This window comes from Culex quinquefasciatus, chromosome 2 (assembly GCF_015732765.1).
Source record: "Culex quinquefasciatus strain JHB chromosome 2, VPISU_Cqui_1.0_pri_paternal, whole genome shotgun sequence".
In the NCBI taxonomy this organism is placed as follows: domain Eukaryota; kingdom Metazoa; phylum Arthropoda; class Insecta; order Diptera; family Culicidae; genus Culex; species Culex quinquefasciatus.
Window position 1 is genome coordinate 9258020 of NC_051862.1, and position 128849 is coordinate 9386868.

Below are 128849 nucleotides of genomic sequence, written 5' to 3' on the forward strand. Positions count from 1 at the left end.
CGCTCTCCCGCAAACATGGCGAACGCTCAGCTTGCTGAAAGACTTGAGTCCCTTCAGCGAGATTTCGCACGTGGCTCTAATTTATCTACCCGGTGCCATCGTCATCATCTCGGGTGGCAAAGACATCTATTTTAGAATATACGAGAGATACTGCGGGATAGGGTTGAAGTGGATGCATTGGCAGCAATAATGCAGATCCCGTGTAGCTGCGGTGGTTCGAGCAGATAAGCAGGATCTGCATTGAGATACTGCCGACGTGGTGCAACTGAAAACGGCCAAAAACCGGGTAGTGGAAACTGAGAATAGTAACCATAAAAGATAATACAGTAAAAAATGTAGAAAATATTTGAAAAATATTAAGGAATTTCAAACAATAAAAATCTGTTGACAACCGTTGAAAGCAGTAAAAAATAGTTAAAGGCAGAAGAAAGCAGTAAAATGCAGTAAGAAGCAGTTTAAAGCAGTTTAAGACAATGAATGCAGTAAAAAGCAGTTGGAAGTAGAAAGAAGCAGCTGGATGCAGTTTTAAGCAGATTAAGGTAGTTTAAAACATTTTAAGACAGTTGAAGACAGTTGAGATCAGAGATGCTAATGACAAATGTTGGAAACGGATGAAAACAATTGAAGGCAGTTGTAAATAGTGGAATACAGTAGTAAGCAATACAAAGCAAATTATTGAAACTATTCAAGGTTGGTGAGAAAAGCTTTATGCAGCTTAGAACAGTTGAAATAATTTGAAAGCATTTTTAAATAGATATAAGTAAATAAGGGAATACAGGCAATTAAGGCATATTGCCAATTGTTGAAAGTAGTTAAAAACAGTTGAAGGCAGTTAGAGGCGGTTAAAAGCAGTTTGAGCAGTCGTAATCAGTTAGATAGAAATTGCTAAAACTGTGAAGGCAGGCGAAGACAGTTCAAAGCAGCAGACAATAGTTGAAAAGTTATGAAAATAACTAGTTGCAAGTAAAGACAATCGAATTAGATGAAGTCAGTTGAAAGAAGTTTAAAATAGTGGAAAGCAGTTTAAGGCAGTTAGACGAGAATTAAGGCAGTTAGCACCAATTGTAAACAGTTGATAGCCGTAAAAAATACTACAATTATTGAAATTTGGGAGAAATCGTTGATGGTATTCGAGGCCAGTTTGAAGGCAGTTAAAAGCAGTTCCAGACAGCTATGTAGTTCAAAAATGATGAAAACAACTGGAAACAACAGTCAAATTCAAATGAAGGCATTTGAAAGCAGTCGAAACAACAATGAAGTCAGTTATTCCGTTATCAATGGTTAAAAGCAGTTGAAGGCAGTTAGAGTTTTTTAAAGTAGTTTAAATCTGTTGTATACAGTTAATACCAATTAAAATTCTGACAATTATTGAAGTCACCGAAATGGAAGCAGTAAATGGCAACAGGAGGCAGTTGAAGGCATTTTTAATCAGTTGTGGACAGTCGAAAGCAGTTAAAAAACTGACAATTATTGAAAACTGGGAGAAACCATTGAAGGCAGTCAAAAGCAGTTCATGGCAGTTGCACTGCGGCAATTGTTGAAAACTGGTGAAAACAACCGAAAGCAATTGAAAGCAGTCAAAGGCAGTTGAAAGTAGTTAAAAAGCAGTTTAAAGTATTACAAGGCAGTTTTACAGTAGAGTGCACAGAATACGGTACTTTTTTTAAAACCTCGCTCCACAAGCTGAATATTGTTCTTTGAGATATTTTAGGACGCTTTACTCATTGATTCTCGAAGGTGAGGTTTGTATGGGATAAAGCGGTTGAAACCTGGTAGAAGTCGAAGACAGTCAAAGCCAATTGGAAGCAGTTAGTAGGCAGTTGAAAGCAGTTCAAGACAGTTGTACAATTGACAAGGGTTGAAAACAACTGAGGCAGTTGAAGGCAGTCAAACCCCGTTGAAAGCAGTTAAAACAGTTAAGGGCAGTTGAATGCAGTTTTAAATAGTTGACGGTAATTGGAAGCAGTTATGCATTCAAAAATTGCTCATTACTGGTGGAAACTATTAGGCAGTTTGAATCAAGTGGAATGCAAAAAACTATTGAAATTGAGGGCAGTTTAAAGCAATTCAAGACAGTTGTACAGTTAACAATGGTTGAAAACTGGTGTGAATTCCTGACGCAGTTGAAGCAGTCAAAGCCATTTGGAAGCAGTTAACAGCAGTTTAGGGTAGTTGAAAGCAGTTCAAGGCAGTTGTATATTTCACACTGGTTGAAAATAGGTGTAAACAACTGAAGCAGTTGAAGCAGTTAAAGACATTTGGAAGCAGTTAACAGCAGTTGAGGGAAGTTGAAAGCAGTTTTTGACGGTAATTTGAGTTAGTTATGCATACAACAATTTTTGCATACTGTTGAAACTACTATAATAAATAAATTAGTAGTCTTAGCCATTTAATAACATTTAAAAAGTAAAAATTAAGAACTCTATAACTTAAAATAACCTGGATCGATGATAATTCGCTGCAATTCAAAACATTTGCACCGGGTGACGATGGCGAAAATGGTGCAAATGCATTATGCGGCCACCCTGTGCCACCCCTCCTAATGCAGGAGTGTTGTTCCGGTACGGTTACCCCGGGGCCCACGTTGCAAGACAAAGTGAGTAACCAGAGCGCGAAGCCACGCTGTGCCGCGTCGTCGTCGCCATCGTTCCAACCAAGTACCATCTGATTAACACTGCATGCGGCGGGGCTCTGATCCTTGAGCAACGCAAAAGAGGTCCTTTGTTGAAAGGGAACAGGACGACGACGAAGACGAGTGATCATCGAAAGTGCAACTCTTTCACCCTGACTGGCTTTGGAATTTCTCTGCGGAGCGGGGCGCGAAAAGTGTTTTATCACTTGGGTTCTCCACCTCACCACTCCCTGGGTAACATGCCACGAAAAGTCCTGACTCACTTAATCTTTGTCTGGGGGGCCAGTGTGACTGGATAAGCTCGTTGACTGGCAGCACTGGAGACGGGACAGTTTGTGGACAGTTTTGCTTCCGGGATTTGGGAAAAACGGCGAATGGGCTGGAATTAATTAGATATAATAGGATGTTTACGCAGACTGCTGGTAGGTAAATAAGATATACAATTTATCCTAAATATCCTTAAACAAAACATAATAAACTTAAGTAAACTGTAGATTTATAGATTTATCAATTTTTCTAACTAAAATATCATATCATGAAACGAAAAGTATATTTATATAGATTTTTTTTTTCATTTTATGGAAAATATTGATATCAATGCACGGCGTGTTTCTTAGAACAAACTTAAGATAAAAAAAATTGGCTGGTCAGATATTTGTCACTATGAAAAAAGGGCTCTTTCAAGAAAAAATGGGTGATTTTGGTTCGGAAACATTTTATTGAAAAACAAAAATTGGTCAAATACGTAATTAAGAGTCTCTGCAGACATGTTCATAAGTAATTTGATGGATATAAAATTTTTGAATATGATTTTTTTTTTTTGCGTTCATGGTACACATCAACCAGAGCTTTTGCACCCAGATTTTGTTACAAAAATTTTAGTATCTTCTAAACTACGGGAACTATCGATAAGATTTTTCATTCATCCCCTAAATTACTGTCTTCTAAGTTATTTACAACAAAGTTTGACTATTTTTACTATCAGATTCTTGTTGGATTGGGTCCATAAATTTGACAAAATTTGAATAAGAAGACAACAACTGCTGTTGCTATGCACCCTTAACTTTTTAAATTCTGTAAGCTAGATAATATTGGAATTTTATTTTTATTTCAGTTCTTTGAAAGTACATTTTCTAAATTCAATAATTATCACTACTCGACAAAACAAAACTTGTGTCAAGGGATTGACGATATCTCATCGGTTCCTCAGAGAAAAGGCATCCCCGAATCCGATGCAATCGACAGAATTTGATTTTATGTCCACGCGGACTGACGAGAAGCTGGTAAATTTTTTAACATAAAAAAAATCGAACAATTAAAAAAAACTTGCGTCTCCTCCCAACTATATGAGCCATCTACAAAAATATGGAGGCGCCTGGTGCATAGCCATTTCCTTTAAGCACAACGGAAACAACCAATACAAATGTATAAAAAAGTTGTCAAGTTCGGGGGGTCCACAGCTAGCATTTTTTGTACGATTATAAAAATAAATATTAAAAGTTTAAAATTAAAATATTTGAAAAACATTTTTTTAAACATATTTGTTTACTAAAATTTTATGTTTCTCAAAGGTCTATGGGTACTTCGGGATGTCCATGGTAATCCAAGGACTCCCTAGAGTTAAGATCTATGAGTCTACCGCCGTAACAAGCAAGAGGTCGTCGGATTTTGACCCCGGATTATGTGCGTATAGCATCAGTGGATATGGTAGACTACTATATGAATGTAATGGGATGTACATGGTCATCCAAGGACTCCCTGGAGTTAAGATCTACGAGTCTACCGCCGTAACAAGCAAGATACATACCATACCAAACAGCTTAGAACACCATACGCGGTGCCCGTGCTGTATCAAGAAGGTTGTTCCATGTTGCTCGGTTCTGGGCTGCAGCTCGCCAGTCTCCTAGGTTGCAGATCTTTCTTAGGTCCGCCTCGATCTGATTACCCCATCGTGCACGCTGCGCTCCTGCTCTTCGGCCAGTGCCGCCATCCGGTCGCGCGCGGTCAAAGAGCATCCTGACAGGATGGTCTTCGTCCATCCTCGCGACATGGCCGGCCCACCTGAGCCTCCCGATTCTCGCCAGGGTGACGATGGTCGGTTCTCCCAGCAGCGCGTGCAGTTCGTGGTTCATGCGCCTTCGCCACTCGTTCTGAGCTGTACGTACTCCACCGTAGATCGTTCGCAGCACCTTCCGTTCGAAAACTCCAAGGGCTCGTTCGTCCTCTTGCCGCAGCGTCCAGGTCTCGTGGCCATAGAGGGCAACCGGTCTAATTAGTGTCTTGTACAGGGTCAGCTTCGTGGCGCGTTGCACTCGATCAGATGTCAAGGTTTTCCGTAATCCAAAGTAGGCGCGATTCGCGGAGTGGATACGAGTCCGGATCTCTAAGCTGGTGTCGTTGTCGGCCGTTACCAGCGATCCCAAGTACACGAATTCGCTCACCTCCTCCAGCACATCGCCATCCACAGCTAGAGGGGTGAGTCTTGGGGGGTCAACGTCCTTTGAGCCCCTCCCTTTCATGTACTTTGTTTTCGTCGTATTCATGGCCAATCCAATTCGTCCTGCTTGCGTCTTTAAGGCGGTGTAAACCCTTTTCACCGTCTCTAGGTCTCTCGCTATAATATCAATGTCGTCCGCATAAGCAAGAAGTTGGACTGTCCTGTTGCAAATCGTGCCTCTCGTGTCTATACCCGCTCTTCGCACAACTCCCTCAAGCCCGATGTTGAACAGCGCATTGGATAAGCCGTCACCTTGTCGTAACCCTTGATGCGATTGGAAGGGGTCCGCTAGCTCCCCTGCCACTCGCACGTGACACATCACACGATCCAAGGTAGCCTTGATCAGCCGAGTCAGTTTGTCCGGAAATCCGTTCTCGTGCATGATCTGCCATAGCTGTTCGCGGTCGACTGTATCGTACGCTGCCTTGAAATCGATGAAGATGTGATGTGTGGGCACGTTGTACTCACGGCATTTCTCGAGGATCTGCCGGAGCGAGAAAATTTGGTCCGTGGTGGCCCGAGCGCCAGTAAACCCCGCTTGATAGGGGCCCACGAACCTCCGTGCGTACGGTGTCAGCAGACGGCAGAGGATCTGGGAGAGGATTTTATAGGCCGCGTTGATAAGCGTGATGCCGCGGTAGTTGCCGCAGTCCAGCTTATCGCCCTTTTTGTAGATGGGGCACACGACACCATCCATCCATTCTGCTGGTAGTTTCTCCTCCTCCAGATCTTAGAAATCACCAAGTGGATCGCCCTCGCCAACTGCTCTCCTCCATATTTGAAGAGCTCACCGGGTAACCGATCTTTACCGGCGGCCCTGTTGTTCTTCAGCTGCCTGATCTCCTTCTTCACCGTCTCCAGATCAGGTGCCGGGAACTGTTCGTCAGCAGCGGGCGGTCCAAGTTGGGCTTCAAAGCCGTCTCCATGCGCTACATCGCCGTTGAGGTGCTCGTTGAAGAACTGCTGCCACCTGTTCAACACCTCGCCTTTGTCCATAAGAAGGTTTCCCTCGGCGTCCCGACAAGTGTTGACTTGCGGCGCATAGCCTTTGCGGGACCGGTTAACTTTCTCGTAGAACTTACGCGTCTCGTTCTGCCGGAACAGCTGCTCCATTTCGGCGCGATCGCGATCTTCCAGCTGGCGCTTCTTGAGCTTGAAGACCGTTCTCTGCTGTTTCAGCGCTTGTTTGTATCTGGCCACGTTCTCATCAGTTGCAGCTCTCAGCTTCACCGCATAAGCTGCTTTCTTCTCGTCAAGTAGCCGCTGGCACTCCTCGTCGAACCAGCGCTGCTTTCCAACTCGGACCGTACTACCTAGCGCGGCTTCAGCGGCACTGCCGATGGCCGAGCATATTCTGCTCCATCCATCGTTGAGCGAGGCAGCGCCGAGTTCCTCCTCCGTTGGCAGGCTCGCTTCCAGCTGCTGCACGTAGTGCTGAGCCGCAGCCGTGTCCTGCAGCCGCTCGGTGTTGAACGGCGGTGGGAGCCGGCTCCGTCGTCGGTGATACGTCGTCGACAGTTTTGAGTGCATGCTTGCACCCACCAGGTAGTGGTCCGAGTGGATGTCCGCACCGCGGTACGTGCGGATGTTCCGTATGTCCGAGAAGAATCGGCCGTCGATGAGGACGTGGTCGATTTGTGTTTTTGTTCGTTGGTTAGGCGATGTCCAGGTGACTTTGTGGATGTCTTTCCGGGGGAAGAATGTGCTCCGTACCACCATACCGCGGGAGGCTGCGAAGTTGATGCACCGCTGGCCGTTGTCGTTCGTGACGGTGTGCAGGCTGTTCGGCCCGATCACCGGCTTGTACATCTCCTCCCTTCCTATGCGGGCGTTCATATCTCCGATGACGATCTTGACGTCCCTCTGCGGGCAGCTGTCGAACTTCTGCTCCAGCTTCGCGTAGAACGCTTCCTTCTCGGCATCGGATGATTCCTCGTGTGGGCAATGTACGTTGAAGATGTGATAGTTGAAGAAACGGCCTTTAATCCTCAATCTACACATCCGGTCGTCGATCGGCTCCCAATCTATCACACGACTCCGCATCTTTCCCAACACTATGAAGCCGGTTCCCAGCTTGTTTTCGGCTCCGCCGCTCTGGTACATGGTGAGCTCCAAAGCATCATCCTCCCACATCTTCGCTCCCTTCCAGCACATCTCTTGCAGCGCTACAACATCGAAGTTGCGGGGTTTGAGCTCGTTCAACAGAGCGTACTCATACCCATCGAAACGTAGCGATCTGCAGTTCCATGTTCCGAGTTTCCAATCGGTGTCCTTTTCGTGCCTAGGTCTATGCCGTTTGTTCCGGATCCTTATTCCTTCTTGATTGTTCGTAATACTTGAATTTTCGGTATGCAGCCGGATTGGGGCTGCGATACCTAGTCTCGGGGTGGGGCTGCCACCTTGAAGCTACCGAGACCCAGCTCCGGTTTTCTCTCGACACCGTAACGGGGGCCTTTCTCTCGAGGCCTAACGGAATAGCTACACCCTCCGAAGAGGATGGAGCCCCCCTTCCCTGTCAGCATACTACCATAGTTCCCACCGGGGTTGGTTACCCGATCTCTCCAATGGTTACAAGCAAGAGGTCGTCGGATTTTGACCCCGGATCATGTGCGTATAGCACCAGTGGATATGGTAGACTACTATATGAATGTAATGGGATGTCCATGGTCATCCAAGGACTCCCTGGAGTTAAGATCTATGAGTCTACCGCCGTAACAAGCAAGAGGTCGTCGGATTTTGACCCCGGATCATGGGCGTATAGCATCAGTGGATATGGTAGACTACTATATGAATGTAATGGGATGTACATGGTCATCCAAGGACTCCCTGGAGTTAAGATCTACGAGTCTACCGCCGTAACAAGCAAGAGGTCGTCGGATTTTGACCCCGGATCATGTGCGTATAGCATCAGTGGATATGGTAGACTACTATATGAATGTAATGGGATGTACAAGGTCATCCAAGGACTCCTGGAGTTAAGATCTATGAGTCTACCGCCGTAACAAGCAAGAGGTCGTCGGATTTTGACCCCGGGTCATGTGCGTATAGCACCAGTGGATATGGTAGACTACTATATGAATGTAATGGGATGTACATGGTCATCCAAGGACTCCCTGGAGTTAAGATCTACGAGTCTACTGCCGTAACAAGCAAGAGGTCGTCGGATTTTGACCCCGGATCCATCGGATCAGAATGTAATGGGAGTACATTCATCCGATCCGATTAGCAAGAGGTCGTCGGATTTTGACCCCGGATCATGTGAGTATAGCATCAGTGGATATGTACTATATGAATGTAATGGGATGTCCATGGTCATCCAAGGACTCCCTGGAGTTAAGATCTATGAGTCTACCGCCGTAACAAGCAAGAGGTCGTCGGATTTTGACCCCGGATCATGTGCGTATAGCATCAGTGGATATGGTAGACTACTATATGAATGTAATGGGATGTACATGGTCCAAGGACTCCCTGGAGTTAAGATCTACGAGTCTACCGCCGTAACAAGCAAGAGGTCGTCGGTTTGACCCCGGATCATGTGCGTATAGCACCAGTGGATATGGTAGACTACTATATGAATGTAATGGGATGTACATGGTCATCCAAGGACTGGAGTTAAGATCTAGAGTCTACCGCCGTGTCGTCGGATTTGACCCCGGATCATGTGCGTATAGCACCAGTGGATATGGTAGACTACTATATGAATGTAATGGGATGTCCATGGTCATCCAAGGACTCCCTGGAGTTAAGATCTACGAGTCTACCGCCGTAACAAACAAGAGGTCATCGGCTTTTGACCCCGGATCATGTGCGTATAGCATCAGTGGATATGGTAGACTACTATATAAATGTGTTGGGCTCCCTGGAGTTAAGATCTACGAGTTTACCGCCGTAACAAAAAAGAGGTCGCCGTTTGGCTAAAGTGGTAAGCAAGGACTTTTGTTCATCGTTCAAACTTAAATATTTCGATAACTTTACATCGATTGTAGATCTTAACTCCAGGAGTCCTTGGATGACCATGTACATCCCATTACATTCATATAGTAGTCTACCATATCCACTGATGCTATACGCACATAATCCGGGGTCAAAATCCGACGACCTCTTGCTTGTTACGGCGGTAGACTCATAGATCTTAACTCCAGGGAGTCCTTGGATGACCATGTACATCCCATTACATTCATATAGTAGTCTACCATATCCACTGATGCTATACTCACATGATCCGGGGTCAAAATCCGACGACCTCTTGCTTGTTACGGCAGTAGACTTGTAGATCTTAACTCCAGGGAGTCCTTGGATGACCTTGTACATCCCATTACATTCATATAGTAGTCTACCATATCCACTGATGCTATACGCACATGACCGGGGTCAAAATCCGACGACCTCTTGCTTGTTACGGCGGTAGACTCATAGATCTTAACTCCAGGGAGTCCTTGGATGACCATGGACATCCCATTACATTCATATAGTAGTCTACCATATCCACTGATGCTATACTCACATGTTCCGGGGTCAAAATCCGACGACCTCTTGCTTGTTACGGCGGTAGACTCGTAGATCTTAACTCCAGGGAGTCCTTGGATGACCATGTACATCCCATTACATTCATATAGTAGTCTACCATATCCACTGATGCTATACTCACATGATCCGGGGTCAAAATCCGACGACCTCTTGCTTGTTACGGCAGTAGACTCGTAGATCTTAACTCCAGGGAGTCCTTGGATGACCATGTACATCCCATTACATTCATATAGTAGTCTACCATATCCACTGATGCTATACGCACATGACCCGGGGTCAAAATCCGACGACCTCTTGCTTGTTACGGCGGTAGACTCATAGATCTTAACTCCAGGGAGTCCTTGGATGACCTTGTACATCCCATTACATTCATATAGTAGTCTACCATATCCACTGATGCTATACGCACATGATCCGGGGTCAAAACCGACGACCTCTTGCTTGTTACGGCGGTAGACTCATAGATCTTAACTCCAGGGAGTCCTTGGATGACCATGGACATCCCATTACATTCATATAGTAGTCTACCATATCCACTGGTGCTATACGCACATGATCCGGGGTCAAATCCGACGACCTCTTGCTTGTTACGGCGGTAGACTCGTAGATCTTAACTCCAGGGAGTCCTTGGATGACCATGTACATCCCATTACATTCATATAGTAGTCTACCATATCCACTGATGCTATACGCACATAATCCGGGGTCAAAATCCGACGACCTCTTGCTTGTTACGGCGGTAGACTCATAGATCTTAACTCTAGGAGTCCTTGGATTACCATGGACATCCCGAAGTACCCATAGACCTTTGAGAAACATAAAATTTTAGTAAACAAATATATTTAAAAAAATGTTTTTCAAATATTTTAATTTTAAACTTTTAATATTTATTTTTATAATCGTACAAAAATGCTAGCTGTGGACCCCCGAACTTGACAACTTTTTATACATTTGTATTGGTTGTTTCCGTTGTGCTTAAAGGAAATGGCTATGCACCAGGCGCCTCCATATTTTTGTAGATGGCTCATATAGTTGGGAGGAGACGCAAGTTTTTTTAAATTGTTCGATTTTTTATGTTAAAAATTTACCAGCTTCTCGTCAGTCCGCGTGGACATAAAATCAAATTCTGTCGATTGCATCGGATTCGGGGATGCCTTTTCTCTGAGGAACCGATGAGATATCGTCAATCCCTTGACACAAGTTTTGTTTTGTCGAGTAGTGTTATTGTATTGTTCCATTCAACTTAAACTTTTTAAACTAAAAAAAATAATGTAAATATTATTTAGCTGGTGTATTTGAACGATATAATATAATTCAATTCTGAAAATAACTAGTTTAAATTTATAAACAACGTCTATGTTTTTTGCTCACAAAATTCAATATAATTTGGAAACAACAATTTTAAAATACAAAAAATAGGGTACGTTATCCATTAGTGGACCCTTTCCTAAAGTGGACCCTCTGAAGGGTTTTTGATGAAAAAATCAATGAAATCCCAATTTCAAGCGTGTTTATGTCTGCAAATCTTTTATTTGGCATGTTCAGCATCATTTAAAACAATGTTGACTGACATTGAATTGTCCTTTTTGCCAAAATAAGTGTTTTGAGTTCCACTTCTGAAATCAGCCATGGCCACTAGCATTTTCACAACAAAACAGCATTTCTATTCTATGATTGAATTAACTATCTAATTATTTTTTGACTGGTTATTTAACTTCAGTAAGTCGAAATAATGTATGTTTAATTAACTATACTAAAATAAAGCGAAGAACTGCTCATTTTTAAGCGAAAATAAGGGGGGTCCAATATAGGACAACGAAAATCCTAACTTTTTCCAAAAGTGGACCCCTGTTAATTTAACCTCCAAAAATGAAGAAAACTGTGTATTTAAGCAAATGTTTCTCTTAAACATACAATAAATGCTTGTTGTAAAAACCTAATTGCATATTTTTATATTATGAGTATAAATATAGCTGTTTTCATGTTAAAAGTATCATAAATGCTGAAGCCGCAAGAATTTATAATTAATAAAAAACTATAGTTAATCGTTCTTACCTGAAGCATCATAATCAAAGTTTGAAATGATATTTTATAATGATAATTCAATAACAAAACATATTTTGAAAATAAACATGCGTAGTTTTATCAGCAGCTGTAAACAAATCTATTGTTTTGTTTCGGTCAACTGTTTATGTAATTTATATGGAAAAATGTGCACCACAATTACCTTTTTTTTATCATTTTAATGTTTACAGTTGTTTTTGAAACGTTTTCTTTGATCTTTTTCGGAAATAAATTTGTTTAAATATCTGTTAGGTTTTTTGTTGTTTTAAGCCAAATTTGTTAACAAAACATATGGGTCATTCCAGGTCAACTGAGTACACTTTTGGACTCGACCTTCACCGATTTGGACCAAACTTGGAGGGAACGTTTATCTATCGATAGTTAACAGAAATCCCAAGTTTGGTGCTGATTGGACCATCCCTCTATTTTTGGCACCGCCCTCTTTTTTGGCAATTTTCTAAAAAACTTTTTTTTCTTTTAATCATAACTTTGCAACTATTTGAGCAAAAGACTTTCTACAGGTTGCATTTTATAGAAAATTGTCCAAGAAATTCGATAAAAATAAAATTTTAACCCTTAAATGCCCACTAATATTATATTTTATCGTTTTAAGTATAAAAATTCAGTTTTGACCAATTGCTTATATTTTTATTTGTTTTATTTTATCACCATCGTGTTCCCCGGACAATTTTACATAATAATCAATGTAGACTTCAAACTAAAATGAACTATTGACGAGATACAGCGATTTTACTGAAAAAAGTTTGATTTTGCGCAGCACACGGAAGTTCATGGTCTACTTTTCAACAAAAAGGAATGAATCTCGCATAATTCGGTTTTTATATGTGAGAAACTTATTTCGGATTTGAATTCATAGGACAGAGTGCAGTGCAAAATCAAACTTTTTTCAGTAAAATCGCTGTATCTCGCCAATAGTTCATTTTAGTTTGAAGTCTATATTGATTATTATGTAAAATTGTCCGGGGAACACGATGGCGATAAAATAAAACAAATAAAAATATAATCAATTGGTCAAAACTGAATTTTTATACTTAAAACGTTAAAATATTATATAAGTGGGCATTTAAGGGTTAAAATTTTATTTTTATCGAATTCCTTGGACAATTTTCTATAAAATGCAACCTGTAGAAAGTCTTTTGCTCAAATAGTTGCAAAGTTATGATTAAAAGAAAAAAAAGTTTTTTAGAAAATCGCCAAAAAAGAGGGCGGTGCCAAAAATAGAGGGATGGTCCAATCAGCACCAAACATGAGATTTTTGTTAACTATCGATAGATAAACGTTCCCTCCAAGTTTGGTCCAAATCGGTGAAGGTCGTGTCCAAAAGTGTACTCAGTTGACCTGGAATGACCCATATTTGTTTATAATGGAAAATCTATTTTTTATTCATTATATCTATTATAAGACCTCCACCATGCATCAAAACATCAAATATCGGCTAATTTTTGTATAAAAATAATAGTTTTCCTATAGTGGACCCGGGTCTACAATCGGATTATGGACCCGGGTCCACTATAGGAAAAGGGGGTCCATAACAGGCAAAAAAAACTTTTTTTTTCAAGTGACTATTTTTCTGCTCAAAAACAAATTACTGATGAAACAAATAGTCAAAATTGTTCAAAAGACTTCAGATTTCCTTGTTTTGTACAAAGGGTTATGAAAAAGTGCCTAGAATATTGAAAAATTGTGAAAAATGCGCGTCGGCTCTACTAGGGGGCCCACTAATGGTTAAAATACTCTACTGATGATTTTAAACTATCCCAATAATTTAAAATACAACAAGGTTACAATTTTATCCCAATAATTTAAAATGCAAGAAGGTAAAAATTTTAGCATATCAGTAACTGGAGTTAATCAATATAAACATTGATTTAAATTTTAATGAAACATTATTATTATTTTTCGTTCAAAAATCAAAATCAAATCAAGCTATTTGCTCTACAGCATTGCCTTGGCGTTCTCGATTGCGAGATCACTACTCGAAACTAGGTGTCCGAAGGCTTGATTGTTGAGGCAATTGCAAACCTCTTTTTACACCTTAGCTTCCATCCACCCCGGGATTCGAACTGACGACCTTTGGATTGTTAGTCCACCTGCCTACACGCAAGCAATTCCGGTGAACATCGGATGCGCATTCGGCTTTGACCATCCGATGTTCAAACCTTTGAACATCGAACGTTCAAATTTCGTAAAAATTACCAACACAATTAAAACTTATTTCAATGTATGTGTGAACCTCCCTATCGAGCTGCTCTCTTCTTCTTTAACTTTGTTTCAATAGCGGGGATTCCTCCTTCATCGCGTTTGACAGTTGGAGTTTTTTTTTGCTAGCGCAACGTTTTGTGTTGCCCGGAATAAATCCGTAATTTTCCGGATCTTTCATTAAAATTTAAATTTCAGTGTGTTAAGATCAGAAACTTATTTTTTTTCTGTGAACCGACATCCCGGTCGCGCTGCAGGTAAGGCAGTCAACGCTTTGAAATTCTTGCTTAATTTAATTACGAGTACACTGAATCAACAGGAAATGGCCGCTAACTTTACCTGCCAGGACATTGACGCGTACGCGAACCTGATCGGCATAAACTCGTTCTGCAAAACGCGCTGGGCCAGCAACCAGAACCAGCTGGTGACATCCGGGACGTTGTCGCCGGTCGAGGACGACTCGGCTCCATTTTTCGTTTCAAATATTTACACTTAATGTCTCACAAAATGTTTTTTGAATCTTCCGAAAATAGCCATTGCAACAAAAAATGCAGAAAACTGAAAATAAAATCTGAAGACAAAAACATTCCAGTCCTCTAAAACATATTAAAACATACAAAAAAATTAATAATAAAATTTTTGAGAAATTGATATTGGTGAAAAAAATATTAAAAATTGCCTTTTTTTTCTTTCAATAATACCTAAAACTTTGCCAAAAACAACAAATCGATCAGAAAATTCCTTCAAAAATTACAGATTTTAGAATATTTACGTACCATTACTGGACATTGTATGATGCCTTGTATTTGTGAACCAATGACCCAAAATTGCTTGTTTGGTCATGGAGAAAAGTTAAAACCAACTAAAAAATGTAAATAAAATTCATTTCCGGTTTTAGTGGAAAATTGCGAAATTGGTTGTTGATTAAAATCACTTAAAAATTATAAAATTTTATGTTTTATAAAACATTAAATTCTAACTAAAACAAGAAAGCACCATTTCTTCATACCGTAGACTTAATTCGTTACTTCCAGTGTACGCACTTCTCAGCCCACGTGCCTCCACTTTTAACAGTTTCAACCATGATTCAGCTGCACCGTCCTTGGGGAGAGAAGGAGATGTAAACCTTGAACCGTGGAAGAGCACGCTGGCCGGGCTCTGGCTGCCCAGAGAAGCATAAAATATGCTAATCTGTGCATTATTATCTTTGATAAATTTCACGAGACTTGCTCGCTGCGTAGCGAGGCACCCCCTCTCCTCAACGATCTCGGTCCCACGTGGCTTGGGTTTATCGTGACTTTTTTTACGTTTCTCTTTTTTAGAACAAAAAGGTTTCTGTGAATTTCGCAATATATTTGATTTTAATTCCGTTATCTATTAATTTTCATTTTTTCATTATTTTTTTCCACACTTCTAGTTGAATTTGTCTAATTTCTTTTCATAGTTTCATCCAGCTGAAAATCTCCTTTAAAATCTTCATCTCATCGACTTTCCCAACAGAGTTTGAGCAAAAAAAATGCACTCTTGAGCTCGCGATGTCACCCTGCCCTAAGACTGCGGCAACAGGAAGTGCATTTTGCAGCATAATCGCAAATTTACGTTCAAGTAATTTCTGCGATAAATTTGCTGTCACTTTCACGGGGTTGCGTCTGGGAGGGGGGGGGGGGTCATCTAATGGAAAGGTGGAAAGGGGAGGAGGGGATGCCACTCTCAAGGCACAGTGTGTAAGAGCAGTTGATTGCTGTTCGGAAAGCATGGGGATAATAATCAATAACGCTTGCCACGAGAAGAGGTTGCAACGTCTTAGCAGCATGTTGGTTGCAACAAGAAGGAGGGACAACAGCATCCCTGTCGCGAGACGTAAGTTGATGTGTCGGCGATGACAGGGAAATGGTAATCATTTTTTAGTATGACGACAACTTTTTCCTTGGTGAAGTAATGGATGAGTTCACTTAGGAAGGTTTTATGAAGGATAAACGCCAGGATGTGCAATCTTTATATTGCTGAGAGATGTTGGTCGAAACATGGCTTAGACTTAATTGAAAAAATATCTTTACTTCTTACTTCTTACTTCAGATAATTGTGTCTAAACTTCAAACTAGAAGCATAAAAATAATTGAACACTTGATATCGAAAATCAATTTGCTGCTTCCCACAAATCTGCTGTGGCATTGGTTTCAAATCGTCTCAATCAATTTCCGTCCATGTGGCTTAATCTGCATCTCATCCCTCCGCATCATACCTTCATACCTCATGTCATAAAACCGCAGAGCTAAATGCAAAACAATTAGCCCATCAGCATCTCGTTGCTTAAGCAGTCGGTCACCTTTCTCCCAAGAAGCACATTATCTCCCTCAATCCGAGCATCTTCCCCCTACTAAACAGCTGGAAAAGCATCTGCCAGCACTCTCCCCTTTCTCTCGCTCGGACGGACGGCCGGATAAGGGCGATGAGAGATTAGGTGACCCGCAGAACCTGTTCCGACCCCCCCTGCACGACACGACAATTACATCTCAAGCTCGGACTCTTGAGTGTGTGTGCAGATTGCAACCGACGACGATGAATGCCGTGTAAATTGGATAATGGTCCGGCTAATCTGCGGCGATGCGGAAAATCTGGTCAACGACGGATGGTCCCGCACACACACTATAATCTGATGCGCTTCCTTGGTCACCCCCACACTGCGTACTGAGGAGAAGACGGGAAGGATCTTGACCTGCCCCCTGCGAAGTGGTCTCTGCAGGACGACGTTGGGAAAGAGATTTACCTCAACAGAGCTGGTGCGGAATTAGTCAAGTCGAGCAGATAGTTCACTGTCTGAAGAGCGATAGAACAGCTGTATCAGTCTAATTATTCAACTTTTTTATTTGTTTATATGGGTTGGAGCGAGCCCTCGAACTAGTACAATCGTGTTGGCTAATGTACAGTATGTAAAAAAAGTATTTACACCCCTTGGGCACTATGCACATTTTGTGATGAAACATGTAAACAATTTAATGTTGACATAAACCTAGTACTACGTTTTGTTCAGAAATTCATGCCAAATATTTTGCTACAAAAAGCTCATGAAAAGATGATTTGTATAAAAAGTTATATAACAAATGCTATTACGAAAATAAAAAAGGTGCAAAAAAAGTTTGTACACCTTTCGAAAAATTAACATAAATAATGTTATTTGTTGACAAATCACCATAAATCCAGTCTACCAACTCCAAATAGGCATCCTTGACTGATTAAAAAAATAATTTGGATTGAATATAAAGTTTACTAACTATTTAGTACAAAAGTTTATATAACTCTGGAAATTCTATATAAAACTTATCTAAACTTAACTTTGCAAACTTTTAATTCAACTAAATGTCAATATATTACCATTGAATTGCTAAATAAACATTTTGGAGTGGGTATAACACCGTTTTGGGGGTATTAGTATCGATAGAATAGATTTTTCGTTGGAATTTCGTACCAACCCGGAATAACGTCGTCGGAAAATCCACCTCCATCTGAATCGGTCCACGATTCACAAGTCAACCTATGTGGCATCGGAAAGGGCATAAAATTTCCGATCTTTTGATACCCAAACATCTAGGTTTTTCTTTTCTTTTTTTGCACCTTTTTTATTTTCGTAATAGTATTTGTTATATAACTTTAAATAGAAATCATCTTTTCATGAGCTTTTTAGAGCAAAATGTTTGGCATGAGTTTCTAAACAAAACGTAGTACTAGGTTCCTGTCAAACTTTAATTTTTTTACATGTCGTCAATTGTGTGCTATCTTGTGACAACGACCATTTAGTACTTTTGGAGAAAATCGATTTTTAAAGTTTGTTGGTAAATAATTTTAAAACTATGAATGATAGAGCCAAACTTTTTGAAGCAATCGGTTCGTATACTATCGCTTAACAAACGCTCCAAGTTTCAACTAATTTGGTTAAATCAGTTAAAAGATACAGTAAATAATGTAAACGAATATCTGAAAAGCACGTGTCACAAGTGTGTTTCGAAAGTAAAATTGTACTACGTGTCACAAGTGTGCACAGAATTCACATACAAACTAAAATAAGCTCCAATCAATGGTTTAATCGACTTAATCAGTATATTTTTATAAACAAAAGGTTGCATTGCCTTTAGAAAGTATGTGTGTACATAAATTTGTGAAAAACAAGAAAAAATCTCCACATTTTCCAACAACATTTATGACGTGTCACAAGTGTGCACAATCATTTTGATGATAAATTGGTCTATGTCACAAGTGTGTATTGCGATATCCGGGAAACGGAAGCGAGTTTCCAAAATCGGGTTAAAGCATCTTGTAGTGTTTGTTAAGTATAGCAAAACGTCATCATTAACTCATTTTCGAACAAAATGGTCTATGTCACAAGATAGCACACAGCTGACGATGTTTCATCACAAAATGTGCATAGTGCTCAAGGGGTGTAAATACTTTTTTTACATACTGTAATCCTTTTAATAACTTTGCTGATTAGAAGGCACGCCGGCGGAAATGTTTACTACCCCCACAAAAATAAAACTTAAACATTTGACGGGATGGAATCTAAAATGTAATTAAAAGTTTGAAGGAAAGAAAATTAGAGAGAGCAAATTGTATTATTATATGGGTTTGGTGATTTTACTTGTTTTATATGACTTTGCCAGCAATCTGATTTTTTTATCAAGGGTCAATAAAAAAAAATCGTATACATTATACAGTAGGGTGGTCAAAATCCTTAGATTCTTCATCGAAATGAAATCTTTTGACGTTCATCAAGAGAATAAATCGGAAGGGAACACGGCTCTCCTCTCTCGCACACGAAAGATCGGTAAAAGGAAAATCTAAAAATGACCATCTGGATTATTCGGCGGAACAACGATTTCACTAGGGGAAATATACCCATTTTAAGCCTAATAAGCGGTCGTGTTTGAATGATGCTGGATAATATGGAGTGTTCCTCGAAATTTACTAAAACCATGTACACCAACGAGTAGAGCATCTGTTTGTGAACATTTATGATTATTTTCACTTTTATTAAAAGTTATGCTTAGTTCTTTTTTCTTCCAGCGCTTTTTTGGGTCTGCTTAGTGCTGCCAAAATTGGTGAAATTTTAAGCGAACACTCACGAAAAGTTGCATTTATAGTGAAAGTTTCCTGGCATCACTGGCTCACTCCAACAGGCGCTGCTGATGGTGCTGGTGGCCACCCTTTGTTCTTTATTTGCCTTCGCTTCTCGCTCGGTTTTCTTCAGCCTTCGACTGGAATGGGTCGGCAAAAGTCAAACGTCAAAAGACTTGGCGCGTTTGTTTTTTTAGAGGCGCTTGCTAATTATTTACATGTTTCGGGATTATTTTTCAAGTTAAGCAGTTAACCTCTGATCTTGCGTGTGGATGTGTGTGCCACCAAAATGATGAGAAATGGTCTCGCAAAAAAGAAATTATGATCAGAAGTGCATTAAATTTGATCTTTTTGACCATTGAATGGCATAAATTTGCGTGCTTACTTGAGGCGGTGCTGTTGCAGGTAAATTTATAGCCTAAATAGTATTTTTGGAGCTTTAACTCTTCATATGACGAAGATAGTAGTTAAATTAGAAAGGGTATATTTCCCCTGATACACTTGCATGTGTTACGTCACACGTCGAGATTTAACCTGCCTTTTTTCGTAGCTGAACAATGCATGTAAACAAAACGATGTCAACAAATTTATGAGGTGTTGATAACAGGAAGGTGCTGTGTCCTATCCCTTACCTTGACCTGACCAAAATCCATGATAAAGCTGTCAAACCAAATATGTCAGACCAAATATGTCAGACCAAGACTGTCAGACCAAAGAGCAAAACGTAAACAATCTTGGTCTTCGACGTAGGTGCACACAAATCAAGAAAAGAAAATTTGAAAAAAAAAATATTTTTCCGTTACAATAACTGGTTTTGGGCTGCAAAATTCAATGGTACGTCAGAAAATTATTAAAAAATGCGGCGTCCTGTAGACCAACATTTAAATAAGCAGTTAAGAGCCTTATTCCTCCACTTGACTTTTTGATCACGTTTTCGCTTTACACCTGAACAATCTTGAAATTATTTATGCGGATTTGTTATTCCTCTCGTTCCATCATTCCCTTGGTTGATCATGGGATTCACAAAAAAAACTTCGACTGGTTGATTTTCTTAGAGGTGTTTGGGAGCGATTTTTATTTCTTTTTTGAAAAATAAATCAAATGATCTTAAATCCTAAATATTTCAGACATTTTTAAAGACAAAAATAACAAAATTAAAATGCAAACATTTTATTAAATACTCAAAACAAAATAGAATTTTAATAAAAACTTTTTTTATTCCATCAATGAAAATAATGTGTAAAAGCGAAAAAGCATGCAATTCCATCGTGCATCTAATGTTGGCATATTAGCTTTTTGCTTCAAATACATATCGAGTGAATAATACACCCAAAACTGGCAGCGCTAGTCCGAGAGAATGATGGTCTCGAGTCGAGAGAATAGTGGTACCATTCACGGACGCAGAGAACACAGCTCGAGATGGGCGATAGAACTATTCTCTCGAGGTTCATTTGCAAAAAAAGTTCATCAGTCAAACAAAAAACCAAAAGTGTCGACAACGGGAATCGAACCAGAGACCTTTGACAAACCAATCCAATGACTTAGCTGCCTCGGCCACCACAGCTTGGTGACCATGGAGAAGTCAGAAGTCGATGTATGACACTTGTTGGAGATTTATTGATTCAACTAACGAATGAACTCATTTGTTATGATGGTGTGAGTTGGTACCATTATTCTATCGATTTTGGCACTGAGCCCTCAATAAATTTTGAAAGAACGATTATCTCGATTCTGAATTTTGGGTGTAGCTCACACTCACTCACATAACAAAACACATAACTTTTCTTTCGTAAAATTGCGATAACTCGTGATGTTTACAAGCAAACCCTTTATGTATGTATATCATTTTTTTCAATCGTCTGCTTTACAACTTTGTAGAACATTGTTACACTCTTAAATATAACCCTGTAAAGAAAGAAAAAACACGAATTTTAAAATGAAAAAAAAATGTTCTAAATGAAAAGTAACCCTTCTGGGTTTTTAAAGATTAGAAAAGAACATTAAATTTCTCTTAAAATCACATGCTCCAAATTCGTTTACAGTTGAGTTACGAAGGAGAGTTTTTTTTTTAACTTTTTTAGTGTTTTTTCGATAAAAATACGTTTTTCGGAATTCTGAGTACGCCGCCATCAAATCGGAAGTTCAATTTCACATAAAAGTTTGCAGGTTGCAAATTATTGAAAAATATTTCTTTTTCCGCATGTTCAAAAATGGAAGGTGTCGTACCGCCCCTCCGTCACGAGATATCAAAAAACGGACCTCGAATTTGTGATCACGGGGCAAAAGTTACCTCTTAAGACAAAGTTTCACGCAAATCGGTCGGGGCAACTGTTCCTTCCCGATTTCGTGTGAGTTGGTAGAGAATTACCCATCTTATAAAACATTCATTTTCAAATTTTAAAAACATGTTCGAATAGTATTGTTACATAGAAAAAAAAACATGTTAAATATATTTAAAAAAAACTTTTCCCGGTTTGTCACCCTGGTTTATCCGAATCCCGAAGTAATCCGACCTTGGATAATTGAATCATGATCATTTTTTGTAATTTTTATTTTTTATTTTTTTTAGATAAAAAAAACATATTAAATATATTTATAAGAAATCTGTTGAATTTAACCAAAATTTACCATTTTTTCCCGGTTCGTCACCCTGGTTTATCCGAAGCCCGAAGTATCCGACCTTGGATAATTGAATCATGATCATTTTTTGTAATTTTTATTTTTTACTGTTCAACACCAAATTTTTGTTCAGCGACCCCATTTTAGTCTTACTTACATACATAAATTGTGTAGAATAAAGAATTTTTGTATGTTTGACGGATTAAGAATTCTGTCATAAGTTCATTCAATTCGCCGAGAATTTCAACAACTTATTTTGCGAAACATTTGAGGCAATAATAAAATTCTGTAGAAGCTATAAACCAATGCTGCAGCAAAGATAACATAGTAATGATTCCAGGTAAACTGTAATCGGATCGCCACATCAAACAAAACAACAACTGCAATGATTCCCAAGCAAATTTATCCTAACAATCACGCCTTGCGATACCAATTTCAACGCAAACAAGACTTTGTCAACCCTCGAGGACAACCTTTACCCTGAACCTTGCTGCATCTCCAATTAAACACCGGCCCTTAAGGAGGTTCAGACATCTCTCCTCTTCTATTGTCATTCCGGATTAATTTGTGGTCACACGTCGTGTCCTTTTCGCTTCCGTGCTGCCACTTGAGACTGCACTGCTGTATCGGAGGTCATCACTTCAAACAAGAAGAAGAAAGCAAACCAAACCACTCAACCACAAAGCGATTAGTTTGAGGCTTGATATTATCATTCGGAACGAAGGCAAACGAACAATGGGGTTTGTTCCAACATTGTAGTATCTTTTTTGTGTCTTTTTTCAGTTCGGTCACTTGGTAATTGACGTCTTTTTCTTTGATTAACCATTAAAATATCGCAAGAAAACAGGAAGTGTGTGTGTGTTTGGTGGACAATACTGGTCTACTGACTAACAAGTACACTGGTATCAGGTGCAAATTTGTGCGCAAGCATAGTTTTAGTCCCGCTTTTGGGTGACGATCATGGCGATGGCGGCCGCCAGGACGCCCAGCACGAGGAAGGATCCCTCGAAGATGGCGACAAAGTTACGGACCGCATCGAGCAGCAGCTTGACGGGGAGGTTGAGCGCTTCCGAGGGGATTGGTTTCTCCGGAATGCCGACGTCGTCGAGCTTGGTCTCGAGGAAGCCATCGTCCAGGGAGTACGCCGGGAAGTAGTCGTTGAGGCGTTCACGCGTCCAAAAGGTCGTGCTGTTGCCGTCGAACCAGGACGTGAAGCGGAACTCGTACAGGGAAGCTCGGATGAACTTGGGAGGTCCCGGCGGGATGTGGCTTTGATCGAAGAGTTTGGTGACGGCTTGGTTGTTCTGCAGAAGGCGTTGAACCATCGGGTAGAGCCACTTCTGGGAGGTTGGCTTGGTCGCGGACGCATCGTAGAATTTGAAGTCAAACCGCGGGAAGTACACCCAGGCGTACGGCATCGATCCGGCTTCATTCCAGGGTTTGTACTGAAAGCCGTACTCCTTCCACGGTCCGGACAGGTCGTCCGAGTACTCCAGGATGATCTCCACCCGTTTAGGGCGCATTTTGATCAGGTGTTGACCGTACTGGTTCACCACGAACATGTTGTGAAGACCGTTGTACGGCTTGGTGAAGATCGACGAGCTGATCGCCGTGGACTGCGTCAGCTGGAAGTGCGGCACGATCGAGGTGAACAGAACTATGAACGCAGCTAGGGTTGGTAGAAACAGCTGCCAGTTCTCCGTTAGCTTTCGGATACCGTCAGCCTGTAGATCGAGAAGGATCGTGTCATAAAATACCCATGGTATCATCACGTTCGATACTCACCACATTGGTAGTGCCAGTCTGCTTGGTAACGACCTTAAGGAACTTCTGCACCATCAGTCCCATCACCAGCAGCGGAGCCAGCTGAACCATCATCTGCATCATGTTCAGGTACTGCGATCGGTTGAACAACAGCTTGAACACCATCTCCCCATTTTTGTATCCAACTCCAAACACCAGCCACGTTCCCAGGGTCATCAAGACCGCGATCGCCTTCACCGTCATCGCACCTGTCTTATCCTCCTTGGACTCCTCCTTCACCGGTCGAACCAACTCTCGATCGTCAACCAACGTCAACAGCAGCGTCATCACGATCAAGCTCAAAAACCCGTAATTCCCACTCCCAATGATATTCAAATGCAAAAACACCTGCCACCACAGCGAAAACATCCGAACTCGCTGGTTCGGCGCAAAGAACAACCAGGAACAAACCAACTCACTGACGTACACGTAGATCGTACTCAGCTTGTGAATCCCGTCCGGCTGCTGGAACGTGTACCAGCTGTAAGACGTCGGCAGCGGCATCGTCTCAAAGTGCTTCTTCAACCCGGTCAAATCCCACCACATCGGACATCCACTGGCCAACTTGACCGACCCCGACGCAAACACGTACCGAAACAGCAGCCACTTCATCAACAGCATCGCCAGCCCCTCGATCGGTCCCCTCGGATCACTCAACTTCGCCGGCGCAAGCAAAATGCACAAAAACCCAGCCTCCAGCAACATCTCGTCCGACTGCTGGCGGAAACTCTGCGAGATCTGGACCAGCGAAAAGTACAGCGTCCACAGCGATATGAAGCTGACCAGGCGACAGAGGTGCGGGAACACCAGGCCCATGAACGCGATCACACAACCGACCAGACAGAACAGGTCGATCGCCGATTGGGTGTCCAGGCCGACGAGCGGGGCCAGCTGGAGCAGGTTCAGGCGTTCCTGGAGGGTTCCGTTGGCGAGGATGCGGTTCGCCGGGAGGATTCCCGAGTTGCCGTAGAGTCCTGAAATAAAAAAAAAAAAAAAAACAAATTTTTAAGTGTAAATTTGTCATGTACCTTTGTTTGTTCATGTAGCTTCAATTTATTTAAAAACTTGAATTCTAGAAAAAAAATAATGGGTTCGTACAACCCCAACGTCACCGTTAACCAAAATTTACATTGGATGCGTGATTGAAAACCAAATTACCTGTTAGGACAAAGTTTCACAAAAATCGAAGACGGTTCGGGAGAAATACCTGAATAAAATCATCAACAAATTCATTTCCAAAATCATCAAATTATCATCAAAATCATGAAAAAGTCATCAATAAATTTATTGAAAAGTCATGAACAAAATCATAAAGTTAAAAACAAAATAATGAACAAAACGATAAAAATATGAACAAAGTTTGAATTCAACAACAAAATCATAAACAAACTGAAAAATCTTTCATGAACAAATTCATATTAAAAACATAAATATATTCATGTGTGTGTGTGTGTGCAACCAACCAAACGGGACCACGCGGTCACTTCTCACAAATTGAGTTGTTTCCATGTATTTTTTTTTTAGATCTACATTCTATACATGCAAATAACTCGCATAGGCATTTGGAAGGTGTTAGCTCTGCCGAGCTTCGATGACCCATTTCTACGCTGGCTAGCCGAGCGCGAGGTACTTCAGCTTTATCGACAAGCCCCGCCCTGAAGAACGTTTGCACCAATCGGGTTCAAACGTTATTTAGAACTTCCGAACCCTTGTCAAATGGACAAGGACCCAGCGCGTATATAGTTGATAGTAACAGTATTCCTAATTCCAGTTATAGCTCACCAAGTCGCGATGGCCTAGTGGTTAGCATTTTTGCTTACCAATCCAAAGGACGGGGGATCGAACCCCGACTCGAGCGACTTTGATTTTTCGTTCATGTTCAGAGTTTCAAGATTTATATTTCCTATACTTTCTCGTTGGGAGCAGATGGGAATCGAACCCAGGACCATTCGCTTACAAAGCGAACACCGTAACCAGTCAGCCACGGCCGCTCCAAAACATAAATATATTCATGAACAAACGAAAAATAAAATCAATTGTCTTCTTTATGAACATATTTTAAAATTCATAAAAAAGCTTTTTATGAAAATTTAAACGCAAATTTACCAACACCTCATCAACAATAAAAAAAATAAATTGAAGAACATATTGATGAACAAATTGAAGAACAAATCTGGAGTTTTTTTTTTTTTTTTGAAAAGGTCCAATAACCCAAATTTTCAGTTTTTGCTTTTTGGGTGTTTTTGAAACCGCCTTGAGTCAGGGGTCTTGAAAAACACTCAAAAAGCAAAAACTGAAAATTTAGTTTATTGGACCTTTTTAAAAAAAACTCCAGAAATTAAAGAACAAATTGAGAGACAACTTGAAAAAACAAATTGAGAACAAATTTAAAAAAAAAAAAACTTCATCATCCCGGTACGAGAATCGAACTAACGACCTCTGGATTGGTAACCCAGCACGCCGCTAGTCGAAACCCATCCCCTACTGGTCAGTATTCCCAGTGAGCATGTTTACTCTTTTAAGGGATCTGACTTTGCCGAGCCAGACAGGAATCGAACCCATCACCTTCCGTTTACAAGGCGAAACCCGTAACCTCAAGGCCACGGAAGCTCAGCGAATTGAAGAACAAATTAAAGAACAAATTGAAGAAAAAATTGAAGAAAAAATTAAAGAACAAATTAAAGAACAAATTAAAGAACAAATTAAAGAACAAATTAAAGAACAAATTAAAGAACAAATTAAAGAACAAATTAAAGAACAAATTAAAGAACAAATTAAAGAACAAATTAAAGAACAAATTAAAGAACAAATTAAAGAACAATTTAAAGAACAAATTAAAGTACAAATTAAAGAACAAATCAAAGAACAAATTAAAGAACTAATTAAAGACAAAATTAAAGAACAAATTGAAGAACAAATTAAAGAACAAATTAAAGAACAAATTAAAGAACAAATTAAAGAGCAAATCAAAGAACAAATTGAAGAACAAATTGAAGAACAAATTGAAGAACAAATTGAAGAACAAATTGAAGAACAAATTGAATAACAAATTGAAGAACAAATTTAAGAACAAATTTAAGAACAAATTTAAGAACATATTGAAGAACAAATTAAAAAACAAATTTAAGAACAAATTTAAGAACAAATTGAAAACACATTGAAGAACAAAATAAAGAACAAATTCAAGCACCTATTAAAACAAAATTTGAAGAACATATTTATGACAAAACAGAAAGGAAAATTGATTGATGAAAGAATAAATGAAAAATAAAGAAGAACAATATGAAGAAAAATTTAAATAAATACCGAAATAAAAATTGAGAATAAACTGAAGAACCAATTCAAGAAAAAAAAATAATTATTGTAAAAAAAAACAAATAAAAGAAAACGGAAGCAAAATTTGAAGAAAATATTGAAAAAAAACAATTTTTCAAAATTAAAAATAATAAACAAATAAAACACAAATACATTAACAAATCAAACAACAAATAAATGAACAAACATATTAAGGTGAAGCCATTGATCATTTTCGAAGAAAATTGATCATCACTATGAAATATTCTGAAAAAATTTCAATTCAACGAATATCTGCACCAAAATAAATCAGCAAGTGCCGGTTGTTGCCTTCTTGAAGCAACTGAAGGATTTTTTGCTCTAAATCAAATCTGTTTCATAATTTATATAATTTTGTGGAACAATCATTGACGCCCAAGTTCGCAATCATTGATTAATGACGATTTCCATAACTTTACAACAAATGGAATAATCGTTACCAAAAGGAATCAGCATGTTTAGGGCACTATTCTAAACAACTTGTTGAAGAAATTTTGTCTAAATATTGAAAGCGACGCAAAATTTATATCTTTGAACGAAAAAGCATGACAATGATGGAAGTCTTCACGTTAATGAAAATAAAAAATATTTAGTTAAAGCTAAATTAAGTGTCAATTAAAGGACAAGTTGAAGAACAATTTGGTGGACAAAGTAGATAATAGTCATGGAGATAAATTTATATAAAACATAAAATTTAATAAATTATTACCAGTAAAAATTATATGCCAAATAAAAAAAAACGCGAAATGTAAAAAAATTAAAGATCAAGTAACATAACAAATCAATTAATTTTGCTCAATAATACCTTCAACGAAGCACAAAATAAAATTAATAAAAACAAACTTATAAGAAGAAATAAAAAAAAATCAGTCACAATTTTTGAGTTTTTTAAGTCCTATAAGCAATTGTGTTTTATATGATTATAAGATCTTTTCAAATAACACTCTTGAATTGTATAGATTTAAGGACAAGTAGAGGAATTGTTTTATGAACAATAATAAAGAATAGTTTAGAAAACAATTATATAAAAACAAATCATAGAATCAATTCTAAAACAAATTAGTGAATAAAATTATGAGCAAACGTATTCAATTGATTTTCAAAATAAGAAATAAATTCATTTGGAAAATGCTTAAATTGAGTTCGAACAGAGAAATAAATCAATATCAAATAATATTTTACAAAGGACAGCAAGTATCTCATCACCATCGTCAGAGCCCTAAAGTCGTGTCACGTCGTGAAACGTGAAACCACTAGAACAAATTGAGTCATTCGCTTTCGTTACTTAAGCGAATCGGATCAAAAGAAATGTCACCATAATAAGAGAATGTTGCTCTGCTATAGAAAACCACCAAAAACCAGAGCCCTACGTGGCTAACAGTGAGTTTTCCCACTTTCTTTTGGTGTGTGTGCCAATATTTTTTGGAAAATTGGACATTTGAGTTCTAGCAAGAATTTGAAGAATTCTACATAATTGTTCAATTAGTCTTAAAGTAGTATGTCTTTAAAAGGTCCCTTTACCTTACCAACAACCCAAAAAATCGTTGTCATCCGAAATTTGCTCCCTCGAACCACAATCTAAAGGCTCCTAGCGGTAACCAACGTCGGTCTCGTCGTCAAACCGAACGAAGGTCCAAAATTAAACCGTTTCCTTGGCTGTCCCATCTCCCTTTGCCCTGACTCTCACACAACCCAAGTTGCTCGCCCTTTTCCGAAAATGCTTTTAACGCTAATGGCCGGTTGAAAGAGATCCGACAAAACAGCACAGGACCAGGTTTTCTTGCCAGTGCCAAAAGGATGCAGTACACGGTAGGTACACATACATGTGGCTAGGAAAAATGAGTTATTTTTACAACAGACCGCTGGTTTTCGACGACGACGACGACGAAGTCTAAAATCAGGTGAGCAAGAAGAATGACCTCAGGTTACCTCCGCTTATCTGGTGGAAAAGTAACGGCATTTTGTGGAAACAAGGGGTGGAGATACTTGTAAAGAATGTTATCTCTTGGCAGGGATGATCACTTAAAACTGCTTGTTTTTTTGGAAGTTTGGCAAGCAAAAATGATTTTCTAAGTCCGGAGGAGCAAAGAATGAGCAATGTCAAAATGATCATTTTAATACTTCCCGATTTTGCCGACTCAATTTATGGTTGTAAAAAAAACAACAACAAATTCTGATATTTCCAAATACCCAAGCAGAACAATGTGTAATAAATTCAGCTCGACCACTGAAAACTGCAGCCAACCAACTTGAACATCTCCTCAAGCCCATCCGCTAACAAAATCTATTGTCTTGGTCTTGGTCAATCCGGAACACCCGAACCAAGTGTTCCGGAACACAGCTCGGGTGAAAACGGATTGGGTTTCGTTTGCCGGTTCTCGTTCGTGGTGTGAGGAGCAGGGAACACACACACTCTACATCTCGACAAAAGAGCCACTAATAATTACGTTAGACCCCCTAACACACATTCACACACATACAGAGAAGCATAAGGTTTCAAGTTCACCACCATCATCATCAGCATCATCATCATCACCATCGATAAGTACATGGAAGGTAGAATCTAGTTAGGTAACACCTTTCGGACCAGGCCCAGCCATAAATTGGTGCTCTTCCTGCGATGAAACCAACCAAGAAGTGGAAGAAGCTTTCAGGAGAATTATCGATTTCTAATTTCAATTTACGATCGTCTGACAAATGGCACGAACCATTTCGATTGAGTATCACTTTGACACTGGCACAGTAAAAAAAAAACGTTTACAGTATGTAAAAAAAGTATTTACACCCCTTGGGCACTATGCACATTTTGTGATGAAACATGTAAACAATTTAATGTTGACATAAACCTAGTACTACGTTTTGTTCAGAAACTCATGCCAAACATTTTGCTGCAAAAAGCTCATGAAAAGATGTTTTCTATAAAAAGTTATATAACAAATACTATTACAAAAATAAAAAAGGTGCAAAAAAAGTTTGTACACCTTTCGAAAAAATAACATAAATAAAGTTATTTGTTGACAAATCACCATTAATCCAGTCTCCCAACTCCAAATAGGCATCCTTGACTGATTAAAAAAATAATTTGGATTGAATATAAAGTTTACTAATTACTTAGTATAAAAGTTTATATAACTCTGGAAATTCTAAATAAAACTTATCTAAACTTAATTTTGCAAACTTTCAATTTAACTAAATGTCAATATATTACCATAGAATTGCTAAATAAACATTCTGGAGTGGGTATAACACCGTTTGGGGTCTTTGTATCGCTAGAATAGATTTTCGTTGGAATTTCGTACCAACCCGGAATTACGTCGTCGGAAAATCCGCCGGCATTCGAACCGGTCCACAATTAACAAGTCAACCTATGTGGCATCGGAAAGGGCATAAAATTTCCGATCTTTTGATACCCATACATCTAGGTTTTCTATAAAACCCATGTTTTTAAATACCTAGGCAAAAACGTTGTTATGGTTTCGTTTGATCAACCTGCCAAAAATGTATGGAATTTCGTAATTTTTGTTCTCGTGGATCAAACTTACTTTTTGCCCAGGTATTTAAAAACGTGGGTTTTATAGAAAACCTAGATGTATGGGTATCAAAAGATCGGAAATTTTATGCCCTTTCCGATGCCACATAGGTTAACTTGTGAATTGTGGACCGGTTCGGATGCCGGCGGATTTTTCGACGACGTAATTCCGGGTTGGTACGAAATTCCAACGAAAAATCTATTCTAGCGATACAAAGACCCCCAAAACGGTGTTATACCCACTCCAAAATGTTTATTTAGCAATTCTATGGCAATATATTGACATTTAGTTAAATTGAAAGTTTGCAAAATTAAGTTTAGATAAGTTTTATATAGAATTTCCAGAGTTATATAAACTTTTATACTAAGTAATTAGTAAACTTTATATTCAATCCAAATTATTTTTTTAATCAGTCAAGGATGCCTATTTGGAGTTGGGAGACTGGATTTATGGTGATTTGTCAACAAATAACTTTATTTATGTTAATTTTTCGAAAGGTGTACAAACTTTTTTTGCACCTTTTTTATTTTTGTAATAGTATTAGTTATATAACTTTTTATAGAAAACATCTTTTCATGAGCTTTTTGCAGCAAAATGTTCAGCATGAGTTTCTGAACAAAACGTAGTACTAGGTTTATGTCAACATTAAATTGTTTACATGTTTCATCACAAAATGTGCATAGTGCCCGAGGGGTGTAAATACTTTTTTTACATACTGTACATGGCTTCTCATGTAATCTTGTTACGTTGGAAGCATTTCCACAGTGCCATCCTCTATTGTTGGCTCCAAATCGCTGATTTAATTACACTCAGGCTTTGGGAACTTTGTGAAAGCGCGAACTTCGTCAACAATGGCAGGATATATGTTACCCATCCACCCCCACGCGACTCACTCATCACAAGCTAGAACGCGTTTTGGTCCACTGCCTTTAACCAGCTATAGTCGTGTCCCCCGAATCGATGCTCTGATGTGTGTGTTCGGATGTGGTTGTGTTGTATAATCTAATTCCAATTTGTGGGGATATGTCGCCAGCCAGCCAAAGTAGCGAGATGGGATGATTTAATGGAGTCGAGTTCGGAAGGTAAATGAGATTGTGGCTAAAATCGAATGAAGGGGGGATTGAGTGATTTGATTACGCGCATTCTTGTGGGGGGATTGATTGAAAAATAAAGTGAAGAAGATTCTTGTTGACAAAATGCTGAATTGATCTCAACACCCATCACAATCACAAATAAACCACATTCTTGACACATTTTTCTGAGTCAAGTGGTTTTTAATCCAGCAAATCAATCACAAGTTGCAATTTATGACAGATTTGAAACAAACATTAAATTTCATTACAATCTTGTATGAAAACGTCACTGCTTGTTTACTTTTATCAAAGTACTTTTATACATTATTTTAAACTTCAAGTCTAATTTTCGAAATATTAAAGTCAAAGTATTAAAACCACTGTTTACCACTTGTAGCCCAAAGAAGTCAATAATGATGGCAAATAGTTGTATATCTGCAAAATTACAACCGTCTTTGAAGCGTCTTGGTGAGATTAGTCTGAGAGAATCTTAAAATCCATCTCCTTCAAGGTACAACCAATAAAGATGCAATTATACCCATTTTCAGCAAAATGCACTTACCTTAAATTTAAAGCAGAAAAATCCAACTTTTTTTTTAATTTGTATCAACTAGAAAGATGGAACTGCAAACGACCTATTGATTGAAATTACTTTTCCTGCTTTATAGAACATTGGAAAAAAAATCAAATTGAATTTGCTCTGAAACATAGGGTAAACGCTTCCGTTTTGATTCTACCTATGAATGCATAATTTTTGGGATCTTACAGAACAAGGACAAAAGGTTGAAAGGGCAAATGGTTGAATTTGGAAAAAGCAAAACAAAATTTGGAAATTTTTGTAAACTTTTATACACATGAGAAATCAAACTTCTAAAATATTTTTGTAGAATTTATTTTCCTACAAACAAATCCGTATTTTTTGTGAGTTATTTACATTTCATTATGAGTTGTTGTTTTTTTATTAATAGCATAACTTCCAAATATTTTTTGAAGGTTTTTTCATTCCCTCAAAAATATTGTTTTGTAATAATATTGTGAGTTATCCCATTCTTCAAACATGAGCAGTTTAAAAAGAAAAGTCTTATTTCTGAAAATAAAAATCTAAATTCCTATAAAAAAGTTAAACTTCAAACACATAGTTTGAGCTATTTGTAATATTTTCAAAAAAGACCTATCCTTAATTGGTGTGATATTTTTTAAGTTTTTGCATTCTTTTAAAGCAAACTATTATTGAAGGCTGTAATATTTTCGTTTTCTTTAATACATGAGACCGTCTTCTAAAATACTTTGAATTTAAAAAAAATTATATTGTTTTATTTTGAAAATCAACCTATTGTTGATTGTCGTTATATTTTTATCAATTCAATCATTTGCAGCTCGTTAAAAAGGAAAAATTAGACTTCTAAAAATATGTTGAGAGATTTTCCAGCATGAAAAGCAAATATTTCTTATTTGAATTTAAATTAAAATTAAATTAACTTAAACCCGCTCAAAACATCTTTTCATTTCATTATTTATGCTTTTGGGCAGTTCTCTCAGATTTCGGTCAATCGATTTTTTTTATATTTTTTAATCCGACTGAAACTTTAATGCCCAAAGAAGCCATTTTGCATCATTAGTTTGTCCATATAATTTTCCATACAAATTTGGCAGCTGGCCATACAAAAATGATGTATGAAAATTCAAAAATCTGTATCTTTTGAAAGAATTATTTGATCGATTTGGTGTCTTCGGCAAAGTTGTAGGTATGGATATGAACCACACTGAAAAAAATGATTCAGGGTAAAAAAAAATGGTGATTTTTTATTTAACTTTTTGTCACTAAAACTTGATTTGCAAAAAACACTATTTTTAATTTTTTTTATTTTTTGATATGTTTTAGAGGACATCAAATGCCAACTTTTCAGAAATTTCCAGGTTGTGCAAAAAATCTTTGAGCGAGTTATGAATTTTTGAATCAACACTGATTTTTTCAAAAAATCGAAAAATTGGTCGCAAACATTTTTCAACTTCATTTTTCGATGTAAAATCAAATTTGCAATCAAAAAGTACTTAAGTAAAATTTTGATAAAGCGCACCGTTTCCAAGTTAAATCCATTTTTAGGTGACTTTTTTGAAAATATTCGAAGCTTTTAATATTTTTAAATAAGTGCACATGTTTGCCAAATTTGAATTTCATTTCATAATATTTTCAAAATGAAAGTTGAAACAAATATTACCAGAAGTGGAAAGCATGCACAGAGCAGTACTTCATGTTTTTTTAATTGCGAGAAGTTTTCAAATTTTCCATTTAGGGGATATGTTTTCAAATAATATATTTTTTTAACTCTCTTTTCTATTTTAATAATGTTGGAATACTCAAGGACGACTTAAGTAATCTAAACATTTTTTTTTAAATGTTGTCTCTGATTTATAAATACCAACAACGATGAATTTCGATTGAAATATAGTTTAAAGGTTGCAATATACATGTGAAATATTATAGAATCTTGATAGGAAGTTTTTGCATGGTAAATGTGAACAGTTACACAGGAAAAGATGTAAATATAAATATTATTTTGAGCATCATTGAGTTGTGCTTTGCTATCACAAAAAAATTATACGAACATTAAAAGCTACGTCAATATTGAAACATAAATAATTTTCAAAGTTCATGTGGATTCCCCTCTCACTTCCCCAAAATCGTAACAAATATTTAGGGGGCAAAACAATATTTTTTTTCAGAAAAGTTGAAAATTGTGATGAAAATAAAGTCTCAAAAACTAGAGACAATTTAAAATGATTTTTTCTGCTGATTGAATCATATTTTGCATGTTTGGGATCGTTAAAAAATATATTAAGTTTATGTGAAATTCCGATGAACAGTACCGAAAATCCAAAATAAAATATGTTTGTCAATACTTAAAAATTTTGAAAAAAAATTGCAGAATAACAGGACATGTTTTAAATGCAGTTTAAAACACTTTTCTCATCTAAATTTTGAAACCATGGCTTGTAATTTAAATTTTAATATTTAATACATTTTTTTTGCTTAGGTTAGTTGAGTTGAGGGACATTAACTTTGATTAAAAATGCAACGGACTGATTTATTTTCTACTGAACATCTATCAGAAATAAAAATTCATTTCAATAATTTTAGACTTGATTCTATCATTGAAATGTTCTCCGTTTTCCCTCCGTGCCATTATCTACCAGCTCTCACCAAACAGAGAGTAATTTTCTCTCGCTCTTCTCCCCTTTCTTACACTCTCTTTCTCGGCGCAACCAGTAGTAATAACAAACTCTAGTCAAAACAACCCATCCTCACAGGCAGTGACTAAACACACTCACACAATCAGTGCATCGAATTTGACATTTTACCGGCTGATCACACATTAATCGATATTCTTGCATTTTTATACACGTAACACTCTTAATCCACTTTTTCTCACCTTCAGCCTGAGCGTAAAAGCTCAGAAACGCCACCAGATAAACGCCGCACATGGACCTCAGGATCAGATTCCGGACGATCGGCGGCGTTGGCACCGGAACCGGCTTGTCCCCCAAGTTGGCCACTTGGTCATCCTTGCCACCGGCCACGACTTCATTCGCACTCGGCGGGGCCATCGTCGTCGTTACGGCCACTTTATGACCACTCACTTTTTTGTGACCTTTTCCCCCACAAGCTTCAAAGTACCTCTTACGGGGCCACGGAAAATTGCGGAAGTTTACGATTTTCCACTGAAAAACACACTCACTTTGGACAACACTCAGCTGCGCGAAGGGAAATCCAAGAAAATAACAAAAAATATTACCACACAGACACACTCAAAATGGGCACAACCGTGACGTTCTTGTTGCACTTCTGAGAGTCGAAAGAAAACACTCTCTCTCGCTTTCTCTTTCCACGTAATTTTACAGCGAAAACGATGTAATTTCCACAGCGACAAAACTCGGCACTCTTGGGACACTTAAACTTTTTAACAAAATTCTTAGCCAGAACTTTTACGGCGCAATTTCATCGGGGACAGAACAAAAAAAACACTTCCAAACGCAACTGCAGCTGAATTATGAATGAAGCACTGCAAGATCTGCTCGGAACGTTCCGGATTCGGACCGGTGAATCGCGAGTGGCTCGGAAACTCTAGAAACCGGCGAAACTTAATCCAGCGAATCCGTTGTTGCGTGCACAGTTCTGTGCGGTTGTCGAACGTTTCGAATTCTTTTCAGTTAGAATGTTTTTTTTTTAATCATAGCCCATTATAAAAAGATAAGCTAGTCTGCTGCAAACCACTCGGGAAATGATAACGAATTTGTGCCATCTTACTCTTTGCGTGAGGGTGTTCGTAAAAAATGGTTGGAGTTGTTATGAAATTCTGGGCTCAAAATACACATCCATAGTAGGTAGTATTATACTATACCGGGTGGTGTTATCTAATCGAGACCTGATACTCTCAATAACCGTCATGGTTTCGTGGTTCGATTTGGTATAGCAACCTGATAGGGAATGACCAATGAAGCTTGGCAGCTATGTCTTATTTCAGCTTCGAGCTGTAAAAAGTACTTTTTGCAAAGTCAATTTGAATTTGATTTTCAATTTTCTCATTTTTGGAAACTATTATTTTTTAATCTATTCAACAGCATGTACTGGAAAAGCTTTTATTTCCATTGAGAACCTAATGTTGGCTTATTTTCTAGTTTGATTACAGTTTTCAACAGATTACGCATAGATATCAAGCAATTTTTAACTTTAATGAAGCTGACTTCTGAAAATAAATTTGTTTTAAATAGTTAAAATTGGCAAATTTGATAGAATTTGTATTAATGCCTTTACTGGCCAGTTATGCCTTATTATGAGAAGTTTTGAGAAGATTAAAATTCTAAAACTCAACATTGCAATATTTTAGATAATGACGACAAAACGATTCTTAAGATTAGTTTGAGCTTAAAATGGATCAAATGAGTTGAAATTATTGAATATTTTGAAAATATGTACATAAAAAACTGAGTAATATTCTAAACAAAAATCAAGCATTATTTTGGGGAAAGTTGAATTGGGACCATCCATAAACCACGTGGACACTTTAGGGGGGGGGGGGTATGGCGATTGTCCACGATCCATACAAAAAAGTTTATTTTTGTATGGACAATTGTCCTCGAAGGGGGGGGGGGGGGGTAACAGTATCCCAAAAAAGTGTCCACGTGGTTTATGGATGGTCCCATTTTAGAATTTTTCGAGCAAAGAGAAGCTGCTAAATAACTATGAATAAAAAGTTTGGCCTATTTTTCTGATATGTTTCCTCAAAATAGAAAAAAAATAATCTTCAGATGATTATTCACAATCTTTTGATTTTCTGAGATACACAAATATAACAAGGACATACACTTCTGCTAGAAATAAAAAAAACATCCAAGAAAATTCAACAGACTATTTTTTGCTGTACATCATAAAAAAGTGATTTGATCCTCTTATTACATATTGCTAACGCTAATACTATTGCTAATTCCAATACTAATTATTATGCTTATTCTTTTGCTTATGCTAATGCTAAAAGTTATTTTTATCGACTAAAAATATGCAAAATTAGTTTTTATTACGATTCTTACACAAGGTTGCAAGCATAGAAATACATGAATTATTTTTAAATCATATATGGCATCAACATTTAATCAAATAAAAAAAGAAAAAAATCATTTTTGCAAGGGTTTCCAGCAGTTTGCCAATACATTAATTAAATAACTGGGTCAAAATGATTAATCACATTAATTATTTAATTACCTTTCACTTTAATAAAAAAAAAACCTAATTTTATAGTTTTTAAAATGACTCCAAAGGCAGTTTTTTCGGAGATCAGTAGTGCGGTGCCTGTGGGGACGCGAAGTCCTGTTTTTTCGTGTTATTTTCCGTCTCTTTTGTGTCGCTGTTCGAGTGCAGAGTGCATAATTGGCAAAGGGAGCGCGTGGTCGTAAAAAATATTGGGAGTGAAAAGTGTTTTTTTTTTTTGTTTGTGCCTTTTGTTTCACATTTTTGTCGTGTATTGTGTGGAGAAAATTGCCCTCTGAAAATGCAGCGTCATCAGTACATAATTGACAAAGGGAGCGCGTGGTCGTAAAAAATATTCGGAGTGAAAAGTGATTTTTTTTTTTGCGTGTGCCTTTTGTTTCGCATTTTTGTCGTGTATTGTGTGCTGCGAGGAGATTTGAAATTTGCTCGCGTTATCTAAATTGTAGAAACAGTAAAAATATACTGATAAGTCCAGCCCATAGCACTAATGCTCGGTTGGCACGCGTAAGATTTAAAAATTTCAACCGATAAACAAAATGCTCATGGTCACATCACTGCCACTCGTGAATCCTGACCTCATACCCATCTACTAACCCCCTCAAAACTCATGTGATACTTTGTCGGAGAAGCAGTCGATTGGGCGGTCTCTATCACTCAAGTATCGGACTAACATTCCCATCCTCTTCCCCGTGACTCTACCACTGGTCGTGGCCGGCGCCGGTATTGATCAGCATGATAGGGGCCTTTGAGAAGTTGCGAAGCGAGGAAAGATAGCACCCACTCATCTTCCACGGCTCGTGGATGTAACTTCTGGAGGTCCTGGTCAATAACGGAGTAGCAACTGCGGGTGGGCACCTATGCTTTATGCTTATGCTTATGCTAAGGTTTAATTTTTTTTTGCGGTGAAAAAGCCAATTCTATATAATGAACGAATGACGCACTGACAATTTGGATCGTTGAGTTAATAGTGGAGCAACATAACTGTGTGTGAGTGATTTTGTGTGTTGACCAGAAAGACCTTCCCATAGCATCGTTGCTCGGAAGGCTCGCCGACGGGTCTGTTATGAAAGTCCTTCCCATAGCGTCGTAGCTCGGGAGGCATCGAAAAGCCAATACCTTATCCTACTAACCCAAAAAATAATTAATCACGTGATGCTTGAAGGAGATGCTGTGGATTCAACGGTCTCAAGCGGTATCAACAAGTATATAGCGAAAAACTGTGTGCTTGATGAGTCTGCAACTTCAACTATCGGACTAACATTCCTCCCTTTCGTTGAACTGCAGGCTTCTTGGGAGGGCGCCGGTATTGACTAATAAAGTCGGGGTCTTCAGGGGTTAAACAGTGAACGGATGGTTGGCTCCCACTGATCATTTTTGATTCATTGTTTAACTTCAGCTGATCTGTCAATAACGGAGTAGCAGCTCATTGGCAGTCAACCATGCTCATGCTCATGCTCATGCTCATGCTCATGCTCATGACTCCAAAGGCAGTTTTTTCGGATAACAGAGTCTGGACTGTTTTTAAAAATTACTCACCCGATAGCTCTTTTAAAAATTAAACTATAAATTATACAGAAAACTGAAAATCAAAACAAGAATTGAAAGTATTTTTATGTTCAAAGTTGGTCAATGGTGCTAGTCAGCTTCTAATTCCATCGTGCCTCTAATGTTGCCATATCAGCAATCTGACGATCGATTACATTTCATAAAAAGCATTTTCAACTGAAATCGAGCGATTTATAGCTTAATGGGAAGTGAGCAAGCAAGTTTCCATCAATAGTTATGCTATATAAAAATAGAGAAAATCATCAAATTGAATGGAGTTAGGAGCGAGTGTATAACCTGCCAAACATACGAAAATTTCCAATTTTAGGTTTTAGGGTAATTCTCTACCAACTCACACGAAATCGGGAAAATTTGCCCCGAGTTACCCCCAAAGGGGTAACTTTTGTCCCTGATCACGAATCTGAGGTCCGTTTTTTTGATATCTCGTGGTGGAGGGGCGGTACGACCCCTTCCATTTTTGAACATGCGAAAAAAGAGGTGTTTTTCAATCATTTGCAGCCTGAACCGGGGTGATGAGATAGAAATTTGGTGTGAAAAGGATTTTTATGTAAAACCAGATGCCCAATTTAATGGCGTACTCCGAATTCCGAGAAAACGTATTTTCATTTAAAAAAAAACTAAAAAAGTATTTAAAACTCTGCTATTTTCCGTTACTCGACTGTAATTTTTTTTTTTTTTTGAATATGTCATTTTAAGGGAAATTTATTGTTATTTTCGAATCTACATTGTCCCAGAAGCATCACTTTTTCATGTAGAAATTTTTTTTTCATTTTAAAATTTCGAGTTTTTTCTAACTTTGCAGGATGATTTTTTAGAGTGTAACAATGTTGTACAAAATTGTAGAGCAGACCATACAAAAATTTTGATATGTTTTCAAAACTTTTATTCGTAAAATCGCGATAAATCGTGATGTTTATTAGCAAACCCCGTACATATCAAAATTTTTGGAATTGTCTGCTCTAAAACTTTGTAGAACATTGTTACACTCTAAAAATCAATCCTGCAAAGTAAGAAAAAACACGAAATTTTAAAATGAATAGTTTTGTTCTAAATGAAAAAATGACCCTTTTAGGTCAATGTAGATTCGAAAAGCACATTAAATTTCCCTTAAAATGACTTGTTCCAAAAATTTTTGCAGTCGAGTAACGGAAAATGGCAGAGTTTTACAAACTTTTTTAGTGTTTTTTTCGATAAAAATACGTTTTTTTTTTGGGAATTCTGAGTACGCCATAAAATCGGGCGTCTAATTTTACATAATAGTAGTTTATGCAACAAGTTGCAAAAAGAGGATTTTTTCAGCACGAGTCGTACATTTATCCAACGAGGTTCACCGAGTTGGAAAAATACGAAGAGTGCTGGAAAAATCAAGTTTTGCAACGAGTTCCATACAACATTTTTTGCAATTTCAAAAAACACACACTGAGTGAAATTTTATGTCAAATTTTTTATGTATTTTGTCAATAAATCCTTTAAATCAAAAAAATATTGAAAAGTGTTACTTTTCAAAACAAGTGCTGAAAAGTTCAACTTTTCAGCACCCATTTGAGTGCATTTATTTTGAAAAGTGTTGCTATTCGATTCTGTTATTTTTGGTACAGAAAAGTAGGCTATTTCGTCGTTCAAGAATGACAGGAAAATATTGAATAACACCTCTTTTTTGGCATGTTCAAAAATGGAAGGGGTCGTACCGCCCCTCCGTCACGAGATATCAAAAAATGGACCTCGGATTCGGACAAAAGATACCCCTAAGGACAAAGTTTCAGGCAAATCGAAGAGGGGTCGGGGCAACTGCTGTGTGAGTTGGCGGAGAATTACCCATTAGGAAATTCTGATCCATTCTGATTTTTTCCCTTTGTGGAAATCTGTGGATCCAAAAGCCCAAAAGTTCTGTTTTTGATTGAAAACGTAAAATTAAAGTGAATTTTAATTATTTACAGTCGATTGTTCATAATTCAATAAAATTTTATTTTTTAGCAATAATTACTTTTTGTCCCTTGTTTTGTTTGTTTGTGAAAATTTCCATTTGAGAAAGAAACGGATATTCCTAAGAAAAAAATAAAAAAACAACTTTTGATAGATTAACAACAATGCAAAGCTGCAGATAACTATCACAAACTGACTCTTCTCCTAAACTCATTAATTTGAATATTGACTTTTTGCAAGAGATCATAAAGAAATAACAGTTGACCAAACAAACAATAGTGAAAAAATAGTGAATAGCTAAAACAGCAATTTACTTTCCCGTCAGATGACTTTCCACAGTTATCAATATGATCTCACTATAAACACACCTAAAATTAGCTAATTTTCCTTCCTTTCCTAATCATATGCATTCTTAAAAAAAACAACGATGAATCCATCATGAAATATAGACCGCTAATAACAATCCACAGCTCGACTCAAACTCAATAAACATGAAAAGTCCATCTAAAGTAGATATTAAATGTAGGAGAAAATGTAACTTTAGAAGTCAACTAAATCGTTTAACTCAAATAAGCCAAAAAGTATAAAAAAAAAAACAATCCAAAATAAAACCAAATAACCAGCTAATCAAAACGAAACCAACATTAAGGAAGCGTGATAATTTCTTCTAAATAAATATACAACAAAATGCTTCATTTCCACAGTTTTATTAAGTCATTTTTTTTTGTGTTTGTCCCACACACAGTTTAAAATGTCAACATTTATGTCTCGTTTATTGTCCTCGTCCGTCATTGTTTTTGTCCGTCCAAGCGCCTTAAAGCTAAGTTAGCTCCCGGGGCGGCTCGATCTCCCTCAAACCGGTACAGATTGCAGGAAACCACGCAGCCCCGGAACAGCCGGGGAACAGTTTAGAGCTCCATTACTCCGACCAGGCGAATCCTCCATGGTATGGTGAACGCGTCCAGCTTCGTAAAGATACCAACCACTGTAATTTCTATTAAATTTGTTGCCAGAAACGGGACGCTAACGCATCCGTTTTTGACAACAAATTGGGTCGGTTCTGTACAGCATGATGCCGTGGTTGGAAAGCTGCATGGTTGTTGGGAGGTTCTGCAAGTAGAGAAGAGAAAAATAAGTGTTGATTAGATTTTTTTATAAAAATATTTGAAAAAACAATACAAAATTGTGAAATCAGCATAAAAAATGCAAAGTACATTGATTTTAAGGTTATATCTAGACGATAGCATGAAGGACACATGTGCAAACATGGCCTCTATGTATCGAAATTCTAGTTCATATTCACTTTTTTAGGCAATTGCAATTGCATTACTGTTAAATTCATTAGCCAACTGAGTATTTTTTTTAAATAAATCTTCCACAACAATAAAATTTACTAAGAATTTGCTTTATGTTAAATCAACTACGACGCAATAAAACACTGTGGACGCCATTTTGAAATCACACAATAACTTTAAACAACCCTCAACGTAATTTCCTTTTAGGCACTAATTGAAATTCACTTTTTCCACTAAACGGCATAAATCACCACAAAATACTTACAGTTTTCCAACGCTGGACGGGGATGCCGGGACGGGCCCTCCTGGGTATCGATTACTTCCGGCAAAACACGGCCAGAAGAGAGCGAGTGTCAACACTCGTTGCCGGTACGCAGAGAAATGAGAAATAGCGAGAGCAGATGGACAGTTTTATACAGCGCTGCCTACGAGAGAGAGCGATGACTACCTCCAAAGCAGAATCAGTGCAGTGTTGCCAGCCGCCTAGGAAGATGGGATTTTGGCTTGGACATAAAAATGTTTAATTTACATTTTTTTTTTTGTTATGAATTGATGTTTGTTTCAATATTGACGATCTTTTTCGTCATCAAAAATATGCTTAAATTAAATAATTACTTCATTATTTAATTTAACTCTTTACAAAAGCATTTTTTTTTTCAGATTGAAAAACATTTTTTTCCAGATTAAAAAAAATACAGGTTTGGTGATTTTACTTGTTTCATGTGATGTTTGCAAATGTTTTGAGGAATAAGACATGATTAAGTTGTACAAAAGCCCACATACTATTGAAAACAAACAAAAATCAAGCAAAAACAAAAATCAAGCAAACACAAAATCCAAAAAAGATAGTAGAAAGAAATAATCACGGGAAAAATTAATATTTTCGAAAAAAACTGAACGTCAAAGAGTCAATTACTTTAGTTCATTGTCATTAAAAAATAATACATTTTAAAATCAATCATTCAGATGAATCTTTATGCCTCAATCAATATAACTCTAATCACGTTTGGCAACACTGCCCAAGCAGACTCTCAGAGAATGTCATTCTCCGAGAAGAAGAGGTGGAGAAATTGAGTAGCATAAATGTTGGCTAACAATGTTCCAGTAGGTAGCCGCAGTTAATTTATACCAAATATTGCCATACTGCGATGGAATTAGACGAGATTAAAGACTATTGGAACGAATGGAAAACGAAACCATTAGATGAACTGTCTTGTTCGATTCGAATGGCACATTTTCATAAACTGAAACGACACATTTTACAAACTTAAAACGTATTTTGATACTCTCAATGTATGTTACCTTAAAGCAGGGGTGACCAAAGTATGGCCCGCGGAACCCATTTTCAATGATCATGTAAAATTACCCATTGACCCACCAGTAAATTGATTTTATAATTTTTAAAAATTATGGTTTAGTTTATACTTTTTGTGATAGTTTTTGTTTATGCAAAACTTATGATTTATCAAAACTTTGATCCCGGTTATACGAAACAGATATTTTGTTGGAAAACCTATCTCATTAAAACAATTTCACGCGTTTTAATGTGATCTTAAATAGTAATTTTTGCCAAAATGTCATCAACCATTATTGGAAATGAGTTATAAAACTTTCAAATTCAACTAAAGTAGAAAACTGTAAGGAAAGCAAAAAGACAGGTTCACTCGACCCCCGGTATTTGGTCACTTTTTCGATTGACACTTTTTTAGTGGGGTACATACTTGGTTGGTTGGTTAAAGTCAAACTAAAAAGTGACGAACTGTCACTTTTTACGCGGCGCTTAAGCACAGTATCAAAACAAACTTTTGGTAGTGTGTGTGAGCTCCGTGTTAAAGGGATGTCAAACTAAAAGAGACCCCGTTCGTTTAACAACAGTTGGTGTCAAACCATCGGGGTTTGAGTGTATTCATTATTCAAAAGATCAAAACGCACATTTTTTTATTGGCTTGGCCCTAGACTTATTTTGCACTTAGAAACCTTCAACTTCGGGATTCGATCTAATGACATTTGAGTTACGAATTTGAGGGCGTAATATCTGATTCAGGTTGGCCAAAATTTATTGAAAATTTATTTAAATTATAAAAATAACTGTTAAAAAACCCATTAAAAAACACTTTGGAAAAAATCGGTAAAATCATAAGTGCAATAAATTAAAGACCATTTTTAATTGTCATCATATTTGTGAAATAACAATTGGCTTCAGCCACAAAATAATCAATTACCACTCGACCAAACCAGAGCGTGGAATATAAATGTCTTACAAAAATATTGTGTAACCAGATTTTGTTTTATTTTTTTGGTTTTGCTGATTTTATTAAATGTTTAACCAATTAAACCAGACTGCAGGAAAAAAATATTTTTTTAATTATAAGTAAAAATAAAATGTCAAAACAAACTTTAAATTTTAAAAACATCAGCTGATTGATTGATTGAAAATTCGTTATTTTATTTTTTTAAATTACCAATTTTTCAAGTTTGGCCCGCAAGCTTATAAGAGATTCAAATTTGGCCCGCCATTTAAAAACTTTGAGCAACCCTGCCTTATTAATCTCGAAGGGCAAACAACGGTCTTGTTAAAAAATGGATCTGAAAATTTCAAGCTGCTCTTAAAATAGTTTTGATTATTTAGATCAAGATCAAGATTAGTTATAAAAAAATCAGTATTTGGTTATGAATGATAAGGCACTGACTTTTTCATCATGCTTATTTAACTAAAAAAAAAAAAAAAATAAAAAAAAAATAAAAAAAAACCTAAGCCTAAGTAGACCCCTAAAAAATGTTCTCAAATTTTAAGAGATCTTCTTTCCAATAAGCATTGGAGAGAAAGATCTAGAATTGGTTGAAAATTGATTTTTGGCGAATTTTCAAAACAAAGCCCGTCTAGAGGCGGGGTTTTGTTGTAGAGGGTTAACAGCGCAGGAAAATGCATTTTAAGTTGTCTAATTCTATTGAATTTTTTAAGTTTTTAAATCTCAACATAAAATAACCCGCTTTTGTCCATAGTTTTGGATTATTCATTGTTATTTTATTATTCCAGGAGATCATATCAAGCACTTTTATCTAAAAAAAACTAAAAAAAATCAATTGTTAACATATATTGTTATGAACCTAAATCAATTCAGAAATGAATGCAAAATTGTCCAAACTTTTTGCATGAGCCTATGAGAAACCTCTATTCTGAAAAAAATCATACGGCATAGGAAAACTTTCTCGAAGAAGAGTTAAAAAGTTGAAAATAAATAAATTAAATTTATTGAAATTTCTTTATAACTTCAGATTAAGAGTGGAACAACTAAACATTAACAAAATGCGCTCAAAATTTCAGGCTAGCTTCTGTGGTTATAATGCTACAAAATTTCGGTCGAGGCGTTCGAAATTGAACACTTTTGTCTTTTTCATATATCCGTGAGCCATGCTAATGAGCAACCTTAACTATCGCCAAAAAGGGTTATGTTCCATTAACCTCAACATCTTTGATGCCCAACAGCAATCGATTCCGAGCTGTAACGCCATTGACACAGCATTGTTTCGAAATGTTGCTGAAAATGTACAACGAGGAAAAAAAATGAAACCCCTTCGATAAGCCCAAACCCAAACCAAACTCCCTCAAAACTTCCAGGTCACTGAACGGCACTCATTCGGCACCGAAATCGAACCCTTCGGGCCTTCTCATTGTTCGATTGCTGGGCTTTTCATTTTTATTCTGTTGTTGCTTCATTTTCAGTTCGATTAACATCATCAGGTTGGGAGGGGAAAATTCGTTTCCACTTAAATGGGCACTCCCGGCTTTTGCACTTTTCCGCTCCGGGTGATGTCGATATGATGGAAAAGATTTTTTTTTTTTTTGTTTTTGCTTGAGGGAAATTTTGTCAATACTGGTTTCATTGCCATTTAAAGGTTTAGTTTGAATTTAAAATTTGCGAAATAAATCGTACTCACATACCTTGTCAAGTGATAAATCAAGATCTAAAATTATCCTTTCAGAACCAACGGCATCCTTTGAAAAACGATCATTCCCTTTCTCGCTAACTCGCGAATAAGTGAGAAATGGTGCTCCATAAATATTACCCCACTTCCTCCCAAACTTTTGGAAAAATTTCCCGCCAAAAACTCGCCCTCAGCAATGAGTAATGTTCTCGTTTCTTGCCGAGACCTTCACTAACAAGAAACTTGTGCCTTTTGCTTCCTCGAGATACTACATTCACCGAGGTTCTGGCCCCCAAAATCTTCCATCCCCGGCCAAAATTTGCATCCGCCCCGGCAAGATTTCCAGCACACCAAAGAAAAAAAAAAAGAAGTAATAAAAACTTATGGCTGCTGACAGTGGGACCATCCCATCCCCCTTCCTGACCTCACCCACAACGACTTCCCCAAAATGCGAATGCAGTTTTTCACTCAATAGGGCCACTCATCATAGCTTCTAGCTTCCCTCCAGACCCCCCAGCATATCCTACCCTTAACTTTTCATATTTATGTATGCGCGCATAAAAATATGCAAATTGGATACTTGTGAAAGACGGCCAAAGTGAATTCCTGCTTCTCCGGTTTCTTCTTCTTCTTCGTCTTATTTCCAACATTAACAGCCACCCCCAACCAGCATCCATTTGGCGCGCTGAGAGGGCCAACTTTTGCCCTGGGTTCAAGAAATGCATCCCGTGAGGACGACCCCCTCGTGGTGGCCAGTGGAGGTCGAGGCGGGCCAAACTTTTCTGCTTAAGCAAATATTACACCAACTAAACTCGGGTAGGACTGCTGTCCTCTAAGGCAGCTGGGTTGGGAAAGCCTATTTTTACTAGATTTTCAATGTTTATTTATTTTAACACTTTATTTGACTAAACATCGAACAATAATCATCACAGGTTCAGAAAATGAATGAAATATTTTTTTGCTAAATGTACACAGTAACAAATTATGTGTAATTTTATTTCAATTCAGAATGATATAGTGACATTACACAGTAAAAGTGATAAAATTACACATTTTCAAAGATACAATTACATGTTTTTTTCTGACATAAAAGATGTACCCCTCTCGAGATGTAATATTACCATGATTTCTTTAATGTGTACCAAAATTGGAGTGTCCAATTTTTGAGGGTTAAAAATCATGGTAATATTAAATCTGGGAAGAGGTACACTTTTTATGTAAAAAAAAGAATAAATTCACCTCTGAAATCTGTAATTTTACCATTTTTCTAGAGTTATGCTACCTTTTCAGCCTGATTTAAGGTAAAATTTCAACATTAAAGAGGAAATATTCAACCAATAAAATTGTATAGTGCAGAATTTGTTTGCTTTAAAAAAATCATACAACTAAAAGAAAATTATACATTTTTTCACTTTATGAGCTGTACTTCTTCGAATTTTATAATAATTTTACCAAAATGATCCCAGCTTAAACATTAATTTTGTATCCAATTGGTTGCACAACGAGCACATTTATTACATATATCACGACTTTAAAATTGTATTTCAAATTGTTTCTGTGTCCAGTTTGAGTGAATAAACGCATAAAGTTGAATTTAAAAAAAATAAAACTCATGCTGAAAGCATGCATATTAACTTACGGGTAAACCCATTAGGTATTTCCAATTTAAAATTATCTAAAATAAACATTGGCATTAAACATCAAATTTAGTTCTTTACTCATATATTTTTTTTAAATCCATTTTCAAAACATTGGTGCCAACAAGTTAGGAAAAGTATTCCCATTTAATTTTGAGAATTTAAGGAAGTATCCAAATCAAAAGTGCTCTGATTTGGCTCAAGTTCAAGCATAGGATTTTTTTCGTAATTGAAATACGCAATTTTTGGTACCCAAAAAAGTATAGGGCACCGCTTAAATTTTCATGCTATCGAAAATGATTTTTACCAGTTTTCTTCATCTTTCCGGCCCGTCGAAAAACACAGTTTCTTTGTTCAAAAAATCCTATCTCCGAATCGTGTTAATTGATTTTCGCAATTTTTAGACACGCTATGTAAAATATTACAAGGAATCAGGGAAAAAAAATTCAGATATGAGCTATTTGGTCCCGAGACCTTCAAATAAACGAATGAATTTTTCATAGGACTATTTCAAATATTCTGCTTGTTTTTCGGACATATTTTTCCCAAACAGCTCATCTAATAAACTTTCTTTCCAATCGTCGCGCTTTTGAATTGGTACAGCCGTTCTGGAGATATGATTTTTTGAAAATGTGGTTTTAGCAAAAATCAACCAAAAACGTCATTTTTCGGACACACCCTACTTCGGATTGGAGCACCCTAATCGCCATACAAAAAAAATACGAGTCTTATTTGTTTTCGGCCAAGGAACTCCAATGCCTAATTTTAACCAAATTGAAGCACTTTTGATAAGAATACTTCCAATTTAACGTGGAAGTTTGTCAAAAAAGATGCTTAAACTATGTGTGGCTAACTTTTCGTTCACCCAAATGCCAACATATCGTCACTTGTGTGCTATCTTGTGACACGTCCTACTTTTATACAGCAGACGTGTCACAAGATACCACACAAGCAACGATATTATCATAGAGTGACACAGTAATAAATGCATCGAAAAATCTGACAACATCGATACCAGACCTTTTTTTAAATATTTATTCTATGCAAGAGGTGATTCAAAGGTTATAAATACAATTGAAGATAGAATTCATTTAAATAAATATCATCAAAAATATCAATAAATTCCAAATTCCCGAAGAACAAAAGAAGGTAAAATCTCAAAATTTCCACGACTTTTGCTCTAATTAATGCATTACAGTAACTCTCCGACAAACCCACACAGCAGCTGCCCCGAACCCTCTTAGATTTGCGTGAAACTTTGTCCTAAGGGGTAACTTTTAATCCTGATCACGAATCCGGGGTCCATTTTTTGATATCACGTGGCGGAGGGGCCGTACGACCTATTTCATTTTTGAACAAGCAAAAAATGAGGTGTTTTTCAATAATTTGCAACCGGTGACGAGATAGAAATTTGGTGTCAAAAGGACTTTTATGTAAAATTGGACCCCCGATTAGATGGTGTACTCAAAAATTCGAAAAAACGTATTTTTCATCGAAAAACACTAAAAAGGTTTTAAAACTATGCCATTTTCCATTACTCGATTGTAAAATATTTGGAACATGTTATTTTAAGGGAAAATTAATGTTCTTTCTGAATCTACATTAACCCAGAAGGATATTTTTTCATTTAGAACAATTTTTTGTCATTTTAAAATTTCGTGTTTTTTCTAACTTTGCATGGTTATTTTTTAGGGTGTAACAAGTTGTAGAGCAGAATTTTTTTTTTTTTAAATGAAATGTAAACATCAGGGGTTTGCTAATAAACATCCGAGTTATCACGATTTTACGAAAAAAAAACTTTTGAAAAAGTTGGTCGTCGTCGATCATGGCAGTTCATGGTCACCCGCGACAGACACGGACGGCGAAACAAAGAGAAACGCAAAAAGTAACTTTTTCAAAACTTTTTTTCGTAAAATCACGATAACTCGTGATGTGTATAAGCAAACCCCTTAAGTTTACATATTAATTTATTTGTTATTGTCTGCTCTACAACTTGTTACACTCTAAAAATAATCCTGCAAAGTTAGAAAAACACATGATTTTTAAAATGAAAAATTTGTTCTAAATAAAAAAAATACCCTTCTGGGTCAATATAGACTTGAAAATTACATTAAACTTGAAAATTACGTTTTTTTTTTTTTAATTTTGAGTAAGCCATCAAATCGGGCGTCTAATTTTACATAAAGTCCCTTTGATACCAAATTTCTACCTCATCACCGTTTCAGACTGCAAATTATTGAAAAACACCTCTTTTTTCGCATGTTCAAAAGTTGACCGCCCCTCCGTCACGAGATATCAAAAAATGGACCTCGGATTCGTGATCAGGGACAAAAGTTACCCCTTAGGACAAAGTTTCACGCAAATCGAAAAGGGGTCGGGGCAACTGCTGTGTAAGTTGGCGGAGAATTGAAAAAACGGAATCGACGTAACACCTTATAATGTGGCCCTCTTAAACCTTGCGGTTTCGTCAACGGATCCACAGGCGTGTATCGTTCTTTTTGCGACAAGACTCCGCCTCCCGGGTCTCCTAAGTGTGAAGGTATGGGCACGGGGAGAGGGCACCGAATACCTATATTTACACTTAGAATTTTTTTTGCGTCCGCCCCGGGATTCGAACCGGCAACCTCTGGATTGTGAGTCCAGTGCGCGGTCCGATTGATCCACACAGGCAGACAATTGGCGGAGAATTACCCATGTTAAAAGGAAGAAAAAAGAAAAATACAAAAAAACGATTCGATTATTTGAAATACCAAACAAACCTTCTGATAATCGAGCTACGGATAATCAAGGTTGGACTGTATTTAAAAAATAATAATGAGGTAGATTATTAGGGAAGGTTACTTGTTAATAATTATTGCAATTTTCAATTATAACAAAACTAATCAAAATAACTTTTCAGCTGCCAAATGACAAGCAAACGCATTATTTTAAAAAACTTAAAAATATCCGATTTGTTCTTAATTTTTTTGTCCCCAAAAAATAAATCTAATAACTATTTTTTTTTTACTAATCTTTCGCAAAAGAAATTTAAAAAATTCTCCCCTGAAAAAATCACTTCAGAACAACATCCCTGCTCACAACCGCGTAGAGATCTCGAACACGAAAAAAAAATGAGGTCTTATGCCAGCTGCAAAACTTGTTCGAGCTCGCTGGTCTAGTTTTTTGCTTTTTCTCGCTCTGGTAGCTGTTGGTGGCGTTGTTAATGAATAAATAAGCATAATATTTCATTTCTTGGCCGTTCCCCATTTCTCTGGAAGACGACAACGAAGACGTCGTCACCGGAAGTGGCAGGAATCGGTTGCTGCTAATGCCGCTGGCGATGAAGGTTTTGAACCGAGCTGGGCTCTTTTTTGTCCTATTAGTTGAAGGGTTTGGAGAGAAATTACGGATTGTTGTTTGATTTTTCAGCACTGAAATTTTCTGCTGACTCCGTCCAGCAATGTTAACTTGTGATGGATGTGACCCAATGGTCGGGAATGTGCTTTGCTAAGCAATGATTCCGCTCTACCCTGGCATCAAAAATGGCCAACTGAAACTTTGCAGTGATGTACTGCGTTTGCACAAAAGTTACACCAAATAGGAGGTTGGCTCAAAGTGTTAGTCGACGCTCACTCCTCCCTCCATGCCCTGCCCATCGAACTTTCCATAAACAACAACTTTAGCAAAACATCATTGCAAATTTATTCAGCGTTCGTCGCTGCTGGTTTGCACAAAGTGATGGAACTGCTCTTTCAAGTCGCGATGGATGGTTATGGTGAGAAGTTTGGGCGGGCAAAAAAAAGAGGTGGGTTGGCAACATTCATGTGACGATGCATCGAGAATGCATGCAGGCAAACAGGGGTTGCGTTTGTTGATGTACCTCAGGACACGTCAACGTAGAACTTTGTCCAACCGTCTATGCAAAAACATCGAAACCTGTTCTATCAGCACAAAGGTGATTTGGAGGGGATCATATGGTAAAATTTGTTTTATTCTGTTAGCAGCTTGTAAAGTGCCATTTATGGAAATTTCAGTGACGGTGTTGTTATTTTAAATGACTTTCAGAGTAATATTATTATGTAATAGTTGATTTTTTGTTGATCAAAATGTGCTAATTCAACGTACCTTATTCAAATACCTAGATTTCAATTGAATCCAATGTCCTTTGAAAGGACTAAATTGAATCTATTCTGCTCCATTTTTCACGAGTTTTTTTCTTTTTCAAAAGTCACGTGAGTCTACATTGTTAAACCCTAAAGAGTTCCAGAATTATGAATCCTAGCTCAAGTATCATTTCACGGTATAATGCTCCACAAGCTGCTGACTCGCGATGCCTTAATTATTCATGGGCTTTGATTGCACCATTCTTGAAAGAAGGAGTAACTTTGTAGATTTTTTTTCTCTCGCTCAGGACCTCCCAGGTGGCACACACGCCCCCACACCCCAACTTATGGCAAAACTGCTCCAGCAACTCGATTATGCAGATGAGTGTAATGTACATATTTATACGAGGAAGTCGAGCAGACCCAAAAAAGAAAGTATCATCAACGATAAATTTTTATTAAGTTCTCATATCGCGAAACCATTGCCGTCGTCGACGACGACGTCTTCATCGTCGTTTGGAACGCGCCACAGCACGTGTGTACAGTTTTACGCTACCACGTGTAAAGTAATCTGGTTGCTGCTGCTGCTGCTTCTGCTCCCAGATAATAGACAATTTTCGACTTCGGGAGGGCGGAACGGTTTGCATAATTTTATCATCGCATGTGTGTTTGCCGAAAGTTGCCTAGACTGGAGAATGCGGAAAACAAAAAAAAACGGGAATACTTACGGGAATTGTGAAAAGTTTGAGGATGATAAAAAATGAAGACTTAAAAATTATGAAATTATGCACGACAAGCCACATGGGAAAGGATGATGGAGAAGTTTTGGCGCTTTTCCAAAATTAGCTCAACAATGATGAAGACGTGAGTTGCGGTTTGTTGAACATTCATTCGGGAATTTTGTCTTCCTAAGATGAACTAAAATTTGTTCAAGATTTACCCGTGGGGTCATTCACAAACACCGTAATCACAAAATTTCAAATTATGACAGAGTCTGGTCATGGTAGTTTTCATACAGATAAGTGAGATCCGGCTTCAAAAAAGTGCATAAATAACACTTAAGTGGTCATAACTAGAAACAGGGTTGCCAGATCATAAAATTTTTAGACGCGTTTGAAATGTCATTTGATAACCTATCCAGCGATAGGTCGGATGTTACATCCGGACATAGTTTTTATACAGATTAGTGAGATTTGGGATAACAAAAAAAGTTCATGGTTATCACTTAAGTGGTTATAACTCGTCACAGGGATGCCAGATCATCAAACTTTTAGACTCATTAGAAAGGGATTTTGATATACCAATCCAAGAGGAGTCAAAAAGTGGATCCGGACCATATTTGCATTGCAATATCCAAGATCCAGCCATATAAATCCAGTATCCGATTCTCAACGTTGGCTTTTTTTAAACATGGCTTTTGAACGACTTACCGGATCTTCAATAAATGTAAAAGCGCAGTATGGGGTACCTAATTGGATCGAATTCAACCTGTTTAATTCAAATCGGATCAGCCAGTGCCGAGAAAACTTGGCAAGAATTTTGAGCACCAAGGCGAATACGCACAAACATACACGCAGACATTTGCTTAATTTTCTGATTCGACATGTGGGTAATTCTCCGCCAACTCACACAGCAGTTGCCCCGACCCCTCTTCGATTTGCGCGAAACTTTTTCCTAAGGGGTAACTTTTGTCCCTGATCACGAATCCGAGGTCCTTTTTTTGATATCTCGTGACGGAGGGGCGGTATATCCAAATTTTTGTAATTGTCTGCTCTAGAACTTTGTAGAACATTGTTACACTCTAAAAAATAACCCTGCAAAGTTAGAAAAAAACACGAAATTTTAAAATAAAAAATTTTGTTCTAAATGAAAAAATGACCCTTCTGGGTCAATGTAGATTCGAAAAGTACATTAAATTTCCCATAAAATGACATGTTCCAAATTTTTTTACAGTCGAGTAACAGAAAATGGGAGAATTTTTAAAACTTTTTTAGTGTTTTTTTTCGATGAAAAATACGTTTTTTCGGAATTCTGAGTACGCCATCAAATCGGACGTCTAATTTTACATAAAAGTCCCTTTGACACCAAATTTCTATCTCATCACCGTTTCAGGCTGCAAATTATTGAAAAACACCTCTTTTTTCGCATGTTCAAAAGTTGACCGCCCCTCCGTCACGAGATATCAAAAAACGGACCTCGGATTCGTGATCAGGGACAAAAGTTACCCCTTAGGACAAAGTTTCACGCAAATCAAAGAGGGGTCGGGGCAACTTTTCCCGATTTCGTGTGAGTTGGTAGAGAATTACCCATGTATATATGAAGCTTTCTGTAAAAAAAATCATTTTAGAGCAGGATTATAGCCTTACCTCAGTGAGGAAGGCACATTTTCGCTTATCCAAAACCTTTGAAAATTATTAAACTCAACCATCAGTATAAAAATATGTTCATTTAACGTCATAAGACACCTGACAAATTTGCTTGTTAGACCTTATAAAAAGTTCAGGTGTATTTTTTTTTCCTCGAAAAAATGTTTAAAGAGCGTCTTCAACAGTAATAATGTTATAATTTGATGGAAGTTTGAAAGCATTTTCTATTTTAAAAAATGCTCAGTTATAGTTTTTAACATTTAAAAATTCACACATTAGATGAAAATTAAATAACGCCTAAGAAACGTGCTTTTCTCAACATAAAAAAACACAACTCTGAACAAATTACTGAATTAATTCTTGTTTAAACATTTACAATTTTTGTTCAAAATACTTTTTACTTACAAAGTACACAGCCCTTTCAATTAACCCTCAACCGCCATTTTTTTTTTCTCATGGTTTTTGGAAATTTTAAGAATCTTTCGTTCTGCGAAAACCTTCACTTCTGTTGATTTATTTTTGTACTTTATTCTACAAACTTCGAGCGTTATCATTTGCCTTTTTCCATTTTTTCATCGAAGTAATATCGAGTTTTTGGTCCAGAAGGAGGGTAACCTTATAAATTAGAGCAACACATGTCTCATGGTGAAAAACATTGGAAAGTGATAAACATCATGATTTTCATTCAATGTTTGAGTGTTTTATTTTTTTATATATAATTCAACTATGAGCATAGAAATTGCAACCAAATGTAACAAGACATAGGAGAACAGCATCTAATTCCAGCGTGCCTCTAATGTTGTCAGGTCCGAACTTTGACAATCAATTAAATCTAATTAAAATCATTTTCAACTGAAATTGGGTGATAAATATCTCAATAAGAAGTGAGCAAGCAAGTTTCTATCGAATGTTTTGCAAAATTAGTTGTTTAAATAGTGAAATTCAGCAAATTGGTTGGACTTGGGAACGAGTGCTTAACCTGCCAAACATACGAAAATTTTCCTTAATCTGCGACATGAAAAACACTCCTGATTTATTTTGAAATAAAAAGATGGGGATTTTAGTTGAAAATGACACTTTTTTAATATTGGCAAAGTCACATGAAAAACAAAAATCATCAAACCCAATACTTCATATAACGTTTAGAGTTCTACTTTCCAGAGATTTTCCAAGATTCAAAACAGGTTAAAAGTGATTTTTGGTGAATTTTGCGATCAAAACCAGCTGGAAGCGTTGTTCTTTTATTTTTTTTTAAATTCAGATTTTTATTCACCAATTTACTTGAACTTCTAATTTCCTAAAGAAGGGTAGAGTAGTCATCAATGAGACACGGGGAACAATGATAAAATGGCCCTCACAAGTCGTAGTTTCAAACAATCAAGCTCATATTTGGGGGAAATTTGTGTCATAATAGTGGCTTTGGTTATGGACGTTATGAAGTTATTCATATGTGTTTGATTCTGGGGTGTAAAAGTAAATTATGGACAAAAAATACTTTTTCGCTCGCAGGCTGCCATTCACGAAAAAACTAACATTTCTTTTAAAAAAATCACTCATTTAATCCCAAGGGCAACAATGAGCCACTTCGATTTTTCAACATTAAACTTTTCAAAGTCAACGGAAATCTTTCAAAACATGAATTGGAAGTGATTTTTTTCATATTTATTAAGTTTGAACTTCTTTTAACCAAAAATAAAAACTTATTCGGTATAAATATGTAAATTTTATAAAATTTAAATGCTTTTTAGTAACGTCATGATTCGAAATCCGGACACTTAGTAGGGGAAATTCTCGTATCTTTGGCAGGTTAATCACTCGCGCCTAATTCCATCCAATTTGCTGATTTTCACTATTTAAACAACTAAATTTGCAAAACTTTTGATATAAACTTGCTTGCTCACTTCTTATTGAGCTATTTATCACTCGATTTCAGTTGAAAACGATTTTAATTAGCTTTAATTCAATGTCAAAGTTCTTACCTGCCAACATTAGAGGCACGCTGGAATTAGATGCTGTTCCCCTAGCATATAATTTTTGTTATAGCTGGCAAAAAATCATGTAATAAGTTGGAAATGTAGAAATATCATCAGGATGTAGTTTTAACAGTCAGTTTTAAGAGAATACATGCAAAATATGTCTTTTCTAACAATTTTTCATCAGAATTTGAAAATTAAAATGACTTGTTGTGCTTCGAATCCCGGACACTGACAAAAGCTGATTCGAAATCCGGACACTTTTGCTTCGAATTCCGGACACTCGATTTTACTTATGAATCGCACAAATTTGGACTGAAATGTTAGTGAATGGCATTCTTTAGATCTCAAATAAGCTGTTAACATTAAAACAATCGATAGTTTATATAAAAATTTGCTAGAATTTAAGAAAATCGAAACCATAAATTTCTGCTTTGCCTTCCCGGTTCTTCGAACGCAACTGAAATATTTCAAGTGAAATGTTTCGCATTTTTGGTAAACTTCTAATTTTATTGTATTTAATTGTTTTGGCATTAACTACAGCGTTCAAACAAACTTTATGTGAAAGATGATGTTAGAATTCATCAAATTAAACAGTTTTGACATTCATAATGCGAACTTATATCCAAATAATTGATAAAACAAAATGAAGTGTCCGGGTTTCGAAGCGTCCGGGAATTCGAATCATGACGTTATAACTTTTGTTAATTAAAGTTTCAGGTTGGCAAAATTGTTATAAAATGTTCAAGGCAATGGAACAATACAAAAACATGATGTTTTAATAGAAAAATGTTGATTTTCGTAGAGTGTCTCATTGTTCTTGCCAAGTGCGTCTACAATGAGACAGTTGAATAGAACACATTAAGAGAAAAAAAAAATGCATCAAAAAGCTCATCAAACATGTTGATGAAAAAAATTGAAAAATCGTTGAAAGTTGAAAACCAAAAGTGTCTTATTGATGACTACCCTTACCTATTGGAAAAATCATCTCTTTTAGTAGTTGGAAAAATATTGAGATAAACATTCAGGTTATTTATATCTTTTTGACCTAAAAATAAATATCTGAATCTCAATCCTCACAGCACTTCCATTATCTTGATTCACACATGGTTGAATCACTTGAAACGCAATCTCCACAATCCCCTTTATTGCCGATCTAATTTATGCGTGTCCCATTTCGAAATGGTCATCGAAGCTTAGAAATCCCGAAATGACCAACCCCGGGACTGGGTCACCCACCACTCTTGAAATGCATTAACCATTCTGGGACCTTAACCCATAACTAATCCTTTTTTCTGCTCACCACGCACAATACACACCACGTTAGAAAAAGTTATTGCCAGCCATCTATTTTATATCCCACCCGCCAGGATTCGCCTGGATTCCGGGGGGAAAACACTTTTCCGTGATTCACGGTTCCGATTTGTTCGACCGCCCCTCTTGAAGGTTGTATTTATGAGCGGCAACCCATCATTTATGCGACACTGCTTTTTTTTTTGGGAGCAGCACTTTTCCATCAGAGGACACTCGTAAGCATAACTTTGAAAATTATTTGCCCGTTACGGAATAAATTTGTCCCCGTGCTGGGCATCGTGTGCGAATGTGAATGATATTACCCGTAAAAAGGTAAATCGGGCAGGTTGTGACGAAAAAAGGGGCACATATTAATGGCATTTGATTCGTGTACGGAAAATGCTCTTTTAGTGCTGAATGTGGTGGCACTTATTTTTTGGGGGGAAGGTGAAGCTTGATACATATTTATGAGCTGTAATGGTAGGGAGTTCTAAGAGCGCACACTTTTGGATCGTTGATGGGTGCTAATCAAAGTTGAACCATTGCTGAAAGCTTTGAGATCAAACTTACTTCAAATCATAAAGTTTGACCATCACTATAAAAAAAATCTTACAAACATTAAAATCAAGCATGATCAAATATACTTTTCACTTTCAATTTATTTTCAGAAAAAAAACTTTACGTAAGTGTGATATAATCTTTCCCTCTGAAATGTCTCCCCGCTAATTCTTATACATGTCATTTTAGGAGATCATCAAATAATTAAAAAAAAGTTACTTTTTGGCTAGTATGATTGTATCTCTACTCTACAAAAACTAAAATTCTCTCGTTCAAACCCTTAAATATGAATCAATAAATTTAAATTGATCAAAAAATGTTATAACAGCTCTCCTTTTATCCTGATTGATCTTCATCCCAAATGACACAACAACAATCAATTTCCAATTAAGTCACTCAAATTGCCGCAACAACCAAAAAAAAGACGACAAGGATTGCATTCCTCAGACGTAGTCAAATGAAGCCAATTGAAAATTTATTTTCAATTATCGCCCCGACACAATCAATTAAACCTTTCCACCTGGATTAATTCATATTTCGCCGAAATAAAAAACTTTTTTCATTCAACCCTTACCTCTGGCGGCACTGACCGACCTGCCGACCTGGGAAAGAAAAGGAAGCAATTTTCACGGCTCGTTGATTGCAGAATCCTGCCTTTAGAGGCAATCTCAATGAAATGAAAAAAAAAACGTTTGATTTATTCTTCGATTCTTGTTTTATTATTAGTTTTTATTATTACTTCAACCGATTGCTCCCAATCACTAACGCTAAAAACTCGACAATGGTACTTTTGTGTGAGTGTGTGTGTGTTTTTATTTCTTAAAAATTTAGACCCAAAACTTGTTCTTTTTCCTTATCATTAATTAATTAAATTCTCCACTCCCCCCTTCTAAACCGAAGCCCGTCCGCGGCTCGGCTGGAAGTCAAACCCGAGGGGCCGTATCAGACCTTCGTCGTCCGTTTCCTCCAGGTCCACAAACTGGTCCCCGTGGTAGTGGAACCCGTGCGGCGATCGCAGTTCGGCCATTTCGCAGTCCATCATCATGGCCTGCGTCGGGTAGCGATAGCTGGCGTCCATGATGTACCCCACGCCACTGGAGTTGTCCGCCGGCGGGGGAAGGTAGTCGATGAACTTGCCACCTCCTGAGCCACCACGCATGGTGGTGCAGTTCCGACTTGGGCCGGAAATCGACACCCGCTCGTAGCACTTGCGGTCCGAATCGCTCGAGTTGCCCGTGATGATGTCGCCGTCCAGTTTGACCGCGATTTGCATGGCCTGTGTTGGGGAAGAAGAGAAACCATATTTTTTCCTAATTTTGTTACTCTCCCTTTATAACTCACCTGAATCGCTTGCGCCTCATCCCGCTTCTCGTCCTCCGTGTTCATCGTGACGAACCGCAGCACGAGCAAATTCAACGACGCAGCCACCACCGCCAGCCCAAACAGGATAAAGATCAACGCAAACGCCACGTACTCCGGCTTCTGGTTCAGCGCGTTGTCCTTCTGCAGCGCCACCATGTCCCCGAACCCGATCGTTGTCAGCGTGATGAAGCAATAGTACACCGAGTCAAAGTACGACCAATTCTCAAACTTGCTGAACGCGGCCGCTCCCCCCGCGATCGTCAACGAACTCAGCGTCGTAACGACCAAGATCAAATCGATCTCGGACGCGATCGCCTTCTTGCAGTTGAACGAAGTCTTGACCGCGTGCACGATGTAACTGCTCAGCCGGTTGACCCGTTCGCCGATGCTCTGGAACATGACCAGCCCCAGCGGGATCCCGATCGCGGCGTAGCACATCGTGAAGATCTTCCCGCTGACGGTGGACGGGGTCGAGTGGCCGTAGCCGATTGTGGTCAGCACCGTCGTGGCGTAGTAGAACGCACCGGAAAACTTCCACTGCTGGCCGGCCTTGTGCGGTTCCGACTTCATGATGACCGTCTCGATCACCTTGAAGTCCTCCGCCGATATGTTGTAGCGCGAGATGAGCACGTTCTCGACCGCTGGAATCAGTGATTTAGGTTATCAGGAATGTTTTACAGAGTTTTAAGATCTAAATTTACAATTCACTGTGAATTTTGTGAAACTTTGTAAAACTACAAATAATACTACCTACAATTTTCAAAATCGTACCATGGGATTTGTACACTTTGTTCGAGGTTCTCATTTTCATGAACGCTTGTTCACGATTTTGGGAACTCTTTTTTCTCCGTGAACATCGGCCAAAACACATCCACAAATGCTTCTAAACGTAAAATAAAACATGTCACTCTTCAAGTGGTGCCCTCTCATGAATTGGAAAAAAATTACCGAAAACCGGGGTGTCATTGATAGGAATTCAATATATTTTTCAATTTTTATTCAACCGGTTAGACTAGTTTCAAGATTCAAATTTACTAACATGGCCATTAATTTTTTTTTCAAAAAGTATTTTTCAATTGTGCTTTGAAAATAGTCTCATCAAACAATGCTATGTTAAAATCCAGTTACTAAATCTGTAAAAACTGAATGTATTAAATCAAAACTAGACCATTACTATAGGTTTCATTTAAAGTTCCACTTGAAAGACGCACAATTAATTGTTTGTTTAACTAAGTTTAATAAATTTAAATATACTGGTTTCAAATTTAAAATAACTACATACATAACAAAAATCATAAACTGCTCAACATTCATTCGAAATATCGTCATCGTCAGCTAGACCATTTTGGTCGAAAATAAGTTAATATGATGACGTTTTACTATACTTAACAAACACTACAAGATGCTTTCACCCGATTTTGGAAACTCGCTTCCGTTTCCCGGATATCGCAATACACACTTGTGACGTAGACCAATTTATCATAAAAATTATCGTGCACACTTGTGACACATGATGTTGGAAAATGTGGAAAAATTTTCTTGTTTTTCACAAATTTATGTTGATACACATTTTCTGAAGGCAATGCAATCTTTTGTTTTTGAAAATATACTGATTAAGTCGGTTAAACTATTGATTTAAGTCTATTTTAGTTTGTATGGAAATTCTGTGCACATTTGTGACACGTAGTACAATTTTACTTACGAACCACACTTGTGACACGTGCTTTTCAGATTTTTGATTACATAATTTACTGTATCTTTTAACTGGTGTATCCAAATTAGTTGAAACTTTGAGCGTTTGTTAGTTTTGAAAATATTTATCATCAAACTCTAAAAATCGATTTTCTCGAAAAGTACTAAATGGTCGTTATCACAAGATAGCACACAGCTGACGATATGTAGGTTTTTCCATTAAAGCGATATATAAACTTGTTAAAGAACCGGTCAAGGAAAATTTCAAATTGGCGGCAGCGAAAGTAAGCCAGAGAGAGTGAAAAAAGTCCCAAGAAATCGTTCCTTCTCTTTTGTTCTGCTGTTCGTGAAGCCATTTCTAGACCCTTTTCCTTGGGTGGTGCGTATTGGCCCAAAATATCAATTTTTGATAAAATCAAAACCAATTCTGTAGCATGAATAAAAATATCATAAAAACCTAAAGGAATCTACTTGAAACGGATATAAATTTAAAAAAAAAGTTTTTTTCCAAATTTTTCAATATTTTCATACTAGAGTTAGCTAACTTTAAAAAAAACTTAAAGCTTTATGAAAATGGTTCTTGACGAATTTTGAACAGTTCTTTACGAAGCTCAATATGTTTCCGCTCATATTTTCAGCTAACTTGCGATTTCTTGAAAATTATTGATTCGATTTTCAATGTTAAAAAATGACAATGTTGTGACAATTTCTGCTCTTTTAAATAAAAATCATTTTTAAAACTTTAATTTATAATCAAGAATAAAGCTAAAATACTAATTATTCACATTTTCAAATATTGGAAATAAAAAAATAAAGCTTGTTAGATAACATTGAGAAAAAGTATTTTTTTTTTTCTTAAATAGAGGCTGTATTTCGGCAACAGCATTCCAATCAACAAAATTTAAAATGATTTTTTTTTCTCAGCTCTTCAAATTATTTTTTGCAAAATCCCTTTTCCTTTGTTATTTGAAGTTGCAGAAATCTAAACATTTTTCGAAAAATGAGGCCTTAAACATAAAACCTGATAACGATGCAAAAAATGAGAAATTTTAATTGACAATATTTAAGTTTTTTCCAAAAAAAAACTTCAATTTTTTAATTCATAATTCCGGCATCAGATTTTGCCTTTTGTAGTGCCCTAAAACAGCAAAAAAGCGAAAATTTCAAAATACTATTTGAGAATAGAATTTTTTCTAATTAAAAAGATCGATATTTTTTCCGAGTACCCTTTTTCTGAAAAGTTCCAACCATAACCTACAACATAGCCGAACACAACAAATCGAACCACGTGGCAACTGATCAATACCGGCGCCGGCCACGACCAGTGGTAGGGTCACGGGGAAGTGGAAGGGAATGTTAGTCCGATACTTGAGTGATAGAGACCGCCCAATCGACTGCATCTCCGAAGTATCACAAGAATTTTGAGGGTGTTAGTAGATGGGTATAAGGTCAGGATTCACGAGTGGCAGTGATGTGACCGTGAGCATTTTTTTTATCGGTTGAAAATTTTAAGTCTTAGGCAGCCGACTGCGGAAAGATAAATAATTGATTATTTAAAATATTTTTTTTATCGAACGCGTTCCAACCGAGCAGTAGACCTATGGGCTGGACTTATCAGTATATTTTTACTGTTTGTACAATTTAGATAACGCGAGCAAATGTCAAAAACAGTAAATAAAAGACGCTTTACTCTTCATAAAATCGATAGTTTGACGAGTTAATACTGAAACAGACAGTTGGAATATATTATTCTGATTAACGAATATAAACGAAAAGAAAATGATGAAATAAATAAAATAAGTAAGAAAATTCAAACAATATTTTAAAACGAACAAAACCAGCGGCGTGCCTTCCAATAAAAGATGATTAAAGAAGAACTTATGAAAAACAAAATATCAAATAAAAGGCTCCGAAAAACACGCGCTAATGGTCTATCCAAAATGTCAGCGTGTCTTTCGATAAACGATTCAATAGAAATGAGTTTTTCACCGTGAAAAAATAACACATTATTTGAAAATAATTGCACAATTTACCCGACGCCGTACCTTCTGATCAACAATGATAAAGGAAGGGCTTTAAAAATCTCAAAACAATTCGGTAACACAATTAAACCTATTCACTGACCAAAAATGACACTCGAAACACGAATATTTCTGCAAGGCGTGCCCGCTGCCCACAATTCACTACAAAAATGCGAAACAAAAGGCACAAAAAAATCACTTTTCCCTACGAATATTTTTTAGTTTGGTTAAAAATCGTGTGCTCATCCAGTGGTTGGTGTCTTCTCCAAATTCATATCTAGAGTTTGAAAAGGTTCTATAAACTATCGTGTTTTATATGCTGATTGAACCTTTCTATAAAACTGTAGATATTTCTTTGAGTGGGATTTTCAGATCTTCATTCTTTCTGACTCACCGGCAAGGTTTTTTGATAACCTATCCAACGATTGTTCGCATGATAGATCCTGACAATATTTTTATCAAAATATCTGTGAATTGGCTTCTAAAAAGGCTAAAATAAACACTAAAGTGCTTGCTTATAACTGTTGATAAGGTTGTAAGATCTTCCAGTCTAGGAAGTCGAATTTAGAAGTTCTTTTATCGAGTGATTTTATATCCCATCCACAGTAAGGTTAGGAAGGCAAAAAGCTAACATGATTTTACGAAAAAATCTAATTCCAAGTATAATGCAGATTTGTTTATCAAAATAAATAAAAATTTTAAAAAAGACTCCTTGTTCTGAACAAATATATTAAGTGCATTATTTTTACATTGTTCTCCATTGTATCACAATTTTTACAAAGAAATAAGAATGAATGAGAAAAAAAAATTAGGATTTTTGTTATCCCAGAAAATTGGAACAAAATATGATAAATCCCGGTTTGAGAAAAATCCTAGGATTTTCAACAATGAACGCATTAAATTATCGTTTTTTTTCTAACGTTCATTTAGATCACTGATGTTTGTCCGAAGCTTGGAGCAAGACAGTAAGCGAGAGAGCAACTCTCCTAGATACCTTTGCTTTGCTCCAGTTTTCATATGCTTCAAAGGAGAGTCTTACTGTTTTGAGATTTTTAGTCTTTAGCAGCATTCTTTTTTCGGAAGAAAACTGTTTTTTTCTGATCCTCCTTGTAATTAAATATACTCGATTCAAAACATAAAAAAAATACTCATTTAAAATAAACACAATTGAAAGAAAAAGCATAAAACATAACTTACTTCCATTATGTGAGGAGATGAATCAAAGAAATTAAAAACTGAAAAGAAAGTCAAAACAAATTGAAACTTAAAACTAAACATGACTCATAAATCTCACCGCTAAGTGCCTTCCAGCGTTTCTTCTCCGTTTCCGACTCGAGCGCATCGAACACGGCGGCTCCAATCAGCAGGTACGTAAAGGTGCACACAATCAGTGAAATGGTCCGGACATTTTGCTTCTTCATTGCTTGATTTTTTTGGGGGTTTTGTTGACGACTAACTAAGATAGGTTCTTACTTTATCAATTATTGTGTGAACACACACGGAAGGAAACTGGAAGTTACCTAAAATGAGAGAACTTTATTGTTGTATGATTGCATACCTCCGGGCGTTTTGCCCACTCGAAAAGCGCTTACGTGATACAAAGAGCGATGACGACTAGATGACGAGGAGGACAAAAAATACACCGTCGGGGGAGGCAAATTCCACTCGCATTCAATATCCTTGGCCGCCTTGGATTGGGAACGTTCCGGAACGCGCGCGCCTCTGCGGTTCTCTCTAGCTGAGCATCGCGACGCGCGTGTTTGGCCCCACGGAGGTTGGCACACGCAAAAGTTGGAGCTGCTTTTCTCTGGCCCGAGGGAAGACACACGCAGCGAAAACGCTGGAAAATTTCCTTCTATTGCAGATAATTTATCGATCGATGCGAGGGTTTTTGACAGCTCGGCGCGTTTGACGTTGGTTCGCGTCATGCGAGTGTCAAGCAAAAGCAACAAGGATTCGCGCGCGGGACTCGTGTTGTGGTGCAAGGGCGCGTGCGCCACGTGGGCAACACGTGCACTGTCAAAAACAGCTGGAAGGGGTTCGATCGGTGAGTGGAAGCTGGCACTGTGCAAAGGATGTGAAGAAGTAAGCAAAACTGACGTTTCAATTACGGACGTCAAGTTCTAATTCGCTTTTCGGACTAATCTGACACAATTGAACAATATCAGAGGATCATTAAATGGTAAGTACATTTGGCTACTGGTAAGTACACATGTCAATTTGTCGAACTGTCAATCTGTCAAGCTGTCAAAGTAATGTTAAGTAAATGTCAAGTAGGTTTTGTAGGAATTTCGGATTGTTTTGTTAGCCACAAAACTGTGTAATTTTTGTTTGTTTTATTTTATCTCTTTTATTAGCCTATTAAAATAGTGTATAAATATAGGAGCTTCCGTTACAATATACGTCTTCCTTTTTTACATACTAACGCCATTAAATAAAAGCCACTTGAAGAGTGCGAAAGCTGGATCGTGCAAAGCACGCAATAAACAATTAGAGACAACTAGATCGCGTCTGCACTGTACGAATGAATAAAACTCTCACATTCTACCACAATTTCCAAGTTTGAAGCCTCGATTCGCTTAGTCGCTAACTATTCTGTGAGTTTATTATTGTTTTGTATAACTTGTATATTGGTATCCGTTACAACTTAGCCCCGACTTCGAACGCAGAAAACTTTTTCCGATTGCACAGCCATGAAAAGCTTTCCGCCTCGTTTTGCGTGGAGCTTTGCTTGCATTTTTTTTGTTTTTGTTTTTTGTTTCGATATCATCACATTCAGTTTGCTAAAATCAAATACGGTTTAAAAAACTGATAGTTTACTTAAAGGCTACGGGATATATTTGCAAGTTTGGGGGAGGGGGGATAAAAAATGTCATTTTCAATGGGGATATTTATTTTCGATAAGTCGATTAAAACTTTGTTTCGCTTTTTGGATAAAGAACACATTTTTCCCTTTTTTGAATTGCTCACGCTTTCTTCCTTAATAAAAAAAATCACACCAAAAACAAAACATTCGATCACACGCTCGCGCACGCTATGGTAACTACAAAGTTCCTGTTGATTGTAAAATATCATCATGGTTGGCTCTGCCACAAAACTGCACACAAACACACGCACACGCGCATCCGTCACGCACACACACACACTCCAATTACATTTCCACAATCGAGTAAGCCGAAGCGGGTGCCTTGCCTAGCAACCGTGCAGCGGCTTCCGAAAGCAGGGCCTGCTGTTGGTCAGCTTCCGGCTGGAGATACGCATCGTCCGCGGGTAACTCCTCGATCTGCACGTGGTGGTGGTGATGCGTCTGCAGACAACCGTCGGTGAGCTGCTGGTGATGGTGGTGGTGGTGCCGGAACTGCTGCTGGTGATAGTGGGGAAAGTTCTGGTGGTTACTGTTGAGGTAAAGGCACGGATCCGCAATCAGCTCGTCCAGGTCGATCATTTCGTCGCCGCCACTGTGGTACGAGTCGGCGTAGAGGAAGTCTGAAAGGGGGGGGGGGGAATTTGAAAGGTTAGAGAAAATCTTGGGATATTTAGCTGAATTAGGCTAACAAACATTATGGACAACATGCAGTGGTGTTAGTATTAGTGAACAAAGTAGGCCGGTTTAATTTTCAATCGGCTGTAGACCGGCGGCATTGATTTGGTTATAAGTTGCGACCCGTAGATTGTAGATTAGAATCTGCAAGAGTAGAGCCGGTGAGTTGACGGATCAAGAGTCCACTAGCTCAGTCTACGCGTAGGCAGTTGTTAGCAGCTACTTTACATTATTTCTACGAAGTCATGAACAAGAATATCCGGATTGTTGAACTAACGTTACTAAGCAACGGCTTCTCAAATACGGACTTCAAAAAGAAAGTAGTTCCTTCAGCAAACACATTCGAAAGTTCTTGGTGCTGATTCTGGTTTAGGTAAGTACTCAATCTGTCAATCTGTCAATTTGTCATACTGTCAATCTGTCATACTGTCAATCCGTCATTCTGTCAAGTTGTATTCCAACTGTCGATCGAATCTTTAAAATTTGACTAAACTGTAGGTTTTAGTTCGTCTAAAGAAAGTTTCGAACGACAGCTGGAATAAACCGGATGTTAGCTAGCTACAGAAACCTCGAGCGACCATCTACAGAAAACCGCATGCAAGCATGAAAGTGTCTCCACCCAGGAAGGATGGCGCTTTGGGACGTACACACTGCGGACTCAACGGCGAAACCCAACTGTGCTCTCCGAGCACCCGATCCACATCCATCAACATCTCATCCTCATCCGACGACAAGGAGCCCGGCGTACCTGGCTGTGTTGTGGCCGTCGATTCCCAGTCATCGTTGTCGAACTCCAGCTGCTGGTTCAGCTCGCGCTCCTGGGCCGTCTGCAACGCCGGATTGCCGTCGTCCGTCATGTCGAAGATTTCCGTCACCTTGACCTGTGCCGAAACGCTTTGATTAGATCCACAACAGCGACAACAACAACAACCACAAACACACAACCGGGATATCACCCTTTCAGCCCGTGGGGTTATTTAACGGGGTCGAGGTTCGACCCAGCACACTTACCTTCTGGTTGTCGTCCATGTAAAAGTACGCGTACATCGAGTCGTGGTGGGACGTGGCTTGCAGCACGTTGTCGAACGTGTCGTAGTCCGGGTGATCTTCACCGCCTTCGCCGCGGTTCCGGTCGTGCTCGCCGTGCGTCACCACCGCCACCAGGTCCGATCCGTTGTCGACCCGGACGTCCAGCAGCGATCCGCCGGCCGCCCGAGTGCTGACCCGTCGCGACACCAGCTGGGCACCACCCTGGCCGGTCGTGTACTCCGTGTACGCCATCGTGCACTGGATTTTGGCGGCGATCTATGCTCGCGTGAATAAATGGTTTGTGTGTGTGTGATCATGGAGTAGGTCGTGTGCGTGAATTTGTGTGATCAAGCAAGGATGGTAATGCGAGCGCGCGGGTGAGAGAAGTTGATGGTTTGGCATTAGTATCTTGCTACATTTCAGTGGTAATGATTGTAGTGAGCGGTACCTGCTGACCCCGTCGCACCCTGATCAACATCGCGTTCAGCGTCTTCAGCGCGAACTTGCTCACCGACCACAGCCCGCTTCCGATCGTCGGAGTTGCTACCATCAGTCTGGAAGAGAGCAGAACAATCGAGTTAGGATCTCCCGTTGACGGTCAGCTGCCGCAATCTCGATGGAATATATGTACACCGTACGATCCCAATGAACCAAAAACCCCGCTGTTATAAGTGTTACCACCACCACAGTCCCACCGGACCTAAGAGACAACACACTGCGGACAGATCAACACGGCACAGAGGAGGGAACACACCGTCTAGAAGGCTTCCGTCCTTACCGTTTCAGCCGTGTTTCGAGCGAGCGTACCATCGGGACGAGCTCGCGTGCCTCCTGATCGTTCAACCGTATTTGAACCGTGCCGGAACCACTGGACAGGGCACGCAGTCTTCGAGCGAGACATTTCTGACAGGAAGGGTTCATCGGTACCGTGGAAGGGGACGTCGCCGGACAGATTATGTTGCCCAGCACTTTGTACTGAAACTGGCGCCGCTCAATGTCCGTGCCGACGCCGCTGGGTTTCGGGGTTCGAGGTTAGTAACGTTACTAGCAACTACTTGGGACACAGAGTTTGAGGGGGGTGAAGAAGGACACAAAATTTGGACTGACCCTTCGCCAACCAAAGAGACACGTATGGCTTCTATGTACACAAAGAACTCTACGAACAATACGAATACTCACTTGGTTAGGGTGGCGCAAACGATATCCGCGGGAAGTGTGGCCGGTAGGGAGAGCGCCTTCAACAGTCGTGCCCCTCGATGTTTGAACACCCAGTTCATCAGTCCTTTGTTGGCTTGATCGACCGCCGTCTGGAACACGGTCAACACCGTATCGGGCATACTCCCGTCCAGCGCGTTCTGTCGGTGCTCGTTACAGTCCTTGCACTCGCTACACTCCGGATCGTACTCCTCCAGCAGCTGTTCCTCCAACTGTTTCGGCTGTTCCGACACGCAGAACGTCGACTGAACCGACAAGCACCGCGTACAGCTGATCAGATTGTTCCGGTGCAAAAAGTTCAACGCATCGTCGAATCCCTGCTGGCAGAACGAGGACAGAATCTCCGGCCGCGGCGGGAACAAAATCCGCCCAAACCGGTTCATGTTCTGCTTGGACAACTCAATGCTCGTATTAGCCCAGTTCACGTGGAACATCTGCGAGCTGTTGTCGCGCGGGCAAATGTCCGACTCGCCGCAGAACGGACTAACCGTCACCGTATTCTCGTCCAGCGTCGGCAGATTATCCGAAAATGCTCCGTCCATGTACCGCACGCCGTGAAACCGTGGCGGCAAAATCCCCGAAAACACCGGAATGAAACAAGCGCACAGCAAAGCCTGAAAAAAAGACGTACCGCTGTAACCAAACCCGACAGTACTAGAACGGAAAGCGATGGTTCGCGACCCCGCTAGCCACTTACCTGCAGCAAATCCTCGCGGCTGTGGAACTGTGACACGATGACGTTCTTGCCGTCGTACACGCGCGTCAGCGAGATGTGCAGCTTGCCGTTGACGCGCTCGTGGGCATCGGCCGGCAGGAACTTCTGGAGACCCTCGAGCAGGCACGTTTGGATGTTGAAGCGCGGGCTGAACGGACCCAGCGAGTGGCTGCGGGCTTCGTTGACCACGCGGAAAAAGTCCGACGTCATTTCACCTAAAAAGAGAGCAAGAAAACATCGGATTTAAAAAGTGACTTCTCGATTACGGACGTCAAATGTGAGGCCCTAAGGGCAAAATGCTGTTGAAAGTGATGTGTTGTTGGTGAATTTGTTCTCTGGTAAGTACAAAAGAAGCTGTGATCGTCCACAAAATCTGGTAAGTGTTGCAAATCTGTCAATCTTTCATCCTGTCATAAATTTAAAATTACGAAAATGTGTTTATTTTTGTTTTCTGTGTACCAAGGAAGCTTTCAGTCTAGGTTCGTGAAGTAACATTGAGATAGATCAGTTCTGAATTCGTATCGGAAAGCTTGAACGCTATATCTTAGTTAGAAGACACTTATTCTTAAGTTAGAGTCCAATATGATTGGTAAAAATTGCAATGCGAAATACTTTTTTACACTAGAGAGTTATTGTAAACAGTGGAAAATTCCATTCAACTACCTGATCTAAACTAACAGGTGTCGTAAATTGAGTCAAGATTTGCTTTTGATGACTTTGAGGTGTCAACTTAAATTACGTAATCAATCCAATAAAAATCTCTCGTGAAAGGAAATAAAACCTAACTTTATTTAAATCTCAGTCATCAATCACGCGTGGGAAAGCTCCCAATATAGGGCTTGTGACGTCACACGACACACCTTTTTCTCTGACGAGCCTCCAAAAAGTGAACCGCGAGAGCATAAATGCAGCATATTTCCCAACATAAGCCCCGAAACCGACGAGGATTTCAACATATCAACATGTGTAGCAAAACAACATCGTACGATCTTTTCCTGGTTGGTATTGGTGTCTAACGAATTTGACTTTGACATACTCGTCTCTCTAATACATAGACAAATACTTGATGCTCTAAACATAGACCAACCGAAAAGTCAGCATAACACACATGACAAAGGGAAAAGGGCCCGTCCAAAAACGAAGAAGAAGAGACAAATTTTGAACCACTCTAAAAATAGAGGGGAATCGAACCAACAAGAGCGAGAGACAAGTTTTTGGAGGCCCGTCCCGGCGCGTTCGGCAATGTTCGGCTTTTCTAAGGGCATTTGCCGAACGAGACTCCGAACGACTAGAAATATGCGCGTAGGCCAACGCACGCATTTGTGCGTGCTGGCAAATCTAAATGCGCACTTTATTTGAGGTTTTGGGACAGGGAGGCACGTTTCGAGGTCAACGAGAATTTCCTGCTCGGGTCGGGTCGGTTGTTGTTGTCGTCTGTACAGATAAACAACATGCGTAGACGAGCCCTTTTGGTTGTTTACGTTCTCGAATGTTCGCCGAACTTCGGGAAGGACGGCAATAAGTTCATGGCGATATGACGACATTTTTAGTTTTGAGGGTGCCGGAAATATGTTGTTTTTGGAAAAGGCTGGACTTGGTGTTGTTTGGATATGGCATGTCAAAACTTGATTTGTGTTAATGTATCTTGCCTTGTTTTCAAATTGCAGGTTTACTTTAGACTTCACCTCCGTTTTGATGACAAATGATTTGAAAATACAACTTGTATCAAGTCTACAACTTGTCTCAAGATTACAACTTGTCTCAAGACTACGACTTGTCTCAAGACTACAACTTGTCCCAAGACTACAACTTGTCTCATCACTACAACTTGTCTCATCACTACAACTTGTCTCACGACTGCAACTTGTCTCAACGCTACAACTTTTTTCAAGACTACAACTTGTCTCAAGGTCACAACTTGTCTTAAGACTTCAACTTGTCTCAAGACTACAACTTGCCTCAAGACTACAACTTGTCTCAAGATTGCAACTGGTTTAAGGATTACAACTTGTCTAAAGACTACAACTTGTTTGTCTCAAGACTACAACTTGTCTCAAGACTACAACTTGTCTCAAGATTGCAACTGGTTTAAGAATAACAACTTGTCTAAAGACTACAACTTGTCTAAAGATTACAACTTGTCCCATGACTACAAAGTGTCAAAAGACTGCAACTTGTCCCTAGACTGCAACTTGTTTCAAGTAATCAACATGCCGAAAGGCTACAACTTTGATTAGGCCGATGCAAATATTTAAAAAAGTTTTTGTCCCTCGGCCCTGGCCGAGGTCAAGGGGGGGGGCAAAAAAATAAAAAAATATAAAATATAAAAATAAAAAAATATAAAATATAAAAATATAAATATAGTCTTCAAATTTAAATGAAAAAAGTGTTTTAAAATGCATTTTACACTAGTTCAGTTGTTTTGCAATCTCTAGTTTTCAAAAAATCCTAGATCTGACAAAAATAAAAATTATATCGAAAAAAAAGATTTTGCATCGAAAATTTTCAAAAAAAATTATGATTTTTTAATAAACCCAAACATGCTAAAAATGATTTTAAACGCAGAAGAATGTATTTTAATTTGTTTTAAGCTGGTTGCACTTGAATTTTCATTGAAATTTTGAAGTTTATTGTAAAAATATTTTTTTTGCCCCCTGATTTTTCGGGCCAATTTTGAAGGGGGGGGTGACAAAAATTTTTAAAAATATTTGTACCAGCCTTATGACCTCAACTTATCTATAGGTATACCTTCTTTTGAAACTACAACTTTTTTTTAATGTCATTTTATCTTGCAGTTACAGATGGTTACATGCATAATTCGTACCACGTGTCTTCAAGGAGGAAAACTTTCCAGAACCTCATTTAATATCGCTTCAACAAATCCTGCCGCGAAAACAGTTTTGATTTCATGAATGAGCAATACCGCTTATTTCCAAAACAAACTCTGCCCACCCAGCATTTACTACGCCACTCCTTAACGATGATGCCACCTCACGGAACCCTTAATCTTGAACTTGTTTTTGTTTACATTTTTCGCAAAGCGATTGCACTTTAATTGCCTGTTTTCGTGCGCGCGCGCGCTCCCACCATTACACTGAACCAAAAGTACGAGCTGGATTTTTGACCTTGCCATGTGTGGTGTTACGCCGGCTGTTCAGCTGGTGTTGGTGCAATAGTTGCACATTCCAAGATACATTGTAGACACGTGAGTTCAATTGTTCCTCGCGACTAATTCGTTACATATTTACTCGAGCGGTAGTTAAGGGTGTAACTTTCATTTTTTTTTGCTCTCTTTTCTCAGTTCCTCTCTTTTCGTTTAAGCTGAGTTGGTCAAACGAATGCACCACAACTACTAACAACCTGTTGCATTTTAAACACAAAAATGCATTATGCAAGCGAAATCGGCGTCGCCACCATCTAGGTAGTAAATGGCTTAAACTCTTTTTTTTGTCCATACTGACGACTTAATTTCAAAACAAAAAGCAAGTGACAGCCAGCCGTTGTGTCACTTGCAGAAAAAAATTTGTGAGGGCAGGTGTCACTGACTTTTTCGTTGTCGCAGGCAGGTAATTAAAATTTGTCACCTTAATTGGGCAACCCCCAGCCAGCTGACATGCGGGTTTAACATAGGCAATGAAACCTGAGCAATTCAGAGTTGCACGAGTTCTTGCTTTTTTCTCGTGTCGGCGCCACAAGTGGAGGTCAAGAGCGTCGTTGAGAAAATTGATCGGTGAAGAAATTGGGATTGCAAAAGATTGGTGCTTGGCCGTGAAATGTGTATTTTGGAGGGCGTAAAAAAACAAAATAATTACTCTTTTGTTTCTTAAAAGTAGCAGATCGATGCTTTTTTCGTATTATCAAATGTTTTTATTCGAAAACATACCGATGTTTCTCAAATCTTCAAAGTGTCTTTTAAACCTCAATTTTCTAATACTTATCTGTGTCTGTACTGTGTCGATATTTGACGCCAAGGTGGCCAGATTTTGAATTTTGGAGAATCGAGGATAAATCAAAACTACATTGTTTTTTCTCGAATTCCTGTCAATTAACCGTAAGAATTTATGAAGTTTTTTTTATTTCACATATCATCAAAACTAGAAGAAAAATATCCTAAAACCGGGTATCCTATTGTTTTAAAAAACTTTAAATTACCTTTTCAAATGGTCCTATCAACATATGAAACATTCTTAAAAACAGCAAAAGATTTTTTTTTCAAAATATTCGTTTTGCAGAACAAAACTAATTTTATTATAAAAAAAACTCATTCATATCCATTATGCATTTCAAATTAAATTGATTTCAAAATTAAATCAATATTTAACACTCTTGTCAAGTCAAAATTATTACTAAAATTGTTTTTGTTTTTCGATACCATAATTAAGTTTTTGCCATAAACATCTTCAATTTTTAAACAAGTTCCGTAATCTGGGGCGAATCGAGACTTCAGTCTGAATAGGGAAAGCAGTTTTTGGAGCACTTAAAGCTTTTAAAATTGGAAATGGATGTACACATTTTGTTGGTCTGAGGCTGTTCTAACCGAAACCAACCAGAAAAATCAAAATATTGTGCTCCAACATGGTTAAAACTGCTGTCCCAATTCACCCCATGTGTCCCGATTGACCCCAGTTTACGGTTCTAAACAATTCGAAATAGGTTAAATGAGGTAAAAAAGAACCAGTATAAAAATCTTGAAAAAAAAAATCAAAACACTCAATCGGAAATCCCAACAAAATTTTAACTAATTGTACATACCAGGAAGAAATAAAAAATATTTCACGAAAAATAAACGATGACAAAAACTTTCACAGTTTTCAAGAAAATACGCAAATATTTTCAGAAATATAACAGTAATGAAAATTTCAGAATCTCTGTTGTAAATGAGTGATAGAAAAAACTTCCATTTCATGATTCCTAGCTCACGATCTCAGAGAGTATAGCGACCGTCACTAGAGCACGTGAGATCTCCTCTTTTGTCTTGTGATTCCCAGCAAAAGTTTTCACTTTCGATCACTCCTCCTCTTTTTATCGTCGATGATTCTTTCGCTCTCATCAAAGATTATTTGGTTCTCTCAGGAAAGCGCAATAAAAGAAGGCGAGAAGGGGAATTCAAACTCGACCACGCATTACGTCTCGTTAAACTGCACTGGAGAAATCGGACGTTGGCAGCAATCTTCGGAGCTGAGAGCATCAGTACGGAAAAAGAGCAGTGATATTTGGGGGCTCAAATTATTATTAATTTTTAGATAGTTATTTGTTACGGAAAGCGAATTTTAAGAATTTTACTCGAAATCCATTGAATTTTATACTTCCCGCGAAAACACAAAAAAATAATCTTCAAAGCATTATATTTATCATGCCTGAATGAATAAAATCAATAAGCTCTTAAGTGAAATTTTGATAAGTGCACTGTTTTCTAGTTATAGCCATTTTTATATAAATTTTGAAAAAAAAACATGCAGGTTTTTTTAATAGTGCCCAAAATTGCCGATTTTTGAAATGAAAATAATTCCGAGAAGCTTAGAAAATTTTCTACATTTTGTTTTTTCAAGCTATTAAACGTTTGGTTCATCATACACAGGTAAAAAAACTGATAAAAAGAAATCTTCTGAGTCTTGTCCAATTAGATTTTTTTTTTTTGAACACCGAGTCTCGGGAATTTTATAAATACTTACTTATGATCTGATTTCCAAAGTTAAAAACTAAGATTTTTTTGATTCTTTTTTTTTCCAATAAAATTTTATATCTTTTTTTATTGAAGAAATAATAGACAAGTCACCATTTAGTTCCAGAAAACATACCAAAACATTAAAAATTGCTTTATTTACTAATTAGTGTTTTCAAAAATCAAAAGAAAAATGTATGTATGTGTTTTCCGAAGACACGAAAATTCCTTCAAAAGATACAGATTTTGAATTTTTACAAAACATTTCTGTATGTACCCTAGGGTGCCCAGAGAAAATAACTCCCTGCTCCACAAGCGGAAAACGGCTTTTAAAGTTATTTCAAGCATCTGTTCAAATTTTGAGCGAAATTGGTTGAGATTACCTCATTGATACCCTAGCCTAATGTAGGTGAAAAAATAAGTTTCATACAAAAATGACTTTTTTAAATCGCTAATATCTTTTTAGGGTCGAGTTTTACAGCTATAGTATTTTCTACAAAGTAGTAGAGCATTAAATTTCTAATGAGAATTTCACATTTGAGAATATTTGGATGTAAGAAAATTGGGTTTTCCATACATTGTTTCGATTTTTCCCATACAAACTTCACCGTCGAGTATCAATGGGTAAATGTTAACCGATTTTGTTCATATTTGGCCCAGAGTCCAAAAATAACTCATAGAACAATATTCAGCATGTGGAGCGAGGTTTTGAGAAAAAATTTAATTAAAAATATAAAAAATGAAATTTGAAAAATGGCTCATTTGGCACAGAATTCAGATAAAACAAAAGTCTATTTGAAATGTCCAAATATCATACATATTCATCGAATGATTTTATTTTTATTGATTTCTATTTTAGCGTAAAAAAATATTGATTAGTCTCAGCCAAGCCTCCAAGAACCAGATCACCCGAAAGCAAATCCACCAACAACCTCGTCCAAACAAGTGTGATCTCAAAAAAAAACGGGACAGACAGATGTCTCCAAAGATCGTACTCTCCCCTGCACAAATTGCACAACTTCACGTTGCCACGCCACGACTTGTTTCAGTCGCGTTGACAACATATTACTTTAAGTCAATCAAGCCAAGTCGTCGCGACACGACAGCCACGTGTCTTCGCAGCTGATATCTGGCCCGCGACACGTTCCGCGTGGCGGTGGTCTGACGTGTGACGTCAGACTGCAAAGGGCTTCGTGTGGGGGAGGCGGTAGATATGCGTTCAAGGTGTTCAACTACCTTTGTGGGTTGTTGTTGTTCAAAAAACAGTTTGATAACCGCGGGTGAGGTAGTCGACCTTAGCTTTAGGGTAGGCTAGATATCGCGGCTCTCACTTTTTTTAAGGGGTTGTTTATTACCCAGGAAGTCGTCGTTAAGAGCCATGTGTCCTAGTCATCATCGTTCTCAACCAGCAACAAGGATTACCGCCGAAAGGTCACTAACGTTACAGTGTCAGTCGTGACGATTGCGGTCACACAATTACCCGGGAGATGTTTACAGTTACGGCGTACCCTCTCCTCCAGTGATAAGTAGAACATTAGAGGAGTAGCGTGCTTTGACGTCAGAACAGAAGAGGGTTGTTTACAACCAAGTCGCGTGTAACGCGCGATCGCGCCGCCTTAGGGTGGCTCTTCAAACTAGTTCCTCTCAAGTGGTCTAGACCCAGTTGGAGTCACCCCACCAATCACCAGGGCAACGCGACGCGATAAGGTTGGCCCTTTTTTTTCGCTCCGACATCGACTGGACAGATTTTCTAATTGTTTCATCTTGTGAATCGCGCGATTCATTGATGACCTGCTCGCAACGGGGTAGGGGAAAAGGTTATCTGCTTCAGGAAAGTAGTCAGTCAGTCCCCAGCATAGTTTAAATTTAGCACGCCAGAGGTCACACCCAATCAGTGTGTGATTAGAGCAGCCGATGGCGAGAAGGAATCCAGGATCGTACGATGGAGGTTCGAGCTCTCTCATCGGTGTTGTTGCTGAATTGTCAAAATGAGCGGCGGACGAGCCACTTTAGTTTTGAGCTAGGGAAATTGATAAGACGGTGATGGCCACACGAGGTTTGCGCCGGTTTGCGTCATCAATTAGAGCTGTGAACTAAAATTCAAGCATGGAACTCTTCAAACTACTTGAGGCCAAAAATAGCAGAAGTTCTGACGTTCAATACGAGCTTATCTTTAACACAAATGATATTTTGATCAAAATGATCAAAATGATCAAAATGATCAAAATGATCAAAATGATCAAAATGATCAAAATGATCAAAATGATCAAAATGATCAAAATGATCAAAATGATCAAAATGATCAAAATGATCAAAATGATTTAAATGATCAAAATGATCAAAATGATCAAAATGATCAAAATGATCAAAATGATCAAAATGAGTAAAATGGTCAAAATGATCAAAATGATCAAAATGATCAAAATGATCAAAATGATCAAAATGATCAAAATGATCAAAATGATCAAAATGATCAAAATGATCAAAATGATCAAAATGATCAAAATGATCAAAATGATCAAAATGATCAAAATGATCAAAATGATCAAAATGATCAAAATGATCAAAATGATCAAAATGATCAAAATGATCAAAATGATCAAAATGATCAAAATGATCAAAATGATCAAAATGATCAAAATGATCAAAATGATCAAAATGATCAAAATGATCAAAATGATCAAAATGATCAAAATGATCAAAATGATCAAAATGATCAAAATGATCAAAATGATCAAAATGATCAAAATGATCAAAATGATCAAAATGATCAAAATGATCAAAATGATCAAAATGATCAAAATGATCAAAATGCGTAAAATGAGCAAAATGAGCAAAATGAGCAAAATGAGCAAAATCTGCAAATGAGCAAAATATGCAAAATGAGCAAAATGAGCAAAATGATCAAAATGCGTAAAATGAGCAAAATGGCCAAATGACCAAAATGACCAAAATGACCAAAATGACCAAAATGACCAAAATGACCAAAATGACCAAAATGACCAAAATGATCAAAATGACCAAAATGACCAAAATGAGCAGAATGACCAAAATGACCAAAATGACCAACATGACCAAAATGACCAAAATGACCAAAATGACCAGAATGACCAGAATGACCAAAATGACCAAAATGACCAAAATGACCAAAATGACCAAAATTACCAAAATTACCAAAATTACCAAAATTACCAAAATTACCAAATTACTAAAATTACCAAAATTACCAAAATTACCAAAATTACCAAAATTACCAAAATTACCAAAATTACCAAAATTACCAAAATGACCAAAATGACCAAAATGACCAAAATGACCAAAATGATCAAAATGACCAAAATGACCAAAATGAGCAGAATGACCAAAATGACCAAAATGACCAACATGACCAAAATGACCAAAATGACCAAAATGACCAGAATGACCGGAATGATCAAAATGACCAGAATGACCAAAATTACCAAAATGACTAAAATTACCAAAATGACCAAAATGACCAAAATGACCAAAATAACCAATATGACCAAAATGACCGAAATGACCAAAATGATCAAAATGACCAAAATGACCGAAATGATCAAAATGACCAAAATGATCAAAATTACCTGAATGACCTAAATGAGCTAAATGACCTAAATGACCTTTATATGATTTAGAAAATATATGAAAAAATATATCAATGAAATTTTAAGAAAACAGCCATAATAAAAATAAAAACAATAAAATTAATTTCTGAATCACTTATCGTTCATTATCATGACAAATCGCTAAAATGGCCTTGTGACATTCCATTACCACCTTATCGCTGAGTTTATCACTCGCGATAACAGAAAAAACGCAAAATGGGCTCGTCTGACAATGCGTTCCATGTGCGTCTTCCGCGAAATCATTTATCAAAATTTATGTAATTAGCAGAAATATTCTTATCAGTGCCAAAAAAATTGCGTCTCGCCCAAATCATGTGATAAATCACCCAAAATTTCAACGGGAATTAACGTGTTCATTACGGGTGGGAATAACTGCCAGACGTCACTAATGCGGCATTTGAACGAGCTTATCAACGCGGGAAAAACTCCGAATGTTATTGTTTTGCGCAATCGACTCAATTCTTGTATTGTTGTTTTGCGTTGATAACGCAGTTTGAAGCAACTCATGGTTGGACTTCAATTAATAAAGCATTTCTAAGATTTATTATTCGTCCAATGTCCATTTCGTCACCTGGATCAATCCTACATCCATTCATCTAAAAGTCAATTTGTTGACACAGATTTAGTCGCTCATCCATCTGATTTGATCTCCAATTCAAACAAAACGTGTTACAACGGGTACACGAATCCATTAAGAACAAGAAAAAGGTAGCGCTGAGATCCCAATCGAACAAAGAAAGCTCGAATAAACCCATTATTGATTTCCTTTTTCCTATAGGTTTAAGTCTATTCTCTAACTTCGTGGAACACCTCGTAAAAGCTGATAACGAGGCCGCCGTCACAGAAGTCAACTGTTGACAATCTGGACATCTGGTCGAGATCAACAATTCAAAAGGGTTTATTTGAAATTCAAGCTTCTTTAAACATTGTTCTTGAATATTTATAAGCACATAACATGCATTACGCAGTTCACGGCTCCCCAGCAAGGCCCACAACGTGCCCTTGGCCACGCCGAGCCACGAGGAAGCCCTCCAAGGGAGAGACCACCGTTGTGCGGCGTCACCGTGACTGCCGCTGCCGCGAGACGACTTCCAGGTCGCGTGTGTTGACACTGCCCTATCAAAGTCAACAGCATTTCCCTTGAAGTGACCCAAATCGATTAACTTTACCTATTACAAGTTTATTCGGGAAGATCCGAGAGCACAACTCGAAAGTACAAAGTTCACCTCATCCGCCTTAACTCCAGACAATGATACGCGGGATTCTACGCAAATCCCGCTGGACTTTGGCCGTCCACAGCTCGTCAATCGGGGAAGCGCAGGTGGCGGGATTTAATTGGCGTGTGCTGATAAATGACGTTGATTGCTTCAAGTAATCAGCAGAGCAAAAAAAAAAAACAAATCGTGACTAATATTCCATATTTAACATGTGTGCATTCGCGAAACAAGTGATCGTGGGATGCACTTTGCAGCATTTCTTCAAACTTTGGACCCAGAGGATGAAGTCAGCCAGTGAGGTGAAATTGCTTATCAACGAAAGTGACCTATCCACCGTTGTATTAAATAAAAAAAAGTTTGGCTGTTATCTTCACGCTGTCATGCCTGCTTTAAGATAACGAAAATTTCATTGTTTTACTTTGCTGATAAAGCGAAAATTCACCAGGATTTGCCATTAAAGCAGTATCGTCAGCGGCTGATATCGTTTTTGCAGCTTGAAGAAATGATTGAAAAATCAGGTGATTTAAGATTACCATGCGTCTCCACGATTTTTTATAAATAATATGGAGACACAGGGTACTTCAACATTTTTAATAAACTTTGCAGTTTGTAGCAAAAGCTTTTATCTCCAAATATGGATTCATATAGGCAAACTCTATTACAGTATGATCCAGCAATCTATGCAGACTCAGCTTTCTTCAACTTTTTATAAATTGTATTTGAAATTATATTCAAAATTGCAAATGAAAATACAATCGATCAGAATGCCTTTTTTGCACTACAAATTTCAAGTGGTACTTATGTGGTCTATGCAAACCAGATGACACAAGTCGGCATTTGAAAAAAAATAAGTCAAAATGTTGTACTCATTTAGTGGTGCCCCAAATTTCAGATTTAGTGCTCTTATATCTTCCGTCCAAATTGCCATACAAAGTTAGAAATATAAGCTATATTATAAGCCAGATTGAGCTAAAGGTTTAAGATAAAATGTAATGCTGATTAAGAGCTATTTAGTGCCCATTTATTTTCAAAATTAAGTGCTGATTTAGTGCTATTTAGCACCTTCTATTTCAAGTATGGTTTCCATATATTTTCCATACAAAGCGTCATACAAAGATTTTTAAAGAAAAACAAACCTATAGGTCATAATTTGGTGCTGATTTAGTGCTGATTAGTGAAAAAATCTTTTAACATACAATTCACAAATATTTTAGAAAATTTCCTCATAATGTGTTATATTATATCAGGCTGTGGTGAAATTTTCATCAGTTTCTGTAAAATTTCTCATTTTTAAACATATTTGAATTGAAATTTCTCAAAAAAGGAAAATTATTTAACCAATCATATTTGCAACCTTTTTAAATTCAACTTTTTGTCTGTGTATCGGACTAAAAACTACTTTTTTAAATAACTTCTCTAGTTTCATCGTATTTTTAATCAAAAATGATTTAGTGCCATCGTGTCATTGCAAATTCATGACTGAAAATGTATTTTCACACTGGAATAATTTAAAGCTATCGACCATGTTTAAGGGGTTACACGCATGTAGAAAATCAAAAAATTCATATTAGAGAAATTTTATTAAATCAGCTAAAAATATGATTTTCAATAACTCCTGAAAGATTCATGACGGTATTTTATGCAAAAACTGCGTAAGAGACGATTTAAGCTCAAAATTTTGCCATGCCATGATTTCTCGAGATGGGATAGGCCAGATTGGCTTAAATTTGGAGTGAAGACTCTCAAGACATATCCCGTGTGCATGACGAAGCTCGATTTTGAAATTTTGCATTTAAAAAAATACAAAAATCAAAAACATTCAATTTTTTATATAAAAACCGGTTTAACGAGTCTTTACCAAAATTTTGAGCCGATTTGGTCAACGCAGTGTTGAGATATCGTGGCACACGTTTTTTGAAAATGCTAACTTCCAATAGCTGTATCTCGGGAATCATACAACCAAATGTCTTCAAATTTATTTTGTTTATAATTGAAAATGTAAAAATTAAAAAAGGTTTTTGTTTGTGCTCAAACCAACCTCTGACATTTTTGCCGATTTATATGTATGTAACCCCTTAAGTGCAAATATGTAACTGATTTTTTTTTTTTCAATAAATAATTTCAATAATTTTCATACCGGAATTATCGGCCTAAAAATTATTATTTCTTATATTTTTCACTTGTTTTAACGCATTTTTAAACTGCAAATATCGGATCGGATCCTGAATAATGTTTTCTTGTAAATTTTGATCATTTGAATATTTTCGTATAACTGCCCCAATGTGATTAAAAATTATGTTTTCTTGTTATTTTTTTACGGCTTGAACATATATTCTTGCTTCTATGATTTAGTGCCATCATTGGTACCCTTAACAATCGAAATCAAAATAATAATATTCAATATTGTTTAAAACCCGGAAGATGCAACAAAGTTGTAGGGAGGTACTCAAAAGACCTTCTGAATGAAAGATAAATATTGCAGGCCTGGCAACACAGTTAAAAATTGTGTGCACTAAAAAAAAAAGTTTTCAAAAGTTTTTGTTGTTCTTACGATCTTTACGAGCTCTTTTCTAATATTTGATAGAATTCAACCACAGCAAAACATATTCTCCTATTCGTTACGCAATAGTAAATGAATAAACAAAAACATGAACATCCTCTTTCTTTCCAGTAATCACCAGACAATACCAGCATCATAAGTGTAAAAAATCGAGTCGCAAAAAACGGCGTCCGGAATAATTGCAAGGAGGCCTCCCCATCATAAAACGTGAATGAAACGACCCAAGGTTATCTGCTCCTTACTCCTATAAAGAGTAAGTTGTGAGAAGAGATTATTTCATGTTCCCGCCCGTTGACCCTCCGGACAAAATACGTAACTCAATATCACTGAGTTGATTCGCCGGAAAATGGGACGAAGTTTTTGGTAATCAATTTGCGTAAACGTTGACCTCTAATTCAATTGCGCAGCATTTCAATTCAAAAATCAACCAAAGGTGTCTAAACTTTTTTCCACCGCACTGTATCAGTGAAAATTTAATCAGACGAGCCTCTCTTTTCACCTTCTAGCCCCTAATGGCATCATTTCCTCGTTACCCAAAACTGTACCGACCACAAAAGCAAAAGGGAACTCAGGTGGCCTGGGGGTGTAATTACAGAACGAACTCTCGGTAGCAGGTAACTATTTCGGCTACCTTGTCCAAAAGAGAACCGAAAAAAGAACAGGAGGTGAACCAGAACGGATTTTTGAGGAAAAAAAAAAGTCTTGAATAAGTTGTCCAGTCACGTACACAGTTTCTTTGTTCTGAGTTTACTACAAATTCAGCATGAAATTTTGAGAAAGATACATCAAAATGTAAAAGTTTACTAGAAATTCATGAAATTATAAAAAAAGACCTTAAAAACTTACCCAAAGGCATATCGCACAGCAAACAGCAAGCGGCCAGGGCCCCGGCCGAAGCACCACTAATCCGGTGCAGCAGCAAGTGTGGGGCATACTTCTTGAAGCAAACGGCCACCCCGACGTGGTAGATTCCGAGGAAGCCACACCCGGCAAAGGACAGGTTCATCTTGGTCGCCATTTAATCCACGCTTTTTTTTCTTGATTAAAACCTTTCAAACTTTGGCACTTCTACGAAATCGATTTTTTCCTCTTTATTTCGTTGTTTGATAAATAAAACTTCACTTAAAACAAACACAAAAAATACACACACACACACGATAGAACGGCCGTCTGTTGCGGTAGCTAAACGAGTTTAATAGTTTTTTTTTCTGTAAATAACTTCTGCTTTTTGTTTTTTTTCTCAACGAGTTAAATCACTTGACGCACGATGGAAGAGGTCCAAACTGTTTACATGATTTTCCTGGAAGAAAAAGTAAGAAAGAGAGAAAAAGGTACGTTAAGATGCGTTTGTTGGTCGTAAAGATTAGTTTTATGAGGGTTTAATTGGTAGGCTAATCTACCACCGATCGCTGTAGAACTGTGGGATGACGTTTCTTATGAGAGAATTTTGTTTAAATTGTTGGTTGAATTTGCCTCTTTAAAAATGTTTAAAAAAATGATTTCATTACAAAACCAAAATAAAAAATTAATTCAAAATTGATTCGTTTACAAAAAAGATTATGACAAATAAAATATGTTACTTCAGCATTCACCAATATTTTTTTAATTTATAAAAACAATTTATTATGTAAATATTTTTCAAAAGAAGCCGATAATCATCGTTCACCATAATAACTAAACATTAGGAAAAAATCATTCAAAAATATTTTACTTAAAAGTTTTCTCAATAAAAAAAATAAATCATTTTTAGGATGTAAATTGAAATTTGTTATCAATCAGGAGCGATTAGTGTGGTATGTCCACGCATCCTTCCTCCCTTGTAGATTCTGTGAAATGTGATCCGTTCACAGAATTCTCTCTGCGGTTAATACAACGCAGTAGGCCTGGCCGCATTAATGATTCAAAAATTGTATGAAGACTTGCATGGACAAACTAATGATGTAAATTGCTCATTTCAGTCATAGGAAAAGTACCCGCAAAGTTTCAAAATAAATTTCCAAAAAAAAATGCTCTTACTTCCAAGAAGGTCACAAAACTATGACAGTCGTTTTGTATAACTGTTTTGCTTTAAAATTAAACTCAAGCACTATTCCAAATTATGTTTGCATCTTGCTGACATAAACACAAGCTCCAGCAAATGAATCGCTTTATTATTCTCAACACTTGAAAGCGCCAATAGTCGGCACCGCACCATAAACACAACCCAAGTATTTTTCAACAAACTGTTTACACAAACCTAGAACTTCGGCGTCCCAAAATATTAAGTTCTCTCAGCACTTTTCACCTTCTTATTGGCTGAAGCTGGAACAAACACTTTATTCTGTTTTTTTCGTAAAACCTCTCCCTTTTTCTAAACTTCACTGAACCGCCTCGATCAGCTGAACAAAGAAAGTGCGTTCTTCCTCTTTGGAATCGAAATTTACAACAAAAAAATCCCCTCACGGACCGAGATTGTACGCGAAACCGAAGCCGGAGTAGCGATCGTTTCGAGCGTACAGAAATGGAAAGGAAGAGGTGGTCCGACCGCTTGACCAGCTGGAACTGAACTGAAAGTGCGCGCTGGCCAGACGGGCTCGTTTTATACTGATTCACGATGTGACGTTGTGCGGAGTGGTCTGTTTCTCTCTCACACAGTCGAGTTGAGTGAGTTTCGTTGGATGAGCCGATGTCGGCGCGGCGAGATTGATGACGGCTTCGACTCACAGTGTGATTAGCTGCTGACCGACGACTGCGGAGACGGAGGCGGTTTCAGCTGTTGTCATCGGGTCTAGGGAGAGGGTTGATTGGGGAAGGGTTGCGGTTTCTTATGCTTCGGGGAAAATTACTTTTTTATCACAAAAAATGATTGCATAGAATTGAACAGTTTATATTGCAATTTCATTTAAATTTTAATATTTTATTAAGTTCAAGCGTGGAGAATTTCCCTTGTCCTCTTTAAAAAATTGAATATCGACAAAATCTTCCAAATCCGTTTCCAAATTCTCGGTGCCCCGATGGGAGCGGCCGGCAATGGATGGCTTTAATGGTGATGAAGATCGAGCTGGGTTTATTCCAAATTATCAATTCCGGAGCAACCTTAGCTAGAAAAATCAGCCAAATTCATTCTACAACCTTCTAAAATCATCACCTCCAAGCGAAGTAGTATAATATTTGAAATTATTTTGTTAATTTACTTCAATTCTTAAGTTTTTTTTATTAGGTCCTATAAACATATAAAACACAATAGATTATAGGACTTTTTTAAAAAAAAACTAGAATTTTAAATTTTATGATACGATAAATAAAAATAAATATAATTTTGTCAAAAGTTTTCAAAACTTAAAACAAATCATTCTTGAACAAATTTAATAAATATTGCATCTAATTTTATTTGTTAAGGTTGGTACAAATTTTATTTTAAAGATCCCCAAAACTCCTCCCCATCACCGGAGCGTTTGGTACGGTATGTCCACGCATCCCTCCTCCCCTGTAGATTCTGTGAAATGTGATCCGTTCACAGAATCGTCTCTGCGGTAAACACAATGCAGTAGGGCTGGCCGCTTTGATGTTTGTATTACATTTTCGGGTGTTCTCGAATGTACTGCAATTATTAATATTGACAAGAAAGTGCTTGGGACGTAATCTAATCACAAGACTTTCCAGCATGCTTTCATCGGACTGGCTGCGTTTGTGTTAGATTAGATTAGATTAGATCACCTCCCTTCCTCCCCATCCCTTCACAATCGACTCGAAAAATCAAGAGGGCGAAAAATATTATTCAAAAATTTCAATTCAATTTTTTATTGGAAAATTAAGTGCACTCAACAGAAATTAATTAAGAATGCATTCCTCAGCGTTAACAATCATTTTAAGCATGTTTTGATTATTTCTCAAAATCATTTGAATTTTATTGAATTTTCAATGTACAAAACCGCAAAAAGCTTTTTGCTGCAAAATTTATTTTTTCATCAAATTTTATTTTATTTTTTTCAATTAATGATTGCATATCAACTGTACGGGTGCAAAATGCCTTTTCCATTTTTTTATTGAGATATTGAAATTGTGGGCCGCAAAATATTTTTTTTTGTAGAAAACTACTTTTTGAGGTATTTTGAACACTACCAAACTCAGTATGATTCCGTTCCATTCCATTCGCACTAAATTCATTTTTTTTTTTTTGAAAAAATCAAGTCACTCCGTTTTACTGAATCATTTTTCGAGAATTTTTCAAAAATTCCAGGAATAAAATATATAGATTATTCTTTCCAATTTCACAAAACAATAAATGAGTCGAAATAACAAAAATGCATAATACTGGTACATTTTTTTTTTTTTGAGATTTGTCAATCGGCTATATTTAGAAAAATTGTGACTACCGTAATCAGGGGTGACATTGGGTCTGGGCTGGGGGGTGAGATTGGGTCATACAAAATTGCTAAAATTTGTATGATTGAAATTTGTATGACTATTTACAACAGTTTATTAACAATCAGCTCAAATTTTTGGGGGCCTTACCTATGACCAAAAAAGCTATTTTGTGTCATTGGCTCTATACAATTTTTGAAGCCTTACAAAAATGGTACGTAAATATTGTAAACAAAAAACTATTTTTAAAGGAATTTTCTGATCGCTTTTTTGTCTTCGGCAAATTTGTTGGTTTTGATTAGGACTTTTCAGAAAAAATTAGACACGGAAAAAAATGTCGATTTTTTTATACACTTTTTACACACAAATCATATTTCCAAAAAAGGAAAAACAAAATTTGAATTATTTTGATTTGTTTTAGGGGACAAAAAACCGCAACTTTTGAACCAAAGAAAAGTATGGACAAAGATTTTGCCGCCGAGTTTTGATTTTTGAAAAAAAACGTTTTTTCTGGAAAAATAGAAATTTTACTCGAGTGACATTAGTTTTGGATATAAAATCAAGTACCATACAGATTTTTTGATAGGGTGCACCGTTTTAAGATATAGCCTCTCAATGTTTTATTTTAAATAAAAAAATCAAGTTTGATGATTTTTAAAGTTTTTTGGAAATTTCCAATAAGAGAATTGTGATTGGACATCTGGTTACTAAAATACCGGAAAAAAAGAGACAAGAAAATTTTAGTTTTTTAAGTCTCATCCCAACATCTTTTAATTTTCTGGTACCAATATTTCAGAAACTAATGATCCTACAGTCGCCTCTCTGGCAGTCGATCTTATTGAAAAAAATATTTTGAAATTTTTTAAATAAAGACTAACGTTTCCAAAGGGCATAAAATTGAATATTTGACCCTTTTTGCCCTGCATTTTATTAAACTTTTGTTTTTAAAAAGTGGTATAAACGTATGAAACACAGTAGTCTTCAGGACCTTTTAAAAAAAACTCTGGGTTTGCAAATACAAAAAAAATACTCCCCAGCATCCCCTATCCACAAACCGAATCAAGCTGCGCACCATACTGCTACAGTAAACTGCTGCTGGAAAACAATCTTGTCGATTTAGTCATCTTCCTCGCCGACCAGAGTTGATAGACAGCGGTGTGAGTTTGATCGCCAGTCAACCACAACACTTATAAACCGCCCGCTAGCGTGAAACCCTTATGAATTAAAAGACAATAACAGCAACCAAGCGTGAGTTGGCTTGCCGATAATCGAAACGTTTGTCAATGGAGAGGCCTTTATTTCTTTATCACTATAGTGGAATAGTTATTGAAGGACATTGCTTTGTTGGTTTTGAAAGTTGGTAAAGTCTTTGCAATTTATAGCTTACAAATAATAAAAAAAAATATAATTAAAAAAAATATTTGCCAAAACTATTAACACGCAAACACCACCATGAAAACTGACAGTGATAGTGACCATCAAATCGCTCTGGTCAGATTTATTTTATTTTGTATGTGCCGTTTCTCTGCTTCTGAGCAATTCTCTACGAAATCGGTCTTTTTTCTTCAATTTTAATTTTTGTATTTTTTAATCCGGCTGAAACTTTTTTGGTGCCTTCGGTATGCCCAAAGAAGCCATTTTGCATCATTAGTTTGTCCATATAATTTTCCATACAAATTCGGCAGCTGTCCATACAAAAATGATGTATGAAAATTCAAAAATCTGTATCTTTTGAAGGAATTTTTGATCGATTTGGTGTCTTCGGCAAAGTTGTAGGTATGGATACGGACTACACTGGAAAAATAATACACGGTAAAAAAATTTGGTGATTTTTTATTTAACTTTTATCACTAAAACTTGATTTACAAAAACACTATTTTTAATTTTTTATTTTTGATATGTTTTAGAAGACATAAAATGCCAACTTTTCAGAAATTTCCAAGTTGTGCAAAAAATCATTGACCGAGTTATGAATTTTTAAATCAATACTGATTTTTTCAAAAAATCGAAATTTTGGTCGTAAAAATTTTTCACCTTCATTTTTCGATGTAAAATTAAATTTGCAATCAAAAAGTACTTTAGTGAAATTTTGATAAAGTGCACCGTTTTCAAGTTATAGCCATATTTAAGTGACTTTTTTGAAAATAGTCGCAGTTTTTCATTTTTTTAAATTAGTGCACATGTTTGCCCAGTTTTGAAAAAAATATTTTTGAAAAGCTGAGAAAATTCTCTATATTTTGCTTATTCGGACTATGTTGATACGACCTTTAGTTGCTGAGATATTGCAATGCAAAGGTTTAAAAACAGGAAAATTGATGTTTTCATAGTTTCACCCAAACAACCCACCATTTTCTATCATCAATATCTCAGCAACTAATGGTCCGATTTTCAATGTTAATATATGAAACAATTGTGAAATTTTCCGATCTTTTCGAAAAAAATATTTTTGGAATTTTCAAATCAAGACAAACATTTTAAAAGGGCGTAATATTGAATGTTTGGCCTTTGTGAAATGTTAGTCTTGATTTGAAAATTCCAAAAATATTTTTTCGAAGAGATCGGAAAATTTCACAAATGTTTCATATATTAACATTGAAAATCGGACCATTAGTTGCTGAGATATTGACGATAGAAAATGGTGGGTTGTTTGGGTGAAACTTAGAAAACATCAATTTTCCTGTTTTTAAACCTTTGCATTGCAATATCTCAGCAACTAAAGGTCGTATCAACAAAGTCCAAATAAGCAAAATATAGAGAATTTTCTCAGCTTTTCAAAATATTTTTTCGAAAGTGGGCAAACATGTGCACTAATTTAAAAAAATGAAAAACTGCGACTATTTTCAAAAAGTCACTTAAATATGGCTATAACTTGAAAACGGTGCACTTTATCAAAATTTCAGTAAAGTACTTTTTGATTGCAAATTTGATTTTACATCGAAAAATGAAGTTGAAAATTTTTACGACCAAAATTTCGATTTTTGAAAAATCAGTATTGATTAAAAATTCATAACTCGGTCAGTGATTTTTGCACAACCTGAAATTTCTGAAAAGTTGGCATTTTATGCCTTCTAAAACATATCAAAAATAAAAAAATTAAAAATAGTGTTTTTTGTAAATCAAGTTTTAGTGATAAAAGTTAAATAAAAAATCACCAAATTTTTTTACCGTGTATTATTTTTTCCAGTGTAGTCCGTATCCATACCTACAACTTTGCCGAAGACACCAAATCGATCAAAAAAATCCTTCAAAAGATACAGATTTTTGAATTTTCATACATCATTTTTGTATGGACAGCTGCCGAATTTGTATGGAAAATTATATGGACAAACTAATGATGCAAAATGGCTTCTTTGGGCATACCGAAGGCACCAAAAAAGTTTCAGTCGGATTAAAAAATACAAAAAAAATCGAATGACCGAAATCCTAGAGAACTGCTCTTCTAAAAACCTTGCCTAGTGTGCTCTAGATTGTTGACACGACATGCATATCACATGCGAACTTTTACGAGTGTGTGCGAAGCTAGCAAGCGATGTGCGAGCTTGACACCAACACTGAAACAAAACGGCACTTGTTGTTTTCGTTCACTTTCGAATAATAAATTATTTGCAAACACATGTGCACACAGCTAAAACTGATTAGGATCGGCTAATTTCCGCTTGAAGGTTTTGTTTTAGTCGTTCTAGTTCAGGGGTGCTCAAAGTTTTTGAAGGCCGGGCCAAATTCGAAGCTCAAATGAGCTTGCGGGCCAAATTTACAAAAAAAAGATTGTTAAAAAAAATAAATAACCTTATTTTAATGTAGAAGATCGGACATTTCTGTTATTAAAAAAAGTCTTTTCCAAATAATAGAAACCACAAAATAACGAGTTTCTATTGGTATTGTTGTTTCTGGTATTTAAAAAAATGTTCTTAGCTGAATGTACCTGGGTTTTCAAAAAAAAAAATAATAAAGTTTTGTTTTTATATTTCGAAAATTGTGGTGACATTACATGTTAAACAATTTTTCTATAAGTTAAGTGTGGCTAATGAAAAATCGTTGAGATCCAGAATTTCAACATTTCAATGAAAAAAAACTTTTAGAAAATGTTTTAAGCTTCCGTATAGATAACCTGCAATCTTTTTTTTAAAAAAAAAGCCAAACAACATTCATTTATTTCATCGAAAATTCACTAAAATTCAAATTATTTTTAATAAACCCAAACATGCTCAAATGATTTTAAATGCAAAGGAATGCATATGTGATTAATTTCAGCTGAATGCTATTAAATTTATTTTTTTAAGTTTTTTGAAAATATATTTTTGCTCCTGGTATTTCGAGTCAATTTTTTAATAATGGTGGAGGGGTGGGTTGATCGACGAAAGCTTTGTAAAATATTTGCTGCAAACTTGATCCTCCGATTTCCAAATTTTGTCTGCCTGAATCAGTTGATAGTCAATCAGATTCGTTATCTAACTGTAATGAGTTCGAATCCCTAAGGAAGTGCAATGTAAGTTTGAGGGTGGCTTGCAAATTAATAAAGAAAACTTTTATTTTTGCAACTATTACAGAATTCTACCAAAGTCAAACTTGAACGTTTTTTTTTTGACATTTCTAAATATATTTGATGAAAGTTTTGACGATATTTACTAGTTTCACTCACATTGAAACGTGTGAAATTGTTTTAATTATTAAATATTTTGAACAAATTATTTGTATCCTAAAGTAAGGATCAAAATATTGATAAATCATAAGTTTTTTTTATTAACAAAAAATAAAAAAGATATATGCTAATAAAAGCATAAAATAAACCATAATTTTGAAAAAGTATAAAATCACTGTACAAGTGGTCAACGGGCCATTTTACATGATCATTCAAAATGGGTCCGCGGGCCACAAAATATCACCTCGCGGGCCACGTTTGGCCCGCGGGCCATACTTTGGGCACCCCTGTTCTAGTTGCTGATTTTGAGGAATGTAGCAATAAGTTGGTCGTCAAAAAATAATTATTCACAGCAAAGTCGTAAGGCAAGGAAATCTGCACAAAAATACAAGTAAAACCTTTTAAAACGTTCCGCGAGCGATGCGAATTAGGCACAGACGAAAACACAACATCTGCTGATTTCCTCTCTCTTCCTTCCCTCTCCACACCCTCTTCTCAACGGTTTTGGTTATCATCGTTCGCACCTCGCTCACACGCATTGTGTACACTTTATCGTGCCGCTATAAAGCCAGTGTTGCTTCTAAATAAATCTTATGGCAGTGTTGCCAGATTTATAAAGCTAAGCGTTTTGCTTTGTTTTTACTTTAAAACCAACCTTAACCTTGCCAAAAACTATTTAAAACTACAAAACTTTCCAAATATTTTTCTCTGGCAACCCTTTCCAATTGTGATGCATCGGAAACATTACTCACTTGCCACCCCGAGCTCGATAACCCCGTTTTCCGTTAGGTAAACCCTACTCTGATGAATGCAGTTTAAAGGTCTGAACCGAGTATGTCGTCATGGCAACGCCAGACATCGTCGCCTGCCACCACTGACCTACTGCGCTTACATTACCTTCCTGTATCTAACAAGAATTCCTTACCATTGCATAGCCTACTGTTTACCGTTGTATCTCCTTCATCATTTGACAGAAATACCCCAACTTTAAGGTGTACCTACCTCGAAATACGGAAGTTCAGGCAGAATTAGCACTCTACAAATCGACCCCAAAACAAAACGTGACCTTTATTTTAGTTCTACCGCACCAACACGTGAAAAGTTATCACTGTCCGAAAGTCACCACTACACGGCGCCGTACGCAGTCACTCTATACTTTTACTCGAAAAAAAAAAACACAATATTTTCCTTTCTTTCTTTTTTCTTCCCCACTCCACACTCGGAGAGAACGGGCGTGTATCAGGCTGCTTTTTCAAGAGAGTGTGCAGTTTTTGCTTGCTACGCGTACAACGGCTCAAATGTAACTGACACAAACGATTGGAAAGAGAGCGTAGTTGGCTGGGCACGCTGACTGTGCGTTCGGGCAGTGTTGCCAGGGTATTCTCTCGCTCTCCTTTACCTGAAGTAAATGAGAGATTCTTGTTGGGTTTGTGTGAGTCAGACACGTGCGTTGTATTGACCATATTGTGCGCATGTGTGGAGCTTTTGAAGCAACTTTAAGAGTACTAGATTCAGATAAGTCAAGACACAAACCAAAAAGTTTCAAGCCATTTATTTGTGTACAGCAGTTTGATGAGATTAATGAACCATAATTTTAAAAATTTGACATTCGACATAACTATTTTTCTCAAGATTTTTCTTGTAATAATTGTTTAGTAATAATGGTCATGTTCATAACGTAACATTATTAAAAACATTTTTAGTCGATTTGGTTGTTGGTTGTTGGTTGTTGGTTGTTGGTTGTTGGTTGTTGGTTGTTGGTTGTTGGTTGTTGGTTGTTGGTTGTTGGTTGTTGGTTGTTGGTTGTTGGTTGTTGGTTGTTGGTTGTTGGTTGTTGGTTGTTGGTTGTTGGTTGTTGGTTGTTGGTTGTTGGTTGTTGGTTGTTGGTTGTTGGTTGTTGGTTGTTGGTTGTTGGTTGTTGGTTGTTGGTTGTTGGTTGTTGGTTGTTGGTTGTTGGTTGTTGGTTGTTGGTTGTTGGTTGTTGGTTGTTGGTTGTTGGTTGTTGGTTGTTGGTTGTTGGTTGTTGGTTGTTGGTTGTTGGTTGTTGGTTGTTGGTTGTTGGTTGTTGGTTGTTGGTTGTTGGTTGTTGGTTGTTGGTTGTTGGTTGTTGGTTGTTGGTTGTTGGTTGTTGGTTGTTGGTTGTTGGTTGTTGGTTGTTGGTTGTTGGTTGTTGGTTGTTGGTTGTTGGTTGTTGGTTGTTGGTTGGATTTCTCAAACATCAAATGTTTAGGTTTTCAAAATGTTAAAAAAATGAAAAACGCAATCAATTTTGAACAGTACCAATTTATTTATATGACCTAATCGAATATTTACAATAATATCTACTTAAAAGTTAACTTGAAATATGATATTAAGAAAGTAGTTAAGTTATGTTTGAAACAGTCAAATCTTTATGGTTCGTAACTTGAACATTTTCTAAAGCAAAACACTGTTTCTTTATGCATTTGTTATTTCTTAAGCTATTCTGGAAACTATTTAATTTAAGTTAAGCTATTTATGGACCATTTGAATACAATTCACTAAATCTTATATCTATAATATTATAACATAACCTCCAATGAATCCTAAATGTGCGTCGTTTGCGGCGGCGTCAGCGGCGTCCACGCCCCCGTTGACGCACTCCGCACGGGACTCTGGCCGGCCATCCCGCCAGCTCCCGCTCCTGCCGGCGATCCAGCGACCGCCGCTTCCGAAACGTTCCCACTGCTGCCAGCAGCCACGTGGTTCGGTTCCGGCGACGAGTGATTCTCCGGACACTGGTGTTGGTGGTGTTGGTGATGGTGGTGGTGGGGGTGGGCGTGCTGAGGGTGATGGTGGTGGGAGGTCAGCAGGGTGTGCTCCACCGGAGATTGCTGGTGGTACTGGATTGGGACCGGCGAAGAGGACGAACTCGGTTCGTGACGATGGTGGGAGGTTGGGACCGGGGTCAGCTCGGTGATTTCCGCCGGGTGGTTGTAGGTGCTGGTTGGGCGAGATGCAGTCGGTTAGTATAGAGACTTGGGGTATATATAGTATCGATTTAGTACCTGATGTCCCCGATCATCGGGATGTACTCCGCGGTTGGATAGTGATACGCGCCCTGGTAGACACTGTAGTCCCCGGCACTGTGCCACGAGGCCGAGTAGCCAAGGTTGGTGATCGTCGGAGCGTTCAGGACGTTGCCGTAGAGTTGATGGTTTGGCGACACCGTTGGAGTTGGGTGGTAAATCTGCAAGAAAATATTGATTTCTGGTTATTAAACAAGTTCAATTCAAATGAGAAGAGATCATCCATTACCTGATGTCCTGCCGGTGCGTAAATCTGCTGCGGCGAAACGCTCGGCTGGTACACATCAATCTGGGACACGGACGCCGTCGCCGAGGACACCGCCGGAGTGTACTGACTGGCGCTGCTGTGCGAACCGAGGTGGTACGTCGGCGAGGACGTTACATAGCCCGGGGATCCGTTCGAGTGTGTCGGCGAGATGTTCGGGGCGATCGAGTTGGGACTGCCGGGGTTCGTGGTCTGGCTGGTCCAGTAGGTTCCTCCGGCGGAGGCCACCGAGGACGGAGTTTGCCAGGCTGTGGAGTACGAAGAAAACACCGGTGACGGGACCGTTTCCAGCGGAAGGTAACCCGTGGCAGGTTGGGGTGAAGTGCTACCACTGGTACTGCGCGATCGCTGGGTGCTGTACGGGGTCACCCGATTCGTCCGTAACGTCGTATGCTGGAATCGTTCCGCCGTTGGCAGTGGAGATTGTGCCGTTGCGTACGACGGGTGGAAGTTCAACCAGCCGTAAGTCGAGTTCTCCCTCGCATACACCGAGTCCGGTCGCTCTTTCGCGTCCAAAAAGGCCTTCGCAAACGGATTGTACTTGATCTTCAGCGAAGTGACCTCCTCATTTTGATAAGCCGTCACGGCGATGAACTGAGTCTCCGGAAACGGAAAAGAGTACACCTTCTGCTGATCCCGCTGGTCGGAAACCAGATGGACCAAATGTACCCGGGGCTCGTACTTGTGCAGCGAGTTCAGCATGATCTGCCCGTTGCCGTTGGTTTTGTTGGTGAGCTTCACCTTGGCGAACGAGATCGGTTCCTTCATCCAGTGCTGGCCAAAGTTGGGCGACTCCGGGTGGTAGTAGATGGGGTTGGGCGGGGGAGCCTCAGCTTTGCCGCCGGCGACCTGGGGAAGACGTTTCATATTTAGATATTTCTTGGGCTGGTATAAATTTTATTTCAAGCTCAAAATCAGTTGGTAAAAAAATATTTTTTCAATGCAAATCAAATGCATTCCAATGCAATACTTTTTTATCTTTGTTTATCAAATCTTAAATTTTTTTAAAAATAATGATTGCAAAACAACTGAACTATTGCAAATTTATTTAAAACCCCTTTTTGCAATGAAATGTTGAGACCCTCGACCCTGGCCAGAACTGAGAGACAAAAACATTGAAAAATATTTGCAACGGCCTAATTGAAAAAAAAAATATTATAAAAACCTTTTAACTTTGTTACTAAAATTTAAGCTATTGGTCAAGTTTCAAAACAAAATCATTTTAAATTTCTAACAAAGTACGAGATTATTTGTTACGGTTATTTTTGAATACCCAAAACCTATTTTTATTTCAAATATTTTTTTTCTTTATAAAAACTAGAAAGGTTGAACCTTTAACATTTTTCCACTTATTTTTCCAATGTCTAAAATAGTAGTATTTATTTTTTTCAATAAGGCCGATGCAAATACTTTTCAAAGTTTTTGTCTCTCGGTTCTGGGTGGAGTCGAGGGTCCTAACATTTCATTGCAAAAAGGGGTTTTAAATGAATTTGCACTAATTCAGTTGTTTTGCAATCATTATTTTTTTTTAAAAATAAGATTTGATAAACAAAGATAGAAAAGCATTGCATTGGAATGCATTTTAAATTATTCCAGCCGATTGCACTTAAATTTCAGTTGAAATGCTGTCGTTTTTTTTTTAAATTTCCAACTAATTTCATAAACATTTCATAAAGCATTATTTTCAAAAAAAATGATAAAATTATCTCATTTAAGACTCATTAACTCATTTAAGAAACATTGAGGATAAGTATTTTCGTACCTAGAATACAGTCACTCGAATATTTAAAAAAGAATAAACATAAAAAGTGTTTTCTAAGTGGCATTAAACTGTCGATATTTGTGAACCTAATGGTCCGATTTTCAATGTCAATAAAAGAATAATTTGAAAAAAATTGTGATCTCTTTGAAAAAAATACCTATTAAAAATATTTTGGAAATTTTAAGTTAAGAACTGATAACCCAAAAGGACCAAAAATTCAATATTACGACCTTATGTGAAGTTAGACTTGTGCTTAAAATTATTTAAACAAAATATTTTGTTGAATAATTCATAAAATTTAACTAATGAGCAGTTCTCTAGGATTTCGGTCATTCGATTTTTTTTGTATTTTTTAATCCGACTGAAACTTTTTTGGTGCCTTCGGTATGCCCAAAGAAGCCATTTTGCATCATTAGTTTGTCCATATAATTTTCCATACAAATTCGGCAGCTGTCCATACAAAAATGATGTATGAAAATTCAAAAATCTGTATCTTTTGAAGGAATTTTTTGATCGATTTGGTGTCTTCGGCAAAGTTGTAGGTATGGATACGGACTACACTGGAAAAAAATAATACACGGTAAAAAAATTTGGTGATTTTTTTATTTAACTTTTTATCACTAAAACTTGATTTACAAAAAAACACTATTTTTTATTTTTTGATATGTTTTAGAAGACATAAAATGCCAACTTTTCAGAAATTTCCAGGTTGTGCAAAAAATCACTGACCGAGTTATGAATTTTTTAATCAATACTGATTTTTTCAAAAAATCGAAATTTTGGTCGTAAAATTTTTCAACTTCATTTTTCGATGTAAAATCAAATTTGCAATCAAAAATACTTTACTGAAATTTTGATAAAGTGCACCGTTTTCAAGTTATAGCCATATTTAAGTGACTTTTTGAAAATAGTCGCAGTTTTCATTTTTAAATTAGTGCACATGTTTGCCCAGTTTTGAAAAAATATTTTGAAAAGCTGAGAAAATTCTCTATATTTTGCTTATTTGGACTTTGTTGATACGACCTTTAGTTGCTGAGATATTGCAATGCAAAGGTTTAAAAACAGGAAAATTGATGTTTTCTAAGTTTCACCCAAACAACCCACCATTTTCTATCGTCAATATCTCAGCAACTAATGGTCCGATTTTCAATGTTAATATATGAAACATTTGTGAAATTTTCCGATCTCTTCGAAAAAATATTTTGGAATTTTCAAATCAAGACTAACATTTCACAAAGGCCAAACATTCAATATTACGCCCTTTTAAAATGTTTGTCTTGATTTGAAAATTCCAAAATATTTTTTCGAAAAGATCGGAAAATTTCACAATTGTTTCATATATTAACATTGAAAATCGGACCATTAGTTGCTGAGATATTGACGATAGAAAATGGTGGGTTGTTTGGGTGAAACTTAGAAAACATCAATTTTCCTGTTTTTAATCCTTTGCATTGCAATATCTCAGCAACTAAAGGTCGTATCAACATAGTCCGAATAAGCAAAATATAGAGAATTTTCTCAGCTTTTCAAAAATATTTTTTTCAAAACTGGGCAAACATGTGCACTAATTTAAAAAAATGAAAAACTGCGACTATTTTCAAAAAGTCACTTAAATATGGCTATAACTTGAAAACGGTGCACTTTATCAAAATTTCAGTAAAGTACTTTTGATTGCAAATTTGATTTTACATCGAAAAATGAAGTTGAAAAATTTTACGACCAAAATTTCGATTTTTTGAAAAATCAGTATTGATTAAAAATTCATAACTCGGTCAGTGATTTTTGCACAACCTGAAATTTCTGAAAAGTTGGCATTTTATGCCTTCTAAAACATATCAAAAATAAAAAAATTAAAAATAGTGTTTTTTGTAAATCAAGTTTTAGTGATAAAGTTAAATAAAAATCACCAAATTTTTTTACCGTGTATTATTTTTTCCAGTGTAGTCCGTATCCATACCTACAACTTTGCCGAAGACACCAAATCGATCAAAAAATTCCTTCAAAAGATACAGATTTTTGAATTTTCATACATCATTTTTGTATGGACAGCTGCCGAATTTGTATGGAAAATTATATGGACAAACTAATGATGCAAAATGGCTTCTTTGGGCATACCGAAGGCACCAAAAAAGTTTCAGCCGGATTAAAAAATACAAAAATTAAAATTGAAGAAAAAAGACCGATTTCGTAGAGAATTGCTCTAATGATTCATTTTTTAGCATTGGTTTGGTACTCCATTTTACAATTTTTCTTAGACGAATTTATTGTAAATTCTCTCAGTTTCTTGAGAAAAATCTGTTTTTTTTTTTTTAAATGGGTACTTTTTTTTAGAAACCGATAATTTGAAGATTTTGTCTCAAAATCGAACCTAGGGTACTAAAGTTTTAAAATGGCGCACATTTTCAAACCAAAAAATAAACCGCTTTTTGATTGCAAAATCGATTGTACCTACATGTAAAGAGAATGTAAGAACGTTTTTTCTGAAAAAAAAAAATTTGGAAAAATTGCAGCTTCTTCAACAAAAAAAAATCTCCATACTGGGACCATCTTTGGGAGGCGGGAGGTCTGGCGATTGTCCACGCTCCATACGAAAAAGTTTTTTTTTATTAGAAAATTTCTTCCCCAAGTACAGATTTTCTAATATTGTTCATGTCATTTCCGATGGAAAGCTGCCAAAATGGTATGGAATCTTGTATTGTAAAAAAAGTCACACAGAAGCTTAGTAAGTAAAACGAAGGCACCCGAGCAGACGGAAATAACTTGAGAATAACATTTTTGATATTTGAAAACACTAGGTTAATAACATTTACCGTTATTTATAACAAAATTTGTTATTCGTCGTTATGATTTTTTTGTTATTGGATTGTTATTGTGATAACAGATTAATAACATTTTTAGTTATTCTTCGAACAAATCTTTGTTATTATTTTTTGTTATTTTAACAACTAATCCGATCTTCCCAATAACATTTTGAGGTATTCTTCCATAACAAAAAATGTTATTCCAAAGTTGTTTTGGCTTTCAACCAATATCAGACCAATAACAAATTTGGTTATGATAACATAATCTGTTATTAAACTCTTATGCAAAACTGGATTTTTCAAGAAGATTCCATAACACTTTCTCTTATTTTAACAGTATTTGTTATTGAAATGGCATGAATTTTGTTATTACCGTCTGCCCGGGCATGTACAAAATGTTAGCCAATTTAAAAAATACAAAAGAAATCTAAAAAAAAAACATAAGCAAAAAAAAACAACAATATAGAATCCTAACAAAACACCCAAAATTTGGGAAATTGAATAAAATATGCTTCTGTCGACCGAAGCGTGTGCAGGAAGCCCAATTCATACAGAACGTAACGAAAAATCAACAGAAATAAAGACTTCCAACATTTACAGTTGCCTTAATTTTGAATTTATAAATGAGATCATGTTCAAAATTAGATCATTCTCAGCATACCAACTCGGTCGTTATTCACTTCAAAATTAGCATTGATTCCACTAGACACAGCCCAATCCGGCCACGGTCGGAAATATCCTCCCGAACGGTTCGTAAAACCGATCTTGGCCATTCCATCATCACTAGACACCAACTTCATCTTTTACATTACGCCGGCAGCGTGAGCCCTTCGGCGGGCTCCTGTTTTCGCCTGTTCCAATTAGCGCCTTCATCGCCCGCCACGGAATTATTGTTTTTTCCAGCAACCCTCGTCATGCATTAATTAGCGGAATGCAAATAGTTTGCCTCGCTACGGAATAAACAAGATCTTGAGAGGCCCCGAGCCGCCGCCAAGGTAGCAGCGAAACCTCCGCTCAAAACGTGCATCGGCGCATGAAAAGCTAGGTGTTTGCACAATTGTGGAACTCTTGTGCACAAATTTTTCATTTAAAGTTAATTTTCCTGAGTTCAAACTTTAAATTTCAAGCAATTCAGTTTCAACAGAATTTATTTTAAAAAAAAAACTGATTTTGTAATTTTTAATACTTGATGCTCTAAGGGTTCATGATTTGATGTGCTAAGGTTCAGGACACCTACCCACTCGCCGTTGACGTACTTCCAGCGGTGCGAATCCACCTGGCAAAACTCCAGCATCACGTTGTACATCGCGGTGGGATCCAATCCGGACGCGGTCACTTTGACCACCGGGAACATGCGCCTGAAACCAGAGAGAGAGTGAGTTGAAAAGAGACTTCAATTCCTGGGAAAGTTTGCAAAATTAAAAAAAATTAAAAGTCGTCAGCCGGGAATCACCAGACGGTGACTTAACTCCAATGTAAGTCAATATTAGTCCGCAACTAAACCCGGACTCCACAGCAACGACAAAGGAAGCTGATCTAATCGAAAGTGACTTGCGAGCGCTCAAGCGACGAACCTACCGGCCATTTTTCGTCACAATCATCTCGTTGGTCAGGTTCTGGAAGCGCAGCCACAAATCTCGATCGTCCAGGGAAATCGAAAGGTTCCGATCGCTGCGGCCACTTCCACCTCCGCCACCACCGCTAACGGTGCGTAGCAATCCTCCGGAGGAAGAACCGCCGCCGGAACCGGTTCCGTTTGAGCCGCCGGTCATGATGGGATCGATCGAGGACAGGATGTGGGATGTGGCCATCTCATCCACGGAGCGCATTCTGGAATGATTGGGAGAAAAAATATTTTTGTAGATTTTGTTTAGAGGTAGTTAACTTGTTTGCACTAGTGATAGGTTGAATGAATAAAATCAATATTAGCCGACGGGGTTCGTCAATAGCTGGGAAATTTCGATTTCGCGTATTTATGCGTCATTAAATTAAACACGAGTTTGTAAACAACATTTTGCCTACCGGACGTTGAACTTTTATGTGATCACTTTCATAGAATGTTGAATGATGAATGAATAAAAAAACTTATTCTCCTTTTGAATATCTCTACAAACTATTTATCTTTTTGCTATTACGAACATGTCATAATAACTGCAATGGCATCACTAAATAAAAACATTATTCAAAAAATATATAATTGTTAAAAAACCAAAACAATCTAAACATAAAAGGAAATAAAGTCAATAATAAAACATGTCTTATCATGTCCTTAAAAAAAATTTCAATGAAAAACTTAAATAATATAAAAAATCTCTAAAATCATAGAGTTTAAAAATAATTTATTTGGGAAGTACTTTCTGTCAAACTACAACCCACCTTCAATTTGGGTAAATCAGAACACATGAGTTTTATTTAAAACATAATGCAAATTATCCTCCAATACCTAATACTAAAATCATAGAAACTTTGGATAATCGAATCTTCGAACAGTCGGGGTTTAAAGTTAAAGCACGGAATAAAAAAACATATGTTTGATTACTAAATTTAAAAAAAAAACATGTTTGGAGCAGTTTTATTTCATTTTTTACTGATTTTTTTTTTCATTTTTATTGTCAAGTGTATGAGTTAAAAATTCCATTCAATTCAAATAGTGTTTATTAGAATTTAACTGTTCTGCTCCAGGATGTTACATTTGCAATTCAGCGATTTAGAGAATCTTTCAACTGAGATCAATTCATAAGCCTTTAAAGGGAGGGTACTTATTTATAAGTTTAGGTTCCGCTTGCTGAGTGCTCTTTTAGGGAAAATATAATATGAGTACAAAATTATTCTTGAATTTTTGGGTATGTTAATATGCATTGTTTTATATTTATTTATTTTTTTTTATTATTTTGAAGTTTTTAAAACTTTTGTTTGATTTTCCAAAATGCTTAAATTTTTTTTGTTTACTAATTTTATTTATATCTTTAATTTATGTCTTTATGTCTGATTTGTTTATATTTAAGAATTTGTTTCACTTAGATAGCACTATAGAGACAATCCACAGACCACGCGGATTTTTTAAATTTCAGAATGGGGCCGTTTTCACGCTTTATCTTTTAAAGGCTTTTATGATTTTTCTAAATGAGAATTATTGAAAATTATATGTACAAAAAACTTCGATTTGAGTTTCTGTTTTCTTCAAAGATAGCTTATAAAATGTACAGAAATGAACATATTTGTTGTGACTCTTACCGTTTCTTACCTTAAATTTCAATTATTTTCTACAACTATTGCTTAATTTGAGAACAAATCAGAAAATTCAAATAAAGATGGGTTAAATAACAAAAAATGATACTTTGACTTTTCACCAAGGCTGTTTTACAAACAACTTTAAAATAACGGATACTTTCAACTCCTAATGTACCGTAAAAATAGGAATATATAGATTATTTTTTTAGAGTTGCATAAAGAATCAAATATGTTTTCAAGATTCGATTACATAAGGACATCAGAAGGGCTATAGTAAATGTTCCATTGTGCTTTAAAAATAAAATGTGTACGAATTTTTATTGAACATGCCTTTAAACTACCACTCAATGCTTAAGAGTTCTCCAGAAACAACATTTCTTTGTATTTTTCTAATTTGGCTGAAACTTTGAGAGTACTTTTTTTATTATGCTATTTTACTAATTTGCATCAATAATTTGAACACAAATTAAGGGGTTTTCCAGAACAAACTGCAATGATTTTTCAAATCAAGACTTTAAAAAAATACTCTCAAAAACCAAGAACGGATTTTTTAATGACCAGTGTTATCAAAATTATTTTGAGGAATTTTAAAAAATGTGATTTAACTTATTTGTTGAAATGTTTAGTAGAGGAAAAATGTCAACTTTTGAGCTGTATATTTTGAATGCCATTTTAGTGAAAAAACATTTAATTTTTTAAATACAGTCATTCAGTTATTCATGTTATTGAAGTTTTGGAAAAGTGTCTAATTGTATCAATCTTTAAAGATGTTGTTTGAAATGTTGAATATAATTTTCTTACTTTAACTTGTTAGTTGCATAGAAGGATCTTTAAAAATTTGTGGTTTCCAGATTTTAATTAATATTGTTAAAATCGTTTTCATTTTTTTTACTTTTATTTTACTAGTTACACCAATTTCTTGCTAAATCAGGAATATGGAATTAAATAAACTATATTGTAACTTTTTTATGGCAACTTGTTTACACACTCACTTGGAGATAAAAACTAAACGATTTCTTCAACCCAACCCCGCCTCTAGACGGGCTTCGATCAGAAAAATCGCCAAAAACCCATTTTGACAAAGAACTTTGTCCTAAGGGCACTGTCTACGGGTGTCAATCCAAAATTTCGCAAAGCGAAAGTGTAACGATTTTCTGTCGTTTTTCAAATGCTTATATCTTCCCCCCCATTCAAACAATCTTTATGTTTTACACACCAAACGAAAGGGGAAGTTTTAAAGTACAAGTTGACTACCTCACAAAGTTGATAAAACTTTGTTAAAGTACTTAAAAGTTAAGATGAAAATAAAAAATGAATGCAAGAAAAATCCCGGCTGCTGATTGGCTGAAAGCACGTAGCAAATGTTGCTTCCTCTCCTGCTTTCGCAAAAATCTCACGCGAGAGTTTGGCACCACTGTTGCCACATTTCATGCGAACTATATAAGCTAGCACTTAGCCTCAGAAAATTTCAGTGCCTATCGCGGTTTCGTCAAAGACGGATCGACGGTAGTAATTTTACTGCTCACACACACACGCACACATTGAACGACACAGTATGTGCACCAAATTGGGAGGAATTCTGTTCTAATGAAGATTGTTAGGAAGGTGACCGGAAAACTAGAATGATTTGGGCAATGGGGTTGGGACCACATTGGTAGAACATTGGCCACACCCGGAGTGGCCATGGCCCTGGGGAAGGTTCTTCCGGGGGGACATTTACCGAACCATACGACTTGGGGCAATATGGGTATCAAAATTCATGGTTTTTGAAACTGGTAATGAAAATGGCCATTTCGACCGGATTGGCCACACCCGGAGTGGCCATGGCCCTGGGGAAGGTTCTTCCGGGGGGACATTTACCGAACCATACGACTTGGGGCAATATGGGTATCAAAATTCATGGTTTTTGAAACTGGTAATGAAAATGGCCATTTTGACCGGAGTGGCCACACCCGGAGTGGCCAGTGCACTGGGGAAGGTTCTACCGGGGGGACATTAATCGAACCATACTACTTAGGGCAATATGGGTATCAAAAATCATGGTTTTTGAAACTGGTAATGAAAATGGCCATTTTGACCGGATTGGCCACACCCGGAGTGGCCATAGCCCTGGGGAAGGTTCTTCCGGGGGGACATTTACCGAACCATACGACTTGGGGCAATATGGGTATCAAAATTCATGGTTTTTGAAACTGGTAATGAAAATGGCCATTTCGACCGGATTGGCCACACCCGGAGTGGCCAGTGCCCTGGGAAAGGTTCTACCGGGGGGAATTTAATCGAACCATACTACTTAGGGCAATATGGGTATCAAAAATCATGGTTTTTGAAACTGGTAATGAAAATGGCCATTTTGACCGGATTGGCCACACCCGGAGTGGCCATAGCCCTGGGGAAGGTTCTTCCGGGGGGACATTTACCAAACCATACGACTTGGGGCAATATGGGTATCAAAATTCATGGTTTTTGAAACTGGTAATGAAAATGGCCATTTCGACCGGATTGGCCACACCCGGAGTGGCCAGTGCCCTGGGAAAGGTTCTACCGGGGGGAATTTAATCGAACCATACTACTTAGGGCAATATGGGTATCAAAAATCATGGTTTTTGAAACTGGTAATGAAAATGGCCATTTTGACCGGATTGGCCACACCCGGAGTGGCCATAGCCCTGGGGAAGGTTCTTCCGGGGGGACATTTACCAAACCATACGACTTGGGGCAATATGGGTATCAAAATTCATGGTTTTTGAAACTGGTAATGAAAATGGCCATTTCGACCGGATTGGCCACACCCGGAGTGGCCAGTGCCCTGGGAAAGGTTCTACCGGGGGGAATTTAATCGAACCATACTACTTAGGGCAATATGGGTATCAAAAATCATGGTTTTTGAAACTGGTAATGAAAATGGCCATTTTGACCGGAGTGGCCACACCCGGAGTGGCCAGTGCACTGGGGAAGGTTCTACCGGGGGGACATTAATCGAACCATACTACTTAGGGCAATATGGGTATCAAAATTCATGGTTTTTGAAACTGGTAATGAAAATGGCCATTTCGACCGGATTGGCCACACCCGGAGTGGCCAGTGCCCTGGGAAAGGTTCTACCGGGGGGAATTTAATCGAACCATACTACTTAGGGCAATATGGGTATCAAAAATCATGGTTTTTGAAACTGGTAATGAAAATGGCCATTTTGACCGGATTGGCCACACCCGGAGTGGCCATAGCCCTGGGGAAGGTTCTTCCGGGGGGACATTTACCAAACCATACGACTTGGGGCAATATGGGTATCAAAATTCATGGTTTTTGAAACTGGTAATGAAAATGGCCATTTCGACCGGATTGGCCACACCCGGAGTGGCCAGTGCCCTGGGAAAGGTTCTACCGGGGGGAATTTAATCGAACCATACTACTTAGGGCAATATGGGTATCAAAAATCATGGTTTTTGAAACTGGTAATGAAAATGGCCATTTCGACCGGATTGGCCACACCCGGAGTGGCCAGTGCCCTGGGAAAGGTTCTACCGGGGGGAATTTAATCGAACCATACTACTTAGGGCAATATGGGTATCAAAAATCATGGTTTTTGAAACTGGTAATGAAAATGGCCATTTTGACCGGATTGGCCACACCCGGAGTGGCCATAGCCCTGGGGAAGGTTCTTCCGGGGGGACATTTACCGAACTATACGACTTGGGGTAATATTGGTATCAAAATTGCCCCAAGTCGTATGGTTCGATTAATGTCCCCCTGGTAGAACCTTTCCCAGGGCACTGGCGACTCCGGGTGTGGCCAATCCGGTCGAAATGGCCATTTTCATTACCAGTTTCAAAAACCATGAATTTGATACCCATATTGCCCCAAGTAGTATGGTTCGATTAATGTCCCCCCGGAAGAACCTTTCCCAGGGCACTGGCCACTCCGGGTGTGGCCAATCCGGTCGAAATGGCCATTTTCATTACCAGTTTCAAAAACCATGAATTTTGATACCCATATTGCCCCAAGTCGTATGGTTCGGTAAATGTCCCCGGAAGAACCTTTCCCAGGGCTATGGCCACTCCGGGTGTGGCCAATCCGGTCAAAATGGCCATTTTCATTACCAGTTTCAAAAACCATGATTTTTGATACCCATATTGCCCTAAGTAGTATGGTTCGATTAATGTCCCCCCGGTAGAACCTTTCCCAGGGCACTGGCCACTCCGGGTGTGGCCAATCCGGTCGAAATGGCCATTTTCATTACCAGTTTCAAAAACCATGAATTTTGATACATATATTGCCCCAAGTCGTATGATTCGATTAATGTCCCCTCGGAAGAACCTTTCCCAGGGCACTGGTCACTCCGAGTTTGGCCAATATCCTATAAATGTGGTCCCAACCCCATTGCCTCAAATCATTCTAGTTTTCCGGTGACCATCCTTACAATCTTCATTAACACAGAATTCCTCCCAAGTTGGTGTACAAACTGTGTCTTCCAATGTGTGCGTGTGTGTGTATGAGCAATACAATTACCACCGTGGATCCGTCTTCGATGAAACCACAGTTGGCACTGAAATTTTCTGAGGCTAAGTGCTAGCTTAAATAGTTTGCATGAAATGTGACAACATGGTGCAAATTTTGCTTCCTCTCCTGCTTTCGCGAAACTCTCACGCGAGGGTTTGGCATCACTGTTGCCACATTTCATGCGAACTATATAAGCTAGCACTTAGCCTCAGAAAATTTCAGTGCCTATCGAGGTTTCGTCAAAGACGGATCGACGGTAGTAATTTTACTGCTCACACACACACGCACTCATTTAACGACACAGTATGTGCACCAAATTGGGAGGAATTCTGTTCTAATGAAGATTGTTAGGAAGGTCACCGGAAAACCAGAATGATTTGGGGCAATGGGGTTGGGACCACATTGGTAGAATATTGGCCACACCCGGAGTGGCCATGGCCCTGGGGAAGGTTCTTCCGGGGGGACATTTACCGAACCATACGACTTGGGGCAATATGGGTATCAAAATTCATGTTTTTTTGAAACTGGTAATGGAAATGGCCATTTTGAACGGATTGGCCACACCCGGAGTGGCCAGTGCACTGGAGAAGGTTCTACCGGGGGGACATTAATCGAACCATACGACTTGGGGCAATTTTGATTCCCATATTACCCCAAGTCGTATAGTTCGGTAAATGTCTCCCGGAAGAACCTTGCCCAGGGCAATGGCCACTCTGGGTGTGGCCAATCCGGTCAAAATGGCCATTTTAATTGAAAAAACGAAGTTGACTTTATAGCTGTCGGCCACCATTGCTAGTACCAACCACTAGTGTCTTCCTTTTAACTACAAGGACTTCGCCGCCCTGGGCTCCTAAGTGTTTTAGTACGGCACGGAGAGACGGCGCCAGATACCCATATTTACACTTAGAATTTTAGAGCGCCCGCCGCGGGATTCAAACCAGCAACCTCTGGATTGTGGGTCCAGTGCGCGGTCCGATTGATCCATACGGGCGGGACATTTTGATTGCCAGTTTCAAAAACCAATTTGAATTTTGATACCCATATTGCCCCAAGTTGTCAAAAAAAAAAAAAAATCAAAATCAAATCAAATTATTCGATCTACAGCTTTGCCTTGGCGTTCTCGATTACGAGTTTCCTACTCGAAACTAAGTGTTCGAAGGCTTGATTGTTGAGGCAATTGCAAACCTCTTTTTACACCTAAACTTCCATCCACCCCGGGATTCGAACTGACGACCTTTGGATTGTGAGTCCAACTGCCTGCCAGCGACTCCACCGAGGCAGGACCCAGGGAGACGACTCCTACACCTGGACTGAGCTAACGACCTAACCTTTTTAGGTTAGTCCGGGGCCAACATTTACTTCCCGTCCGACGGAAGGCGTGATCAGACAAATCTCGTCTCGAAAAATGCCACCGGGACCGTCTGGGATCGAACCCAGGCCGACTGGGTGAGAGGCAATCACGCTTACCCCTACACCACGGTCCCGGCTTAAGTTGTATGGTTCGATTAATGTCTCCCGGTAGAACCTTCTCCAGGGCACTGGCCACTCTGGGTGTGGCCAATCCGGTCAAAATTGCCATTTCCATTACCAGTTTCAAAAACCATGAAATTTGATACCCATATTGCCCTAAGTAGTATGGTTCGATTAATGTCCCCACGGTAGAACCTTTCCCAGGGCACTGGCCACTCCGGGTGTGGCCAATCCGGTCGAAATGGCCATTTTAATTACCAGTTTCAAAAACCATGAATTTTGATACCCATATTGCCCCAAGTCGTATAGTTCGGTAAATGTCCCCCCGGAAGAACCTTCCCCAGGGCCATGGCTCCGGGTGTGGCCAATGTTCTACCAATGTGGTCCCAACCCCATTGCCCCAAATCATTCTAGTTTTCCGGTCACCTTCCTAACAATCTTCATTAGAACAGAATTCCTCCCAATTTGGTGCACATACTGTGTCGTTCAATGTGTGCGTGTGTGTGTGAGCAGTAAAATTACTACCGTCGATCCGTCTTTGACGAAACCGCGATAGGCACTGAAATTTTCTGAGGCTAAGTGCTAGCTTATATAGTTCGCATGAAATGTGGCAACAGTGGTGCCAAACTCTCGCGTGAGATTTTTGCGAAAGCAGGAGAGGAAGCAAAATTTGCACCATGTTGTCACACTTCATGCAAACTATTTAAGCTAGCACTTAGCCTCAGAAAATTTCAGTGCCAACCGTGGTTTCATCGAAGACGGATCCACGGTGGTAATTGTATTGCTCATACACACACGCACACATTGAAGGACACAGTATGTGCACCAAATTGGGAGGGATTTTGTTCTAATGAAGATTGTTAGGAAGGTCACCGGAAAACCAGAATAATTTGGGGCAATGGGGTTGGGACCACATTGGTAGAACATTGGCCACACCCGGAGTGGCCATGGCCCTGGGGAAGGTTCTTCCGGGGGGACATTTACCGAACCATACGACTTGGGGCAATATGGGTATCAAAATTCATGGTTTTTGAAACTGGTAATTAAAATGGCCATTTCGACCGGATTGGCCACACCCGGAGTGGCCAGTGCCCTGAGAAAGGTTCTACCGGGGGGACATTAATCGAACCAGAGAGTTATCGAACCATACTACTTAGGGCAATATGGGTATCAAAATTCATGGTTTTTGAAACTGGTAACTAAAATGGCCATTTTGACCGGATTGGCCACACTCGGAGTGGCCAGTGTCCAAGGGAAGGTTCTACCGGGAGGACATTAATCGAACCATCCGACTTGGGGCAATATGGGTATCAAAATTCATGGTTTTTGATACTGGACATGAAAATAACCATTTTGATTGTGGTGACCACAACCTAGAGTGGCCGGTTCCGAGGCATTTTCCGAACCATACTTGTTTTGGCAATATTTTCGTGTTTTGGCAATTTATTTCCACAGAGGTGCCAAAGATTGGAAACATTTAATTAGAATAAATTATTCAGGATTAAATAAATAGGCAATGATTTAAAAATAAAATGTAATAGAATAATTTTTTAGGAGTTTTGTACCAAGTTCTTTGTCATATTGGTCATGTAGAACATAACCACCTGCACCTTTTTCTACCAATTTCCGATCATTAAAAAGCATTGGGAAGAAGAACTCTTAAAATTTTAACATAATTTGAAGGTTGGAATTTTAACTTGTTTTATGTAACTTTGCCAATGTTTTTAAAAACGTAATTTTTCAGGGATTAACTTTGGCTGTGTTTTTTACTAGCATTTCCTATATTTTAATTAAAAAGGAACATGCAGTAATTTTTGTAGTGTCCAAGACTGTAGCAGAAAATGTGAAAACATGCAAAAGTGACAGTAAAACAGAAAAAAAACTAGATGGACAAAAGGTTATGATAGGAGGTGGTAGAATAGGCTAAATACTATCAAAAACAAACATAAACTAAACAAGATAAATGCAAAATAAAATACTAAGAATGAAACAAGAAAAACATAAAACATGAGAAGTATTTTTTTTTTGTAGAACAAAAGTAAGAAAGTAAGTAGATAAAAATTACCTCCTGAATATGGGAAAATTAAAAATTCCCGAAAAAAAATGGGCTGTAGAGGGTTAAAAATGGCTTTTGGAATTTGTAATCTGACGTCAAAATGCCAACATAAGGTGCTCGATATGATTACATGCTGTTCTCTCATGTCATATATTTTTTCAATAAATCGATTTCTTATAGGAATTTTTTTTTAGACCATATTTTGAGCAAATCTGTTTTTAAATATTAAAAATGTATTGAAACGGTAAAACTTATATTTGCAAAAAATGCATAAAAGCAATTTATTTTGACAAAATAATATTACTCATAATTCTTATTTAATAAACCGAAACCAAAACATCAAAATTCAAAAGTTGATAAGGTTTTAATATGGAATGGAAAATAAAAAAAAATCATTAAATATAATATTGTTTCATAATGATATCGATAGATATACAAACTATATGTTTCTATCCAGAGTACTGTGGATTAACTCAAAGGAAGACCAGTACTTTCATGAGTTTAGGTGTGTGAAAACCTGGTGATCAAAACCGACACGCATCTTACACATATATAAACACCTAATTAACACCAGTGTGGCACGTCTTTCCATCACTTAGCAACATCGTCCAAAACTGATACCATTCAAATTGGGAGTTAATATACCTCCATCATCGACATCGCCGGGAGAGGCCTTTTCGTGCACCGATCGAACCCTTGATCAATGAGTTGAGTTGAGACTGGTTCAATCCGCAACTTACTAAGTGACAACGTCACGTTGATCGAAATCATTTTATTTCGAATCCACGCGCGAAATTCTGAAATTTGACCTTTCTTGCTTCACCAAGTTTCCCCTCAGCTGATCCGACACTGACCTCTCTCTGTCTGACTTAAGTCGCGGAGAAGCTCTATGGAACTGCGCGCGCGGGCACGATTTATGACCTCCTGCGGAAATGTCTTAATCAATCGCGATCACTTTGGGCCGTCTGGCGGGGATCGATCCAACAGAAGCTGTCGAAGTTTGATTGTCCAGAGGTGTTTTATTGGAGGGGCCCAAAAGGCCGACTTTTGCCGCCGCTGAACTCGGGAAGACTGGTCTTTGGCGAGATGCGGAGCGCTCTTTTATTGGACCTTTCGATCGGGGTGCCGACTCATCATCATCACCATCATCATGGGCTTAACCCTGCGTTCATCAAGAAGATGAGAGGTTTGGCATTTTTAGCAAAATTTGAATCAATTATATTGTTGGAAGTTGATTTCAGCAATTTTAAATTGTTACTTTTTACAAAAAAAAAGTTAGACCAAGGGTTAGGACCAAATCCGCATCCAACTACCTGAATAGGACCTGAGAAAATCTTCAGTTTCCACCCAGAACGTTTGCCGCCGCGGTCACCCTCCTTCGGTGGGAAAAGAGGAAGCCCCCTGACACGACGGGTTGTACGAATTTATGCCCATCCCATGACCGACCGGCGATCGCTCCTCGGAACACAATATCAATATTTTATTTTTATCGCTTTTTTATTGAAAAATATCATTTAATTTTTATCGTTTTATGGCACCCCTTTGAGAAAAAAAAAGAGTCAGCATGCAACCCTACCAACCTTTGTCCGCCACTAATTTGAGCCACTTTTGCCGACTTTCATCGACATCAGGAAAACTTAACCGTTTTTTTTGTTGAAAATTTGCAACAAAAATAATTTTCTTAAAAATTTCACCAAACTCACAAACACCAGAAAAAAATCGCTTCACAAATACTTGAAAACCATTCACGACAGTCTCTGCCAAAGTGCCAGTTTATGGCCCCCCTCAATTAGGGTGAAATGTGGGTGATGGAGATGAGTCGTTTGGCGGCTCTCCTTTGGTCGACGGTCATAAATTGTTTTGTTGATGAATCAATTAATAATTTTTCTGATTCTTGCCTTTTCACTGATTTTGATCCCAAAATCTGGGGTATTCTCATCGTGTTGAGAGAAGATTGTGGCTTCAGTTAGAGGTTAGTTCCATCAACGGTAGCCCGTATTGCTTCTGAAGAGCAAAACTGGTTTCGGTGGTAAGAAACGAAAAGCATTTTATGAAGAAAAGGTCTACCTGAGCATCGCAATTTGGTAGATGAGTTGTACAAACAGAGAGATCCACCCGAGTCAGGTCAGATGACTTTGCTGTTGATTTTTTTTTACGTCACGAAAACGTGCCCATATTTGTCATTTTAGTTGCGTGACAAGATATGTTAACTTTAGATGAATTCTTGGAAATTTCTGGTGTACAACATTTAATAGATAAAACCGTTCAAGCAGTGGGATATAAGTATTATCTAGAAGCATAATGTTGGGGTTCCAGAAATCAATGTTGTCATAAATATTTGGCAATATTTTTTTTTGCCTGATATAAAGCAAAAAAAAATCTAAGACTATTCACTAATGTAACAAAATATTTAATGAAGCTGCAGTGTAACATTTTTTTTTAAAGAAATATTTGAAATATTAACCCTGGAAAAAAATACTTCCAATAATCGAATCTTCAAATAAAAAAATCACAAAAAAAAATCGTTTTCTTATTTTTGGCTGTCGAGCTTACGTATGATCCCTATTACTGAGTTATTTATTTTCAATAAAACTTTAAACATAAATTTATAAGGCCATTTCCAATTTTATGTGAAGTTTTATGGACCCTCTCACTCTTCTCAATTAAAAAACGCTAAAAATCAGAGGGCAAAAAACTGGTTGAAAAATAAACTTTAAATAACTTGAACAATTGATTGTTAACTATTAAGAATAAATTGTTTGACGTTTATTTTTGTACTGATGAACACAAGACATAACACTTTAGATTATGTACTAGTAATTTCTGTAACAATATATAAACATTATTTAACACTTTTTGCAATTAATTTATTTTTATCTTAAATTTTTGCGTTGATACATTTATTTATTGCTGTCCGAATTTCCAAATGTTATTTTTTTAATTTCTCAGCTTTTTAATTTATTAATTTTTGAACATTAGTTTTTAGATTTTTTTGCTGATTTTTTGGATTAAATGATTATAATTATTATTTAAATTACAAGTTATGGTATAAACATTCGATTGAAAAAAAGTGTTTTAAAATGCATTTTACACCAGTTCACTGCCCATGTTCGCATAAATGTCCCATATGCAAAAACAGCATGCTGAGAAAAACGCTTTTGAAGTTTGTCCCACACATAAGGCTACGTGCACGGTTATGAATCTTCAAGCAATTTCAATATGGCGACTTGTATCAGAAGAAAGTGAAGCTTTTCGCTAGTTCTCACTATTCTGTGTTTTGCGTGCACGTCCGCAAACATAGACCACACACATACTAACATAAAGCGCCACCAAGAAGCAAAAGGTGATTACGAATATTTTTGACACTTTCGTTAAAAATATGCGGTTTTGCAAAAACAAATAAAAAAAAACAACTTTTAAGTGTAGTTCGACTGTCAAACTTGTAATTCGTTGCTAATTTGTTCGAAAATTTGTTAAAGTAATAAAAGTAATAACGACCTAAGGCCGTTGCAAATATTTTTTGAAGTTTATGTCCCTCGGCTCTGACCAAAGTTTAGGAGGGGGGAAAATATAAAAATTGAAATAACAAGCCTAGTTTTCAACATATGGATGAAAAAAGTGTTTTAAAATGCATTTTACAGGCGTACAGTTGCTTTCCAATCATTAGTTTTAAAAATGTCGAGGTATTGAGGGAATTTTTTTTTCGCAGAAAAAATCTTTTCATGGGAAATACCAACGTACTTTCATGAAAATTTAAAATGTCTTCAAAGGAGTTCAAACATGCTAAATATGATTATAAATACGGGATAATGCATTTTAACTGGTTTTCAGTTGAATAAACTTAAATTCATTGAAATTTTGAAGTTTTTCGAAAAAATATTTTTTTGCTTCCTGATTATTCAGGCCAACTTTGAAGGGTGGGTGGTGACATAAACTTTGAAAAATATTTGCAACGGCCTAACTTGAGAACAGTGCACGATATCAAAATTTATTTACAGTATTTTTCGATTGCACATTTGATTTGACACCTAAAAATATCGGCAAACATATTTCATCGTTTTTCAAAAAATATCTTTTTTAAATCGGCAAAACTCCCAAATAAATTTAGACCAAATTGTGCCATAGCACAAAATCGGCCTGAAATATCAGGGGGTAAAAAAATAATAAATTAACGACAAAATTGTAACATAAATAAAATTCTAATCTACTGAAACCCTTTCAAGTGCATTTTCTTGCGTTTAAAATTATATTTAGCATTTTTGGGCTAGCTTAAAAACAATTTGAGTGATTGTGAAATCCAGATTTACATTACCACAAAAAGTTTTTCTTCGAGAAAAAATAACTTCGTCAAAACTTAGATATTTTGTATACTAATGATTGCATAACTACAAGACTGGTACAAAATGCATTTAAAACACATTTTCCATTGAAATGTTGAAACTTGAAAACATAGCTTTTTATTTTTATTTTTATATTTGGTCAGAGTCGAGAGACAGAGGCCTTATAGCCACCTGAAATATTTTTTTTTGATAACGTGAATTTTTAAAACCTGCCCAATCTGATTTTTTTTTTGAAATAATTGGAAAATTTCTTATTAATTTGCTTGAAGACACTGATTTATGTTTCCTTTAAATCATCTAAATACTAAAAAAAATATTTTCAATGCTTTCAAATCTTGTATGTTGCAAAATTAATTATTTTGTCACAATCTTGTCGTAGGAAAAGTACATATAAGATTTCATCCAAATTAAGAAATACAAAAATTTGATTTTAAAAAAAATCTCATTCTTGAGAGAATTGCTCATTCTGAAAAATTTCTCAAGAGATCATGGGACGGAAAAATAGTTACATTGACTCTCAGATTCGGATTCAGCGGGTAAAAACACTAAGATTTCCTCAGAGACAGAGCTATACGAAGAGTGTAATTATTTTGAGTTTAATTTTAAATTCCAGCAAAAAATTTTAAAAATATTTACGAAATTCTTTTTTTTTTGTTTGTTTGTTTGTTTGTTTGTTTGTATATTTTGGAAACAGTGAACAAAAGTAAACATCTTTTATTATCTTAAGTAAAACTGAGAAAGACGAATTAGATCATTCAACATTTGAAGGTTATAGCATTTGGATATTGAAATCGTTTTGGATATTTTATGCTAGTTTGTAATGATTATTCTTTTATAACTCGAATCAACGAAATTTGATTCTTTTTTGTAGTATCCAGAAAATTATTAAATTTTTTAGTCAATATGTAATGCATTCATTCGACATAACGTTCCAACTATTCATATAGCAGAAATCCAGTGAAATAAGTTATTCGTTGTTCATTGTTTTAGACTTGAGTTGAAAAACGATAAATATTTATAAATCTTTTCCAAAAAAATATTATTGCAACGGTAAACGCTCAGTCAATTGCAAATTCAACCCAAACAAAAAGTCCACCTCCAAACAGACCTCCCAGCGGCCCACCTGTTCACACTGTGGCACAAATATTCCCACGCACATTAGACCAAACTCCCTATTGAATTTAACAAACAGACGGTGATGACGACGGCGACGACGAACGGAAAAAAAGTTTCAATAAATTAACTATGCGCGAATAAACAACTAACAAAAGCTTGTTGATGATACTCACTGTCGAGCCAGCAGGTGTCGAAGATCACACTTTCCTTCTAACCACCAGCAACCAAACCAGGTTGAACACTCTCCTGTTAATAAATCTCCTTTGTACAAAAATCCTCAGGGGCTCGAGGATTATTTATCACAATTATGAGAATTAACTCCTTCTTTGAGGGGGAGGCACACTTTTGCACTACTTTTCACCAAACTTCCGGATAGTTGTTTTAATAACTCACACTTTCCACCAACTTCCGGTTCGGGTTTTATTTTTTCTTGCTGCTGGTTGGTAGAACTGACCAAACTGTTTGAACTGTCGCAAGGTCGCAAGATTGGTTGAGATCACTTTGCGCACTTCATCGTACGCATGCTAGAATCCACACTACCATCTTAATTTTTGATGTTATAAATTAATTAACAAACAACAATCGCCTTCCTCATCTACCCCCCGAACGACTAGTGCTAGTTCGCACTGAGAGCTTTCGATCGTCAAACAAATTACCTCTCGTTAAAATCGTTTACACAAATATGGACAAGTTTAATAATAATCTTTATAATAACTCTGTGAACATACACTAATTAATTAGTATGGGTTTGTCAAATGTTTTATAAATACAATCGTCACAAATTCAAATTCACACAAGCACACCACCGTTCGAAAATTACTCCGAAGCTCCCTCCGATCAATGATCTTCCTCTTCCAACTCCCAAAAGCGCACAAAACCACCCAACAAAATCTCGCCACTTGTCACGAAATAATTGCCACACCAAATTGAGGAGGGGGAATTCACCACGTGTCACCCGACGGTCACTCTCTCTTCTTTTTGCACTTGGCTCAGCCTCAACTCAAGCTGCCGACTAAACACCACCCTTGCGCGATGGCAGACGTCAAGTGTCTGTCGGCTGGTTTTCTCGATCGTTAACTTTGATGGATGATCTTCCATCTCAAGCACCTGAAAACGGAGAATACACCTGAGAAGAGCTGAGGTTGAGGGGAGATGACGATATGTTGGAATTAGGAAGAGTTGGGTAGAGTGAGATGAAGGCATTGCTGTTGAATTGTGTGAGATGAAAACTGAAAGAGTTGAGGGAAGTAGGGTTTACAAAAAAAATATTAATTCTAAATTTAAAAAGATATAAAATATCTGGCAAGGATCAATTCCAAATTTAATCATTTGTTTGATTTGAAACTTTTTAAAATTGTTTTGCCTATAAAATAAATAGAAAATATAGAAAAATATTTAATAGTTTTACACAAATCATTAACAAATTTCACTATAGTTTTATTTTTATTTAAAAAAATAAATAATAGCTTACGGAAATCAGACGCCATTTTAAAAATACTGAGAAACCTATATTTTGATATTTTATTGCCCAGGCAGGTGGAAATAACAGGTAATTCATAGAATTTTTAAACATTTTCAAACAATGCAGAAAAATGAATTTTAGATTGTTTCCAGTTGATAAAACTTCTATTTTCATGGAAATTTTGAAGTTTTTTGGAAAAATATTTTTTTACCACCGACATGAACATTAAAAAATATTTGCAACGGCCTTATTTTTAGTATGATTTCTCTGTTATTATCTGAGTTATTATAACAGCTAATCTGAACATTTCACTAACATGTTGAGATCTTGGTTTAACAGGTCTTGATCTTCTTGTGTTATTATGAGTTATAAAATCGTATCAAAACAAGTTATTCTTGAGTTATTTCCACCTACTTTCCTGCTCGAGTGTTGTCAGAACCGGACAAAAAAAAACATTTTTTTATAACTTTAAAAAAAACCTATCCATCACTGTAAAGGACCTATTGCACTATCACAAATCAACAAACAAACAAACAAACAAAGTAGACAAGACACGCACCCTTTTGGCGTTTGACAGTTGACAGCCTGCACCGCAGTATGGTTTGCGGAAAAGTTTGTTGACAAACAGCGAGTTTAGCAATCAAATTTGCAGGCAAACCAACTATTACTCCAAACTTTTACACTGTAATTTTTTAGTGGTCTTTCTTTAACATTTTAAAGGTGCAAAACATTGAATATTTCGCCCATTTAAAATGCTAGTCTTGATTTAAAAAAATCAAAATATTTTTTTCGAAAAGATCGGAAAATTTTTACGAATGTTTCATGTATTAACATTGAAAATCGGACCATTAGTTGCTGAGATATCGTCATTAGAAAATGGTGGGTTGTTTTGGTGAGATTTAGAAAACTTCAATTTTCGTGTTTATTTTTCTTAAAGCGGTTCTATCTCAGCAAAACGAGGTCCAATCTTCAATGTCTCTCAGACAATTCTATAGCAAATTTTCTGAACTTTTCAAAAAAAATATTTTTAGAAATGGTCACTCATGGTTACTATTTTTGAAAATCGAAAAACTGCAAATATTTCGCTAAAATCAAATTTTCAGTGGCTAATCTTGAAAACGGAGCCCTTTATCAAAAAAATCTGTTAAGTACTTTTCAATTGCAAATTCATTTTTGCATTAAAAAATAATGTCAAATTTGTTTTTGCATGAAACTTCGATTTTTTTCCAAAAATCACTATTTTTTCAAAAAAATCATAACTCGGCGGCAGATTTTTTGTCCATGTTTCTCTATGGCTCAAAAGTTGCGGATTTTTGTCCCCTAAAACATATCAAAAAATCTCGAAAATCAAAAAATACATATTTTGGGAAATTGAGTTTTAGTAAAAAATAAGTTGATTCAAAAATCTGCAATTTTTTTCCGTGTACCTATTTTTTTCTCAAAAGTCCTCAACAATAAATACAACTTTGCCGAAGACACCAATATGATCAGAAAATTCACTCAAAAGTTACAGCTGTTTGAATATTTACATAACATTTTTTGTATGGACAGCAGCCAAAATTGTATGGAGACTTGTATGGGTGAACCAATGACACAAAATAGCTTATTTGGTCATAGGAAAGGCCCCCACAAAGTTTGAGCCAAATAAAAATAAATTAAATCTATTTCCGGGTTTGGTAGAGAATTGCTCAAATGGCACATTCGTAAATGTTGGCAAAAACCACATTTTTTTAAAACATCCAAACTCTGAACCTAAAATGCAGTTTTGAAGGTTTTGAGAAAAAAAGGGCCTATGCATTAAATATTTTAAAATTGTCGAGTTTCAAAAGGATTCCGAGGTACGATTTTTTGAAAATAAAATCGGGGTTTTTTACGCACCGCACGCAAAAACGAGTAAAACCGCTTTTTTACTAAAACTACGATAATTTAAAAATTGGAGTTTTTAGGGGAAAGGGGGTATGACGAAGAACCGAGTAGTGCGGTGCCTGTGTGGACGCTCAGTCCTGTTTTTTCGTGTTATTTTCCGTCTCTTTTGTGTCGCTGTTCGAGTGCATGGGGTGATTGGTCATTATAATTAAATAATGGCATCAGTAGTGCGGTGCCTGTGTGGACGCTCAGTCCTGTTTTTTCGTGTTATTTTCCGTCTCTTTTATGTCGCTGTTCGAGTGCATGGGGTGATTGGTCATTATAATTAAATAATGGCATCAGTAGTGCGGTGCCTGTGTGGACGCTCAGTCCTGTTTTTCGTGTTATTTTCCGTCTCTTTTATGTCGCTGTTCGAGTGCATGGGGTGATTGGTCATTATAATTAAATAATGGCATCAGTAGTGCGGTGCCTGTGTGGACGCTCAGTCCTGTTTTTCGTGTTATTTTCCGTCTCTTTTATGTCGCTGTTCGAGTGCATGGGGTGATTGGTCATTATAATTAAATAATGGCATCAGTAGTGCGGTGCCTGTGTGGACGCTCAGTCCTGTTTTTCGTGTTATTTTCCGTCTCTTTTATGTCGCTGTTCGAGTGCATGGGGTGATTGGTCATTATAATTAAATAATGGCATCAGTAGTGCGGTGCCTGTGTGGACGCTCAGTCCTGTTTTTTCGTGTTTTTTCCGTCTCTTTTATGTCGCTGTTCGAGTGCATGGGGTGATTGGTCATTATAATTAAATAATGGCATCAGTAGTGCGGTGCCTGTGTGGACGCTCAGTCCTGTTTTTTCGTGTTATTTTCCGTCTCTTTTATGTCGCTGTTCGAGTGCATGGGGTGATTGGTCATTATAATTAAATAATGGCATCAGTAGTGCGGTGCCTGTGTGGACGCTCAGTCCTGTTTTTCGTGTTATTTTCCGTCTCTTTTATGTCGCTGTTCGAGTGCATGGGGTGATTGGTCATTATAATTAAATAATGGCATCAGTAGTGCGGTGCCTGTGTGGACGCTCAGTCCTGTTTTTCGTGTTATTTTCCGTCTCTTTTATGTCGCTGTTCGAGTGCATGGGGTGATTGGTCATTATAATTAAATAATGGCATCAGTAGTGCGGTGCCTGTGTGGACGCTCAGTCCTGTTTTTCGTGTTATTTTCCGTCTCTTTTATGTCGCTGTTCGAGTGCATGGGGTGATTGGTCATTATAATTAAATAATGGCATCAGTAGTGCGGTGCCTGTGTGGACGCTCAGTCCTGTTTTTTCGTGTTATTTTCCGTCTCTTTTATGTCGCTGTTCGAGTGCATGGGGTGATTGGTCATTATAATTAAATAATGGCATCAGTAGTGCGGTGCCTGTGTGGACGCTCAGTCCTGTTTTTTCGTGTTATTTTCCGTCTCTTTTATGTCGCTGTTCGAGTGCATGGGGTGATTGGTCATTATAATTAAATAATGGCATCAGTAGTGCGGTGCCTGTGTGGACGCTCAGTCCTGTTTTTTCGTGTTATTTTCCGTCTCTTTTGTGTCGCTGTTCGAGTGCATGGGGTGATTGGTCATTATAATTAAATAATGGCATCAGTAGTGCGGTGCCTGTGTGGACGCTCAGTCCTGTTTTTCGTGTTATTTTCCGTCTCTTTTATGTCGCTGTTCGAGTGCATGGGGTGATTGGTCATTATAATTAAATAATGGCATCAGTAGTGCGGTGCCTGTGTGGACGCTCAGTCCTGTTTTTTCGTGTTATTTTCCGTCTCTTTTATGTCGCTGTTCGAGTGCATGGGGTGATTGGTCATTATAATTAAATAATGGCATCAGTAGTGCGGTGCCTGTGTGGACGCTCAGTCCTGTTTTTCGTGTTATTTTCCGTCTCTTTTATGTCGCTGTTCGAGTGCATGGGGTGATTGGTCATTATAATTAAATAATGGCATCAGTAGTGCGGTGCCTGTGTGGACGCTCAGTCCTGTTTTTCGTGTTATTTTCCGTCTCTTTTATGTCGCTGTTCGAGTGCATGGGGTGATTGGTCATTATAATTAAATAATGGCATCAGTAGTGCGGTGCCTGTGTGGACGCTCAGTCCTGTTTTTCGTGTTATTTTCCGTCTCTTTTATGTCGCTGTTCGAGTGCATGGGGTGATTGGTCATTATAATTAAATAATGGCATCAGTAGTGCGGTGCCTGTGTGGACGCTCAGTCCTGTTTTTCGTGTTATTTTCCGTCTCTTTTATGTCGCTGTTCGAGTGCATGGGGTGATTGGTCATTATAATTAAATAATGGCATCAGTAGTGCGGTGCCTGTGTGGACGCTCAGTCCTGTTTTTCGTGTTATTTTCCGTCTCTTTTATGTCGCTGTTCGAGTGCATGGGGTGATTGGTCATTATAATTAAATAATGGCATCAGTAGTGCGGTGCCTGTGTGGACGCTCAGTCCTGTTTTTCGTGTTATTTTCCGTCTCTTTTATGTCGCTGTTCGAGTGCATGGGGTGATTGGTCATTATAATTAAATAATGGCATCAGTAGTGCGGTGCCTGTGTGGACGCTCAGTCCTGTTTTTCGTGTTATTTTCCGTCTCTTTTATGTCGCTGTTCGAGTGCATGGGGTGATTGGTCATTATAATTAAATAATGGCATCAGTAGTGCGGTGCCTGTGTGGACGCTCAGTCCTGTTTTTCGTGTTATTTTCCGTCTCTTTTATGTCGCTGTTCGAGTGCATGGGGTGATTGGTCATTATAATTAAATAATGGCATCAGTAGTGCGGTGCCTGTGTGGACGCTCAGTCCTGTTTTTCGTGTTATTTTCCGTCTCTTTTATGTCGCTGTTCGAGTGCATGGGGTGATTGGTCATTATAATTAAATAATGGCATCAGTAGTGCGGTGCCTGTGTGGACGCTCAGTCCTGTTTTTCGTGTTATTTTCCGTCTCTTTTATGTCGCTGTTCGAGTGCATGGGGTGATTGGTCATTATAATTAAATAATGGCATCAGTAGTGCGGTGCCTGTGTGGACGCTCAGTCCTGTTTTTCGTGTTATTTTCCGTCTCTTTTATGTCGCTGTTCGAGTGCATGGGGTGATTGGTCATTATAATTAAATAATGGCATCAGTAGTGCGGTGCCTGTGTGGACGCTCAGTCCTGTTTTTTCGTGTTATTTTCCGTCTCTTTTATGTCGCTGTTCGAGTGCATGGGGTGATTGGTCATTATAATTAAATAATGGCATCAGTAGTGCGGTGCCTGTGTGGACGCTCAGTCCTGTTTTTCGTGTTATTTTCCGTCTCTTTTATGTCGCTGTTCGAGTGCATGGGGTGATTGGTCATTATAATTAAATAATGGCATCAGTAGTGCGGTGCCTGTGTGGACGCTCAGTCCTGTTTTTCGTGTTATTTTCCGTCTCTTTTATGTCGCTGTTCGAGTGCATGGGGTGATTGGTCATTATAATTAAATAATGGCATCAGTAGTGCGGTGCCTGTGTGGACGCTCAGTCCTGTTTTTCGTGTTATTTTCCGTCTCTTTTATGTCGCTGTTCGAGTGCATGGGGTGATTGGTCATTATAATTAAATAATGGCATCAGTAGTGCGGTGCCTGTGTGGACGCTCAGTCCTGTTTTTCGTGTTATTTTCCGTCTCTTTTATGTCGCTGTTCGAGTGCATGGGGTGATTGGTCATTATAATTAAATAATGGCATCAGTAGTGCGGTGCCTGTGTGGACGCTCAGTCCTGTTTTTCGTGTTATTTTCCGTCTCTTTTATGTCGCTGTTCGAGTGCATGGGGTGATTGGTCATTATAATTAAATAATGGCATCAGTAGTGCGGTGCCTGTGTGGACGCTCAGTCCTGTTTTTTCGTGTTATTTTCCGTCTCTTTTGTGTCGCTGTTCGAGTGCATGGGGTGATTGGTCATTATAATTAAATAATGGCATCAGTAGTGCGGTGCCTGTGTGGACGCTCAGTCCTGTTTTTCGTGTTATTTTCCGTCTCTTTTATGTCGCTGTTCGAGTGCATGGGGTGATTGGTCATTATAATTAAATAATGGCATCAGTAGTGCGGTGCCTGTGTGGACGCTCAGTCCTGTTTTTCGTGTTATTTTCCGTCTCTTTTATGTCGCTGTTCGAGTGCATGGGGTGATTGGTCATTATAATTAAATAATGGCATCAGTAGTGCGGTGCCTGTGTGGACGCTCAGTCCTGTTTTTCGTGTTATTTTCCGTCTCTTTTATGTCGCTGTTCGAGTGCATGGGGTGATTGGTCATTATAATTAAATAATGGCATCAGTAGTGCGGTGCCTGTGTGGACGCTCAGTCCTGTTTTTTCGTGTTATTTTCCGTCTCTTTTATGTCGCTGTTCGAGTGCATGGGGTGATTGGTCATTATAATTAAATAATGGCATCAGTAGTGCGGTGCCTGTGTGGACGCTCAGTCCTGTTTTTCGTGTTATTTTCCGTCTCTTTTATGTCGCTGTTCGAGTGCATGGGGTGATTGGTCATTATAATTAAATAATGGCATCAGTAGTGCGGTGCCTGTGTGGACGCTCAGTCCTGTTTTTCGTGTTATTTTCCGTCTCTTTTATGTCGCTGTTCGAGTGCATGGGGTGATTGGTCATTATAATTAAATAATGGCATCAGTAGTGCGGTGCCTGTGTGGACGCTCAGTCCTGTTTTTCGTGTTATTTTCCGTCTCTTTTATGTCGCTGTTCGAGTGCATGGGGTGATTGGTCATTATAATTAAATAATGGCATCAGTAGTGCGGTGCCTGTGTGGACGCTCAGTCCTGTTTTTCGTGTTATTTTCCGTCTCTTTTATGTCGCTGTTCGAGTGCATGGGGTGATTGGTCATTATAATTAAATAATGGCATCAGTAGTGCGGTGCCTGTGTGGACGCTCAGTCCTGTTTTTCGTGTTATTTTCCGTCTCTTTTATGTCGCTGTTCGAGTGCATGGGGTGATTGGTCATTATAATTAAATAATGGCATCAGTAGTGCGGTGCCTGTGTGGACGCTCAGTCCTGTTTTTCGTGTTATTTTCCGTCTCTTTTATGTCGCTGTTCGAGTGCATGGGGTGATTGGTCATTATAATTAAATAATGGCATCAGTAGTGCGGTGCCTGTGTGGACGCTCAGTCCTGTTTTTTCGTGTTATTTTCCGTCTCTTTTATGTCGCTGTTCGAGTGCATGGGGTGATTGGTCATTATAATTAAATAATGGCATCAGTAGTGCGGTGCCTGTGTGGACGCTCAGTCCTGTTTTTTTGTGTTATTTTCCGTCTCTTTTGTGTCGCTGTTCGAGTGCATGGGGTGATTGGTCATTATAATTAAATAATGGCATCAGTAGTGCGGTGCCTGTGTGGACGCTCAGTCCTGTTTTTCGTGTTATTTTCCGTCTCTTTTATGTCGCTGTTCGAGTGCATGGGGTGATTGGTCATTATAATTAAATAATGGCATCAGTAGTGCGGTGCCTGTGTGGACGCTCAGTCCTGTTTTTTCGTGTTATTTTCCGTCTCTTTTATGTCGCTGTTCGAGTGCATGGGGTGATTGGTCATTATAATTAAATAATGGCATCAGTAGTGCGGTGCCTGTGTGGACGCTCAGTCCTGTTTTTCGTGTTATTTTCCGTCTCTTTTATGTCGCTGTTCGAGTGCATGGGGTGATTGGTCATTATAATTAAATAATGGCATCAGTAGTGCGGTGCCTGTGTGGACGCTCAGTCCTGTTTTTCGTGTTATTTTCCGTCTCTTTTATGTCGCTGTTCGAGTGCATGGGGTGATTGGTCATTATAATTAAATAATGGCATCAGTAGTGCGGTGCCTGTGTGGACGCTCAGTCCTGTTTTTTCGTGTTATTTTCCGTCTCTTTTATGTCGCTGTTCGAGTGCATGGGGTGATTGGTCATTATAATTAAATAATGGCATCAGTAGTGCGGTGCCTGTGTGGACGCTCAGTCCTGTTTTTTTGTGTTATTTTCCGTCTCTTTTGTGTCGCTGTTCGAGTGCATGGGGTGATTGGTCATTATAATTAAATAATGGCATCAGTAGTGCGGTGCCTGTGTGGACGCTCAGTCCTGTTTTTTCGTGTTATTTTCCGTCTCTTTTATGTCGCTGTTCGAGTGCATGGGGTGATTGGTCATTATAATTAAATAATGGCATCAGTAGTGCGGTGCCTGTGTGGACGCTCAGTCCTGTTTTTCGTGTTATTTTCCGTCTCTTTTATGTCGCTGTTCGAGTGCATGGGGTGATTGGTCATTATAATTAAATAATGGCATCAGTAGTGCGGTGCCTGTGTGGACGCTCAGTCCTGTTTTTCGTGTTATTTTCCGTCTCTTTTATGTCGCTGTTCGAGTGCATGGGGTGATTGGTCATTATAATTAAATAATGGCATCAGTAGTGCGGTGCCTGTGTGGACGCTCAGTCCTGTTTTTCGTGTTATTTTCCGTCTCTTTTATGTCGCTGTTCGAGTGCATGGGGTGATTGGTCATTATAATTAAATAATGGCATCAGTAGTGCAGTGCCTGTGTGGACGCTCAGTCCTGTTTTTTGTGTTATTTTCCGTCTCTTTTATGTCGCTGTTCGAGTGCATGGGGTGATTGGTCATTATAATTAAATAATGGCATCAGTAGTGCGGTGCCTGTGTGGACGCTCAGTCCTGTTTTTTCGTGTTATTTTCCGTCTCTTTTATGTCGCTGTTCGAGTGCATGGGGTGATTGGTCATTATAATTAAATAATGGCATCAGTAGTGCGGTGCCTGTGTGGACGCTCAGTCCTGTTTTTCGTGTTATTTTCCGTCTCTTTTATGTCGCTGTTCGAGTGCATGGGGTGATTGGTCATTATAATTAAATAATGGCATCAGTAGTGCGGTGCCTGTGTGGACGCTCAGTCCTGTTTTTTGTGTTATTTTCCGTCTCTTTTATGTCGCTGTTCGAGTGCATGGGGTGATTGGTCATTATAATTAAATAATGGCATCAGTAGTGCGGTGCCTGTGTGGACGCTCAGTCCTGTTTTTTCGTGTTATTTTCCGTCTCTTTTATGTCGCTGTTCGAGTGCATGGGGTGATTGGTCATTATAATTAAATAATGGCATCAGTAGTGCGGTGCCTGTGTGGACGCTCAGTCCTGTTTTTCGTGTTATTTTCCGTCTCTTTTATGTCGCTGTTCGAGTGCATGGGGTGATTGGTCATTATAATTAAATAATGGCATCAGTAGTGCGGTGCCTGTGTGGACGCTCAGTCCTGTTTTTTTGTGTTATTTTCCGTCTCTTTTGTGTCGCTGTTCGAGTGCATGGGGTGATTGGTCATTATAATTAAATAATGGCATCAGTAGTGCGGTGCCTGTGTGGACGCTCAGTCCTGTTTTTCGTGTTATTTTCCGTCTCTTTTATGTCGCTGTTCGAGTGCATGGGGTGATTGGTCATTATAATTAAATAATGGCATCAGTAGTGCGGTGCCTGTGTGGACGCTCAGTCCTGTTTTTCGTGTTATTTTCCGTCTCTTTTATGTCGCTGTTCGAGTGCATGGGGTGATTGGTCATTATAATTAAATAATGGCATCAGTAGTGCGGTGCCTGTGTGGACGCTCAGTCCTGTTTTTTCGTGTTATTTTCCGTCTCTTTTATGTCGCTGTTCGAGTGCATGGGGTGATTGGTCATTATAATTAAATAATGGCATCAGTAGTGCGGTGCCTGTGTGGACGCTCAGTCCTGTTTTTCGTGTTATTTTCCGTCTCTTTTATGTCGCTGTTCGAGTGCATGGGGTGATTGGTCATTATAATTAAATAATGGCATCAGTAGTGCGGTGCCTGTGTGGACGCTCAGTCCTGTTTTTCGTGTTATTTTCCGTCTCTTTTATGTCGCTGTTCGAGTGCATGGGGTGATTGGTCATTATAATTAAATAATGGCATCAGTAGTGCGGTGCCTGTGTGGACGCTCAGTCCTGTTTTTCGTGTTATTTTCCGTCTCTTTTATGTCGCTGTTCGAGTGCATGGGGTGATTGGTCATTATAATTAAATAATGGCATCAGTAGTGCGGTGCCTGTGTGGACGCTCAGTCCTGTTTTTTCGTGTTATTTTCCGTCTCTTTTATGTCGCTGTTCGAGTGCATGGGGTGATTGGTCATTATAATTAAATAATGGCATCAGTAGTGCGGTGCCTGTGTGGACGCGCAGTCCTGTTTTTCGTGTTATTTTCCGTCTCTTTTGTGTCGATATTTGTGTACATGGGGTGACTGGATTTCTTCTTCTTCTTTTTCATTTATTTTTGTTCGCGCGTTCGTTGGCCGATGAATTTTATTTTTGTTCTCTTTATATAGTTTTCGATAGAAACGATCCGATTTTTGTTTTTTGAGACAAGCAAGTCGTATTGCTGGATTAAGTCCTTTCCATATCATCGAAGATCGGAAGGCACGTCGTCGGATATGTTTTAAGGCTTATGATATAAAATAATTTTAATGAATGAAGCCCTTCCTACATCACCGTTGATCGGAAGGCACGCCGACGGAGTTTTTCTGGAGAATCGCGGTCGAATTAATACTATATTTAAATCCCTAGATAGGTATCTTTCCGCAGCCGGCTGCCTAAGATTTTAAAATTTCAACCCATAAACAAATTGCTCATGGTCGCATCACCTACCACAGTGAATCCTGACCTCATACCCATCTTACTAACCCCTCAAAACTCATGTGATACTTTGTCGGAGACGCAGTCGATTTGGCGGTCCCATCACTCAAGTATCGGACTAACATTCCCATCCACTTCCCCGTGTCTTACCACTGGTCGTGGCCGGCGTCGGTATTGATCAGCACGATAGGGACCTTTGAAAATTGCGAAGGGGTGATGATTGGTTCCTACTTTTCATCTGTGGTCCACGGAGCAATGTTTGGGGGTCCTGGTCAATAACGAAGTAGCAGCTACGGGTAGACACCAATGCTATGCTATGCTATGCTATGAAAGGGGGTATGACGAAGAACCATGCTCCATACAAACAGTTCAAATTTTGTATGAAGAAAAAGCCACTGATTCCCTATCCGGGCGTTTTAAAATTACAAATTAAATGGTGGTTTACGCACAAGCCTTAAGTTAATGCTTAATTTTTAGCGATACAAATAGTTTACGTTCATGCGCGCAGTACGTCAAAAAATCGATTTTTTTTTTCTTCAAAAAATCGTGCTCTGAGTCTTGTTAATAAAACTACACAATATGTTGATATTTAATGTTTTTTAAGAAAACTCTTTTTGGTCCCGAGAACTGCAAAACATCATTTTAAATTTTCATTGGACCTTTCTTATTGTTAGGCTAGATATAGCTTCAAACTTTTTTGTTCTATGAAAGCCTAACTAATCACCTATCATTTGTGATCAAGCGAGCTATAATCGATTGAAATGAAGCAGAGCTATTTTTATTGCATAAAAAATGGTTATTACGCATAGGCTTCATCCATAGCGTACGTCACGCCAAATCTGCTAAAAGTTGAAGGTAATGGTACAGCTTTTCAGTGAAAAAAAGACC

At 37.7% G+C, this 128849-nt stretch overlaps 4 protein-coding genes across 9 annotated transcripts; all 4 read right to left on the reverse strand.

Annotated features, from left to right (window-relative positions):
• Positions 1–22409: 22409 nt before the first annotated feature.
• Positions 22410–35514, reverse strand: LOC6044043 (lipase maturation factor 2). The gene is made up of 3 exons (XM_038255270.1): positions 34839–35514; positions 23454–24445; positions 22410–23392 (listed from the first exon to the last, which is right to left on the reverse strand). The coding sequence occupies exons 1-3, from the start codon at positions 35011–35013 to the stop codon at positions 22604–22606; spliced, it is 1956 nt and encodes a 651-aa protein (XP_038111198.1). The 5' UTR covers positions 35014–35514; the 3' UTR covers positions 22410–22603.
• A 22972-nt stretch (positions 35515–58486) lies between these two features.
• On the reverse strand, positions 58487–64780 carry LOC6044040 (two pore potassium channel protein sup-9). The gene is made up of 4 exons (XM_038257757.1): positions 64459–64780; positions 64161–64386; positions 59133–59794; positions 58487–59067 (listed from the first exon to the last, which is right to left on the reverse strand). Exons 2-4 carry the CDS (start codon positions 64285–64287, stop codon positions 58681–58683), a joined length of 1176 nt encoding a protein of 391 aa, XP_038113685.1. The 5' UTR covers positions 64288–64386; positions 64459–64780; the 3' UTR covers positions 58487–58680.
• A 410-nt stretch (positions 64781–65190) lies between these two features.
• Positions 65191–92742, reverse strand: LOC6044038 (1-acylglycerol-3-phosphate O-acyltransferase Pnpla3). Of its 6 annotated transcripts, none has more exons than XM_038253527.1 (9): positions 92438–92740; positions 83299–83752; positions 69349–69581; positions 68616–69265; positions 68215–68448; positions 67885–67990; positions 67419–67712; positions 67156–67288; positions 65191–66352 (listed from the first exon to the last, which is right to left on the reverse strand). In XM_038253527.1, the coding sequence occupies exons 2-9, from the start codon at positions 83468–83470 to the stop codon at positions 66018–66020; spliced, it is 2157 nt and encodes a 718-aa protein (XP_038109455.1). In that variant the 5' UTR covers positions 83471–83752; positions 92438–92740; the 3' UTR covers positions 65191–66017. The 6 variants fall into 6 exon arrangements, with proteins under 6 accessions (XP_038109455.1, XP_038109456.1, XP_038109459.1 ...); XM_038253528.1 differs by lacking the exon at positions 92438–92740 and adding an exon at positions 84689–85011; XM_038253530.1 differs by having other exon boundaries at positions 66173–66352; positions 67055–67288; positions 92438–92741.
• Positions 92743–93869: 1127 nt separating this feature from the next.
• On the reverse strand, positions 93870–117052 carry LOC6044037 (T-related protein). The gene is made up of 6 exons (XM_038258307.1): positions 116197–117052; positions 100889–101140; positions 100548–100668; positions 94712–95596; positions 94462–94643; positions 93870–94396 (listed from the first exon to the last, which is right to left on the reverse strand). The coding sequence occupies exons 2-6, from the start codon at positions 101137–101139 to the stop codon at positions 94000–94002; spliced, it is 1836 nt and encodes a 611-aa protein (XP_038114235.1). The 5' UTR covers position 101140; positions 116197–117052; the 3' UTR covers positions 93870–93999.
• Between the last annotated feature and the right edge of the window lie 11797 nt (positions 117053–128849).

Coding starts and splice junctions, on each gene's coding strand:
- LOC6044043 (XM_038255270.1), bottom strand. CDS start 35,013: ATGGCCCCGCCGAGTGCGAATGAAGTCGTGGCCGGTGGCAAGGATGAC. Junction 24,446..34,838: donor CTTTTACGCTCAGGCTGAAG/GTGAGAAAAAGT, acceptor TTTTTATTTCAG/GACTCTACGGCAACTCGGGA. Junction 23,393..23,453: donor AGACTGGCACTACCAATGTG/GTGAGTATCGAA, acceptor CTCGATCTACAG/GCTGACGGTATCCGAAAGCT.
- LOC6044040 (XM_038257757.1), bottom strand. CDS start 64,287: ATGAAGAAGCAAAATGTCCGGACCATTTCACTGATTGTGTGCACCTTT. Junction 59,795..64,160: donor ACGCTGGAAGGCACTTAGCG/GTGAGATTTATG, acceptor CACTGATTCCAG/CGGTCGAGAACGTGCTCATC. Junction 59,068..59,132: donor ATGAGGCGCAAGCGATTCAG/GTGAGTTATAAA, acceptor TCCCCAACACAG/GCCATGCAAATCGCGGTCAA.
- LOC6044038 (XM_038253527.1), bottom strand. CDS start 83,470: ATGGCGACCAAGATGAACCTGTCCTTTGCCGGGTGTGGCTTCCTCGGA. Junction 68,449..68,615: donor GTTTGCGCCACCCTAACCAA/GTGAGTATTCGT, acceptor CCCGAAACCCAG/CGGCGTCGGCACGGACATTG. Junction 67,991..68,214: donor CTCGAAACACGGCTGAAACG/GTAAGGACGGAA, acceptor GCTCTCTTCCAG/ACTGATGGTAGCAACTCCGA.
- LOC6044037 (XM_038258307.1), bottom strand. CDS start 101,139: ATGCGCTCCGTGGATGAGATGGCCACATCCCACATCCTGTCCTCGATC. Junction 95,597..100,547: donor AGTACGTCAACGGCGAGTGG/GTAGGTGTCCTG, acceptor CGTCTTCCCCAG/GTCGCCGGCGGCAAAGCTGA. Junction 94,644..94,711: donor ACGCACCGGCAGGACATCAG/GTAATGGATGAT, acceptor ATTTTCTTGCAG/ATTTACCACCCAACTCCAAC.